General features: G+C 41.1%; 3 protein-coding genes and 1 long non-coding RNA gene across 5 annotated transcripts in view; 1 reads left to right on the top strand and 3 right to left on the bottom strand.

The window, feature by feature from the left end:
* The window catches only part of LOC143718332 (uncharacterized), a 249,635-nt gene extending 242,003 nt beyond the window's left edge, over positions 1-7,632 (bottom strand). For both annotated transcript variants that reach the window (XM_077209398.1, XM_077209402.1), the window contains exons 1-2: positions 7,514-7,632; positions 6,726-6,919 (exon numbers count right to left, since the gene is read on the bottom strand). In XM_077209398.1, the coding sequence (XP_077065513.1) occupies positions 6,726-6,846 (121 nt within the window). In that variant the 5' untranslated portion in view covers positions 6,847-6,919; positions 7,514-7,632. The remainder of the gene's footprint in view (positions 1-6,725; positions 6,920-7,513) is intronic.
* A 17,583-nt stretch (positions 7,633-25,215) lies between these two features.
* Positions 25,216-90,045, bottom strand: LOC143718451 (uncharacterized). The gene is made up of 11 exons (XM_077209511.1): positions 89,738-90,045; positions 89,026-89,098; positions 78,924-79,861; positions 73,974-74,648; positions 73,049-73,342; positions 68,685-68,757; positions 59,805-60,421; positions 59,501-59,744; positions 52,647-52,654; positions 28,465-29,381; positions 25,216-25,521 (listed from the first exon to the last, which is right to left on the bottom strand). The coding sequence occupies exons 2-10, from the start codon at positions 89,096-89,098 to the stop codon at positions 28,524-28,526; spliced, it is 3,780 nt and encodes a 1,259-aa protein (XP_077065626.1). The 5' UTR covers positions 89,738-90,045; the 3' UTR covers positions 25,216-25,521; positions 28,465-28,523.
* Positions 90,046-113,866: 23,821 nt separating this feature from the next.
* LOC143718414 (uncharacterized) lies at positions 113,867-114,657 on the top strand. The gene is made up of 2 exons (XR_013196380.1): positions 113,867-113,996; positions 114,100-114,657. It is a non-coding gene; the product is annotated as an uncharacterized LOC143718414 (long non-coding RNA).
* Positions 114,658-137,824: 23,167 nt separating this feature from the next.
* LOC143718340 (uncharacterized) lies at positions 137,825-140,074 on the bottom strand. The gene is made up of 6 exons (XM_077209424.1): positions 140,061-140,074; positions 139,783-139,967; positions 139,422-139,576; positions 138,790-139,253; positions 138,454-138,662; positions 137,825-138,255 (listed from the first exon to the last, which is right to left on the bottom strand). Coding segments are annotated over exons 1-6 (1,224 nt in total). The 5' UTR covers positions 140,062-140,074; the 3' UTR covers positions 137,825-138,045.
* Positions 140,075-144,179: the final 4,105 nt, after the last annotated feature.

Genomic DNA, 144,179 nt, shown 5'->3' on the forward strand with positions numbered 1-144,179 from the left:
CGTAGCATCAGATGAACTAGACAGAGTAAATAATAAGATGATTAGCTGAGAACAGATTGCACTTGCCAGGCGGAAGCCAACAGGACAGGACAGGACAGGACAGGACTGGGCTGGACAATGTAGAAATGAGCGAGACAGAAGTTTGCTTCTAGCATGAGAAACTCAAATGAGAATCTGACAAAGAAAGCAGCAAGAACAGAGAGGGAAATAGAGACCTAATCAGAGGAGAAAGGGAACAGGTGGGAAGAGAGTGAACGAGGTAGTTAGAGGAGATAAGGAACAGCTGGGAGAGCAGAGAAAAAGTAACCTATGATGACCAGCAGAGGGGGACAGAGTAACAAGAACCAGACACAACATGACAAGACATAACAATTTATATCTACATAACCGCGGGCACCCCCTTCTATGAAGATCGACATATTGTGACGTCATGTTTCTACCGTAGCCGAACGCGAACACACAGCGCTACAGAGCGCGTTTCCTCACTACCTTGAAAGAGAAGCCGCAGAAAGCTAGAAGCTAGCCATAAACACCGTGAGTAATGACTTTTCCCTTGTCAGTGGTGTAAAATATGTAGTTGGATTGTTTCATGTAACTTAATTCTTCTCCCTCGCTGTGTTATGGCTTTGCTATGTGGGGATAAATGTGCTGGTTACGTTCGTGAGACAGCTGATTAGTACTCTTGTCATTGACCGTAAAACAGTAACGTTACAGGAATCACCAACCCGTCGATCTTGGAAGCATTTTAAGTCGATCGAGTTTCCAAAATCAGAGAAAAAAAGCCTATTGTGTGTAGTAAATGGTGTCTAGGGGATGCGAGGCGCGCGCTGTTACAATCACGTCATTTTTGCCGCACGCACCTTTGGGCTCATGCGGATGCGTCCAGTATAAACAAGGCTTAACGCTTTAACCAGCTCAGCAACAGTAACAGCTCATATTAGCCATCTAAACTTTTACTACCCTGTTAGAAAAAATATATAGTTGCATAGTTTCATGTGGTTCTTCTCCCTTCTCCTTGCTATATGGGGGGAAATGTGCTGGTTACGTTCGTGAGACAATCAACTAATTACTATTATTATATTACGTATTAAGACCCTTGATCCTCACCTGACTATGGCTTTGTAAACTTTATCCATGATGTGGTTTATAATGGACTGTGGTACAGAAACTTGGTTTACTCTGGCTATTCTCTGCTGTCTCAGACGACGATGTTTGTCCCGTTTGAGACACGGTAGCTTCTTCGAAAGGGAGGGGTGAGCGGTGGGCTGAGCCCTTAGTGTAAACTCGCAACAGAACCGCTAGATGTCGCTAAAAGTCACACACTGCACCTTTAAAGGGATAGTTCACCCAAAAATTAAAATTCTGTCAGTAATTACTCGCCCTCATGTTGTTCAAATCCCTTAAGACTTTCGTTCATCTTCGGAACACAAATTAAGATATTTTTGATTAAATCTGAGAGCTGGATCACTCCTCCATAGGCTTCTATTGTAACTGAAACCTACAAGTTTCCACAGAGTCCAAGGCTCTCAAGGCTAAAGGAAGAGAGTTCCAGAGCCTTGGAGCCACCACACAGAAAGCACGATCACCTCTTGTTTTAAAACCTGTTCTGGGAACATTTAAACTTGGCCCGAAGACCTCAAAGAGCGACCAGAAGTGTGTGCATGCAATAGATCCTGGATGTAAGAGGGAGCTTGACCATGCAAGGCTCTTTAAGTAATGGTTAAAATTTTAAACTGTACTCTAAAACTAATTGGAAGCCAATGAAGAGCCATAAGCACAGGTGCAGTCTTGCAGCTGCATTCTGTACAACTTGCAGTTTGTCCAAGGAGGATTTGTTTAAACAAGTGTACAGTACATTGCAATAATCCAGATGAGAGGAAATAAAAGCATGAACAAGCATCTCCATCTCCTCTTTAGAAACCACTGATCTAATCTTAGCGATGTTCCTGAGATGGAAAAAACAGGAACGAAACACGCATTTAACATGACTGCTAAAACACATAGATTTATCAAAAATGACACCCAGATTTCGCACAATATTACAGTCCGAGGATGATAGAGCCCAAATGGCCTGCCTAATCTTAGGAGTAATGTTGTCTGGAGCAAAAATCAGCACCTCAGTTTTGTCTGAATTTAGTTGCAAAATGTTGTCTGCCATCCATTTATTAATGGAGGCTAAGCAATTGTGCAACAAGGACAGTTGCAAAATGTTGTCTGCCATCCATTTATTAATGGAGGCTAAGCAATTCTGAAACAAGGACAGTTTGAGCCTATCAGGGCTAAAAGAAAAATATAATTGGATATCATCAGCATAACAATGGTAAGATATTTTTCCAAAACTACCAATAATCTTTCCGCATCTAGCCTATCATGAATCTAGCCTATCAGGGCTAAAAGAAAAATATAATTGGATATCATCAGCATAACAATGGTAAGATATTTCTCCAAAACTACCAATAATCTTTCCGAGAGGAAGCATATACAGACTGAACAGCAGGGGGCCGAGCACAGAACCCTGGGGCACACCACAGAACAAAGGAGCAGAGTCTGACATATATGTTCCTATGGACACAGAGAAACTCCTGTCTGAAAGATAGGAGGAAAACCAATCCAGAGCTGATACAGTAATACCCACAGTTGTTTTCAGTCAATCGGAGTGCAGTGATCCACAGTATCAAACGCTGCAGTGAGATCTAATAGAACCAACACAGAACATTTACCCCCATCAGCAGCCATCAAAATATCATTTGAGACCCTAAAGGCCTCATTATGCTTCTGCGTCAACTCCAACTCCAGGCCGTTTTATGGTTCTGCGTCAGGTTGAGTTGACGCGTAGTTAGAATTTTTTGGAGGTGCACGTCGAGCTACGCCGGAGGGCTTCGCGGCGACGCAGAGGGGTCTTCGGGGGTACGCCGTCGATTCGACGCAGAAGCATAAAACAGGCTTAAGGAGGGCAGTCTCAGTTGAATGTTTTTTATGAAAACCAGAATGAAACTTATCAAAGATATTTTGACAACCCAAAGCATTATTTAGCTGGTTCGCAACAACCAATTTTAGTAAGAACAGGCAATTTAGAAATAGGCCTATAGTTTCTAAATGAAGCTGCGTCAAGATTGTTCTTTTTCAAGATAGGCTAAAGATAAAGTTTAAAATTGAAACCAAACATGGGCCAAGATGATGTATGGATTATAAAAGCAAAGATTTAGGTAAAATATCAACAGGGCTTTGAGAAGGTGTCATCGTGCCCACTAATCTAATGATGTCATTCAGGGGCAATAGGGCAGAAGGAGTCCAGTATTGAAGGTCTGTGATGTTTAACTATATGAGGTTTTGCTGATGAAACAATGCCTGCCCTGACAGCTCTAACCTTGTCCACAAAATAAAACAAAAAGTGGTTGCAGTCAACATTTGAAAACACAGGGACAATACATGCAGCAGGAGAAACAATGTTGTTAATAGTTTCAAAGAGAGCTTTAGGATTTTTTTTACAGGCTCTATTAACCTTAATCATTTAGTTTAAGTCCATTAAGAGCTCTTTAAGATACAAGCGGTGGACCTGTGGCTGAGTCGCTTTCCATAAGCGCTCAGTTCTCCGACAAACACACCTTAAAGGGATACTTCACCTCTGTAAAGATGAATGTGTATTTAAAATGGGTCATTCATGTAGTAGAAATGTGAAATTATTTTTGAATTTGGAGCCTTCTAGACTGAGAAAAGCCAAAAAATGTATTTGCCGCTCATGTGGATGAAAGACAACAACTCCCAAAATGCACTTGCTTCGCTGCCCTACGAGGCCACTCCCAAGCCACGCCCTACCGGTAAGAGAGCGCAGTTAAACAACAAGGCTATCTACTAGTGAGTCTCCGTGACAAGTCTGCCCGGGAATTCGAGATCGCCAAAAATGTCCGGGATTCGGCTTTTGCGTTCTACAGTAGCCATTCATTATGTTTACTGTGGCGAGCAGGACGAGACTGAGGGCCGCGGCGTGATTACTGATGAGCGACACCTGTGACCGGTCTCGTATCTCTCACGGAGGAGCGGGAGATTTCTTAGCAATGTTAAAACGCACATTAACCCATCACTTGTTTAGCGTTCATGTAAACACTACATTCAGATTCACCAATCAAAATGAATTCAGTTAGATTTAAACAAAAGGTGTGCATGTAAACAATGAATGGCGACTGCAGAAAACAAAAGCCGAATCCCGGACATTTTGGACGATCTCGACGGCCGGACATATTTGGGAAAAAGAGGATGGTAACCCCTATTAAAGGGACATTGTGTAGTTTTTTAGGTATTTTATTTTCTAAAATCAATATTTTTATTCATAAATATGTCCTCAATGGTGTACAAATACCTCTGCCAATTATCTGACTTATCCTCATAAACGAAGAATTCATTATCTTTATATACATGTGACAGGTAGGTCCACGGAGGCTTCCATGTCGTTCCGTCATCTTGAAAAACTATAATAGCAGAGAGGTTCAAATAGTACTAGGCCAACGTGTTTCCACAACGTGTTTTCGTTCAGACCCAGCGTCAGTGACTGAAAGCAGCAGAAACGGAGGAGCAGAGCAGCGAGAGACGCTTCACGGCCCCGGCAAGTTTAAAAGGCTGCATTGCACTGTCATTTTTAATGGCGGACCATGCATATGTCGAGCCACAGGAGAACTTTTTTAAATAACAAACCTGTTCACCCGAAGGAAAACTCGACAAAGTGCTATTAGAACACATCCTGTCATAGCTTTTTGGTACATAACAGCTACCGTAGATGCAACGCGCATTTGAAAAAGCAAGGCGCTGGAGAGCACAATTCGTTTGAATGCAAAATACAATTTCACCGCTAGATGGGAGAAATTCCTACAAATTGTCCCTTTAAGCTTTCTCCACGGAAAGTGGAAGTGACACGTGATGGCCAAGTATTGTAACCCATACTTGGAATTTGACCTCTGCATTTAACCCATCCAAGTAAGTGCACACACATTAGGAGCAGAGTAGTGAGTAGTGAACACACACACACTGCAAACGTGGATACACACACCCGGAGCAGCGGGCAGCCTTGAGTGCAGAATAAGAATAAAATCAGAATAAGAACCTATTAGCTTAGCTTCCAAAAAAAGATGGCTGACACTATTTGTACATTCTGTGAGTGAGAGCCACCAAGCTTTTTGCCAGCAAGTGGAGGGAGTGGAACTTCACGTTGAGGAATTTTTGTGATGGTGTTAGGTTGGATATCTAAATATATGCCCCCCCCCCCCCCCCGATATCAGTTTATGGATACGTATTTATGGATGGATAGATAGATTGATAGATAGAATTAATGCACACACATAGATAAAGAAATAAATAACATTTTGTTTAACTTGATGTATGATTGTGTATTTATTGTCATTTTCAGCAATAGACAGCTAAATACAAAATATGGAACAGATTATTCAATTCCTGAAAATAATCATGACCACAACTGCGTACATCACTTGGTTTTAGGGTGCTAGGTGCAAGATTGACTATAAACCAAAATTACAAATAATTTGAACACTCATTTGATCATCAGTTCACTACCCCCTGTGCTTGGCCGCTGCAAGGCTCACAGAGATAGATCTGTAGCTTCAGGAAAATGAACTTCACGGCTGCTCCCTCCACGAACATGACTTCTTTGTCAGAAAGATGTCGTTGGTGTAGACACTTGTCAATCAAACATGTCTGACCAATAGAGAAGCACCCGCCCACTGCGGAACGTTTGTGTCAAAATGATTCAATCAAAAAAATCTGAACTTCAAAACTTTTTTCACTTAAAAAAAAATGATTCAATCAAAACAATTTAAACTTCTACATTTTTTTCACTTCAAATAAAAAAAACAATAACAACGAAAAAACACATTCTCTTCAATACTTTTTTTATTCACGGGGTAATTTTTTTTGTTGCATGTTAACAGTTTTTTCTTTGATTGAAAATATTTTTTTTGATTGAAACAACTTTTTTGAAATTGAATGATTAAGACACAAATGTCCTACCCATGTATGGCCCAAGCACAAAAAAGATTACTTCAATCAAAGAGAACATTTTCAATAATAAAAACAAGTGTTCAAATGCAATTTTTGGAGTCTCAAATATTTTATTTGCATTCAAAAACGATTTTCTATATTTGAAAATGTTTATCTTTTCATTGAAGTGACTTTTTTATTGATTCTGTTGTTTTTTGTTTGAAGCAACTTCTTTTTTGATTGAATGATAAAGACACAAATGTCCTACCTATTATATGGTCCAATCAAAAAACAATGTTACTTCAATTAAAAAGGTTGCTTTAAACAAAACAAAACGGACTTTTATCAAAGAAAACATTTTCAATCAAAGAAAAGCAGTGTTCAAATTTATTTTTTTGAGTCTCAAATATGTTTTTGGATTCAAATACTTTTTTTCTTTGATTGAAAAGTTTTTCTTTTATTGAAGTGAAGGTTTTTTTAATTGAAAATATTTTTTTTGATTGAATAATAAAGAAACAAAACTACCTCCATAGAAATGCGCCATTAGTCATCTGTATTTCAAAAGACGAGTACGTGTCAGTGCTCACTGACTGGCAGATAAAACAAACCAGTGGCAAATTCTGTGTTTATATATGAGGTCTAAATAATTACAATCCAGAGCACTTTAATTAGCACAATCTTCAAAAATATCATTAATTTCTATAGAGCTAGACATTTTCAGCTTTGAGAATGAAACTGACCTGTTTTTTCCTCGGTTACTTCTGGTTTCACACTGAATGTTTCTTCAATCTTGAAGTCTTCACTCTCCTCTTTAATAAACGCCATCTTTATGTCTTCATTCTCCTCTTTAATAAAAGCCATCTTTATAATAGTGTGACTCGTGGATCTCAGTTGCTTCACCAGGAGTTTTTCCTCTGTTTATGAACACTTCGTCCTATTTAAGATGAGAATAATTAACAGAAAGAAAAAACACTCAAAACTAAATCTCTGTGTGTGTCTCAATCATATCTAGTTCAGTAGTTCATTGCTCTGTTAAGAGAGTCAGTCAGAGAGAGAGAGTTAATGAACTTAAATCACCTATTAGACAAAAACTCACAAAACATTCAGAATAGTATTACAAATGATTACAAGATCACACATTACACAGTAAGTTCATATTTGGATGCAACATTTATTAATTTGTAGATTACATTAGATTTCACTTAGTAAAAGTTGTCATCACACATGTTTGTGTTGTTGTTTGACCAGCAGGAGTCGTCAGTGTTTGAGGTGATTCGACACAGTGAATCATTCTGTGCAGCGATTCATCCTGTTGATTGTTCAGTTTCTCTCTTCACTACTTGCCAGTATCCCGATTCATGTTTATGATAAACCAATTCACGATATAGGGATTGAAATAAGACGCACCTTTTCTGTTACTCATGTATGAATTTGCTTTACTCACAAAATAACGTTCATTAATGTTAGATAACACAACACAATATAATATTACATAGATTTAAACACTTTAAATGTTTAAAACGCAAACCTTTCTTCAGCAGAATCACAACAGATGCAGGAGACCGGCGCAGCCTTATGACGTCACACCTCCACTCCAAAATAAAAGTCCTGTTCACACTAAAATCAGAAATGTGCATAGAATTCTCACACACATAATAAAACATGTATCAGCGGCGTTCAGATTTGAATTCTTGGTGAAATACACATTTAAATGAATGTTGATCAATGATAACTACCAGTTTGAACTACATATGCGAGATACTGTAAATGGCTAAACTAATGTTTGTGTGCAGAAACTTTATTTGACTGAAAGATGGCAGGATTCTGATACTCATTCTGCTGAGTCCAGTTTTGTCCAGATCCTCTGTCACGGATCTCTGAGAGAGGATTCAAATGCAGAAAGAGTGTTAACGGGTTTATCGACAAGACAGCAGACACGACAAGAGATTGAGGGACGGTGTGATAACAGTCCAAACAGTAGGCAGGGAACGATGCATAATTGTGTTAAATTATTTTAACGCATTAAGGATTTTGAAATAAACGCGGTAACGCTGACAACACTAGTATAAATATAAACATATAAACAAATTTAGGAAGATTAAAAATAGACAAAATAACTGTACATTAGTGCAGGATGTGCAAATGCTCAGTTTGAAGAATGTGCAATGATGATGAAAAATACGGAGAGTTTATTAAATAATCTTAGTTTCATCTTCCTCAATGCTCACTTGGACTTTTGTTTGACCAGCACAAATTCAACAAGTGTGAACGGATTCAAATCATTATCCCTTTGACAATGGACACAGTGATATTATGAAGACATTCCTCCTATCTGTAATTGGGAAAACCACAAAACCATAAGATTATTCAGCAACAGCAAAACATTTTAAGAGCAAGGAAAATAATGAAAAAAAGTAATATAAATGATTATAATAATATATGAAACATAAAATGAGATATATCATAAATGTATGTTTTCTCAGGTTCAGGTTGCTATTAAAAACTCAGGAACACTTGACATTAAGGCTCCCTTCGTAAAGGGTTTAAATGAACAACAATAAACACATCTGTATCAGTAATCTTGATTTAAAACAGTTACCAAAGACACAATACAGTCAGTCATTTAAATACTGCCCCCTGCTGGTAGAAATGGGGAACTGTTCTGTCCATTACGGTGGAAACCACATTAAATATTAATTTAATTATATAATATAGCGCTAACAGTAACAACTCTGCACACACAATAAGTTCTTAGGTTAACCCATATTACCAACTGTATTGAACCAAACAATGCGCTCATTAAACGTGACTGGTGATGTGTACGTGGATTAGACCCCGAAGCCATTTGTTTTGAGAATAATGGCTGGCTGATGAAGTTATTGGCTGGCTAGCCGGCTCAGCCAAAACCTAAATGGCTGCTGCAGCCGCCAAACTTTTCATAGCTGCAAATGGCTGAAGCTGCCACTTCATGTCTACAGATGTCTATGTTATACTGATTTACTAGATCTCAATATTTCCAAGCAATGCATGGCTTACACTATATTTCTACAAAATGCAATACAATGTAATAAAGAAAACACCAGATTTTACTTTCACAACATATGTACATATTTATTTTGTATGCTACTAAACATTTTCAAATAGCCTACAATGTGTTGTGTTTAGGCTAAATGTATGTAGGCTAAGTTGTATACAATAACTTGGCATTATCATGGATGAAGCTTATCATATTACACCTTGAAGGAGCAAGTGATGATCGTTTGCCATTGAGCAGTAGGCCAGTGGAACTAAACATGCATTCCACCGGCACACTACCTGGTGAAATGGAGAGGTAGCACCGGGCCATAGCGGACAGTGTGGGGAAAGTATTGCTATGGGTTCGCCAAAAGTCCAATGCTCCTTGGTCTCTTGTTCTCACTGCCAGAAAAGCATCTATCTCTTGGTCAAGGATAGAACTTGAAGAATGAGCTTCTGCATCTTCTTGTGCCTCTGCTAATAATTCTAGTCGCAGGCGTTTCGCACTTCCTCCCACATCTCCATCGTGGTCACCATTCCCACCAGAAGGACCTCCAGAACCACCATCAGTAGTTGTCCTCTCATCATCTCCAACCCCAAACACTGTTGAACTGAATCTGAAAAGTGAAATATGTGCATAAGGCTAATGGCTGTTAAAATCAAAACCATGAGAAAAGTAAGTGGTTAGCAAGTACACGGAAATATCAATCTCACCTGGAGGAGTTCAGTTTCTCATGGAGATTCTGCAGCAGCTCTCTGCTTTCATCTTTCGTCATAGTGATATCTCTGACAGCTGGATCAAACACTGCGGTGGCTCTAACCAGATCTGACATGGGGATTCGTTTGTCCATGTTTTTCACTATTCGTTCTTTGACTCTCTTCATTAGTAGTGGATCTCTGGGAGCCACTGCACAGATTTTCTTGATTCGAGCCCTGATTAGTGGTATGCCACTCAGGTTTGGACTGACTTCACTTATAATGAGAGTGAATTTCTCAAAGTCTTCCAAAAAGCTAACTAAGTTACAAAGTAGCTTGTTGTCATCAGGTAGGAGGCATAACAAGGGCTTTCCTATCCTCTTCAGGATTTCAGTGACTTCTGTCTCCATGCTGACTAAGCTTCTGATCATGTTGAGGACACTGTTCCAACGTGTTGGCACTGTGGTCTTCAGTGTTTTGTGTGTCTGTGAGCCCTGTTTTGATTTCTTAGTTCCCAGCTGCCAATCCTCTGCATCATCCATTTCATCAATAGGATCATTGGAATCTGCATCAATTTCATCCTGCAGGTCTTGAATCTTGGCAAATATGTCTGCCTCTTTCTGCTCCAACACAAATTCCTCTATTAGATGTGCCTTGAAGTGCAGTGCACTGACAATATCTTTGCATTGGGAAATTAAGGCTTGTGCTTCAGGGATTTTGGTAAGAGTGTCTGTTATGAGTAAGTTGTGTAAACAGTGTGCTACGCATGTTACTCTCTCATGGCCCAGTAACCGGGACAACTTAATCATATTCGCTGCCCCATCTGTTGTGTCAAAGAGCAACACATTTTTATCTTTGGGAAGGAATTCTTCGAGTAATTCCCTTACAAACACTGTAAGGTTTTCTGATGTGTGATTTTCTACAGGTTTAACACAAAGTGTAAACAGAAGGAAATTCCAGTTCGCATCTACAGTGCAGATTCTCACACCAACATATGGGTATCGATGATGAGCATCAGTCCAGCCATCTAACATTATTGTACCACTGACAATGTCTGCCAGTTGTTCTTTGACTTTGGACTTCAAACCCATGTAGACATCTGCCAGGGCTGTTGTTGCAAGGGCTCTGCTGGTTGGCAAATTGAGATGAATATTTTTCTTGTTGAATGCTTGAAAACCTTCCTTTTCTATTAATTCAAAAGGGAGCAGGTCCTGGCACAGCCACAACACGATGTCGCGATTAACATCAAACTGGGAAGTAGCTGGGCTTCCTTTCGGCACAGTTTGGATCCAGTTAGTCAGTTTACTTGATTGTTCTTTGAGAAATATTGTACTCTCTTTGTGTGCAGCTTTGGCATGAGCAAGGAAGTTTCCACTTGATGTTTTTTCTCCCAAGCTGTACACTTTTGACAGCATTCCATGTTCTTTTGTCATTTCTGCTTCAAAGCAGAGTTTGCAGTAGAGTTTGTCATCAATGCGATTGTTGTTCACATACAGATCGCCCATATATGTCCAAAAATGTGAACGAAGGCTACGAGCAGAATCAAAACTGTGAGGCCTCCATGTCACACCAGAAGCCTTAAGCAGATGTGTTCGTGATGTGCTGATATATTTGTTAATTCCGCGTCCTAAAAGAGAACAAAAATATCCATAAAAAAAACGAGTCCTGACACAATGACAAAATGGGATTATAGTCCTGACAAAAAGGCATTCTTACTTACAAGAACGGTTGCACAAAACACCTAAAGTGAAGATTTAGAACTAGAACTAGCCTACTTGAGCTATTTGGTAATATTAGCTATAGTGCTAGGCGCATTCAATAGCCACTGTAACGTTAGTGAATAATGTCCCTGCTGCTGTGTAAGAATGCACACTTGTCAAACTTCACGGAGTAACGTTATGCATATATTTATGACATGTACAGTAATTCGCTGTTCAACTTTATAGTTAAGGCGAGACACTACAGGTGAATAGGGTAAAATTTTTTACTAGCAGATATCACCATGAAACTTTCCCAGTTGATTACTTACATTAAGATGAGAAAAAAATGTATTACAAGTTTTCTTTAATTTAATGTTTAAATATGCAAATTAGGCAATATCTAATTAAATATGTGCTAATTTGCATATATTTTAAAAAACGAAATCTGAGTATTGGATAAAGCCAGGTTAAAAATATTTTTTTCATTGTGTTCACATATTAGATGGGGAAAAAATTACAGAGGGATTTATGGATATCTACTTTTGTTATCCTGTAAATCAGAATATAATGATTTTCGCCATGTTTTTTGGAATAAAATGTTATATATTTATATATCAGGCTAGGAATAATATATTTACAAATCCCTCTGTAAATGTCTTCATACTATAACTAGGTACTACTGAAGTGGAGATTTCGGACTTGGACTATGAGAGAAAGGTCATTTTGAGAAAACGGGCTTTAAAGATTTATCATCAGCCAATGAGATCGCGCATTCAGTCTTTTTACTTTCACGATTGGTTGCTGATAAAAAGGAAATAACCATATTTGGATCCAACTGGATTGTACAGAAGAGAGAGATTCCTAACGGTGCATGTGATGAGAGGGTGACGGCAGAGATCGCGGAGAAGTATGCTGATTAACGCAAACTTTTGTTGAATTTATGAGAAATCTACAGACGCAAACAGACGAAGTGTAGTAAAATAAAGACCTAAATGTGTATTTCAGACTTTTTTTCACCACAAGTCTGAAAGAAGACATGTTATTGAAGACAAATATCCAAAAAACTCAAAATTGACCAGTAAAAAAAAACGATGTTTTTGCCTGCCGTGTCTCGCCTTAATATAAACACACACTGTTATCAGTATTATTTTGGACAAAGTTTTGCACATTTCACTTCAATGTACACTGAAGCATGCGTCGTGAATTAGCAATGTGGAAACGGTGGTTTGTTACTGCAGTAATATCACGTTCAGTGCTTTAAATATCTCCGTTCCAGAATATTTGGTTCATAACATCAATCTTTGATTCATGTGTTTATGCAACCGTGCCCTGAAGATTTAACAAAAGTCTGGGTAGGCCTAAGTAAAAAAAAAAAAAAAGTAAGTAGGAATTAGGAAAGTATGAGAAGTGAGATCAAAATTACCTTGCTTGCTTCTTTCCGCCATTTCACCTCAGTGAGAGAAAAAAATGCATAGCTTCTTCTGTACGGAAAACGAGCAATTTTAATTGGTCGTCAATTCACTGTGAGTCTGTGTATCGTAGCAACGGGCACAAGACTGTGCTGTTATGAATCCAGTGGGAAAATAGATATCGTGTATTGTTTATTTCGTGTGTGTATGTCTCTATGTGATAGAATTATTATTTGATGCAAATAATTCTAGCCGGCTCAGCCAAACTTTATCAGATGGCGGCTCAATTTGGCTTATGAAATTATTGGCTGGCGGCGGCTGAAATTCTAAATGGCGCAAATGGCGGCGCCCGGCGGCGGCTTCGGGGTCTAACGTGGATAGGCACGATATTGAATCATTGTAATAAACTACTGTTGCTAAAATATTTCTTTCGGTCCAGGTTTATATAAGCCTATTTATTGACTGATTTTTTTTCTTCAAATGTTACTCTGGTATAACGTTAGTGCTGCATATTATGACCGTTCTAAAAGCTTGGCTTTTATTTCGATAGGCTATATTTACTATTACTTCCGGGTCACTTGGCCCACCTGTCTTTCTTTTAATGTAGATCTTCAAACGGAGAAATGAAAATGTCAAGTCAAGTCACCTTTATTTATATAGCGCTTTTTACAATACAGATTGTATCAAAGCAGCTTCACAGTGATAACATGAAAATAATATAACAAAGTTTGTTTCTAAAAGAAAATTGCGTCAACGTCCACCTTAAGTAAGGCAGATCAATAATATTATTGAATATTAAATGTCCCCAACTAAGCAGTGAAAATGTGAATTTAAAAAAAAACTAAATTGAACCGTTATTTGAATTTGGTTTAGTCGTTTTTCGTTTTTGGATTCAGAAACCAAAAAGGCTCTTTTTTTTTAACCGTTTCTTTGTTTTTGGTTTGAAACGAAACGAAAAAAAGTGGTTTTCTCGTTAATTTGTTTTGTGGTTCAAATGAAAAAACAAACTATCAAAAAGAACACGGACCCAACGCTCTCTTTTTCACGGCAACGGTGTGTTATACCAAAGTCCTTTTAGGCAAGTCATGCCACTCGGCCGCCATCTTGGCAACGCCTCCGGGCAGCAATTTCGGACTAACAAGACCAGGCTCCTAGCTAAATGAATGGGCAGAGAGCCAGAACTGCACTTTCACTGGTCACCGGGACATAAAAACTGCATGTATAGAAACAGCAGTAAAATATGATAAAAATCGCTGAAAGAGTTTGATGACTTTGACCCAAAATAAGGTTTAAACCGCTTTTCTCCCCACAGGTTATACTTTTACTACGCATGCGCAAGGGTTCACCACACCAACTTCATTTACGTCTCTATCCAGAATGCCGGTGTTGTGCCGAGCACTTGAACAAATGCTCAATGTGATTTGTTTTATCACTGTGTACAGTACAATACTTTGAATTATTTTCTTGTGTCTTGTTCTTCTTGTCTCACTTTTTCTTTGTTCTGTTGTGTTCTTTGTTTTTTGTTGTGTTCTGTAAAATAATTTTTTTTTTTTAAACCCTTGAAGAAATGCTGTGCTTATTGACGTTCGGGATACAGTCAGTGTATAACCTTACCATCTATATTTACACAACGCACACATACACTGCATATCAAATCTGCCGTCTTTTCAAATGGTAACATATTTTAACGGCATCAAGACAGAGATTTGTACATTTCTAAAGTTACTCCATAACTTTAAAGTAAAATATAAGTACATATGCCACATTTATGTGCCTTCTATGGGTGCAATAACAGAGTGGGATGTGGGCGATCCTTTTTCTCCTTCCTAAAGGAGAATAAAAGGTAACGTCTTAAATATTTTAACCGTTAGACTAACATTAGCTTGTTTACTATTGTCATTGTATATCTTGCTAGCCTAGGCGGCTTACGTGCCACATAGCTAGACCATATAGCTAAAAACACAGTTCAGATACACTTATCAGAGCAGACATTTAAAAAGCTGATCTCTATGGTGCTCTACTCAGGTTTTTAAGCATTTAAGATGGATTTGTTCATGAACGAGTTACTTTGCTTAAAGCACCTCTCATTTTAGCCTTAATATTAGGCAATGAAATGTCAAGTAATATAAAAACAAAACACATTTGGTCCCACTATGAAATACCACATGAAGAATAAGCCTGACACAGCATTCTGATGATGTATTTTATTAAAATATGAATCAACACAGGAGACAGAAATGGCTTCATAATGTGAGGAGGGTAGATCTGTCCTCCCAGAGGCAGAAAGGGGAGGATACGTGGTCTGTGAAGATCATTTCAGGCCAGAGGACCTAATATCAAAAGTGTGGTCAATATTGTTCTCCGTTATTCAAATATAAGCAGGTTTGTACTTTATCAGTAATAACAATGTATAGGTATTGTATAGACAGAGACTGATAAACACTGTGTTAATGTAGTAATGTACCTGTATATAGTTACCATTTTTTTCTAAGGGTAAAAGAAAGCGTCTGGCTCCCAAAGCCATCCCTGTCCTTCATCGGCGGCACACCCATGTACAACAGGAAGGAGGTACCTAAATACAGTGAACAAAATGTGTGTAATATGATTAAAGATTCTGAGGTACATACTGGTGTTCATGAAGTGGTGCCATTGCAAGACACTCCACAGTGTCAAGTGGTTGTGGCAGTGAGTTACTTAATGAGAAAGACCAGGTGAAATGGCATTAGTGATCGCTGCATATCCAACATGATGCTTTACTTATAGAAACTGTATCATATTAACATCCTACAATATATTTACAGAAAATCAAGGAACTTAACCCTCGTGTTAAGCCTTCTGTGTACTCCCCTTATGGACCGGGACAAATTGACCCAGATTGGATTCAATACAATTCCTCAAAAATCACACTATGAAAAACAACAAAGATTTAGATGCAAACTGTAAACTTTTAATATCAACATTTGTCAAACATTACAAAGACATCTGAAAATATGATTTATGAAAATGTTTTTAAACCATTTTTTAAAAGTTTTTTTTTTTTTTTTTTACAAAATTGGAAAATAAACAGTATACCGATACTGATTTTTTTGCATATAGGCTACATCTTGTTTTACTTTTTAAAAACATTTTTTTAAAACATTTTATGCTTTGAACATCGTAAATGAACAATAACATTTTGCTGTATAATGAAAATTTTTAATTTTCCTAAGTCAACTTTCCCTAGTTTCCTAGTTCACTAGTTTCATTATTCACTCACAGGGAAGTGAGAAACCAAACATAACAAAAACATACATCAAATAAAAGTTTTTTATTACTTTTTTTGGCTCTGTGAAGCTGCCTTTGAAAATCCTACATAAAAGTTTTGGTTAAAAGGTAGGTATTTTAGATATCTTGAATATTGAAATTATTATTATTATATATTGTCTGACACAGATAGTAATTACATATTTTCATCTGTAATTTGCAAATAATTCTGAACACTGTGATTTTAGCTTTTTCAAGTGTGTTTGGTTAGGGTTGGAGCACTTTTAGATGGACTTGCACGTTAGAACTGGAGTTGAAGTGCCCTGACATACAGAAAATAAATGTTTTTATTTTGTGTCTGTACAGTTGCTTTTGAATGGCTGTCTATGATGGGTCAAATTGACCCGCGAACATCGTGAACGTAATAGTAATTTTGTTTGTATATTTGAAACTTTGCATGCATGTTCATCATGATAAATGAGAAAAAGTCACAAAATATCAAGAAAAAAAACCAAAGGTTAACCAGTATTTCCAACTAGTAAATCGAAATGGGTCAAAAGGCCCTGCAGGGCGAGAGGGCCAAAATGCTCAATTTCCGTATGAACTTTAAAATAAGAAAACTCAAAAAACAGTACGTAAGCAGTGTTATAGCATAAGTCGTGATAATAAAATGTAATGTACATAACTGTAAATATTCCAGTCATTTTACTTGCAGAATGCAACATCAGCCGGCACTGACTGCCTTCCAAAAGCAACCAAAGATTTCTCTGAGATGCAAATTGCCATGGGCAGGGTGGCCAAACATGGCCAGAGATACAAGACCAGCGAGAAGGATTTGGCAGTCCAACTGTTCCTCCACAGCCCAAGGTGCTACTCTGAACTCCAGAGAGTATTTAAGCTGCCCAGTAAAGCAACTCAAAGGAGGCGCGTAATGGGCAGTCTGGGGAGCTTTGATGCGAGTTAAAAACATAACGCATTGACACACCCTCTACTTATGCCGCGTAACTCATCCCACATAAACTTGTAATCATGAATGTCATCGCAGAGTATGCAAGAATTAACACGAAGCAATACTTCCATTTATTCTGTAGCCTGGATTTCTGCATGGTGTTCTTGCAAAAATTAAAACAAAAACAAAGACCATGACAAAGGAAGAGAAGATGTGTTCCCTTGTGCTGGACGAGATGTCTATAAATGGCCACTTTGACTACAACAGGACAACAGACTCAATTGATGGTCTTACACCAGATGGCTCGCCAGGCTATGGTGTTCCTGGCTAGAGCCGTAAATGGAAAGTGGAAGCAGGTCTGCAAAATATAAATGGGCCCAATGTACAAACAGTACAGTAAACATTTGGAAGCATCCACAAAGTTCAGAAACACTACTATGAGTGTACACTCAGAAGAGTACATACATGAACTAATATTAAAAACATCTTTCTTCCCTCACACTTCACCTTTTAGGCAATCGGCTATTTCCTATGCAAATCTGCCATGCCAGATGAGGAGACTGCCAGGAGACTGAGGGAAGCCATCACCCGCCTCGACAGTGCTGGACTGAATGTATGTTGTGTATTACATAGTGAAAACCAGAATGCCAAAATAAATGGTGACTGATCCTTAATAACTCACATCTTACTTTCAGGTCAAATGCATTGTCTGTGCCCAGGGATCCACAAATGTGAAGGCCATGAGAGCCCTTGGTGCTTCCTTGGGCATCAATGAGGATGGCGATGGATCACACTGCATCCTACAAAGACAAATTCCACTCATATTTGATGTTCCACATCTTGTAAAATCAGTCCGGAACAACTTTAAAAGACATTCACTGAATGTAAAAGAAACGTTAACAACATTTTTAAATTTCCATTCACTTTCATCACTGTAATGATTACAATCATTGTAATTATTTCCTCTAAGGTTGGGGGACATGATCTGACATGGAGACACCTGGAAGATTTTTTCAACCAGTACCAAAGAAGTGTCATCCGGACGGCTCCTAAACTGACAGAGCGGCATATTCACTTGCCTCCATTCACCAACATGAGGGTCAAACTGGCCACTCAGGTCTTCAGTCACTCCGTAGCAGCTGGTACAGCTACACAACTTATTATCTGCCTTTGCGTTGTTATCACCCTTTTCCATGTGGATTCCATCTGATCTTGCACACAACACAACTTACCTTTGCCAAATCGTCTCCGCTGCCGCAAACCTCAACTGTTCGCATGCGTCAGTGGAACCAGACGATGGGCTTAAATGTTTCCCGGCTTGACTGTTAAAAGCAGACGATTGGCTTTCCAGCGGGAGGGGCGGGACACGTGCATACAACCGCCATCTTTGGCGTTACGGGTTTTCTGTATATATTTGTATTGAGGATTGAGGTAGTGGCATGTCTCTATATAAATTGTCTCTGGTTATACTTGGCAGCGGAAGTTATCAAGAAATAACAGACCGCATTGTACATTACAATTCAACCAAGCCATGTAAAAATCACTTACAACTCATTAACAAAGGCATTATAAATCAATTATTTATTATAACATAACTGCATTAATAAAAAGGGCGACTTTAACACAATACCTGTCAAATAGTGAGACATTTTAACGTTATAAATGCCTTAATGTATTTATTCACACTTACTTTACTCAAAACCAGATTCCTGTTTTATTTCGTGATGCAGCAAAAATAGTGCGACTGAAGGGTGTTGTATATGTATTTCTCATTAATATCACATGACTGCCACATTTCTTACTATGTTCTTACCAGAAGTTTCTCAATCTCTCAATAAAACTGTTCTTCTATTAAGATGAAATTATAAAATTTTATTTTGAAAAACAATACATAAGAGCACAACCATAACGATGAAGTATTAATAATAAAAATCTTAATTAGTTTAATTTAATATCAGTTACCAGTGAAGCTTAATGTAAAGTGGACACCTGTGAATTTTTCATTTATGAGTAACAAACATTAATAACCTGTGAAAGTGAACCGTAATGCAAATTACGTAATGTAAATTAAAAACATATACAATATGTTCATATACAAAAACAATACAATGACCTGTAAAAGTGAACTTAAACGTAAAGTGGTGTCACGGTTATGCTGCATAAACGCGCACAAAGATGAAGATAAAGGGTTCAAACAGTTTTTAATAATATCCTCAACATATTTTGCTAAATAAAATTATCCTGTCAGAAGAATTGCGCGATAACTTTATTTTTCCGTCTGTATCATCTCACTGAGCTTTTGTGAGGTTTTACGCATGCGCAGTAAAGGTGAATTTAGCGTTTCCAGGCGTTTTCCAAAAGTTTCTCATTCACACCGAAACGTCGGAAAACGTGTGGACGGAGAGCGTTTTTACGAACGAAAACGCTGTTTTCAAAATGTATCCGGATTAATGTAGACGTAGCCGAATACACAGCTGACACTGATGATAAATCAAATTAGTAGCTATGACAAAGGATTTATGGCGAAAAAATTGTGCAAAACAAAAAACAATGTCCAAACAGGGTGATATTGTGACATTATTTCCTTTCCCGTAAGGCGCAACCTAGCACCATAACATAAGAGGTGAAGGAGGGAGCGTGAGGGATTGAGGGCTGAGGCAACACTTGATCCATTAATACTAACACTTTCTCTTATTTTCTCTATCCTATATTCATTAAAAAAAAAAAATACATATACTGCATTAGACTAAACTGGGAAGGGTCATAGCACTTACATATTGTTGTCCTATTGTTAGTTTAACTGCTTTTATTGTTCTCATTTGTCCCATTGTTGGTTTAACTGCTTGTATTGTTCCCATTTGTAAGTCTCTTAGGATAAAAACATCTGCTAAATGAATAAATGAGGCGTAGCTTGAGGATAGGTGGAGCCAAACCCCTATGTAGGGGTGGAGGGCAGGAGCGCATGGCCCTCAAGCCCGCGGTGATGTCTGACTCAGGCGTAGCCGATGGGCTCCAATGGAGCTGAAAGCTCGAAGGCTGCTGTTGGAGTTGAGGAAGGAGCGCAGGCAGGAGTCAGGGCGATGGGTCGAGGGGTCTCGATATGATCTGAGCCACAGGATCTCCATGCCCGGGTGTAGCTGCGCCACTGTGAGGAGGCTGATGAGGAACTCAGGGGTTGATGGGAGACCGCAAGGACTGGGTAGCAGGTGTGGCTGAGGGCTGGAGAAGGGACTGAAGAGGAACAAAAAACAACTAAATTCAGGGCAGATGTACGGAGAGGGAGGCTGGGCGGGTCCAGCTCATCCAAAATAGAGCAGTCAAGTCACCTTTATTTATAAAGCGCTTTATACAATACAGATAGTTTCAAAGCAGCTTTACAGTGAAAACAGGAAAATAATACAACAAAGTTTGTTTCTAGAAGAAAATAACAACATAGTCCATCTTAAGTAAGTTATGATTCATTTTTGTTATAAAAAAAGTTAAATTCACTCATTTATATTTATAGCCACTCTGGAGAAAACCGTAATGTCATCGTCCAGCTCATTTCAATTCAGTCCACCAAGTATCAATGAGGCGTACGATCACTCAGATCCAAACACAAAACCTGTGCTAATGGGAAGAAAACCAAGTTGACCAAAAGATCGAATCCAGCACCCGATGACAATACAGCATGAGACATTTTCAAGGCCAGGTATTTTTGACTGGGAACATCAAATTAAGTATTAAGTACACAATTCAACTCTGGGTACAGTGGAAAAGAAATTTAAAAAGATGAAGAGCTGGTTTGATGCAAATAAACTAACATTGAACTTAAGCAAAACTAAATTTTTAATTTTGGGTAATCGTTACACAAAAAAACTTATGATAAATGACATTGAAATAGAAAAAGTAAAAGAACTTAAATTTCTGGGAGTAATAATTGATGAAAAATGATGTTGGAAGCCACATATACATTATATCAAGGCCAAAATATCCAAATCAATTGCAAAAATGTAAAAACCAAATAACTATTAAATCAACGCTCATTGTACACGTTGCATTGTTCCTTCATACTTTCATATTCTATTGTTTGGAGTGGGGAAACATTGCAAAACAAACACTGAACCTAGATTCATACTTCAAAAGAGAGCCTTAACAATTGTAAATCAAACCACTTATAGAGCACCAACTAATCCACTTTTCATCAAACTAAAAGCACTAAAATGCAGAGATATTGTTGACTTTAAAACTGCACAAATTATGTATAAGGCCCTGTTTACACAAGAACGCTCGCGGGTGAAAACGTAAAAAATATTTTATCAGATGTGCCTTTCGTTTACACGGTGACGGCGTTTTTGGGGCTTAAAAACGGAAAAAAGTGAAACCACCCTCCAGAGTGGAAATCTTAAAAATGCTCCACCGTCGCGTTCCCGTCTAAAGGGTAAAAATGCAAATCTGCTCATGGTGGCTCTCGTGGCGTATGCGTTTACGTCACAGGCATGCGCCAGTACAGGAAAATAACAACCAACATGTCGGATTATTTCCATACGTTGGACCTTCAAGTTGCCCTAGCAGCTCTGATAAACGTACAAGAGTCTTTTTGCTGTTCGCTTCGCCATGTATTGATTTCGCGCTACTAGGGAGAGAAGTAGAAGGAAGGTTGTACGCAGGCGCACGGACTTGGTGTTGTTGTGTGGCAGTGCTTCACATCGCCACCTAGCCGCCTGGTATAGATATATACACTAGATGTCGCCTTGGCTACGGCAGTTCATTGGAACGAATGCGTCAATAGAGCCGCCATCATGGAACAGGGGAGCCCCTACTCTTAAATGCGTCAGCGTCAATGTAGAAAAAGGTCTAATGGAAATAAAATCACCATAAATCGTCATGAATGCGATTTTCTAGTTGCTTTGGTTTATTCCAATAGTCAGACATGTATTTATCATTGAGTCCAGAGACATTTTTAAACATTTAAAAAATTTCACATTCTTGTGAAATGTAATCCCTTGCTGTCTGCTTTTTAGATTTAGTTTGTGTGAACATCCATACGCTGCACAAAAGTCAGGCATCATCCATGAATTCAGCATTACATAGCTACTTCCTATGACAAGACCCCTGTTCCAAGATGGCGGCGGTTTTGACGCATGCTGATTTCCATTAAACGAGAGTAGATGTTAAAACTTCATGCTGATTTGTACACGGCTTTCGCCAAGATAAGCACCAACTAAGACGTAGCTTTACAGTAACCTATGCTTCTCCATCCATTTACGCTTCTTTCCAAATGGTGATGTGAATCTCCTTCTGTCTGGTGTTAATAGCTGCAGTGTATTTGCACACACAACGGTTGCAACCACAGTGCGGTCCCCTCATGACAACCGTCTGGATTGAGCAGAGTAGGGGACATCTCTAGGGTCTTCAAGTGGGCACCTTCCGTCCTCAGTGTTTCTCGACAGTGACTCTGGCGTCCCAGAGTCACCCCCCTCCATCCCCCACTCAACTCAGCCCAGCTTACTGACCTTTACGTCCCTCCTGCTGCTGAGGCTGCTCCTTTGACCTAACCACAATCTCTCACAACCTCTCCACAACCCGACCATGCGCGCCAACTCGTTTGACTAAGGCTGTCGAGCCCCACTGCGGACGTTAAAGCGGTCAGTGGCAACGGTTCCGTATGGCATACTACCGCAAAACACAATATCTGTCCAAACACCAATCCTCATTCACACAAAATACACAGGAACGTAATAACTGTAATTACTATGCAAACTATACAAATAAACCAACAGACTCAAATTTTCAAGAATTTTTCGAAACCGTAGCGTGGCGGCCTGTACACAGCCAGCTAGAATCTTTCCGTCTCAACCACAGCCAGTTGCTGCTCCTCTCTGCTGCTTCAGATAAGTTCTTTACTGTGCGACACAACTCTTGGCCACTGGATAAACCCGGACTCTCCATCCTCGCTGTTCTGCTTCAGTGTCCAGCTGAGCATACCGCAGTTTCTTCCTCTCATATGCCTCATCTACAGCATCTTCCCATGGCACTGTTAACTCTATCAGTTGAACAATGCGTGCTGATCCAGACCACAAAACAATATCTGGTCGGAGGTTAGTGGTGGCAATCTCAGGTGGAAAAATAAGCCGTTGATCAAGATCAGCCAGCATCTTCCAGTCCCTAGCAGCTTCCAGTTGTCCTGAGCGAGAATTGGTTTTAACACCTTTTCTTGGTGGTTGCTCGCCTGGGCGGAGGAATATTGTCTTCTGCGTGTAATGTTTTACTAGAACAGGCGGCAACTTATTGGTCATGTTACGCTTGTCTTCCAATGCTAAAGCCAAACATCGGAGTACTTGGTCATGGCGCCAAGTAAACCGACCTTGGCTAAGAGCCACCTTACATCCTGCAAAATGTGCCTTAATGTGGCAGGTGATGAACACAAAGGACAAGAGGGATCCTCTCCTACCCAGAGGTTTAGGTTCTGCGGTGATGGGAGAACATCATATGTTAACCTGATAAGGAAACTGATCCTACTCTCTTCCATTGACCAAAGGTCTTGCCAGCCCATCTTGCGTTGTTCCACACTCTCCCATCTCATCCACTCTCCCTGCTTGGCCTGGGAAATGGCCTTTATACACCTCATCCTCTCCTCCTGCTTTCGCACCTCGTTGACTACGAGCTTCCTCCTTTGAGCTGGGGCTGCCTTGTGCCATTTAGGAAGAGCTAAACTGAGCCCAAAACCCCCTCTTCCATGCTGAACCTGCCCCACGATATCACCAATTTGAAGGGCAGCCTTTGCCTCTTCCACAGATTTCTTTGTTGACCACTTTCTACCAGTTTTTAACACAGGGGCTGCCTCCCTTACACATTTGTCGCGTGACTCTGCTAAAGTCATTTCCAGTCTGACCTTGGCACACTTAAACTCCTCGGTTAAAGCAGAGACTGGCAGCTGCAATACTCCTTTACTATAAAGTCCCACTCTGCTAAGGCAGCGTGGAACTCCCAACCATTTCCTGATGTATGAACTTATCAACGCTTCCAGCTCATCCACTGTTGTCAAAGAAACCTCGTACACAGTCAGTGGCCACAGCAACCTCGGCAGTAGACCAAACTGAAAGCACCAGAGTTTTAGTTTGCCTGGTAGAGCACAGCTGTTTATGCTCTTCAACCCTTCCACTGCTTGTCGTCTAACTTCTCCCACTCGAACTATGTCCTTTAGATCCCCATCGTACCATCTCCCAAGACTCTTGTTCTGGCTTCTGGCACTGGCTTCTCAGAAACTGTTGGTATTCCCTCACCATTAATGAAGAATGTTTTATCTACCACCTTGCCTTTAGAACCCCAAGGCGACATCTAGTGTATATATCTATGGCTGCCTGAAATGCATGCTACATCGAATTTCACACACTTTTGCGTTACCATATGCACGCAGATTTCCCCTCTATAACGCTCGTCTAAACGCAGTATAAAAAGTGATAACGCAACGCCACTTTTGCGTTTTCTCTTCAGATCGTTTCCACGTAAACATAGCCTAAAGTAAATAATCAACAGCTATCGAAATATATCCAAGGGTGGTTTCAAATGAGTGAGAGAAAGCATAACTTAAGAGGAACTTTTGTATTTCAAAAGGCACATATAAGAACAAATGCTAAATATCACTGTATTACAACCAAATGAGTTAATTTATGGAACAACTGTAGTGAAGAGATGAAATCATGTGCAACAATGAGCAATTTTAAGAGAATTATATTAAAATTAATTATAGAATAAAATTAAAATTAATATATTGAATGGATACGAAAAGGACTTGAGGCGTTAGTATTGTATACTGACTGTATGGTTTCTGGGATTATATACTAAGTCTAGTTTGGATGGCTTATAATTTGGTTTGATATAGATAGACGCAAACGAAGAAGATAGATGGAAATGTGTATGTGTGTATGCATGAAGGTAAGCATTTGTGTATGTATGTATGCATGCGTTTAAGTGAGTGTAGGTACTGTAAGTAGATGTATGGTGTATGTAAATATGTAAAGCATCTACTTGTTTTGTATTTATTAAAGGATAAAATAGAGAAAAGAGGTAGAACCAGAAAAGTTTTTTTTAACTTCTTCCTACTCCTTTTTGAACATGGGAATTTCTTACTTGAATTACTTACAATAATTTTGGAAGCTTGTGCTGAGAAGTCCATGTCCTTATTTATCTGTTATTTTAATTGTATTTTATATATATATATATATATATATGGATATCTATATATATTTTTTTCTTTTTTCTTTTAATTTACATGTTCAAATAAACTACTACTATAGTAAAGCACAAGCTTCATTTGTTTGTTACACATGCATGAATCGAGCGACCCGTGGGCCGTTACACCCCTCCTAAACTACTGAACACAGTTGTCCAACTTTAATACCTCAGGAGGGATTAAAGAAGGTAGGGGATCCTCATCTCCATAATCAAAATAATAGTGCTCATGAACTCCCTCGGCGTCGGATGATGCTCCCGTACGCTGGGTTCTGGCTCCGCGGAGAGTGCAGTGTTGTGGGAGTGTCACCTGTTCAGAAAATTATCCGATAAAGACATGACATGTAAGGGATAATGTACATCCAGCCGGATGTTCTCTCAGAATAAATTCCCGATAGGGTGATCAGGATCAGGTCTTGCATCAGCCTGAAGGGGGTTTATTTTGAGATAACAACCGGCTGGATGTACATTATCCCGCTTATTACACGGCTACTTGCCACATAAGTAAATAATTGATCTAAGTTGAAATATTTCATTAACGCAAAGCTTCTGCGGAGAGAGCAGTTGCAGCGCGGCAAGTTCAGACTAGACGGACATTTAAGAGATACGGTAGAGTCATACCACTTATTACACGCCATTTCACCACATGAATAATTATGGAGATAAGAGATGTAGATTTCAGATTAAACTGTTTTAAAATCGTACCTGTTTGTATCTTATAATCCAACCGTGAACAAAACAATATCACAAAATGGCAGCAGCTGCGTTTGTATAAAACATAAGAGTCCATAATACTGCATGGCATAATTAATTAACTGTACACAAAAATATTGATTCAACTTATAGCGTATAGTGCTGCTGACTTTAGTGACCCGCATGAGCCTGTTTCTCTGTTTTCAGAGGTTGCTATCTGGGAATTACTTACCGCTGGATGGCACGACTGCCCAATCAGAATCAAGTATTCCACAGAGTCGTGTAATAAGGCTAAATAAATTACAAGAGCTTCTCTCCAGTGTGACATCTCATGGGGACTTTTAGGTGTCTGTTTTGCCTGAAACTTTTACCACACTTCTTGAGTGAATTCTCAAGTGGCAATTAAGGGTTCCTTTATGTTTAAAACTCTTTCCACACTGATCACGTGAACGGCTTCTCTCCGGTGTGAATCGGATATAAATGTGACCCTGGACCAGAAAACCAGTCTTATGGGTCATTTTCTTTAAATTGAGATTTATACATCACATGAAAGCTGAATAAATAAGCTTTCCATTGAACTGTGGTTTGTTAGGATATGACAATATTTGGCCGAGATACAACCTTTTTAAAATCTGGAATCTGATGGGGCAAAAAATCTAAATATTGAGAGAATCGCCTTTAAAGTTCTCCAAATTAAGTCCTTAGCTACGCATATTACTAATGAAAGGAGAAAGGAAATCAATGAAATTTACACCATTGTGAGTTCCCCACCACTAAATTCAAGTGTGTGTGTGTGTGTGTGCATGTCTGTGTGTACATGTCTGTTTGTGTGTATGAATGTGCGTACATGCCCATATGTATTTGTTTGTCTGTCTATGTGTGTGTGTGTGTGTGTGTGTGTGTGTGTGTGTGTGTGTAAAGGCCAACAGAGTAGTTAAGCACTATTTTGATTATAGCTACGCTATAAGGTTTTATTATTACGGTATCGAGCTCCACTTGGTAACCATAGAACCCGAAAGTATGGTAACGGAAATTAGCTTAACGAACGGCGAAAAAGACGAAAGAAAAGTCTGAAAAGGTTCACGGAAAAAACTGTTAAAACTACAAGGTTTAGCTTCGGTCAATTGGGGAACAAGGTTTGTAAAGTTAACGAAGCTTATATTGGAGCTACTTGAAATGTTTATCGTAAAAGGTATAATTTAGTAATGCTTACGGATTGAAACTAATATAATGAGTGGTGTAACGATCGAAATGGGATGGTAATGCATGGTTTATTTGTTTTTACCCAGCTCTTACGTTGGTTGATGACACTGACGGCAATAAAAGTCATTTAACCATCAGTTCTGGCCTTTTCGATATTGACTGGATGCTACAGTGTGTGTGTGCATGTCTGTTTGTGTGTATGAATATGCGTACATGCCGTATGTGTTTGTCTGTGTGTGTCTGTGTGTGTGTGTGTGTGTGTGTGTGTGTGTGTGGTTACAAAACTGTTCCACCCATTGATCGAATTCGTCGTCTTTCAGGTCATCCTCCTTTGCCAAGCCATTCTCTGGACATTCTGTATCATCTTTCCAATCATTTGCGAAAAAATCATTTACTATGTTCGTTAAATTATTGCTGTCATTAAAGTTTAAATTGAGCAAACGCGCTATCTCAGAATCCATGGCTTGCACCGTAACCATTGCAGATTGTGTACACTGTGCACGCGAAGAAGTCGCCAGCCAATGAGAGGCGCTGTAGCAGGGCGTTGCTAAGAAGAAAACATTTTTATTTTTACACGAGAAGGGTTTGTTTTAAAGGGTTAGTTCACCCAAAAAAGAAAATTATGTCATTAATGACTCACCCTCATGTCGTTCCAAGCCCGTAAGACCTCCGTTCATCTTCGGAACACAGTTTAAGATATTTTAGATTCAGTCCGAGAGCTTTTTGTCCCTCCATTGAAAATCTATGTGCGGTATACTGTCCTTGTCCAGAAAGGCAATAAAGACATCATCAAAGTAGTCCACGTGACCTCAGTGGGTTAGTTAGAATTTTTTGAAGCATTGCCTTTCTGGGCAAGGACAGTATACCGCACATAGATTTTCAATGGAGGGACAAAAAGCTCTCGGACTAAATCTAAAATATCTTAAACTGTGTTCCGAAGATGAACGGAGGTCTTACGGGCTTGGAACGCCATGAGGGTGAGTCATTAATGACATAATTTTCATTTTTGGGTGAACTAACCCTTTAACGCTCTCTATTGGCTTACTGCTCTGATGACGTTGTGGAGAGTTATGAACCCGAAAGGGGGAAATCTAAGCTTGACATAGATACCAAACTTGAGGGCAGCAGCGAGCGAAGTTTGTAGGCGTGTTTGTAGGACTTTTTTTGTGCGATTTTGCTGCATCCATTCACAAAAATATTTTTTATATATATTTACTGTAGGAAATGTACAAAATATCTTCATGCAACATGATCTTTACTGAATATACTAATGATTTTGGCATAAAAGAAAAATCTATAATTTTGACCCATACAATGTATTGTTGGCTATTGCTAAAAATATACCTGTGCGACTTACGACTGGTTTTGTGGTCCAGGGTCACATATTCATGTGATATCCAGGGTTTATTTCTGTTGTTAAACTCTTTTCACACTTATGGGAGGTGTAAGCTTCTCTCCATTGTGAATTGACATGTGCCTTTTAAGGTTTCCTTTTTGAGCAAAACTCTTTCCACACTGTTGGCAAATGAACGCCTTCTCTCCAGTGTGAATTCTCATGTGTTTTTTAAGGTTTCCTTGATCAGTGTGGCTCTTTCCACACAATGTGCAGGTAAAAGGCTTCTCTCCAGTGTGAATTCTCATGTGGCCTTTAAGATGTCCTTTTTGAATGAAACTCTTTCCACACTGTTGGCAGGTGAACGCCTTTTCTCCATTGTGAATTCTCATGTGATTCTCAAGTCTTCCTTTTTGAGTGAAACTCTTTCCACACTGTTGGCAGGTGAAAGTCTTCTCTCCAGAGTGAATTCTCATGTGGCCTGTAAGATGTCCTTTTTGAACAAAATTTTTTCCACACAATTTGCAGGTTAAAGGCGTCTCTCCACTGTGCATTCTCCTTATGTGATCCTCAAGGTTTGCTTTTTTGATAAAATTCTTTCCACACTGTTGGCAGGTGAAAGGTTTCTCTCCAGTGTGAACTCTTATGTGGACTTTAAGGTGTCCTTTTTCAGTAAAGCTCTTTCCACACAATTTGCAGGTGAAAGGCTTTTCTCCAGTGTGAATTCTAACATGCCTGTTAAGGACTACTTCTTGAGTGAAACTCTTTCCACACTGTTGGCAGGTAAAAGGCTTCTCTCCAGTGTGAATTCTCATGTGTATTTTAAGGATTCCTTTATCAGTGAAACACTTTCCACACTGTTGGCAGGTGAAAGGCTTTTCTCCAGAGTGAATTCTTATGTGCTTGTTCAGGTTTCCTTTTTGAGTGAAACTCTTTCCACACTGATTACATTTATATGGCTTTGCTATAGTGCTCCATTTTTCTCCAGTAATGAAATCATGATGTTCCCCATACTGATCTTTCTCTTCCATTTCATTGAGTTCTTGACTCTCCACTTTCAGTGCCATCAGATCTAAAAAAAAGACAAATACTGTTAAATCCCACTTTAATGGCACAAAACAACAGACATCAAGACATTAACACCATTAAAGCATCAAAACCAAAAACATGTAGGCTATGCTAGATCCTACACCCACCAAGCTACTGAAAGAGGTGTTGCCTGTAATCTCAGAAAATGTTCTCATGATTCATAACCTTTTGCTTTCTTTAGGACACATTCCAAAATCTTTTTCCACTGCCAAAGGTATTATGGAAGTGATTTGTAATGTTAGTAATGCACTAAAAAAAAGTCACCGTTCTAACCTAACTAATGTGCTTTATGAAAGTGAGTTCCACAAGGAGAAAGAAGGGTGGACCACACTGTGTGTGCCACCTCTGTTGTCAATAGCCAATCACAGCTCTGGAAGTGAAAAGCACCAAATTGCAATCCTCCTCATCATAAAGGGATAATTTACCCTTTCAAGAGACACTCCCCGTTCTAAATCTCCAGTCCATCCAGTAAGAGAATAACAGATATGATACAGTATTCTGCATTTCTATCCTGACAGAGAATATCCGTTACTGTTAAGACTAGTGGTCGACCGATATATCACCGAGGTCGATATATCGGCCGATATTGGGAATTTTTTAGATATCGGCATCGGCCGATAAATATTTCCGTTTGGCCGATATATTTCAAAACAGTCGGTGACAGTGCATTAGCGCTTTTTTCCACTGGCGCGAGCAGATTAAGCATGAATGAACTGAATATGTTTGCTCTGCTCCGCCCAGCACCGTAAGACAAGCCACTCAGAAGTGAAGCAGACATCTGACAGACACAGTAAATGACCAATCAACATTCGCTTTCTAACTTGACGCTACATTGTGTTACACACAAAAACACTCCGGTGTGCAGCGAAGTCTATTCAAACAGTACTGTGATATGTCAGATCCGCAGCCCAGCGGTAGCTTCAGTGAGGGTCACAGATGTGACAAATAAATGTAAACAAAACAGAAAACATTTAACCTCACAAACAGTCAAAAATCCCGTGACTGGCTGTTCCTCAGATGCGCGCGCGCTGTTCTCGATTACGTTTAAACTAGACGCTGTTTTCCCACGGACTGAAAAGCTGGGTCGCGTGCACTACGGATCAGTGATCGCGCGAGGTGGATGAGAAGAGAACACTGTCTGGTAAGTAATAATACGCTTGAGAAAAAAAATATTCCTTAATCTGAATTAAGTTATTCACTATCTCTGTCTGCTGTATTTAATTATCCATGATTGGCGTAATATTGTGTGTAGTATACCTTTTCATATGTTCCGGTCGGATTTGATGCTAATCGAGCATGCAAATACATGTGACGGCTTACAAAGTTTCAAAGAAACAAACAAGCAAAACTAAACAGACATAAATCATTATTATTTAAAGGGTTAGTTTGGTATTTTACACTTGAAGTCCTGTTTTAAGATCGTTTCTGATGAAATAGAACGGTTAAGATTGAAATATGGACAAATGCTGCTGTTCCGAGAATTTTCTGTGCTAACACAGAAACTGAAACTAAAGATTCTCGGAACAGCAGCATTTATAGCATTGATTAATTTATGAATATTGTTTAGATTGGTTAATTAATGATAAATGTTATTTGTAACCTGCAGTGAGCAGCAGTAATTATTTATGTGACATTTAATAATTTAATTTGTGTGTGTGTGTGTTTTCATTCTGCTAGATGGCTGGACAGAAAACAAATCCCCTGTGGGAATACTTTACAGAGACAACACCAGGGAATGCAAAGTGCAATATTTGCAGTGACGTGGTGAAAATGGGAGCTGCAACAGGGAAGAAAAACAAATACCACAAACATGTGGAGTCACCTAAAGTCTCGCCATACATCTGTGCATGAAGAAGCACAGAAGAAAAGAGATGCTGCTTCAAGCTCTTCCTCAGTGAGCAAAGTCCAGACAACACTCACACACATTTTTGACACGCAAAGAAAATGGCAAAACTCTGATCCTAGGTCAAAAGCTATTGACACATTAATAACAGAGATGATTGCCACTGACAATCAGCCTTTTACAGTAGTTTCAGATGTTGGCTTTAAACGGTTGTTGGCTGTGGCTGAGCCAAGGTACACCCTAAAAAGTGAAAAATACTACCGCACAGACATGCTTGACAGTGTGCACAAAAAAGCAACAGATAAGATCAAAACTTTGATTGCACCTGAGAATGCTGGATCCCATTTAGCTTTCACCACAGACTGTTGGTCTGGAGAAGCTGAATCGCTGATGAGCCTCACCTGCCATTTTATTGACAAGAACCGGGAAAGGAGACAAGTTATCTTGAATGTAAGGGCCATGTTTGGCTCTCATACTGGAGATTATATCAGTCAGATGTTCTTTGACCTGCTTGACCAGAGGAATGTTTCAAAGGATAGAGTTATGCTTGTGCTCAGAGATGGTGGTGCAAATGTTGTAAAAGGCATGCGACTTGCAGAAATGCCAGACTTTAGCTGCTGTGCTCATACGCTGCAGCTTGTCGTGAATGATGGCATCAGCAGCCAGAGAGTAGCTGGGGATATAATGGCAAGGTTGAGGACATGTGCAACTCACTTTAATCACGCTGTGTTAGCAAAACAACGTCTGAGGGCCATACAAGAAGAGCTTGGCATTCCAAAGAAAGGCATAATTCAAGCTGTGCCTACCCGCTGGAACTCCACTCTGCACATGTTGCAAAGGATGTTGGAGCAGAAGCGTGCTTTGACTGTTTATGGAGGGGAACATGGGAAAAATGTCATGCCCAACTGCAGATCAATGGGACATCATTTCAAATCTGGTAGACACACTGAGCCCCATTGAGGAAGTCACTCTTGAAATGAGCAAAGCAGAAGCATCTTCCTCTTGCATTATTCCCAGTATAGCTGTGCTGAAGATGCTTCTTCAAGCAGAAGGTCCCACAACACGAGGAATCCAAACACTGAGGCAGACAATGGTGCAGAGCTTGGAAAGAAGGTTTTCCAAAATAGAAGACAACAAATGTTTGGTGTTGGCAACACTGCTGGATCCGCGTTATAAAGGCCATATGTTTACAGCTGCAGAAACACTGGATAAAGCCAAAAAGTGGATAGGGGAGGAACATGCTACTGCCTCAGCACAGCCAGAAGTCACTGCCACACAGGAAGAAGGCCAAGGACCAACAAGTCCTCCTAAACAACCAAGGAGAGAGGCAGAAGAACCCACTGGTATTGTTGATCAAATTTATGCCAACATCCTTGGAGCTCAAACACCTCTGGAAATGAGAGTGAACATCACAGAGGAACTGAATCTTTACCTCAGGGAGCCACTTATTGACCGAAAGAGTGGTCAATCACTGGAATGGTGGAAACAGAATGAGTCACGACTGAGTCTCCTTGCACCATTGGCAAGGAAATATCTCTGTCCTCCGCCATCAACTGTTCCATGTGAGAGAGTATTTAGTGAGGTTGGGGAAATTTATCAGAAGGAGAGGAACAGGCTCACTGGAATAAATGCAGAGAAACTTTGTTTCCTGCATTACAACTTGCCACTGTTAAACTGGAACTACTGACTAAAGGGACTGGAGGTGATGCTGTGAACACTTTAGTCTTAACATTTTCTGTTTGTAAAAATAGTTGAGTGTGTGTAAACCAAATAAGTGCACTTTGTAAAAAACACAAGGCTGCTTTCAATTGCACACAAAAAACTTAATTTATTGAAGTGTTACAGTACCTCATTGCATTTGTTTACATTTTGTTTACGTTTTATTAATAAACATTTTATTTCTGTAAATGTTTAAGCAGACAAGAAGCTGCACTAAAACTTTATTTATTGAAGTCTTACCTTACCTCATTTGTTTACATTTTAATTAATTAATTAGTAAATAATATTTGTGCAATATAGTTTTTGCAATTAAAAATATGTACAATAAATGTTCATTTAGTTTCATCAATATTCTTTGTCTCTCATTTACTGTAATCACATGTATTGTATCGGCCTCATATCGGCCAGATTAATTTCTCAATATCGGCATCGGCCATTAAAAATCCCATATCGGTCGACCACTAGTTAAGACATTAACAGATAGTCAACTTAAGTCAAGTCAAGTTTATTTGAATAGTGCTTTAAACAATACACATTGCTTCAAATCAGCTTTATAGTGATAAACAGAAAATTATTCAATGATGCAAAAAGAATTCAATTCTTCTGTAAAGCAGCTATATAAAGAAAATAGTGTCATTGTTCAGGCTGAGGCGGGAGATAGTCGGTTCGGCCCCATTCACCAGCTCTCCATCAAGGTGGACCTTCACAAAATTAATTAGGGTGACCAGATTTCTCGGAGTGTAATACGGGACAGATACAGAACGCATGCGTATAGAGGGAATGCACGTGACGTCACCGTTGGCCGGAGTGACTGCAGTTACGCCCACAAGTGGCAAAAAGACTGAGCGGCAGCATTGGTTATCCTTTTTGTGTCAATATGCTGAATTTAGTGGTAAAATCATCCTCTATATATTGTATTGTTATATATTGCAGTGACAACTCATCAATCAAATATTTACCACTGTATATTCTGTATAATTTGACATTTTTAAATAAACACTGACAAAAAACTATACAAGTTTTAAGTCTCTAGACGATATGATGATATATATAACATTGATAAGTGATCACCTGGATTTAGACCTGCCTATATTGTATTTATATAAAGCATTCACAGGCAAATTTGCTGTATGTATTTCCCTGGTGTCGAAATAAGGCACATATAAATGTCAGGAAACACGATTCCTGGCTGCATGTTAATATCCATGGATCTTTAGTAAGTTGTAAGGAACACTATATTGAGTCCAATCTTTAGTTTAAACTGATAATCGTTTGTTTTACTTGCGTTTTTGCAGTTTCCCCTATTAAATCCAGTCACGCAGCTGCTCTTCTGCCACTCAGTCCGGCTGAGGGGGCGTGTTCCGGCGGGAAAGTGACGTTAATGCATTCCCTCTATTAATGCGTCTTACATGCGCTTCATTAGGCACACTAGCACACACACACAAGGTCTCTCCCTCTCTGTCATGCGCGCGCTACACGGTTTGAACGTAACATATATATTCACTTAGCCTTTCGGAAACGAAATTGTAGACAAATTGTAGGCTGTAGTAACTAATAATACTGACAGTAACTCGCGATTGAGCGGCGAACTGATGTGAATGTGCTCTATAATATTGTTAGGGGAGGGGCCAGCCTCAGGGGCTCCAGTGTGTCATCAAGTAGGGGCGTGTCCAGGAGCTCAGGGGCTCCAGTGCATCATCAAGTAGGGGCGTGTCCAGGAGCTCAGGGGCTCCAGTGCGTCATCAAGTAGGGGCGTGTCCAGGAGCTCAGGGGCTCCAGTGCATCATCAAGTAGGGGCGTGTCCAGGAGCTCAGGGGCTCCAGTGCGTCATCAAGTAGGGGCGTGTCCAGGAGCTCAGGGGCTCCAGTGCGTCATCAAGTAGGGGCGTGTCCAGGAGCTCAGGGGCTCCAGTGTGTCATCAAGTTAGGGCGTGTCCAGGAGCTCAGGGGCTCCAGTGCGTCATCAAGTAGGGGCGTGTCCAGGAGCTCAGGGGCTCCAGTGCGTCATCAAGTAGGGGCGTGTCCAGGAGCTCAGGGGCTCCAGTGTGTCATCAAGTAAGGGCGTGTCCAGGAGCTCAGGGGCTCCAGTGCGTCATCAAGTAGGGGCGTGTCCAGGAGCTCAGGGGCTCCAGTGCGTCATCAAGTAGGGGCGTGTCCAGGAGCTCAAGGGCTCCAGTGCGTCATCAAGTAGGGGTGTGTCCAGGAGCTCAAGGGCTCCAGTGCGTCATCAAGTAGGGGTGTGTCCAGGAGCTCAGGGGCTCCAGTGCATCATCAAGTAGGGGCGTGTCCAGGAGCTCAGGGGCTCCAGTGCGTCATCAAGTAGGGGCGTGTCCAGGAGCTCAGGGGCTCCAGTGCGTCATCAAGTAGGGGCGTGTCCAGGAGCTCAGGGGCTCCAGTGCGTCATCAAGTAGGGGCGTGTCCAGGAGCTCAGGGGCTCCAGTGCGTCATCAAGTAGGGGCGTGTCCAGGAGCTCAGGGGCTCCAGTGTGTCATCAAGTAGGGGCGTGTCCAGGAGCTCAGGGGCTCCAGTGCGTCATCAAGTAGGGGCGTGTCCAGGAGCTCAGGGGCTCCAGTGCGTCATCAAGTAGGGGCGTGTCCAGGAGCCCTGTTTTAGCCCCGCCCAAAACATCCAGAACACAGCAATGGTGAAAAACTGTTTAACGGTCTAACTCCACAACTCAGTGCTTCACAGTTCAGTCTTTGTAATATGTTTTAGCAATACATTTCTAACATTTATAATGCGTTTAGATTTTTTTTTTGAATTGCCTTTACAGGGACTTTTAGTAATTTAATTGTCACTGCACCATATAATTTAAGTAAATGGTGAATGGGTCTAAAGTTCTACCCAAGAATTTTAATTTTCCACACAAGGAAGGCATAAGGATTGGAATGACATGAAGGTGAGTGGTCTCTACGGTTTAAAACCCTAAGGTTTTTCAAAGATATCAGGTGAGTTCAGTGCTTTACTGTGCAGTTATGAAACCACATTCAAGACCAGTTTGTTTCTGAAATTAGATAAAATAAATGAATTAATATCTGTGTGTCTCTGTGCTGTATTAAATAATATTGTAACTAAGAATGCGCTCAGGGTTTCTGGGTCAATGCGTTCCTGGGCCAAAAATTGCCTTTGGTGGTGGCTGACGAACTCGGTCATCCAGAATTTTACACAAACACACACACACACACATACATATATATATATATAGTCATTGATTTCGACTGGGGCAGACTATTGCCACCCAAGAGAGCTTTCAGACACGCCAGAATTAATATGGAGGGAGGCCATCCTCAGCGTCCAGCCAACCATCACCCCAAGGCAGAGAGAAACCCTCTACAATGCAAGTAGCTAAATCGCTCATATATGGTGACTAAATTTTCACTCAGGCCGACTAAATAATGTCTATCATAATCCATTAGCTAATAAACTCCTAGATTTTACTCACCAGTGAGTGTTAGAGGCTAAGTATAAGTTTAGCATAGATATATTTTCACTCGCTTAACACTCTGACTGAGCGCTTAAGAGTTTTGCTCTCCTTCATGCAGTCTGTACTACTTCAATTCACCTCAATAGAAGGGATGGGCAAGAGTGATCGAGTACTCGTTAGTGACAGTGATGATCAATCCTGAAAACGATGATCGCCCTGACTTTAAAAAGAAAAATCTCTTTTTTCTGATTGGTTATTGTGGTATTTGGGGCGGTTCCTGAGATCTGATTTGTTAGAGTTAGACAGCACGCCTTCCAGACCAGGGAAATAAAGTGAAACTGGGTTTGAAAGCACGCACTGCAGTGATGCCTGGAATGACCTTGATCAGCGCCTCGATGTGCAGCGCCAATATATCACATACATAACATTATAATGAGATCACGATTTTAATGGAATGTAGTAAATTCTCTGTGCTTTAGTTTTTCAGCGTGCTTTTAAAGGAAGAGTGATTTCATGTGTTACACATCAGACTAGTGCGGTCTATTTCATGTGCACATATGCGTCCTTTTGTGTAGATGTAAATTGCAAGATTACTTTTAAGTTGTCTATATATGATTTATCTCAAATAAGAAGCGTTTGGTTGTTTACAGACCGTACATTCACTCTTCAGTTTCAGCTCATATGCAATGTCCGACATTATCTAATCATCCATTTAATCATTCTTTTTGTTTTTGCTTTTCTGATGATTTTCAGCTTTCACTTTCTGCAAATTGTGTAGTTGTGTATAGCGATATGACCCAGCACCCAAAATACTATCAAAACACTCCAACACTGCCTCCATTCTTTGCGAAAGGTGGATAAAAAGGCGAACATGAAACAAAAACCTTGAAAAAATGATATACGATCCGGCCAAATCACAGAGATGCCGATTCGCACGGGACTAATATTATCACAGGATAATATAGAAGGTAATTTGCAGGGGAATTTTTACTTTACAAATTACAGACATGGCCGATTCGCACGGGATTAAGATCACAGACAGACTAGAGGTCACCAGGTAATACTTATCCCGTGCGAATAGGGCTTATGATTGGGTTATTTGAGATGTTCATATTCCTTTAAGATAGCCTATTTCTTTTTCAAAATCTTTGATGATATGAATAATGCATCAGTTATATTTTGTTCCAATTTTTTAACAGTAAACCTGTTTTATTTAAAGTTGTTTCTAGTTACCACACAGTGATGATTGTAATCACTTTCTATAAGGAAAAATAAAATTAAGTGCAAGATGTGCAGCCCCAATATATATGCCATATTCAGCATTTTAATGAGAACAGGATTGTGATAGAAGTTTGTAAATTCTCTGTGCTTTAGTTGCCTGTGTATTAGTGCACTGTTAAGAGAAGAGAGCATCCAGTTTCCCTTTCAAACCTTTGACTGTAAAAATATTGTATGCTCAAGTTCACATGCGCATTCGTGTCCTTTTTTGCAGATGCAAGTTGTAATGTTACGTTTATGTTTAGGGTTGGGCCGATCGTCCATCGTGATGGCTGACAGACATCACGATGTTTAGCCGGCAACGCGACCCCACCACACACACACACACACACACACACACACACGTTTCCATGGTGTCCCTTCATGCTTGGTAGGCCTACGTGATTCACCATGCAGTATGAAAAATGAAGCGCTTTTATTTATAAATACTAACAAACTTGCTTACCATGTCATCAACTATCTACTATTCCGATTCTCAAATATGTGTAAGTGAGTTTGTTTTGTTGTTTAAAAAACCTTTTATAAATGCTCTTGATCTGTAACGTGAGATGGGCGCCGTCATGTTTGTTTGGGCCGCAGTTCAGATTCCTGTCTGTTGGATTTATTACAGTGCGTGAATTCATCAGTTTCTCCCGAAATACATGAAAGTGGCCGGTGAACTGGGAGAAAAATAGAGTTGACTTTATAGATATTTACACTGTGTGTCTGACTCTGATATGAATAAAAACCGTCGGCAAATATATTTGAATGGTTTGTTATTGCCGCTTCCATAGACACCATTGTGTATTTTACAAACTATAAATTTATTGTTTTGCTATAGATTATAAGTATTTAAATGTCTGAAACCTAAAATAAACATTATGTGGTTAAAAACACTGAACAGTTGTGGTATAGCCTATGACAAGCACTGAGCGCGTCCGTCTTTGGGTCAGTGCCAGCCATAGCGCGAAAGCACAGTTTGAATCTGGCAGTGATGTCACGTCACTGTACATTCGCTCCTTAGTGCTCAGCTGCTGCACTAGACATCGCCCAACCCTATTTATGTCATGCATCTAGGATTTCTGATTATTAATCTCATAGAATGTGTCATAGAAGGGGCTTCAGCAGCTCTGTATGATAAAACGTTGTCGGGATAATTCCGGTTCTCGTGGCAACGCGGAAGCGATAAAAAAATTCTGTATTATACATTTTTCAAGGCTTGTACCTTGGAACTATTTCATGGTTTGCGTTATGTCATGTCTCACCAACATGAAAGACGTTTTTTGAAAGATTTTATTTCATCCTGATTTTTGTCCACCCGCCCAAATGCTTATTTTTTTCGGTCCAACCCGATTAAAAGTCGTCCAATCTGGCAACAGCACTTAGTGGAGGTCCTCTTTTCCTGCACTCTAGACAATGCAATGCTCTGGTTTCAATATTTTATATAAAGAGGATGTGCTGATGCTCCTAGTGCATTTACACACTTCACACTTGTATGTCGCTATATTCACAATAAATATATCTTTACATAAAAAAAATGTTTAATTAATGTTACTCAAAATAATAGTTTTTACCGGTACTTCTGTATTATTTTGCCTAATTTTATGCGTGACTTCGAAATAACGAATGTCCAACATGGAAGTCGGATCTTCTCAGGAAGAAGTAGTGCTGGTATTTGTCTGGTCATGTGATCTCAACATGTCTGTCAACATGAGGCGACCCGCTCCGTCTCAAATGAAACCACTTTAATTAGGACAATCTTCAAAACTATAATTCATTTCTGTAGAACTGGACATTTCAATAAGGATCAAATGAGTTCAGCTGTGAGAATGAAACTGACCTGTTTGTTCTTCACTTTCTTCATGTTTCACTCTGAATGTTTCTTCAATCTTCACGTCTTCACTCTCCTCTTTAATAAACGCCATCTTTGTTTGCGTCTCAGTATCTTCACATTTCATTTTGATTGTTTCTCCAAAATTCATGTCTTTACTCTCCTCTTTAATAAACGCCATCTCGGTTTGTGTCTCAATATCTTCATGTTTCACTCTGAATGTTTCTTCAATCTTCATTTCTTCACTCTTCTCTTTAATAAACTCCATCTTCATAAAAGTGTGTCACGTGGATCTCAGTTCCTGCACCAGGAGTTTTCCTGTGTGTTTGGACACTCGGTCCTGTTTAAAATGAGAATAATAAACAGAAAGTAAAACACATCAACACTGATTCTCTGGGTGTGCCTAGCCTAAATCAGCTCTAGTTCAGCGCACTGTCCCTTTCGAGGGAAAATGCGTGGCGTTGAAGACGACACTTTGGGGAACGCATCCAGCATTATAGCGCATGAAGCACGTGTGGAACTGGTCCAACATTTATTTGTAGAACAACTGAAATTATGACAATATAAAAATATTTTTAAAATCTGCTGTTTTTAATCATGATTAATCATTTAATACAGGAAAAATGTGTGATTAGTTAGTTTAATTAATTAGGGCACTAATATTATATATCAGAGATGCACAATTTATCGACCACATATTGTTATTGGCCAATAATGGTCATTTTTAATGTTATTGTTATCGATCTGATAAAGAAAATTAGGCCGATATATTAAAGCCGGAAGATAATGTATTATTTATTTCCTTCAGCTGAGACACTTCAGAGGCACACTGACTGTTAGCCATGATGGTTTTGAATTGCTTGATATGATTGGAATCACTTCAAAAAGGAAGATACAGTTCAACATTTGCAGCACAGATCTGTCATATATATATATATATATATATATATATATATATATATATATATATATATATATATATATATATGAAAATAGTGAACCGGTGATCATCTTTATCTTTAGTGCAGACACAGCTCAAACAGCAATGCACATTAATAACTATGATGTCATATACACGACATTATAATGAAGATACTGTTGTGATAAAACTTTGTGAATTATTAAGGTTTATTTGCCGTTTCTTTCAGCGCGTTGTTGTGGATATAGCGCGCCCAGAACAGGGGCTAACGTTACTCATTCTGACCAGCAGTCAAATAACGGACATTAATGTTAGATAACCTATAATAATGTTACATTCAACATTAATTCGTTTATTTTACATAGCTTGTTAAAACGATTAAATTGATCTAACAGTTTGCATTAATCTAAACACTTTTAATGCTTAAGACACAAACCTTTCTTCAGCAGAATAACAACAGATGCAGGATTGCGGCGCAGCCTTATGACGCCATCACTCCACTCCAAAATAAAAGTCTTATTCTTACACTAAAATCTGAAATGTGCGTAGAAATTCACATACAAAAATAATGCAACAAATATCAGCTGCGTTCAAAGTTAATTTCTTGAAATACATATTTAAATGAATGCTGACCAATGATAATGACCAATTAAAGAGTCTGAACAACATCTAATATGTGAGATTGTTGATGGCTAAATATTCATATTGGTGTGCAGAAACCATTTATACAAGTGGTCAGGATCTTTTTTTCAATAACAAACCAATTTTTGTTTTATGCAGTTTTTTTGGAAAGAGCTTTATCAAAAACAATAAAGATTTGTCAATATAATTATACATTTATTTAGGGTCACAGATAAAAACAAAACAAATATGCAACAATGAGTATGTAACATTTTCCAATATGTTGTCAATTGTGCAAAATTAATAGTGTGTGTGTGTGTGTGTGTGTGTGTGTGTGTGTGTGTGTGTGTGTGTGTGTGTGTGTGTGTGTGTGTGTCCTCTGATTTATTTTCCTTATAGTGGATGAGTGTGGTGGACAACTCTTACTGTTAAACACACATAAAAAACATTTATATTCTTTTTAAACCTTTTTTCCTTCAGTATTTGTAGATATTTTTTTTCCACGTTTTATGGTATACTGGAAAACAATAAGCATTTCCTAAGTTGCAAAAGCTTTTGTTGAAAAAGATATTCAATATAGTCAAAGCATCAACATTTACGGTGTTGATCGTTCTTTTCATAACCTCTTCAGTTCACTCCGGCATGCTGGATATCAGCTTCTGGGTCAAATCCTGACTGAAGGTGACCCATTATTAGTGCTCAGACTTGATCACAATTTGTGGGCTTCTGTTTGTCCACTCGCCTTTTGAGGATTGACCAGAGGTTCTCTTACAAATCTCTGTTGTTATTATCAATGAAGCTGGCAGCATAAATAATCTTTCATAATGTCTGCAGTTTGTTTGTTATAATCAGAGGATTTTCCAGCAAATCAACACATGTCTGTGATTGGCTACATTGCACAACGTTACAAATTATGTTATAAATAAAAACTCTGCTTGTAAATCGTTTTTATTTTGTTTTAGTTGCTCTGGTTGCTTCTGTGCAACAGATGAATAACAATGTATTTGTTTTTAGATGCTTTTTTTTTAGATATTTCTATTTTGCAGGAGTCCCATGAATCGTTTTATTGTCCCAAAACCCGCACACACACACGAGTACCACACTTCTCTGTTGGGAGAGTCTGTTTTTTCTTTTGGTAAGAGAACATTACCTCCCTGACTGCATTGTGAAAACTGTAAAGTGTAGCGGAGGACGGATAATGATATGGGGCTGTTTTTCAGGGTTAGGGTGGGCCAAATCTTAAACATTTGAGGAATTTATTTAAGCCCATCTTTCAATTTAATTGTATAACTTAATTTATACAGAATCTTGAATGAAAATGTAAATTTAAAAAGACATACATAAGAATACATATGTTTTACAACACCCACGGGCAGAAATTAAGAAAAAAGTGTACCTATTCTAACCTAGGCTCCCAAAACCGCCCTTTTCCAGAGTACGCGTCATATGACGTAACGACAGGCAAACATAGTCGCTGCTGCCCTGGTTCTCAGTGTGGGTTTACGTAGTCTGAGAGGTGGTAACAGAAAAGAGAGCTTGTCGTTATCGTTATAGTTGAGTAGGTTTGAGTTGTCACATTGGTGAATTCTTGTGTTTGTTTTGGATGCAACCACTCCAACTTGTCTGGCCATCGGGTCCACCGATTTCCAAACAAAAAAACGCGAAGATTTCCGCGCTTGGATACGTTTCGTCCAGGCAAAGAGAAGCAATTTCGCTGTCTCCTTGGTGACAAGAAACACGGTGGTATGTGAAAAACACTTCACACCGAACAGCTACAACCAAGGAGATCTTATGGACTTTCGCATGGGATTTCGACGAAGAGAGTGGGTTAGGCTGGCAAATGGAGCTGTGCCATCGGTGCATGCAAGTCTGTGCACCAGCAAAATCTGGCGGGAGTGAAGAGTCTAACGTTAACGTTGGCACTAGTAGAGAATCTGCACGTCGAAAACGGGAGCTTTGCACAGTAAGTCTTATAATACCTTATACAAATGTAATTTCTGCAAATTTATTTTTCTTGACGTTATAATGGACTAGTCTTGGCATGAAAGCCCGCCTAGCTGCCGTCAGCATACTCTTGTTACGTTAACCCCGTGAGGCTGCACATGAGCCTCCTGACACTTATTTTATTGAGCTAATAAGGTGTTCTTTTTGAAAACGCATCCACGTAATGCTTTACAATATTAGTTTTCTGGTTTTCTTAGTTACATCGAAGTTGCCTTGGTTTTCTTTGACTAATCGAAGCTGGTATCAACAGGGCACATGCGAGGGAATGCAGCTCGGGACTACTTTGAAAAGATTTTGAAAAGATTAGCAGTCTTTTAAATAATTAATGAATGGGGGATTTTCATGAAAGGACTACATTTTTTAACAGTTCAAAGTTGTGATTTTGGACTGTTTTCAGATTTTGGGAGTGAGTGCTGCCAGCAAAGACGGGGCGGGTACAACTGCCACTTCAGATCCTGAAGATGATGGAGATGGAGACATCTCTACAATGGACCCTGAGCCATTAGTGGTCCATCGTGGATCACAGTGCAACATAAGCATGTTTACATCGTTCATTAGGTAGTTAGCTTATATCTAGCATTCACCATACATGCCATATACAATCACAAATAAGGATTACATGTCAACATTTTTCATGATCTCCATGGTCACTATTTTGTAATTGACACTTTTCAGACAGTAAACATTAAAAATGATCAACTTCATAAAATATATTTTGTACTGGGTTGCATTAGATAGTGCATGTGTTGTTACCAATGAATGTACAATGGTGAACAATTATTAAGATGAATCTCTTTCATCTAAGTTGTTCAGGTAAAGCCTCAGATGGTGGATGTGGTTTGAGCATCGCAGATCAACTCCACTGGCCAGTCCAAGTAATGATGAATGGTCATTTTCTGATATCATCAACCATTCTGGTGATATGTCATGGAGTCCAGGGGAGGAGATGTTGAGCGAGTCCTCTGAGGAGGAACCAGAAGAGCTGGAATCTCTCAGTGACCCAAAGTAAAAACCTTTGTATTAATGGAAACTGTTTCTGATTGTGTATCAAAAAATGTCATAGTCAGAATGAATGTGTTTTTTCCTTCTCTTGTTTTCAGTGCTGTTGACAAGTTCATTGTTTGCCAGAGGCAGTTGCTGTCCTTGTTCACGGTTTGCCCTGCATGCTGTGTTGAAACCCAGGGACACATAATGCACCCGGAAGAAACCTTCATAAAAGTCAAGCAGGTAATGTCTTAATTGTCAACTGTCTGTGAGGAGCTGAATTATAGTCTGTGAATGTACAGTATAGCCGCTTTCCGACCAAGTAGTTACAGGCACTTAGTTATAGGAACTGTCCACTTCTGAACAGTCCTAAGAACTACTCTCCCTCAAACTCGGTTTTGCTGTTTGCGTTCGCACTGGCCAAGTAGCCATAATAACTGGTAGGAGGGGTAAGGGAGTGAAGCAAGCACGGCAACGGTCTTTATGGCGTCATCACTAGAAGTAGCGCGGCCACATACAACAACAACAAACCAGCATGGAGGAGGCTATCGGAATGTTCCTGTTCTGCCTTGCCCGGACCTTAATAACGGAGAACGAACAGCGACGTTTAAAGACTATGCTTGAGTTCTGTACAGAGAAACACAGAAGATGAAGGCTCCAGCGTAATATGATCTTAAGTAATATGATGGAAGAAGATAGAAGAGCAGAGCGCAGGAGGCAAACAAAACGACGGGTAAGTTTAGCTGGTTGAATGCGTTATGTTTGTCTTAATAATGTTTTGCTAAAACACAGAGCCGGTATGGCAGACAGCACGCTGCAAGTTCCGTGTTAACAGTGGACGTGAAAAAAAAATCCCCAAAAAAAGGGTTATAGGAACGTTAGGTTCTAGGAACTGCAAAAATCCCTCCGGTCGGAAAGCAGCTTATGTATATTAATTATTTGTGTCTTAACTATACAGGTATTTCACTGCCTCATCTTAAAGCTGCTTGAGTCTTGAATCTTCTCTATCCATCAGCGCTATTACACTATCCCTACCATCGTGCAGGCCTGGAGGAATGAGCACAGGGGGATCATCAGGGAGTTGAAGGAGACTGGGGGTGGATTGATCCTGTCTGGTGACTGCAGGTAGAATGGTCCAGCTCACGTCACTGATGTAGAACAGGTCAGTGTGTTTTTGCATTAACCTCTAAATGTAACTGTTTTTGACGTTCTTAGATCAGATTCTCCTGGACACTGTGCCAAATATGGTAGCTACTCCTTGATTGAGGATCGAATTAACAAAGTTTTGGATGTAGACCTTGCCCAAGTAAGTTGATGTCACACAGAAATCTTGTGTCTGATTTAGTTACTGATATTACTGTTCAGTAATAATCAGTTGGTTTTGCAGAGCTCAGAAGTCCCAAGCAGCTCTTGGTGTGAGCAAGAGGGTCTAAAGCGGAGTAAATCGTCAAATGTTTTAAGGCTAAATTTTTTCAGTGCTTGTTAAGTTTAGTTTGGTTTTATCAATACGTAACCCCATGTGTACTAATAATTACTTGTGTTATGAAATGCAACAGACTATATGACAGAATATGTTTTATTCAGGATCACCAGCAGCCACTAAACTGGAGAGTGTAGCTGCCAGGAAAGCACTGGTAAAGGATATTCGACAATTGTCGACTCAGCATCAGACATTCTCCCTGGAGGCCTACCATTCCCTCATTCTGCAATTTGCTCCCAAACACAGTGGCTTTTCTTTTCTTGGGATGTACAGCAGGTAGTGTTATCACTTAAAAGTATCGATACTAATAAAATACGTTTTTTTTATTTAATTTCAGAATATTGCAATACTTTTGTACTTTTGTAGCAGGTAAATGATGACAGAATGAATATGGCTAAAAACTAATGCAGTCTTGTATAGCAGACCAAAATGTTATTAATTGATAACAGCATTACATATTGTTTGCAAAAAAATAATTGCAAAGCTGAGTCATTGTCTTAGACCCATTTGAACTGAAAACATTAATGTCATGTATTTCTGTTGCATTTCACTGCATTGGGTTAGCTTTGGAGACCTAATGTTCAATCTATTTATCTTCTACAGACTTCTCTGGGCGGCCCTACATTTGAATAGTAATGGCAACAGAGCAGCATATGCAGCATATGGACCAAATTATTTGCAGCATATGCAGCCCGCCAAAGCTTAATTTGAACGGTGAGTGATCAGATGAGTGTGACAGGGCATGTTACTGAAGAACCAGCAGAGAGAGAGAGAGCGAGAGAGAGCGCCTCTGGCTGATCCCGCCCTGTCTTACATTCAGCAAGGGATTTAAAATGTAAAATGTACTTTGTCTAAAATAATTAAACCACTTATTAATAAATCGCTGCCTTTATTTGACTCACACAGGCACACTGAGCCACACTTACTCTGGTCCACTTACTCATCTTGTCGTGTTTGTGCCTTTCTGTGACATAAGCTAAACTAGCTAACGTTAGCTAGCTCATCATGTCAAAACTGTACACACAAAAATACAGAAAGGAGTGGGAATCAAACCCTGAATTCAAAGGTTGGTTAAAGCCGTTTATTGGAGACAGTACACGGGCATACTGTTTGTATTGTAAGGCTGATTTCTATGCCAAACTTAGTGATGTTAAAAAACACAAGGCAACTCAAAAACACACTCAAAAGGCAAAGCCTTATGATAGTTCCACATAAAAAAACCTGCCATTTATGATTCAAAAAATTGACTCTGCTAAAAAGGCTGAGGCCACCATGGCATTAGCTATTGCTGAACACTGTTCCATGCTGGCATCTGCTTTCTCAGACTCCACTGCTGCTACCCATTTCAAAATGCACAGGACAAAGTGCACAGAGATGATTAATGGTGTTCTAGAACCATACTTTCTCAAAAAGTTGGTTGCAGATGTGGGTGATCAGCGTTTCAGTCTCTTCCTCGATGAGTCCACAGATATAAGTGTTTCTAAATACCTGTGGGTTGTGATAAGGTACTTTAGTGACACCAAGCAGACAGTCGTCTCAACATTTCTGGGGCTTGTTGAATTGGAGGGAGGGGATGCCAGATCTATAGCCTATGCTGTTGTGGGTTTCCTCGTGAAGTGTGGTCTAAAAAAAAGAGAAACTCCTGGGGATAGGGACTGACAATGCCTCTGTCATGATGGGGATTAACAATGGGGTCCATAAAGTCCTGAAAGAAGAGTATGGCCTCAAAGATCTGGTTCTTATTCGCTGTGTATGCCACTCTCTGCAGCTTGCTGTAAGTCATGCTTCCAATGACACCATCCCCCGTAGCGTGGAATACCTGGTACGAGAGACTTATAACTGGTTTTCAGTGTCTCCAAAGCGCAGGGAGGCCTACAAGGCCATATATGAGACCATTAACTGTGGGGAAAGACCTTTACAAATAACAAAGGTCTGTGCCACACGTTGGCTCTCCATTGAACCTGCGGTTTCACGCATTTTGGACCAGTGGGAGGAGCTTAGGCTGCTTTTCTCAGTCACCAAGTCCAGTGAACACTGCTACATGGCTGAGGTGTTGTATTCCATGTATAGCGACCCTCAAAACATTTTGTATCTGACGTTTTTGAAGTCAGTACTGGGTGAGGTACAGTTGGCCATCAAGGCTTTTGAGGGTGAACAAGTAGATCCTCTTAAGCTACTTGACAGCTTGGTTAGCCTGATAAACTCTGTGAGTAGCAGGGTGCTGAATCCACTGGCAAAAATTGATGTTCTTAAAGGGCCAATAGATGGATACATCAGTCCCAAACCGTACCTTGGTTACCTTTTTGAATCAAAGGCAGCTGAGCTCCATCTTGTGCCGGAGGATGAAATCAATGTCCGAAAGCGGTGTGTAGCCTTCACCATCTCTCTCACTAATGAGTTGAGGGTGAGACTGCCGGACAACATCGAAGCATTGCAGTACATGTCAGTTTTTAATGTGGAGGAAACTTTAAAGCACAATAAGAGCCCTGGAGAAATAGAAAAAATAGCCAAGCTCCTCGGCTACTCCCCTGCAGACATAGACAAGATTGTCCATCAATGGCGTGCCATCCACCTTAGTAAATGGAATGAGACAAAAAACACAATGAGTTTCTGGAGTGAGATTAGAAAGTTCAGAGATGCAGCTGATATCAACCCGTTTCAAGAACTTGCCATGGCTGCTGTGTCTGTGTTGTCCTTACCACACTCGAATGCTGAAGTCGAGAGAGTATTCAGCCAGATGAGTTTGGTAAAAAGCAAGCTCAGAAATCGGATGTCCTTGCAGACCCTTAACTCCATCCTGTACATCCGATATGGACTGAAGCTGTCTGGTGAGGCTTGTTATGAGCACCAGCTCCCAGATAAGGTTTTGCAGCTTTTTGGCACATCAGCTGCTTACTCGTTCCAAGTCAGCTCCCTCAGTTGCTGAACCTGCCATAGAGAGCCTTGTCCAAAATGACGATGAGCCACTCTTTCTGTGAGCCAGCACAGCCTGTCTGTATGTGGAGGGGGGTCTGAAAAAAAAAAACTGAATTAGGGCCAGACTAGTTACCATTTTCTCAGATTTTCTCTACTATATCCTATTTTATTTCTGTTATCTCTTTTTGGTCTATTTAGATTGTTAATCTAGATTGTATAAACATTTTTCTTTTATATATTATAGTTAAAAATGTTAATGTTTTACTGTGACTTCTTGTAGGTTCCTAAGTGGACCATAAGGTTAAACCCCAAACTTAAAAAAAAAAAAAAGATTGTATACAAAAAAATGTTAGTTAAAAATGTTAATGTATTACTGTGAGTTGTAGGTTCCTAATTGGACCATAAGGTTAAAACCCAAACTTAAGAAAAAAGAAAAATAAGATTGTATACAAAAAAATGTTATGGTTAAAAATGTTAATATTTTAGCGTGACTTGTAGGTTCCTTAGGCTTAGTGGACCATAGGGTTAAAAACCAAACTTATAAAGAAAAAAAATGTATACAAAAAAAATTGGTTAAAAAGGTTAATTTTTTTACAGTGACTTATAGGTTCCTAAGTGGACCAGGTAAAAAACACACACAAAATTTTTTTTATAATAATAATAATAGGCCTATATATATATATATATATATATATATATATATATATATATATATATATAAAAAAGATTTACTCCGCCAGAGTGTCTCTTTTGGGTCACTTTTGCCGGTCCCAAGCCCGGATAAAGGAGGAGGGTTGTGAATCGTAAAAAAATTATAATAATAAAAAAATAAAAGAATCGACATTAGAAGTTCATTTGTGGTTCTAAACATATTCAGGGTGGTTTTTACTCACCTTCTAAATCAAGGAGCATCTCCATAATTAAAGGCAAGGTAGTAGATAAAACATTCTTCATTAATGGTGAGGCAATACCAACAGTTTCTCAGAAGCCAGTGAAGAGTCTAGGGAGATGGTACGATGGGGATCTAAAGGACACAGTTCGAGTGGGAGAAGTTAGACGACAAGCAGTGGAAGGGTTGAAGAGCATAAACAGTTGTGCTCTACCAGGCAAACTGAAACTCTGGTGCTTTCAGTTTGGTCTACTGCCAAGGTTGCTGTGGCCACTGACTGTGTATGAGGTTTCTTTGACAACAGTGGATAAGCTGGAAGCGTTAATAAGTTCATACATCAGGAAATGGTTGGGAGTTCCACGCTGCCTCAGCAGAGTGGGACTTTATAGTAAAGGAGTATTGCAGCTGCCAGTCTCTGCTTTAACCGAGGAGTTTAAGTGTGCCAAGGTCAGACTGGAAATGACTTTAGCAGAGTCACGCGACAAATGTGTAAGGGAGACAGCCCCTGTGGTAAAAACTGGTAGAAAGTGGTCAGCAAAGAAATCTGTAGTAGAGGCAAAGGCTGACCTTCAAATTGGGGATATCGTGGGACAGGTACAGCATGGAAGAGGGGGTTTTGGGCTCAGTTTAGCTCCTCCTAAATGGCACAAGGCAGGCCCAGCCCAAAGGAGGAAGCTGGTAGTCAACGAGGTGCGAAAGCAGGAGGAGAGGATGAGATGTATAAAGGCCATTTCCCAGGCCAAGCAGGGAGAGTGGATGAGATGGGAGAGTGTGGAACAACGCAAAATGGGCTGGCAAGACCTTTGGTCAATGGAAGAGAGTAGGATCAGTTTCCTTATTAGGTCAACATTTGATGTTCTCCCATCACCGCAGAACCTAAACCTCTGGGTAGGAGAGGATCCATCTTGTCCTTTGTGTTCATCACCTGCCACATTAAGGCACATTTTGACAGGATGTAAGGTGGCTCTTAGCCATGGTCGGTTTACTTGGCGCCATGACCAAGTATTGCAATGTTTGGCTTTAGCATTGGAAGGCAAGCGTAGTATGACCAATAAATTGCCGCCTGTTCTAGCAAAACATTACACGCAGAAAACAATATTCCTCCGCCCAGGCGAGCAACCACCAAGAAAAGGTGCTAACACCAATTCTCGCCCAGGAGAACTGGAAGCTGCTAGGGACTGGAAGATGCTGGTTGATCTTGATCAACGGCTTATTTTTCCACCTGAGATTGCCACCACTAACCTACGACCAGATATTGTTTTGTGGTCTGGATCAGCACGCATTGTTCAACTGATAGAATTAACAGTGCCATGGGAGGATGCGGTAGATGAGGCATATGAGAGGAAGAAATTGCGGTATGCTCATCTGGCCACTGAAGCAGAACAGCGAGGATGGAGAGTCCAGGTTTATCCAGTGGAAGTGGGTTGTCGTGGTTTTGTGGCACACTCTACAACCCGGTTCCTCAGAGACGTCGGATTCAGTGGCCAAGAGTTGCGTCGTACAGTAAAGAACTTATCTGAAGTAGCAGAAAGGAGCAGCAACTGGCTGTGGTTGAGACGGAAAGATTCTAGCTGGCTGTGTACAGGCCGCCATGCTACGGTTTCGTAGAATTCTTGAAAACTTGAAAGGTCTGTTGGTTTATTTGTATAGGTTGTATAGTATTTACAGTCATTACGTTCCTGTGTATATTGCGTGAATGACGGGTGGTTGGGCAGATATTGTGTTTTGCGGTAGGTGGTATGCCATACGGAACCGTTGCCACTGAAACTGCATATTAACGCACCAGTGGGGCTCGACAGCCTTAGTCAAACGGGTTGGCGCGTATGGTTGGGTTGCGGAGAGATTGTGAGATTGTGGTTAGGTCTCAGCAGCAACTGTTGGTTTATTTGTATAGGTTGTATAGTATTTACAGTCATTACGTTCCTGTATATATTGCGTGAATGACGGGTGGTTGGGCAGATATTGTGTTTTGTGGTAGGTGGTATGCCATACGGAACCGTTGCCACTGAAACTGCATATTAACGCACCAGTGGGGCTCGACAGCCTTAGTCAAACGGGTTGGCGCGAATGGTTGGGTTGCGGAGAGATTGTGAGATTGTGGTTAGGTCTCAGCAGCAAGAGGGAAGTAGAGGTCAGTAAGCTGGGCTGAGTTGAGTGGGGGACCGAGGGGGTGACTCTGGGACGCCAGAGTCACTGTCGAGCCCTCTTGAGGTGTCGTAGGCTAGTCGACGAAACACTGAGGACGGAAGGTGCCCACTTGAAGACCCTAGAGATGTTCCCTACTCCGCTCCATCCAGAGCATCTACTCTCGTGTAAAGGAAATCTTGTCTCTCCAGCGACGTTATTCCTCTCTCTTTACAGCGTCCATCACAATTACATGCACATGGTCAGTTATGCAAATTAGGCGATGACGTCATTTAGCGCCTTCTAGCTACTTTTAGGACAGCCAATAGCTACTTTCCTTACTGAGGAGTTGGCAACACTGCTCTCTCGCTCTCTCTCTCTCTCTCTCTCTCTCTCTCTCTCTCTCTCTCTCTCTCTCTCTCTCTCTCTCTCTCTCTCTCCCTCCCTCGCACATTTGAATCAAAATCAATTGAGAATTGACACGATGGTAAAAGATCGGAAGACCGAAGTTTCATGTGGTGGACCATTGTGTAGTCTACGTGTGATACCAAATGATAAACGTTAATAATTTATGCATAAGCAGCACTGACGTTAGCCAATCATAACAGTGGGCGTTAACACTGAACTCTTAAAGGGGAAACACCTCCAAAACAGACTGTTTGAATCAGAGGTGAGAAACAGGGTGGGAAAAGGTCATAAATCACTATCTTTTTAAAGTTTTTTTGTACAAAAAACTATAGTAATACTATAATTGCACCTAAGGGAACAAAATAAAAAAAAAAAAAAACCCTGTCATGACCCCTTTAAAAATCAGCTAGCAATTTTTACATAATTTCACGATAAACTATGTTGCGCAGAAATGCACGGCATTTCCATCCCTGTCCAGACTAGCTGACCGTCACAGATATAAGCTATAGCCTACAGCATTCACTTAAAATCTGGGATCTAAATTAAACATTTTAAGACACATGTTGCTAGCATAGATGGTGACAATCTACATGGATGCTTGAAAAACAACAAAGTCGACAGCAATATTGCTAAATATGATTTATTAAAGATACTGCAATGTGATAAACATGGAGACAACGTTAGCCACAATTAGTTAACGTTATAGCCTGTGGTCACTCACCAAGACACCTGACCAATCCTCCACCGATTCTCCTCACACCACAACTCTATCTCTCTCCTCTGTCCATTTACCCTTCCCCTTAACTCTGCCTGACCCCTCTCTCGACTAGGCGTCTCATAATTATATGGCAATGGCCCATCGTAAGAGTTGACATTAACCCCAACTGCAACCTCTTCACTGTCTGACTCCATTACTAAGAGATGAGATTTACCGGCCGTTGTGTCACGTCCGATCAGAGCGTTTTTGACAGTGGAAGTTATTTTACTCACAATTTCTTTAAAAAAAACTTTTTTAATGCACATTTATGATTCATTTCTTCACGCAAATCGAGTTCCTACACTATTTATCTACACGTTCATTCACAGGGATCTTCAACTTGAAAGATGGGCTTTAAGTAGAGCAAATCTGAGAAAATGAAGGACTGTGTTTTACTTGTGATTTCCTTTCGTCTCATTTCAGAACTAAGTTAAAGTAAGAAAAATGTCCTGACGGTTTAACAAAAAAGGAACACTAAAAGTATTATATATGCATTTTAAATGTATTTAATAGACATACACAATTCTTAGACTGTCAACTTTACTTGCCTGTTTTTTTTATCCATGCAAAATGAATAAGCATCAGTGAAAATTACAGTCTGCTAATTTATGATGCATGACATTCATGTAAGAAGCTGTTAGTCAAAATCATACGGGTATGTATTATACATCATATGAAGAAAGAAGATGAACACCATTTTTAAGGTAAAGTATTTTTAAAGTCCCTGTAAAGTCAAAATTAAGTATGTGTTCTGAGTTTGTCACACCACAGAAAAATGTTTTATTAGCCACCCAACCAAATTTGAATGATAAAAAAGCCAGCAAGTACATAAAATAAGCTATCAAAATCTTGAAAAAATGAGCAGTAGTCTCTGCTCTCAAACGCTGGGGGCGTGTCCGCTGGCTGTGCTGAAACCACGCCCACTCACGGGAAGCACTCACCAGTTGTCGGCGCGACGGGAGGATAAAGGCCGAGGCGGGAGATTGTCGGTTCGGCCCCGTTCACCAGTAACAGCGGATTATCAGTGAATCCCAGTGTCTCCGACGAAAGTTTATAAAACTATCCCGTATGATCACTACAGAGGCGGGTGTTTGCGGTCTTCCTCAGCTGTCCATCAAAGTGGCTCTTCACAAAATTAATCCACCTCTTCTTGATGTGATCATTTTTCGGAAATGTAAAAAAGGACACCGATCTGTTTTGTACGTGACCGCATCCAGGTAGTACGCATTTCCGTGACTAACGCATAGCTAGCTAGCAAACAAACTGTAGGCTTTAGTAACTAATAATACCTACAGTAACTCGCGATTGAGCTCAGGGGCTCCAGTGCATCATCAAGTAGGGGCGTGTCCAGGAGCTCAGGGGCTCCAGTGCATCATCAAGTAGGGGCGTGTCCAGGAGCTCAGGGGCTCCAGTGCATCATCAAGTAGGGGCGTGTCCAGGAGCTCAGGGGCTCCAGTGCATCATCAAGTAGGGGCGTGTCCAGGAGCTCAGGGGCTCCAGTGCATCATCAAGTAGGGGCGTGTCCAGGAGCTCAGGGGCTCCAGTGCATCATCAAGTAGGGGCGTGTCCAGGAGCTCAGGGGCTCCAGTGCATCATCAAGTAGGGGCGTGTCCAGGAGCTCAGGGGCTCCAGTGCATCATCAAGTAGGGGCGTGTCCAGGAGCTCAGGGGCTCCAGTGCATCATCAAGTAGGGGCGTGTCCAGGAGCTCAGGGGCTCCAGTGCATCATCAAGTAGGGGCGTGTCCAGGAGCTCAGGGGCTCCAGTGCATCATCAAATAGGGGCGTGTCCAGGAGCTCAGGGGCTCCAGTGCGTCATCAAGTAGGGGCGTGTCCAGGAGCTCAGGGGCTCCAGTGCATCATCAAGTAGGGGCGTGTCCAGGAGCTCAGGGGCTCCAGTGCATCATCAAGTAGGGGCGTGTCCAGGTGCTCAGGGGCTCCAGTGCGTCATCGAGCCCTGTTTTAGACCCGCCCAAAAAATCCGGAAAATAGCAATGGTGAAAAACTGTTTAACGGTCTAACTCCACAATTCAGTACTTCACAGTTCACAGTCTTTGTAATATGTTTTAGTAATACATTTCTAACATTTATAATGTGTTTAGAATATTTTTTTTAAATTGCCTTTACAGGGACTTAAAGTAAAAATGCATGCAGAGCATATTACCACAAAACCAAATGTTTTTGTTTATAGCGTTAGCAATTGTTGATAAAAGGTTAAAAGTTTTACTTCAATGCAGTGCTTACTTTTTCTTGAACATAATTTGTTACCTTACTAAACAGGACCTTTGGGTCATTTTTTTTTAGAGTTTATATGCTTTCCAATCCTCTGAAAGCACTCCTCCCATGGAAACCTTACTGATGATCTCTGCCTTCTTCCTGACGTCCATTAAAGACTGAATGCGATCTTGAAACCCAGACTTGGCTTCTTGTTTCTCAGACTCGATCATCAGATCAGTGTAGTCAGGAGTGGACAGAGGATTGGGCTTGAGGGTGATTTTCTGCATCCCCTCCAAGGACATTTCAGATTCTCCAATTAGACCTGTAGGGTATGGACCAATCAGACACACAGTTATTATTTATTATATACAAAAGTTTATGAAACTCCAAAACTAACAGCCCAAATGAACGAACACAAGGGCAGAAACAGTGTCATGTTACAGGGCATGATAAGGAGATTTTACGACCTCCGAGGAATGTGGCCACATGCACAAGAGAGAGACAATGGAAGACAGAAACCCTCTTTAAACCCTCAGGGGAGGATCTTTTCCAGGCTTTATTAGACATTCCACATGTGACCTCCCTCTCTTAGTTCTTTCATCCAGCCGCAACACTGTTCTGGTGATACTGGGGGGGGGAACCCCCTACACAGGGGACCCAGGGCCCAACAGGCCTCGATCCAACCAGATATGGGCTTAGGCAGGAGATAGAAGACTCTCTCACAAAGAACCAAGGACAATCTCAGGAGTTTTGGAACAAAGACTCCAACCAACAACGACTCCAATCACCCACTCTTCCGACTTCCTCACTTCTCCTGGCTGCTCGGCGTGGCCTCAACAGGGCCCAGGCCCTGACCAAACCAGCCATGCGTTCCTGGAGAAAGAGAACTCTTAATCAACTTCTACTTGACACTGCCGGAACCATCAACGACTTCAATTTTCAACAACTTCAAGAATTGTTCCCACTACAAATGCAAGTATTATGAAATGTGAAAATGAAATTCTATGGTTCTTCTCATAGTCCCTTTTTCCGGTTTCCAATTTAATCCTATCACTAACCTATTTCTGTATTTCTGTATATATGTGTGTTTAGTTTATTCATGTTTATGACATGAGTTAATAAAACTTATGCACTTTATGTATTTGGTCCTGATTTGCTTGCAATTCGAAGTCCCTTTACGGTTTTTGTTCTTGCTACATGCTCAAAACGCTGTACATACTAAGAAATAATTATTCTTCTGTGGCCAGGGAAGATACCCTTTTCTTAGAATAAATTAATAATCAAAAGAGTTCGTTGGACAAACTGATTAATTGATTGTAATATTAATTTAGCCATGTCAAGTTAATCCAATTAACTGACCCAAATATTCAAAATTTATCATAAGTTATTATTGATTATTAATATTTCATATAGCTAAGTTCCTTACACCAACATCTTCAATCTTTCCCACTGTTTATGAGTCTTCAAGATCTTCAGTCTCTTTCGTCCTCTTGCGTCTTAATGATGGCAATTTTAACCAGAAATATTGCAATTAGATTTTTCCACGAAATAGTGCAAACCTAGCTTCTCCTGATATCAGAATATCACAGTTATTTTGTTGTTTTTTACAGGGACCAGATGCTGCTGACTTAAACTTTTGCACAAGTCTCTTCAAACTGTTTTTCTCTGATGACAGGGTAAATTACAGGTATGTTGAAAAGGAACTGTTTCAGGAATGCAGACTAGAACAATAACCACACCATGTTTCTTAATTTAGACAGACTGGCCTCCTGACAATTTTTTTTATATTGTGTTATTTCGAAGCAAGACATAAGTTTATCTAATATTGTGATTTTGAGGTGTTAAACTGAATGAAATATAAGAGGATGCTTCTATACAACCTTAGGAATTAGAGGGTGTCTCCCACAACCGTTCAATATTTGAAACTTTAGCAAAGAAGATGGTCAGGTTTGGCCATTTGCTTTTGTCACATGCAAGACAAAAGCAAATAAAAGCCTCAAGGCAACGTGACAAATGCAAATAAATGACATGGTGGAGTGTAGGAGCATCAACTGTTCGGACGAGTATCTGACATGGGACACATTTAAAAAGTCATGTTAACAGTTGTAGGATTACAAATTTATTTAAATGTTTAATTTAGATTTCCAATACAATAGAATTTTATATTGAGAAAGTTTAGAAATGATGAGACCAGGAAATCTCTGCAAACGGTAGGGGTTCCCAGCGGGATATTCCTGACTGTCCCATCTCAATACGAGAAGGCTAGGCTTTTCCTGTTCTCGTTGTTTACCGGGTGAAGAGTCATGCTGAGCAAGTTTGAACACCTGCTATTTTATTACTGAGACCATTTGTCTCATCTCAGTACGAGAAGTCTATGCCTTTCCTGTTCTCATGTCTCAGCTCATTTACATGCTTTGTTCATCACAATGTAATCCCTCTAGGGCTGCAACAACTAATCGATAAAATCGATTATAATCGATTATGAAAATCGTTGTCAACGAATGTCATTATCGATTAGTTGGTCTGCTTACGTCACGGGGAGCGTTTACTGGTACGCACACACACGCAAGGTCTCTCTCCCTCAGGCGCTCTGCCGAGCGCGCACGCTACACGGTTTGGAGCAGTCTCTTCTGTCTCGCATGCGCGCTCTTGCTTGCGCGCTCTAGATTTCGGGAGTTTGAACTAATTCGCGGGCATCAGGGAGCCGCAATCAATATGCGGGAGACTCCCGGGACTTCCGGGATGTCTGTATTTTGTCTCGAGCATCAGGTTGTGCAATCAGTTCGCTCGCAACGTAAGTGATGGATTAGAATAGCGCTACCGCAGAAATAGGTTAAATTAAAACGGTGTTTACAAAGTGAAGCACTAAATACAAAGGCAGTTAATAACAGCAGCAGTAAAATATTGTTTTTTAGTCACTGTACTCAGTGGTTTTCAGCGAATGCTTGTGCACTAATGCATAATTTCTCCTGTCCTTTACTCAAGCCTGTTAGCTTGCTGGGTAACGTTACCTCCATTCCGTTCTCTTTTTATAGCATTTGTCTACTAAGTTTTAATTGTTTTTCAAACGCGATCTACTGCGGCTCTACGTTCACACAATTGTTTTCAGTCTTTCTATATTTATTTAATCAATTTATCCTTATATTATATTCTTTTATATATTATATATATAATATATATTATATTCTTTATCCTTATATTCCTTATATATAATTAATTTTAAATAAAAATTAAATGAATTATATATTTTAGATGTTTTTAGTTCAGATATTCACATCTGAACAACATGTCTGTGTAAATTTGTTTTAACAAAAATTGTGTTAAAACATAATATGTTGGATATCATTTTTTTAACAATAATCATGTTTGTCAACTTGCCATCAGCAATTATCATTAAAAACAATGCAAATATTGATATTAGTAAAACTCAATGTGTGGCTTTTGCACTTTTTAAAGTACACTTTTACACATAAATACCCTGATTTACGGTTTTATTTTGTTATAATAAAAAAAAATCTAATTTAATTTCTATCCGATTAATCGATTAATCGAAAAAATAATCGTCTGATTAATCGATTATCAAAATAATCGTTAGTTGCAGCCCTAAATCCCTCCCCCTTGAAATGTATATAAACTACAATGTAAAGACTAGATTAGACTTGACTTGACTTGGGTACGAAGCAGACTACAGCAAATAAAGAATCCTGCTTAAATAAGTCTCCTGGTTTTCTCTTCTGAGTTTTTCTACACTGAAGAAGGAAGAAGTTTACAACACAGTCAAACCTTTCGTTTGATTTTTTTTAGCAGAAAATCAGATTTGACCCGCATTAAGCTCAGGTGTGAACATAACCTTTATTTGACTCATACAAACTGTCTTGTGCCAATTAAAACTCCACATAAACAAAAATAATCTCACATCTGCATGTTTTTTTCACTTATCTGTAAGTGTGATGGCATATAAAAATTTTAATTACACTGATCACAGTTTAAGAAAAAAAAAAAAAAAAACTGCCAGCATTTTTGATAATTTTCACAAAAGTTTCATGGCCCCCAGAATATTTTGTTGTATGAATATCTGAACATGCAATATATCAAAAAAAGGAACAGAGCATGTGCTTTTAAACAAAAAAATGTTTTGTTCTATGCATTAATTTTTTATCAGCACTTGAATGTGGGTAGGTCTCGTTTTGACAAAAATCACGTTTTTGTCAAAGACTACATCCAGATCGGTTTCAAAACGATGACCAAAACATAGATGGAGTAGATCGAGTCCATCAACACCCCTAAAGCTTCACAGTCCTATAGCTCGTCCTGGGTCGACATTTCATTCAGTAACATTAGGCAGTTTTGATTTATATGTTGTTTTATTTTGATCCAGAGATGCAGTACTTGTTCAGATGTCATGGCGCCCCCTACAGTATAACAGTGAAAACACAGAAAGCTGGACATTTTTTGTCAATGGCGGTGGAGTTTTTTTTCCCCTAAACTTCTTGCCAGATTGAGGAACACTCAATTCCAGAATGAGTTTGCAAATGACGCTTCAAGTCCCTTTGATATGTGAAACACATTTCACAATGTAGACATGTGTAAGGCCTCTCTCCAGTGTGAACTCTTATGTGCGTCTGAAGGTTTCCTTTAAATCTGAAACTCTTTCCACACTGAGGGCATGTGAAAGGCTTCTCTCCAGTGTGAACTCTCATGTGAGCCTCAAGGTTTGTTTTGTTTGCGAAAGCCCTTCCACAGTGATAGCACATGAAAGGCTTCTCTCCGGTGTGGGTTATTATGTGCGCCGTAAGATGATTTCTATCTGTGAAACTCATTCCACACTGATGACATTTACAACAGTCTTCTCTTGAGTGAGTCCTCAGGTGCTTTTTAAGGGTTACTTTGTGTCTGAAACTCTTTCCACATTGTTCACATGTGAACGGCTTCTCTCCAGTGTGACTGTTCATGTGATACCTTAGGTTTAGTTCTGTTGTGAAACTCTTTCCACACAGTTTGCAGATGTAAGGCTTCTCTCCAGTGTGAATTCCCACGTGCCTGTTAAAGCTTTCTTTTTGAGTGAAACTCTTTCCACAAAGTTTGCAGCTGTAAAGCTTCTCTCCAGTGTGAATTCTCATGTGCCTGTTAAAGCTTCCTTTTTGAGTGAAACTGTTTCCACACTGAGGGCAGGTGAAAGGCTTCTCTTTGGTGTGAACCGTCATGTGGCCTTTAAGGATTCCTTTCGTAGTGAAACTCTTTCCACACTGTTTGCAGGTGAAAGGCTTCTCTCCCGTGTGAATGTTCATGTGGGCTTTAAGGGTTCCTTTTTTAGTGAAACTCTTTCCACAATGAGGGCAGATGAGATAACTTATAGTTTCTGTTTGAGCTTTTTTTTGTGAGGAATATTTCCGTGAGCAACTAAACCGTTTTTCTCCAGTTGTGGAATCATGATGTTTCTCATACTGATCTCTCTCCTCCATTTCATTCAGTACTTCACTATCTTCTTTCAGCGGCATCAGGTCTAAGGACAAAAGAGACAAAGTTAACACAAGTTTAATGACACAAAGCAACAGACATCAACACCTTTAGACAAGCTGAATCATACACCCACTAAGCAACTGAAAGAGTAGATATCTAATCTCAGAACCTCTTATTAATATTTCTTATTCTTTAATTTGTTTAGGACACATCCAAAATACTTTCAAGCTGGCAGATATCAAACCCCTTACATAATTACTGGTTTGATGCCTGTCTATTAAACAGTTCTTGGTTAAACTGGTCTAAAATACAAAAATATTGGCCTCTTGAATATGTTCAGTTTTGCAGAGAAAGGGTATTTGTGAACAATATCAGTCAGGATTTAAGCCTCGTTGTTTGTTTAAAGTTTTTAACCCGTTTTTGGCATCTAGTCATGACTATATCTTCTTACAAGTACTATTAGATCTTTCTGCAACACAGACTACCACTTTCTTTTGGATAGCTTGATAATTATTTTTGGAGTTTGTGGACAAGCATTAGCATGGTTTATGTCCTATTTATCTGACCGCTACTACTATGCTTGCGTAAATGGAGAGCCATCTCATCAAAAACATGTATGGTGTGCCACAGGGCTCAGTATTAGGTCCTCTGCTTTTCTCCGTCTACATGCTTTCCCTGGGAGTAATTTTTTCATAGACATAACAGTGAAATTGAATGATAGAGTTTACATGTATTGTTACATTGTTTTCTACAATTAAGAACCCTGGGTGTTGCGTTAACAGAAATTGGTTCTTTGATATTGACATGTCGGTAGCAGTTATTTTATAGTCACTTTCCACATGTAAATATTATGTACTATATATATATTAGAGCCCGACCGATATATCGGCGGGCCGATATTATCGGCCGATTTTAGGCATTTTCCTAACTATCGGTTTCGGCATTTATAATGGCCGATAAATGAATATTTTAAAAAATGCGGGTACGGTGATTCATGTAAGGGTGCGCTGCCAATAAAGCACCTAAAAGCTGTCACAAGAACTGGCAAAAATAATGATTATGAATACAACAAATATAGCAAGGAGACATTTTAATTGTTTATTAATAAACTAGTGTTTTCAGTCAGTGTCAGCCAAAGATGAAGTTGACGATGCTGACTCGCGATCTTCAGCGAGCGCGCGCCAGAGAGAAATGCACATTTCATACGATTACATGAGTCTGTCTGTCTTTCGTTTTGAATTGTTCTGTTTAAAAGTAGACATTTCAATATAGATATATTTCAATTCTCAGGTCTATACGCTGAGTTTCGGTTCATGAGACGAGCTCCAGTTCACCCGCAGGCGCCTCCGTGTCGAGATTGTCTATCGTCTGCTAAATTTACTTCTTATAAATTAAATCCAGGCAAAAGGCTGATGAAACATTGATTAAAATTAAGATACAATTAATACAAAACGAAATTCACTTTGAAACGAAAGGTTTTGTGCTTTCTGTTTGATGTCTATGTGAAAGTTTCAAAGCATTAGTGCCGCTTTCAGAGCGCTCACGTCCGTAGTGCTGAACTGTCGCGTCTGTAACATTGTTTTTTCCTCATAAATGCAAACACGAAAAATAAAATAAAATAAAATAAAATGAATATTTTATGTAGCCTGTGGAGACTGAGAGCCAACCCTTCTTCATCCGGTGGGTAGTAGCCTACTTGTGATTTGCGCAGTGTAATTCACAGAATTGATTTCTCTGCTACAAGCCTCTGTCACGTATTGTGTGAGCTTGTGACTATTGCAAGCGCGCAGCTGAGAAGTCCTGATTATATTGTCTGCTATATTTAGGCCTTCTTCTTATTTATTAAGGCAATTGGTTGATGAAACATTGATTAAAATGCGTGGCGCGAGCGATCTCCGACAGTAAACTGATTCTGCTTTGTCTAGGGTAAACAGCTGTTGCGACGTGAGCAGTAACGGCCGCGTCCGGTGTAGACACAGTGTTAAAGCTCATTCTGCCTGATAACGCTACGTTACAACATCAAGCAATATTCCAAAAATGTATATAATTTTAACACTTTATATAGGGCCATTTTGCATTAAGAGTAGCCTAGTTTCACGTTTAGTACATTTTGCTTACTAATTATTTAAAATAGTATAAAAGTACTGTACATATGTAATTAAAAACGTTTTCATTATGATATTATTCATTTTACTTTAGTAAAAATATCTGAGTTCTTCCTCCACTGGTAGAGATTAGAGGAATTAAGAGTAAAAATAGAAGATAATAAGGTTTTGTCAGTGACACTTTTTATATATTTATTGATACAAGTTATGACTAAATTAAAAGACAAAGTCGTCGTTAGTGAAGATTATGCAACAGTATTTAGAATATAATATAATATAACATGCAATGCAAACTAGTTTGGTTACAGCTCAGCTGTATAATTCTCATTCTATCATTCCCCCTGCCTCCATTACATATCTGTGTCACACAAGTGTTTGATTACCACATTTGAGTGATCATTGCAAAACGTGGCCCCCAAAAATCCATATCGGTCGGGCTCTAATATATATATATATATATATATATATATTAGTATTAAGTCAAGTCACCTTCATTTATATAGCGCTTTTAACAATATGGACTGTTTCAAAGCAGCTTTACGGTGATAATAGGAAATTAAAGTATCAGAGATTGTTTTGGCTTTACAGCAGCTCTAGAATAAAGTTATTGTCCAGCTAAAGTTAGTTTTGATTGATTCACTTCTGTCGCAACGATCATTAGTTATTAACTTAGGGGCCGCTAACACGACACCGTTCTAACAGAAAATTCTTTAATGTGCTCCGGCCACTCATTTGCATAAAACAGTGCCTGGTGGCTCTGAGAATTTTTTTTTATCGCTTCCGCGTAGCCACGTGAATTGAAATTATCCCGACAACGTTTTATCTGTACAGAGGTAAAGGGAAGGAGGCCTTCACAAGGGAGAGACTAGTTGACACTTCAGGACTGCGTTGTCATTGTGTCCAGGCGCAGGTCCTTCATCAGATCCGGACACGGCCTGTATCCGGCGGACTGCGGTAAACCTCGGGATAAACAGAGAGACAAAAAGTACATCAGGATTTATGGGAAGTGTTCCCGGTTCCGGCTGATCTGAACTTTGCAGTCTAACATTGAATTATAGAGGTCTATAATGTGTTATGTGTATGCTAAGCCAAAGAGATGTGTTTTTAGTCTAGATCTGAATGGACAGACTCTGTCTGCTTCCCGGACAAATTTAGGAAGATTGTTCCAAAGTTTTGGTGCTAAATAGGAAAAGGATCTATCGCCAGCAGTCGATTTTGATATTTTAGGTATTATCAACTGGCCAGAATTTTTGAGATCGCAATAGACGTGAAGGACTATAATGCGTTAAGAGCTCGCTCAAGTACTGGGGAGCTTAACCATTTAGTGCTTTATAAGTAATCAGCAATATTTAAAAATTTATACGATGTTTAAAAGGGAGCCAATGTAGTGTTGACAGAACCGGGCTAATATGGTCATACTTCCTGGTTCTGGTAAGAACTCGAGCTGCTGCGTTCTGGACCAGCTGTAGTTTGTTTATTAAGCTTACAGGGCAACCACCCATAAGCACATTACAATAATCTAGCCTTGATGTCATGAATGCATTAACTAATTGTTCTGCATTTGTCATTGAGAGCATATGACGTAATTTAGATATATTTTTTAGATGGAAAAATGCGGCTTTACAGATACTAGACACGTGACTTTCAAATGAAAGATTGCTATCAAAGAGCACACCCAGGTTCCTAACCGAGCCGACGACAAGGACTTGACAGAGCAGCCATCGAGTGTTAGACAGTATTCTAGGTTGTTATGTGAGGAAGTGTTTTGTCCAATAATTAGAATCTCTGTTTTTTCAGAATTAAGTTGTAGGAAATTACTAGTCATCCAATTTTTTATATCAGCTATGCATTCCGTTAATTTGGTGAATGGGTAAGTTTCGTCAGGGCTTGAAGAAATATTGAGTATCATCAGCATAACAGTGAAAATTAATGCCATGCTTCCTAATAATATCTCCTAAGGGTAGAATGTACAGAGTGAACAGCAACGGTCCTAGTACTGAGCCTTGTGGTACACCATACTTAACTTTTGATCGATAGGACACCTCATTTACTGCTACAAACTGATAACGGTCAGATAAGTATGATTTTAACAAGGCTAATGCAATTACAATAATGCCAACATAATTTGAGTCTATTTAAAGGGGTGGTAAAACACGATTTCACTTTTCTAACTTTAGCTAGTGTGAAATGTTGCTGTTTGAACATAAACAACATCTGCAAAGTTACAATGCTCAAAGTTCAAAGCAAAGGGAGATATTTGCTATTAAAAAAAGGACTTACAACAAACAGCTGGTACGGACTACATGACATTCCTCCCGGGTTAGTGACATCAGCAACCCTAAAATGAACATAAACCCTGCCCCCGGGACACACAGTCCATATTGAGAAGAGGAAAAGTTGTTTTATAAGAGTACATTTGTGAGTCAGCTCAAACTTTAGCATCCTTCTTTTCACATGCAATAAAAAGTCACTCTGTGTGCATCTCACAACAGTTCTTATACGAGCAATTTATAGATTATCATGACAGAATATGCTAATTGAAGATAGTTAACTCCCCATCAGCAACATAAATTCAACAACTAACCATTCAAAGACACCCTGTTGCATTCTACATGTTGTCACTTCTTCTTGAGTCTCTCCATCTTTGTCTGACTCGGTTTTAACATTAAAGGCAGAACAGTTTCTCTCATTTTAGTGTGTCTGCGTGAGGTAATCGCAGCTGCTAACAGGCAAGAGCTCTTGAAACCCTACCCTCTGAGGCAGCTCATTTGCATTTAAAGGGCCAGGCACAAAACGGTGCGTTTTTGCAAACCCTCAAAAAGTAATAACTTTAACATGCTATATAAAAATATCTGTGGGGTATTTTGTGCTAAAACTTCACACACACACTCTGGGGACATCCGAGATTTATTTTACATCTTGTGAAAAGGGCATTTTACCAGCACTTTAAAAGAATGTTGTGGTCAATAGTATCAAATGCAGCACTAAGATCGAGTAAAACCAATAACGAGATACACCACCATCGGATGATAAGAGCAAATCATTTGTGACTCTATTGAGAGCTGTCTCAGTACTATGATACGGTGTTAATCCTAACTGAAAACCCTCGCAGATAGCCTACCATTTCTTTCTGTTGTGAGGATACTGCCTTTTCTAGTATCTTTGACAGAAAAAGTAGATTTGAGATTGGCCTGTAATTGACTAATTCTGTAGGATCTAGTTGCGTTTTTTTAACAAGTGGTTTAATCATAGCCAGGTTAAAAGTTTTCGGTATGTATCCTAGTGACAAAGATGAATTAATGATATTAAGAAGAGGATCTATGACCTCCGGAAGCATCTCTTTCAGTAGTTTAGGCGGTATAGGGTCTAAAATACATGTTGTCGATTTAGATGATTTAACGAGTTTAGAAAATTCTTCCACTCCTATAGCAATGAATGAATAAAAATTTTCGTCAGTGAGACTACAATGCACTGTCTGATGCAATACTGTAGTAGTAGACGGTTGCATAGTTATAATTTTTTTCCTGATATTATCAATCTTATAAGTGAAGAAGGTCATAAAGTCATTACTGCTGTGCTGCTAGCAAACTTCTGGGCTTGAAAGTTTATTTTTGTCAGTTTAGCAACTGTTTTGAATAAATACCATGGGGTTTGTTTATTTTCTTCTAATAGAGTTGAAAAATAAGCAGATCTAGCAGTTTTAAGGCCTCTCTGTATGCAATCGAGCTTTCCTTCCATGAAATGCGAAATGCCTATAGTTTTGTTTTCTTCCAGTTTCGCTCCATTTTTCTGGCTGCTCTCTTTAGGGCCTGAGCGTGCCTGTTTTACCATGGCGTTGGACTATTTTCTTTAATCTTCTTTAAGCGCAACGGAGAAACTGTGTCTAGAGTGCTGGAAAAGAGAGAGTTAAAAGTTTCTGTCGCAATATCGAGTTCTTCTAAGCTATCTGGGATGCTGACACTGCTCAGGAAGATTATTAATAAAGCAATCTTTAGTTGCAGAAGTGATAGGTCTATCACATTTGTAACACAGAGTCGGCTTTGCAGCCTTGGCTAAACGAAGTTTACACGAGACTAGATAATGATCTGAGATGTCATCGCTCTGCTGCAGAATTTCAACAGCATCAACATCTATTCCATGTGATAATATTAGATCTAGAGTATGATTACGACAATGAGTAGGTCATGACACGTGTTGTCTAACTTCAATAGAGTTAAGAATGTCTTTAATGCCAATCCCAATGCATCTTTTTCATTATCTACATGTATATTAAATTCACCAACAATTAGGACTTTATCTGCAGCCAGTACTAACTCTGATAGAAAGTCAGCAAATTCTTTGATAAAGACTGTATGGTGCCCTGGTGGCCTGTATACAGTAGCCAGCACAAATCTTAAACGTGATTTATTATTTTTACTATATATTGTTACATTAAGCACCAACACTTCTAAAGAATTATATCTGAAACTAGACTTCGTAGTAATTTTGAAAATATTACTATAAATTACAGCAACACCTCCCTCTTTGCCTTTCAGACAAGGTTCATGTTTATAACAGTTATCTTGCAGGGTGCACTCATTTAAAGTAATGTAATCGTTTGGTTTTAGCCAGGTTTCTGTCATACACAGCACATCTAGGTTATAGTCTGTAATCATATTATTAACAATAAGTGCTTTTGAAGTAAGGGATCGAATATTCAGCAACTCAAGCTTTATCATTTGTATTATTTCTGTTTTTTATTTGTTGAATATCAATTACATTTTTACCCTTAGATGGGTTTGGAAGCTTTTTGTATTTCCTAATTCAGGAAACAGACACAGTCTCTATATGATGATATCTAGGTCAGGGGTTCCCAACCTTTTTTTGTCTGAGACCCCCTTTTTCCCAATAATTTTTTTTAGGGCCCCCTTCACATTTAATGATATTGTCGCTCTTGTAAACTTGCAGCAAGGATGACAAAAGGTTTTGTTTTTAAACAAAAAGTATGTTTACTATAATGTTTATGCACAAACAATAGCGTATAATATTGAAAATACTATTAACAAAAACATCAGTAGGCCATTTGTAATTTAAAAACGTAAGCCTAGGAGTAGCCTATTAATTGGCCCTATATGAAATGCAATAACCAAAATATCAGTATTCACACTGCTGTGTAGGGAAAAAATAATTAATATACAGGTGCTGGTCATATGATTAGAATATCATCAAAAAGTTGATTTATTTCAGTAATTCCATTCAAAAAGTGAAATTTGGATATTATATTCATTCATTACACACAGACTGATATATTTCAAGTGTTCATTCCTTTTATTAATTTTGATGATTATTTATAACTGACAACTAATGAAAACCCCAAAATCAGTATCTCAGAAAATTAGAATATTGAAGACACCTGGTGCCACACTCAGCTAATTAACTCAAAACACCTGCAAAGGCCTGCAGCTTAAAATAAATGGAATATCTGATATCCATATTTAGCTCCGCTTATGTAAAAAAATAAGTCTGGTTTAACTAGAGCTTCCTCTGTTTCTCTGACTAAAAATATAACTGTATTGGGACGGTCACTGGAGAGAGTGCTAAAGCTCCTCAGGTCGTATTTTTGTTGGAAAAATAGAAATTATCATTCTTTCTAAACCTGATATAAACATACTGTCCTGTCACTACAAATAAACAGAAAGAGACGCGACTGAATTAACTACGGGTGTTCTTTCTTTTGAGAAATAACTGTAAATACCACTTTGTTTGATTGTATTTAAGTGTAATCTTGACATAAATAAATTCCTTACTCAATGTATCACTTATTAAGTGTAAAACATTGATGCTTGGGTTTAAAATCTTTAGGTAAACAACAAAAATGCCAGCAAACGGCCGCTTTTATCATGTTGGTTTTCAATCTTGCTAGTTTCCAGGGATTTCTTTGCGATTTCTGATAAAACTTCCATTTGTGGGTGAAATGATAGGTTTGTGAGACGTTGTTCAGAGAGGTGTGTTTTGAAGGGCTGCAGAGCTTCAGGCCCGACGGTGCAAACAGTATGGTTTTGGGCTTTGCGCTACAGGCCTGAGGCTATTAGCCCAGACCGTCCCGTTTAAAGCCCTGGCTCGCACTGGCCCGACAGTGGAAATGCGGCTATTTATTATTATAGAGCTGGACATTTTAATAAGGATCAAATGACTGAGATCAGCTTAGAGAACAAAACCAACCTGTTTCTTCATGTTTCACTCTGATTGTTTGTTCAAACTTCACGTCTTCACTCTCCTCTTTAATAAACGCCATCTTTAAGATGAGAATAAATAAATTAAAAACACTCAAAACTAAATCTCTGAGTGCGTCTCAATCAGCTCTAGTTCAGTATTTCAGTGCACTGGAAAGAGAGTCAGTCAGAGAGAGAGTTAATATGGACTTTAATCACCTGATTAGACAAAAAAATGGTATTATAACAGACAATTAATATTTAGTTCATATTTATACTAGGAATTTAATAACTTTAATATATTACACAGTAAAAGTTGCCATTACACCTGTTTGTTGTTCTCGTTGTATTAACAATGTTTGACCAGGAGTCGTCGTCAGTGTCTGAGGAGATTCGAGCACTTTGAAAATGAATCATTTAGCAAAATATTAGATTTAATGGAGTTTCGAAAATCTCAGTCTCTCTCAAAAATACTTATCAGTGATCAGCTCGTGTTTATAATGAACTGATTCACGATATAGGGAGCGAAACGAGATGCATCTTTTCTTTTTCTCGTGTGTAGATACGCTTTACTCAAAAATATAACGTTCATTAGCAAGATAAAGCATTTCAATGTTACATCCAATAATATATAATTAATTTTTACATCGCTTTGTAAAAACTAAAAAAGTGATTGAACGATTTCAAACTTTTTAAATGCTTAAAAAGACAAACCTTTCTTCAGCAGAAACACAGATGCAGGAGCTCGATGCAGCCTTATGACGTCACATAACCACACCAAAATAAAAGTCCTGTTCAAACGCTTAAATCACAGAAGTCCATAGAAATGCACATGAAAATAATAAAACCTACATCAACGGTGTTCAAAGTGAAATTCTTGTGCTGAATAAAAAAAACTGAGTTTGGACCACATGTAATATGATATGATTCTGTCTAAATGGCAAAACACATATCATCTTTTATATTTTTTTTGTTTGGTGCATTTAAAAAAAAAAGCTATCAAAAACTGTTATTTTGTTACAATACAATAAACGAAATTTCTCAATAAAATTAAATCTTCATGAGGGCAGTAGACTCAAAAACACAAAAAAATGCAACAATCAAAAACATTGTGTTGTATATATTTGGTTATACAAACACACACACTCATACATTATGTGTGTCTGTGTTTTCAGTAAATATACAAGCAGTTTGTCAATGTGTCAGTTCCAACACTGTCAGACATCCCACCTCTCCCTAAAATTCAGGGATTCTCACTATTCCTTAATCCTCCCTATTCTAGCTTGAACGATGGCTGAAACTTTGTTTTAATAGCACTTCTGCTTTTATTACCTCTTTAGATTAATTCCTTGATTTGAATTCCTCAATTGTAAGTCACTTTGGAGAAAAGCATCTGCTAAATTAAAAAATGTAAAAAAAAAAAAAAAGAGAATTGAAACATGGAGCATTAAAATATTTCAGAGTCTTTATTTTCTGAGTTGATAGAGTAAAACAGCATTCGTTGTCTCTTTCTCAGCACAATATAAATCCAAAATCCCTTGAATATTTCAGTCTCATCAAACAGTGGAAATACATTCAAATACAATATAATCTGTAATAGATCCAATAAAATTAGAACTTGTTACATGACATTTGCCTAAGTAACATGTACAGTATGCAGGGGCGTAGCAGCCATTATAAAAGTGGTGGGGACAAAAGCTGTATGGTGATGATGTGACCCAAAGGTCAGTCCTTCCAGAAAAATTTAGTTTTTTTGTGATTGTTGCGGGTAAAAATCTGCACGTTTCCTTAAAAAATGCGATGGAACATGCGGGATATTTATGCGATGAAATTGCGGGAACTTGCAAAAATTGCGGGAACTTGCAAAAACGATGAAAAAGAGAGAAAAAAGTGATTCCCCAACACCCTGTTCTCACTAGGCTACTACCTTAATGTAAAGAGTCATATCTTATTACTTCCTATAAGCAAGAAAGTATAATAGTATACATCACAGAAAGTGCTGGAAATATTTAAGTTCTCATCATGTTTTATTTCAGACCTTAAACCCTCTGAGGTCCTTCATTTCAGGGTCACACTCAGGGTCTTCGGGACCAAATGGTCCGGAAGGGTTTGATTCATATTTATTAAAATAAAATCATATATTTTTTTTTACTTGTTTTTTATAATATTTTTTCTTTTCTTTTTTGGTGTTTTGAGATAATTTAAGATTTATAATTAATATTTATGCAATAAATATGACCCATTTTCCCCCCATTTCCCCCCCATCGAATATAATAGAAAATAAAAAAATAAAAAAATATTTTTTTTATTTTTTTTAAAGCTGTATTTCATTTTAGAGTCAAGCCTAGACCTCATAAAAGCAATTTTTGAAATTAGATGCATGCCATCTGGTGGACAAACTGAGCATTTTAAAAATGCAAAACCCATATGTAATCTGAATTTATTCGTTTGTTTATGTATAAAAGTGTGTTTGTGTGTGTGTGTGTGTGTGTGTATGGGTCTGTTTTGCACTCTTGATGTTTTATAGATTCACCCCTTCACTGTTGTGTGCTTTTTTCTGGATCGTGGCTGATTTGTAGATTGTACGCACAAAAAAACTCTGTATTGTCACATGTTTGCCAATTTCCCATTCATTTCCTATGGCGGGACCATTTGGTCCCGAAGACCCTGAGTGTGACCATTTTTTTTACAACCACTTAGACTATTCAAATCCTGTCCCCAATATTTTGGGGTGTTCATATACCAAGTACCAACAAAGTCACCAAATTTCGGACCATTCCGATGAAGCTATGATTTTACACATTTTTATATTTAAATTCTTCGGGACCATTTGGTCCGAAGAACCCCAGAGGGTTTTAACACATGGCTCAAACTTACAAAACATTGATGAGTCAAACAAGTTCTGTGGCTTTACAAAAGGAATATGCTAGAAGGAAACTTCTATAAAAATGAATAAATAAAATATAAAAAAATAAAATGTGTGCTTCCTGTTTCACAGCTTTTCGATGATGTTCACGTCGCGTAATTACGTCACTTCATAACGTTCCCATGGCAACAGGGGGATATGGCTGCTCGTGTGTGAAGTAAACGCAACATTTCTCAACTTTCTGCTAAGATATATGTGACTTTTTTGCAACGAAAATGCGGGGATTATGAAATCATGCAAGCCCCACATATTTTGCGTGGAAATTGGCAATTTATGCGGCGAAAGTGCGGTGTATTTGAAAAAATGCGGCCCCCGCATAAATATGCGGACTTTGGCTGATTATGCATTGAATCATGCGATCGCTTAATCGCGTTTTTCTGGAGGGACTGAAAGGTGATGTTCATAATAATAATTCTAGATAGAATAGCAATTGGCATTTTACAGCAACCTAGTGGCAATTTTGGGAACATGCCATGATAGCTTACAGCAACCTATTTTTGTGAAATCATACTCAAAATAAAAAAACACTGCAGGACTTTGGACTTTCAGACCACTGTGGACATCTATACTTTATTTTTATGAAATAAAGATATTTTATGATATTTACAAAATTTCAGTTACACTACACTTGAAAAATAACTTTTATTTTACTTTTTAACAGTTGGACAAAAAAAAAAGTGTTCAATGAGTATACAGATTACATCTACAGTAATTTTATTAAACAGACATTTTATAAAAAATATATCAATAAAACCTAAATCAATGTATTCGGTATTGGACATCAATTTAACATTGACATTAACATTGACGTCGCAACTGAAAATTAACCAAATTTCAACGTTGTGTGCCTGCTGAGAATAATCTGTTATGTCTCATTTAACAGACGCTTTTATCCAAAGCGACAAGTAGGAGAGCATTTAACACACACTCGGCACAATCCAGCTCGACGTGACGAGGTCCATACGGGTTCTGTTGTCTTACTGCGTGTCTTACAGTAAGGTTAAATCATAACAAGGAAACTTTACGCGTGATTCATGTCATCGCAACATACTGTAACACATTATACTTTGTGTGTTTGAAAAAAGGATGTAATCGTCCTCTGCATTTTTCTGGGGTGCATTTTACCCCAGACGGCCAAACAGCAAAGTGACTATACGAACGATAATTCGCAAGAGCAACAATAGATTTGAAAATCATGGCAGACAGACCAAAGAGATGATTCGCGCTGTGATTAGCTGAATGTTAGTTCACTCAAATCTAAGTAACAACTCAGAGAACACAGGTGGAAATATTGGCGCTGGGTCAAAAAATATGCGGGGGACAGGATCACCTGTTTCTAAAAGTGCGGGAGACGCCACTTCTCACATTGTGGGAAGAAGCTTTGTCACTGAAATCAATGCTGTGAAGATTGGTTTCGTTGCGTATGGTCTTCTTCCTTGATAGTTCACATGCTCAAACAGCTGGATTTCAGGGTTGGCCAGATCATTTGTGACCACCTTGAGGGAAGAAAACTGTCCTTTGTCATCAAGGGTGGCGTATTCTCCTTCCTCAAACACCCGCTGCTTTCCAGCTAAATTCTTGTCATAATACGCCACCCATGGTTTGCCAATGACTTTTATGGAGGCGATGGAGTCGTTGAAGCCCTTCTGGACATCATGGTTGAATTCAGCTGTTCTGCCCCCGAAGCCCTCTCTGCTATAAACAATGATCTTGCTCATTTTGAATGATGACTCGAGGAGAGGCTGGAGAAGGCAAGTGTTTCTGAAGCAGCTTCCTGTGGTTCTGCTGGGAACAGTGACTTACTTGGTGTGCAAAGCTGCCTTTTAAAGCACAAAAACACCAAAGTGGGCATTGACTAGATCATGACAGGACATGGAGGTGTGTAAGCTTAGAAACATACCAACTTCTGCTCAGTATCTACAAACATGTAGCCTAATACAAGGTTCAAAACTCTCGACAAGTCGTATGTTACAAGCTAATGACTGGGGGAAAAAAACAAAAAACATTGTATTGTGTTCTTTCTTCTTTATTAATACCGCACAACTTAATACAACAACAGTTGCCCAAAGTGGTGTAAAAAAGAACTTAAATACAGTGAGGAAAATAAGTATTTGAACACCCTGGTATTTTGCAAGTTCTCCCACTTAAAAATCATGGAGGGGTCTGAAATTGTCATCGTAGGTGCATGTCCACTGTGAGAGACATAATCAAAAAAAAAATTCCAGAAATCACAATGTATGATTTTTTAACTATTTATTTTTATGATACAGCTGCAAATAAGTATTTGAACACCTGAGAAAATCAATGTTAATATTTGGTACAGTAGCCTTTGTTTGCAATTACAGAGGTCAAATGTTTCCTGTAGTTTTTCACCAGGTTTGCACACACTGCAGGAGGGATTTTGGCCCACTCCTCCACACAGATCTTCTCTAGATCAGTCGGGTTTCTGAGGTGTCGCTGAGGAACACGGAGTTTGAGTTCCCTCCAAAGATTCTCTATTGGGTTTAGGTCTGGAGACTGGCTAGGCCACGCCAGAACCTTGATATGCTTCTTACAGAGCCACTCCTTGGTTATCCTGGCTGTGTGCTTCGGGTCATTGTCATGTTGGAAGACCCAGCCTCGACCCATCTTCAATGCTCTAACTGAGGGAAGGAGGTTGTTCCCCAAAATCTCGCAATACATGGCCCCGGTCATCCTCTCCTTAATACAGTGCAGTAGCCCTGTCCCATGTGCAGAAAAACACCCCCAAAGCATGATGCTACCACCCCCATTCTTCACAGTAGGGATGGTGTTCTTGGGATGGTACTCATCATTCTTCTTCCTCCAAACACGGCAAGTGGAATTATGACCAAAAAGTTCTATTTTGGTCTCATCTGACCACATGGCTTCCTCCCATGACTCCTCTGGATCCTCCAAATGGTCATTGGCAAACTTAAGACGGGCCTTGACATGTGCTGGTTTAAGCAGGGGAACCTTCCGTGCCATGCATGATTTCAAACCATGACGTCTTAGTGTATTACCAACAGTAACCTTGTGTAACCCCGTCATCTCGCAAGAGAGGAGAACTAAATAAAAGGGCCACAACCACAGTGTGTTTCGTTGCAAAGATAACAAAATATTTGCACATTAAACACACTGCAGTGCTGCCCAAAAATCAAACAAACCCTGCCGACTACGCCATTTGTAACCCCGTCATCTCGCAAGAGATGAGGAGAACTAAATAAAAGGGCCACAACCACAGTGTGTTTCGTTGCAAAGATAACAAAGTTTATTGCACAATATTCACAATGGGTAATCAGAACTGGCAAAGAGAGAAAACAAACAAAATTGTAACCGTTACAACAGGGTTCCCAATCCTATCCAATAGAAATTACTCTGAAACTGTGTGCACACTCACAAGTTCACCAAACACAAATTCACTCCAACCTCCACAATTGTAAAGTAAATCAAACCACTACAATCTATTCCCCAAACCTTAACAGAGTAGATCATATAAAAGAAGATGGGAACCCCACTGTCAGTTACAGGTCCAAAACAAACAAAACAACAACAAAACAATATCACAAATTAAATCAATCACTTTGCCACTTCTGTACACAAGACTCAATTCAACATTAAAGTCATCTCTTCAGACACCCATTAAGCCACCAATGCTTTCAATAAAGTAAACGGCAATCATGCATCATCTGTAAATAAAACAAAGAATACAAATTGATGATTGCCCAATAAAATATTTACAAAGATTAAAAAAAACCTTAAAACCATTAAACATAACACACAAATTACAATTATAAAATTAAGCTTGAAAATCAAATCCCCATATTCAATAATTCAATTAAGATCAGTACCTGTGTTCTCAAATATATCTGCTTAATTCTCTGAGGCACCAATCAACACCATTCCCATCAGAATACTAAAACAGAAGACCAATACAAACATGTTAAAACTAGACAAACTCACTCTAGTCATCATAAATCACAACCCTTACCTTCCCAATTCAGTTATATGCTGCTCATTAATCAACTTAGTTTTTCATCTGCTATTACACAGCCTTGAAAGACACCAAACAGCTTTTCCTGCTTGACACATGGTACCACAAAGAGGAAGTCTAAACAGTTTGGTTTCCCTTTGTAGCATCTTAAATCATGGGATTTGTAGTCCATCTAGTTTGTAGTCCATATTCTACCCCATTACACTTGGAAACGGTGGTCCCAGCTCTTTTCAGGTCATTGACCAGCTCCTTCCGTGTAGTTCTGGGCTGATTTCTCACCTTTCTTAGGATCATTGAGACCCCACGAGGTGAGATCTTGCATGGAGCCCCAGTCCGAGGGAGATTGACAGTCATGTTTAGCTTCTTCCATTTTCTAATGATTGCTCCAACAGTGGACCTTTTTTCACTAAGCTGCTTGGCAATTTCCCCGTAGCCTTTTCCAGCCTTATGGAGGTGTACAATTTTGTCTCTAGTGTCTTTGGACAGCTCTTTGGTTTTGGCCATGTTAGTAGTTGGATTCTTACTGATTGTATGGGGTGGACAGGTGTCTTTATGCAGCTAACAACCTCAAATAGGTGCATCTAATTTAGGACAATAAATGGTGTGGAGGTGGACATTTTAAAGGCAGACTAACAGGTCTTTGAGGGTCAGGATTCTAGCTGATAGACAGGTGTTCAAATACTTATTTGCAGCTGTATCATACAAATAAATAGTTAAAAAATCATATATTGTGATTTCTGGATATTTTTTTTTAGATTATGTCTCTCACAGTGGACATGCACCTACGATGACAATTCCAGACCCCTCCATGATTTCTAAGTGGGAGAACTTGCAAAATAGCAGGGTGTTCAAATACTTATTTTCTTCACTGTATAATACTAATCATACAAAGAACAAATAATACAACAACAATAGCATACATACAAATAAACACAAATTCTAAGTAAAATATGTCTCAGCACCTAATCAAGATTAAAAACCCGGGATAGCAAATGAGATTTTAACCAAGTTTTAAAAGTGGATATAGTTGGAGCCAGTCTGAGCCCCAGGAAATGCGAGGCATTTTTATAAAAACGCCTCGCGCTCTTTTAGGAAAAGAGCAAAAGGATACTGTCGTTAGATTGCGTAGCAGGCGCGGATGGCTGAAGGCGGCGAAGTCGACCGGCTTCCTCAGACGCTTTCCTCTGCTTGCAGTCGCTGGTTTCAACGGCGGCGGCTTCTCTCAGGATCAAGCGATTGCGAAGAGCTTCGCTGAAGAGATGAAAATCAGAGTTGCAACCTATGAGCTTGACTTATATACTCTAAGCCACTCCCATTCTGGAGGGCTGTGACGCGTAGAGAGCGCGAAGCACCCTCATTGGGCGTGAGGTCACGCCAGGCTCAGCGATAGGCTGCTGCAGTTGCCGCAGAGCAACCAATGAGCACGCTAGATAGCCTGCTCTAGGTCTGCTAGTGGCTGCACTGCGTTGACAATAAATACAAAATTAAGGATAATTGTTGGCTTCAATATCTCAAGAAAAAATGACTTTACCCGTAGCGTAAGCAACTTAAGCAATACGAGAGAACCTCTCGTAAGAGAACCAAGTTGCTATGATCTATGGTATCAAATGCTGCGCAAAGATCTAGTAATACCAAGATTGCCGAAGCTCACATTGTGTTCACTTTAACGGCTGCTTAGCTCTCACATATCCAAAATACTAAATACTGTAAATTGACCCACTAAACAAATTTATTTAAATTATAAGATACATCTTTACCGAGATGCAGAAATATCACAGAATCAATGTTCTGAAAGAAAAAAAAATCTTAACTTACCACTTCTCCCTCCTAAAGCAATCCACTTAAACGTGAACGTGGCAACTCTAGCCATTTCTTCGCTGATTTTCACTTTTCTTGTAGCATGTTTTTTCAACGAGCTCCCCCTACAGCTGTGGGTCGTATATTTCACAGAACTGTCGTAAAAAAACTGACTTGCAGCCCCTCCTCCCCCTTTCTACCGCTGCTCATGTGCATTTGTTATTATCGGAGCCGGCCAACTTTATCGTGTGGAGTACATCTACCGAGGTGGGTAATACATCACACACATTGAGGGCGGCGTGTGTGTTTATGTTGAATTTCCGTAAAGCAGTTTGTGATTCTTGCTCGTTCACGCGTCTCACGAGACTTCCTATTTCCAATTTACAGGAACGTTAGTCCCCATGTTGCAAGGTTGGTTTTCCACCTAGGGACGTTGGGGGGAGCGGGGAAAGTCACCATTCTCACCAGAACAGGTTATTTCACCATACAGATGATTTCTAAACGGTTTTATTAAGTTGAAATAGTTGCCAAGTTCCCCTTTAATCCTATGTTGCTATATTTGAACTGTTAATGTGTTAATTGAACTTTGGTTGGCGTAACTCTTGATTTACTAGCATTTAAAGTATGTTTGACTTATTGTTTATAAAGTGGATTATATTAAAGGTTTAAAAATTGTTCGTTTGAATATAAATCGTCTTCTGCCTAAAATTGATCAACTACGTGCTTGGGTAGCCCAATATAATCTGAATATTGTTACTTTGTCAGAGACGTGGTTGAGTAGGAAGAATTCCGATAGATGAAATTAAACTTGTAAACTATGTACAATTAACAGAGCTGACAAACTATAAGGGTGGTGGTGTGGCTATATATGTCTCTTCTAATCTGCAACGTGACCGATGCAAATAAATGACATGGTGGAGTGTAGGAGAATCAACTGTTCGGACGAGTATATGACATGGGACACATTTAAAAAGTCATGTTAACAGTCAAACCTTTCGTTTGATTATTTTTTAGCAGAAAATCAGATTTGACCCGCATTAAGCTCAGGTGTGAACATAACCTTTATTTGACTCATACAAACTGTCTTGTGCCACTTAAAACTCCACATAAACAAAAATAGCCTCACATCTGCATGTTTTTTTCACTTATGTGTAAGTGTGATGGCATATAAAATTTTTAATTACACTGATCACAGTTTAAGAAAAAAAAAGAAAAAAAACCTGCCAGCATTTTTGATAATTTTTTAAAAATCACGTTTTTGTCAAAGACTACATCCAGATCGGTTTCAAAACGATGACCAAAACATATGGAGTAGATCGAGTCCATCAACACCCCTAAAGCTTCACAGTCCTATAGCTTGTCCTGGGTCGACATTTCATTCAGTAACATTAGGCAGTTTTGATTTATATGTTGTTTTATTTTGATCCAGAGATGCAGTACTTGTTCAGATGTCATGGTGCCCCCTACAGTATAACAGTGAAAACACAGAAAGCTGGACATTTTGTCAATAGGCAGTGGAGTTTTTTTTTCTAAACTTCTTGCCAGATTGAGGAACACTCAATTCCAGAATGAGTTTGCAAATGACGCTTCAAGTCCCTTTGATATGTGAAACACATTTCACACTGTAGACATGTGTAAGGCCTCTCTCCAGTGTGAACTCTTATGTGCGTCTGAAGGTTTCCTTTAAATCTGAAACTCTTTCCACACTGAGGGCATGTGAAAGGCTTCTCTCCAGTGTGAACTCTCATGTGAACCTCAAGGTTTGATTTGTTTGCGAAAGTCTTTCCACAGTGATAGCACATGAAAGGCTTCTCTCCGGTGTGGGTTATTATGTGCGCCGTAAGATGATTTCTATCTGTGAAACTCATTCCACACTGATAACATTTACAACAGTCTTCTCTTGAGTGAGTCCTCAGGTGCTTTTTAAGGGTTACTTTGTGTCTGAAACTCTTTCCACATTGTTCACATGTGAACGGCTTCTTTCCAGTGTGACTGTTCATGTGATACCTTAGGTTTAGTTCTGTTGTGAAACTCTTTCCACACAGTTTGCAGCTGTAAGGCTTCTCTCCAGTGTGAATTCTCATGTGCCTGTTAAAGCTTCCTTTTTGAGTGAAACTGTTTCCACACTGAGGGCAGGTGAAAGGCTTCTCTTTGGTGTGAACCGTCATGTGGCCTTTAAGGATTCCTTTCGTAGTGAAACTCTTTCCACACTGTTTGCAGGTGAAAGGCTTCTCTCCAGTGTGAATGTTCATGTGGGCTTTAAGGGTTCCTTTTTTAGTGAAACTCTTTCCACAATGAGGGCAGATGAAATAACTTATAGTTTCTGTCTGTTGAGCTCTTTTTTGTGAGGAATATTTCTCAGTCTGTGAGCAATTAAACCGTTTTTCTCCAGTTGTGAAATCATATTTCTCATACTGATCTCTCTCCTCTATTTCATTCGGTACTTCACTATCCTCTTTCAGCGGAATCAGGTCTAAGGAGAAAAGGGACAAATACAAGTAAACACCAGTTTAATGAGACAAAGCAACATACATCAAAACATGCTGAATGCAACTGAAAGAGTTGTTACCTGTAATCTCAAACCTCTTGCCAATTTTCCTTACTCTTTAATTTGTTTATTTGTAAATGCAGAGACATCTCATCAAACACAAGTATGGTGTGCCACAGGGCTCAGTAGTAGGTCCTCTGCTTTTCTCCTTGTACATGCTTCCCCTGTGAGTCATTATCATTAAATTTCACTGTTATGTCAATGAAAGAAAGTTTACTGTTACATTGTTTTCTACAATTAAGAACCACGGGTGTTGCGTTGACAGAAATTGGTTCTTTGATAATGACATTTCGGTAGCACTTTATTTTATAGTCATGTACCACATGTACATAAATATGTACTTTTTTATAAACAGTAGTCAACATGTGGATCAAAATCTTTCAAAGTTATACATTAATTTTGAACAATACCCTTTCTTGTCTTAGGACAACTTTGATTAACTTTTTTGATCGACTTCAAACATTTGACTACTGTATATATTAGGGATGCTCCGATCGATCGGCCGGAGATAGGTATAGCCGATAATCACATTTTATGACTTGATTGGTACTCACTAAACTTGGCTGATCTTAGACACCAATCACATTTTGAAGACGTCAACACGTGTGTACGTATATGATGCGTGGGGACTTAAGTGATTTGGCGCCGTAGTCATGTCATCGTCGGTGTGGAATTACTATGATGTTTCGAGAAACAATGAAAAATTCGCTATTTGCCGTGTCTGTTACAAAGAAATCTCACGTGGAGGAGCATTGTAACAAACATTTAATACGACGAACCTGATTCGGCACTTAAGGACGAGCCACCGCGAGACATATGGCGAATACAAAAAACTGGCAACTGCAAAAAAGGCAGCACGAGTCTACCTCAGTGCTCCATCGACGAGTGTTGATAGTGAGCGGCTATTCAGTACAGCCGCACACGTTTTGGATGAAAAGAGGAATAGACTGTCTTCCCAAAATGCAGAAACACTAAAACTTTTTAAAAACTTCTATCCTGTTTCATTTTGGACAATGTTTAATTAAACCTTATGAGTTACATCAGACTTCTCCATGTTGGAGTTTAAATGTTTCTTTTTATTTTAGTTTAAAGCAACACCAAGGAACTTTTCCTCTGCGGTCGCCCTACAGGTTGGAAGCGGAATTGTCCATTACCGCTGTCGTAAATAATTTAGCCTACCGCAGCTTACTGTCGCACGCGCATGCTCTCTGTTTATCCAGCACCGGCTTTGGAATCAACAATGGCCACAGACAAGGTAGAGTATGATGCATGATTTTATGAAAGACATCACAAACGAAGAAAAACTATGTATGCCGTAAAGCAGTCGAATTTTGTAGTTCTTTTTGTGCTCCGGTTCCTACTCGAAACCCGAAGTTACATAGTGCCAGTAAAAGCGATACAGACCACGTCAGGCTATGGCAGACGTGTCATTTAACCTATTGTAAGTCAATGTACCATCACAAGGGTCTTGGAAATATATTATGAAGGTTAAAAAACTACATAGTGTTACTTTAATTAAACCTAATGAGTGAGTCACAATTTTCGAAAATTTACCTTTACATTTATTCATTTAGCAGACGCTTTTATCCAAAGCGACTTACAAATGAGAATAGAAGCAGTTGAACTAACAGTAGGACAACAATACGCAAGTGCTATGGCCCCTCTCAGTTTAATTTAACGCAGTTTTATTTATCTTTTTAAAATAATAGAATAGAAGAGAAGAGAAAGTGTTAGTTAGCGTTGGGCCGATGGACAATATCATCGTCCATCGTGATGACTGACAGACATCACGATGTTTAGCCGGCATTGCGATGCAAATGATCTTGATCTGTAATGGGCGCCGTCATGTTTGTTAGCAAATGATCTTGATCTGTAACGTGAGATGGGCGCCGTCATGTTTGTTTGTGCCGCAGTTAAGATTCCTGTCTGTTGGATTTATTACAGTTCGTGAATTCATCAGTTTCTCCCGAAATACATGAAAGTGGCCGGTGAACTGGGAGAAAAATAAGAGTTGACTTTATAGATATTTACATTGTGTGTCTGACTCTGATATGAATAAAAATCGTCGGCAAAAATATTTGAATGGTTTGTTATTGCTGCTTCCATAGACACCATTGTGTATTTTGAGTATTGCAGCTACCAGTCTCTGCTTTAACCGAGGAGTTTAAGTGTGCCAAGGTCAGACTGGAAATGACTTTAGCAGAGTCACGCGACAAATGTGTAAGGGAGACAGCCCCTGTGGTAAAAACTGGTAGAAAGTGGTCAGCAAAGAAATCTGTAGTAGAGGCAAAGGCTGACCTTCAAATTGGGGATATCGTGGGACAGGTACAGCATGGAAGAGGGGGTTTTGGGCTCAGTTTAGCTCCTCGAAATGGCACAAGGCAGCCCCAGCCCAAAGGAGGAAGCTGGTAGTCAACGAGGTTCGAAAGCAGGAGGAGAGGATGAGATGTATAAAGGCCATTTCCCAGGCCAAGCAGGGAGAGTGGATGAGATGGGAGAGTGTGGAACAACGCAAAATGGGCTGGCAAGACCTTTGGTCAATGGAAGAGAGTAGGATCAGTTTCCTTATTAGGTCAACATATGATGTTCTCCCATCACCGCAGAACCTAAACCTCTGGGTAGGAGAGGATCCATCTTGTCCTTTGTGTTCATCACCTGCCACATTAAGGCACATTTTGACAGGATGTAAGGTGGCTCTTAGCCAGGGTCGGTTTACTTGGCGCCATGACCAAGTATTACGATGTTTGGCTTTAGCATTGGAAGGCAAGCGTAGTATGACCAATAAATTGCCGCCTGTTCTAGCAAAACATTACACGCAGAAGACAACATTCCTCCGCCAAGGCGAGCAACCACCAAGAAAAGGTGCTAACACCAATTCTCGCCCAGGACAACTGGAAGCTGCTAGGGACTGGAAGATGCTGGTTGATCTTGATCAACGGCTTATTTTTCCACCTGAGATTGCCACCACTAACCTACGACCAGATATTGTTTTGTGGTCTGGATCAGCACGCATTGTTCAACTGATAGAGTTAACAGTGCCATGGGAGGATGCGGTAGATGAGGCATATGAGAGGAAGAAACTGCGGTATGCTCATCTGGCCACTGAAGCAGAACAGCGAGGATGGAGAGTCCAGGTTTATCCAGTGGAAGTGGGTTGTCGTGGTTTTGTGGCACACTCTACAACCCGGTTCCTCAGAGACGTCGGATTCAGTGGCCAAGAGTTGCGTCGTACAGTTAAGAACTTATCTGAAGCAGCAGAAAGGAGCAGCAACTGGCTGTGGTTGAGACGGAAAGATTCTAGCTGGCTGTGTACAGGCCGCCATGCTACGGTTTCGTAGAATTCTTGAAAACTTGAAAGGTCTGTTGGTTTATTTGTATAGGTTGTATAGTATTTACAGTCATTACGTTCCTGTGTATATTGCGTGAATGACGGGTGGTTGGGCAGATATTGTGTTTTGCGGTAGGTGGTATGCCATACGGAACCATTGCCACTGAAACTGCATATTAACGCACCAGTGGGGCTCGACAGCCTTAGTCAAATGGGTTGGCGCGTATGGTTGGGTTGCGGAGAGATTGTGAGATTGTGGTTAGGTCTCAGCAGCAACTGTTGGTTTATTTGTATAGGTTGTATAGTATTTACAGTCATTACGTTCCTGTGTATATTGCGTGAATGACGGGTGGTTGGCAGATATTGTGTTTTGTGGTAGGTGGTATGCCATACGGAACCGTTGCCACTGAAACTGCATATTAACGCACCAGTGGGGCTCGACAGCCTTAGTCAAACGGGTTGGCGCGTATGGTTGGGTTGCGGAGAGATTGTGAGATTGTGGTTAGGTCTCAGCAGCAACTGTTGGTTTATTTGTATAGGTTGTATAGTATTTACAGTCATTACGTTCCTGTGTATATTGCGTGAATGACGGGTGGTTGGCAGATATTGTGTTTTGCGGTAGGTGGTATGCCATACGGAACCGTTGCCACTGAAACTGCATATTAACGCACCAGTGGGGCTCGACAGCCTTAGTCAAACGGGTTGGCGCGTATGGTTGGGTTGCGGAGAGATTGTGAGATTGTGGTTAGGTCTCAGCAGCAACTGTTGGTTTATTTGTATAGGTTGTATAGTATTTACAGTCATTACGTTCCTGTGTATATTGCGTGAATGACGGGTGGATGGGCAGATATTGTGTTTTGTGGTAGGTGGTATGCCATACGGAACCGTTGCCACTGAAACTGCATATTAACGCACCAGTGGGGCTCGACAGCCTTAGTCAAACGGGTTGGCGCGTATGATTGGGTTGCGGAGAGATTGTGAGATTGTGGTTAGGTCTCAGCAGCAAGAGGGAAGTAGAGGTCAGTGACCTGGGCTGAGTTGAGTGGGGGACGGAGGGGGGTGACTCTGGGACGCCAGAGTCACTGTCGAGCCCTCTTGAGGTGTCGTGGGCTAGTCGACGAAACACTGAGGACGGAAGGTGCCCACTTGAAGACCCTAGAGATGTTCCCTACTCCGCTCAATCCAGAGGGTTGTTATGGGGGACAGCACTGTGGTTGCAGCCGTTGTGTGTGCTGACGCGCAATACACTGTATTAACACCAGACAGAAGATTCACGTCACCAGATGGAAAGAAGCGTAAATGGATGGAGAAGCATAGGTTACTGTAAAGCTACGTCTTAGTTGGTGATTATCTTGGCGAAAGCCGAGTACAAATCAGCATGAAGTTTTAACATCTACTCTCGTGTAATGGAAATAATTTTTACAAACTAAAAATGTATTGTTTTGCTATAAATTATATGTATTTAAATGTCTGAAACCTAAAATAAATATTATGTGGTTAAAAACACTGAACAGTTGTGGTATAGCCTATGACAAGCACTGAGCGCGTCCGTCTTTGGGTCAGTGCCAGCCATAGCGCGAAAGCACAGTTTGAATCTGGCAGTGATGTCACGTCACTGTACATTCGCTCCTTAGTGCTCAGCTGCTGCAGAGCGTGCCGAAATCAAAAATTGCTGATGACATATAGAGGAAAATATCTAGTGGAAAATGAGAATGTTAAACATTCTCAAAATAAACAAAAAAATGTTTATTTTGTCCTCCACAGTTTACTAATAAACCTTATGGGCTGCATCAGACTGCTCCATTTTGTTTGTATTTATCTTTGTCTTATATTAAGTATTGGGATAGGTTTTGGCTGATCCCCATGACAAGAAATCGTTACTCGGGTATCGGGTGCAAAAATTTGTCGTTTAAAGAGATCTAATATATGTTGTTAGTGCCGAGAATTTTCACTTGAATAAATACATAGATCCGACTGTTTTACGAATGTACTTTAATGGTCCAGTGGCAGAACTTTTGCCAAGCGTGTCAGAGGTTCAAACAAATAAAAATGAATGCTCTGCTAGTTAACTGGAGATGTTTTAGTACATCCGTGATGTTTTACAAGTGGTGGGTACAATATCGACCCTGGCAAAAAGTGGTAGGGGACATGTCCCTCCCGTCCCACCCGCAAATTACGCCTATGTATTGATCACTCAGATTTCACAGTTCCATATCAAATAAAAGCGCTTTAATTAGTTCTTTCTTCAAAACCATCATTAGCCACATTTCCACTGTCGGGCCAAAAGCGAGCATGCTAGTGCGTGGCAGGGCCAGTCATATTTCCACTGTCACTTTTAGGCTTGATCGAGCCTCATCGGGGTCCTCTGGGCCAACGGCCAGGGTTTTTTGGCCCGCCGAATACATTGGTCCAAAGCGGGCCAGCTGGGGCTTGATATCATATACCAGTTAACATCAGCATTAAAAACTTAAAATCATTTAGCTCAAAACTCACTTTCAGACAGCAGGGAATGTTTGAAATAACTTCTGTTTGTGATCCGATGTGGTTCCTGATCAACATATTAGGCAGAAATTAGGGATGCACAATATATCACCATACCGGTATTGGCCGATAAACAGTCCTTTTTATTGTTATCGTTATCAATCTGATAAGAAAATTAGTCTCATATATTAAAGCAGATAGATGTCTCATTTCCTTAAGCTGAGACACTTCAAATGCGCACTGTCCATCATGATGGATTTGAATTGCTTGAAATAGGATTGCATTTACTTCGAAAAGGAAAATACAGTTAAGAGCAGCGCAAGTCTGTCATATAGGTTACATAACATTATAATGAGAACACGACTGTAAAAGAGTGTTGTGAATTCTTTGTTTGCCCGTGTTTCAGCGGGCTGTTGTGGAAAGAGTGCGTCTACGGAGTTACACAGTCAAGTTCTCTTGTGGATTAGCAGCCTTTTGTGCCAGTTTCAGCACGTTGTTTTGGGAACAAACGCATCCACAACAGGAGTTGCACATTTTGACCAGCAGTCAAGTTCGCTTGTGGATTTGTGTAATTTTGTGCAGAAATAAGTCATAATATAAAGTCGATGTAGTATAAATATCTGATTTATCTTGTAGGATGTGTTTTGTAGAGTTATTAAACTTCTAGCAACGCACTTCAGTTTATTCTCTTCAGCTTCAGTGCGCAATGCTCAAACAGCAATAATGTTATTTGAAACTGTAATATTAAAGATGTTTACAATTACTGTAATATTAAAAATGTTTATTATTTTTTTTCAAAAAACATTGATGCATTATTATGAATAACTATTATTGTTCTCGTATTCTTTTCGTATTTTATTTATCCGTGGCACATGCATTTTGATTCTTTATATGTATTAATGTTGTTCAATGTAGAGGTCTGCACTCCCGCGGGAGTCCCGCGGGACCTGCGGGTCCCGACGCAAAACAGTGCGGCGCGGGACAAATTTTTAAAGGTCATTGCGGGAGCGGGCGGGATGATGAGGTGCACTTGCGGGTGCGGGCGGGAGGGATGATACGCTGCACTCCCGCAAATTAAATATGAGTATAAAGTAAAATATATAAATGATTAAAGTAGCGTAGTTAATTTGTAGTTGTGAGGGAGATTCTGATTGGCAGCAATAAAAACGTTTTAAGCAGCCTAAACTTGTGAATGTTGTCGGGTAGGGCGGGGCCTAATCTCACGCACACTTGTTTAGAGACAATTCCTTTCCCGCTGCTCCGAGTTCGAATTCGAAAGCTAGTTCAAGTTCAAAATAGACAGCATGGACGAGGAACAGAGCGCCTCTAGTGCTTCAGATAAAGTATTGTTGTGAATATTATGCTGTTCGTAATATGGGACCAATAAATATGTTACCAAGTATTGGTAAGGAATTTTGTGTGCACGCATTTTTTTCCCCAAGACCTTTCGTCAGAAGGAAAGTGCGGGCGGGAGCGGGACATTATATCACAGATGCGGGCGGGAGCGGTACTAAAAATGACAAATCTTTGCGGGAGCGGGCGGGAGCGGGACTGAACACTGCGGGAGCGGGCGGGAGCGGGTCTGAAAATTGTGTCCCGCGCAGACCTCTAGTTCAATGACTTGTTTGCATTATTTAGGGGTTTTTATGCATTTATTTATTGTTAGGCAATAAGGCTTCATTTGTTAATGCATTAACTAACATGAACTTACAGAGCAATAAACTTGTTAATGTTAGTTAAGTAAATATTTGTGTTCATGTTAGTTCACAGTGCATGAAATAATGTTAACAGATGACAAAAGTCTTAGACAATGTTGAGATTAATATTAGATTAGTAAATCCTGTAGAAGTATTGTTCATTCATTGTTAGTTCATATTAACTAACTATCAAATGATTTCTAACAAATGAAACCTTATTGTACATTTTTTTTTATAAAGAAAGTTGGCCATAGGCAAAGAAATCATTTTAAAAGTTGAAGAATCTTACACTGGTTCAAACTAGGCTACTGTACTGTACATGTTCAATTTAAATAAGTTTTGGGACATGGCTTTTAAATGCGAGTAAACAATGGTAAATGTTCATATCGGTGCGTCCCTAGCAGAAATATTTATATGTGATGCAAAAGACTCGCGAGCTAACAATTAAAAGTGGTAAATACGAACACTTGAAGAAATCAGACAAATCATAAGGCTATAGTCTATCACAATAGAGTATTTATTTTATTTGTCAGTATGTCTCTTCTCTTTATACCGGACTGTCTGATATCCATATGTAGCTCCGCATGTGTCATAAACAAAGCTACTCCAGTTTCTCAAGAGCTTCCTGTTTCTCTGACTAAAAAAATATCACTGTATTGGGAGAGAGTGCTAGAGCTCCTTAGGTCATATTTTTGGTGGAAATTTTGTATAAATGATAATTCTTACTAAATGTGATGTAAATATACAGCCCTGTGACTACAAATAAACAGAAAGTATGTGTATCCTCTTTCTTTTGTGAAATAATGGTAAAATATATTTGCAAGCAGCGATGACGGGCCCAAGCCGGTGGCACCACCACCCCCGGTGCCTTTAGGGTAACTGTGCATGACGGGCAATATGAATGTAAAACACGATAAATGTTGTTAAAACTTTTTTGCAAAATCTACAATCAAATCTGAGATTTCTCAATGGTAATCGGGTGAAAGAGACAAATTTAGCCGTCTGGCTCCATAGACTCCCATTCATTTTTCACTCAGGGCGATCGCCCCCCAGTGGAACTACAACCAAAATTCGGTACAATAGGGCTTAATATAGCCTGGGAAAACCCAGACAAACTTCCGGCAAATTTAGATTTGCTCTGCAAGTTAGTCTGGCGAAGAGCCCATTCAAGCTCATTTCCAATCTTTCCAAATCGAGGCACCAATCACAAACGTTGAGGCGGGCTTTACAAGATTATGATCGATCTGATTGGTTTTAAGGTCTATCCAATTGCGCCCAGAGGCATTTGAGCGACGTCCGTTGGTGACGCCCCTTTGGAAATGATCTGTGAATTAACCTTCCCCAGACCCTAACTTAGTTACGACTTAGAAAGGTCTGGTTTTAACCAGGCTAGGCTTAATAGGTAGTGAACAGGCTTTCCGTATACGGGCTTTGGTGTGGTTTAGGGCTCTGCGCTACAGGCCCGAGGCTATTAGCGTTTAAAGCGCTGGCCCGACAGTGGAAACGCGGCTATTCATTTCTGTAGAATTGGACATTTTAATAAGGATCAAATGACTGAGATCAGCTTTGAGAATGAAACCAACCTGTTTCTTCATGTTTCACTCTGAACGTTTCTTCAATCTTCACGTCTTCACTCTCCTCTTTAATAAACGCCATCTTTAAGATGAGAATAAATAAAGTAAAAACACTCAAAACTAAATCTCTGAGTGCGTCTCAATCAGATCTAACGTTAGTTCATTAGTTCAGTGCACTGATGGACTTAAATGGACTTAAATTTATCTGACTAAAGCATTATAACAGACAATTAATATTTAGTTCTAATTATATTTGGTATTTAATAACTTGACATTTAACAGATTACACTTAGCAAAAGTTGTCGTTACACCTGTTTGTGTTTGTTGTTCTCGTTGTATTTAACGTTACACTGTTTGAGTCGTCAGTGTTTGAGGAGATTCGAGCACCTTGAAAATGAATCACTTTGCAAAACATTTGGCTTAATAGACTCGAAGTTTCAAAAATATCCGTTTCAATCAAACCTACTTATCAGTGATCAGCTCGTGTTTATAATGAACTGATTCACGATATAGGGAGCGAAACGAGATGCATCTTTTCTGTTTCTCGACGTGTGTAGTAACTAGATACGCTTTACTCACAAAAATAACGTTCATTATGATAGATAAAGCATTTCAATGTTACATCCAATAATATATATATAATTAATTTTTACATCGCTTTGTAAAAACTAAAAAAGTGATTGAGCGGTTTAAAACTTTTTAAATGCTTAAAAAGACAAACCTTTCTTCAGCAGAAACACAGATGCAGGAGCTCGATGCAGCCTTATGACGTCACATAACCCCACCAAAATAAAAGTCCTGTTCAAACGCTTAAATCAGAAGTCCATAGAAATGCACATGAAAATACTCACAAAAAATAACGTTCATTATGATAGATAAAGCATTACAATGTTACATTCAATAATACATAATTATTTTTTACATCGCTCGTAAGAACCAAAAACTCTTTAAATGCTTAAAAACACAAATCTTTCTTCAGCCGAATAACAACAGATGCAGGAGCGCGACGCAGCATTATGACGTCACATCACCACACCAAAATAAAAGTCCAGTTTGCTAAAATCACAGAAGTCCATAGAAATCCACATACAAATTATAGAACATATATCAGTGGCGTTCAAAGTTAAATTCTAGTGCTGAATAAAAAAAACGAGTTTGAGGTTTATCTGGGTATTTTGGGGGTTTATTGTTTGTATTTTGGATGCATCTGACATTTAACTTTATTTGTCCTATGCTGCAAGTTATTTTTCCAGTGTTTTAGTAAGTTTGAGAACCCTCTGATTTAAGGTTAATTTAACTGCAGCCACAACTATATTATTTCGTTTTATAATTTTGTATGCATTGTTATGTTGATTGGTAACTAACAGTTATATTTCCTTGTAGGAAGCTGCTGCAGTTTTGTGATGTTTGTGGAGATGTTGTTTGCAGATGAAGAGACTAATAAAAACGAAAGCTTCACTGCCTGTGACACAACCACGATCTTGGTGTCCTCCTCATTCATCCATCACATTAACAATGCAGAGACATTTGGGGGAGGAAACTGACGTAGAGGGTTACACGCACACACACACACACACACAATATCAATATATATATATATATATATATATATATATATATTCATGTATACATGTTGTTTTCAGAAAATATACAAGCAGTTTGTCAATGTGTCTCGGTTTCAACACTGTCAGTTCTTACTGGTCTATTCCAGACTTCCCACCTCTTCCTTAAATTCAGGGATTCTCACTATTCCTTAATCCTCCCTATTCTAGCTCTAACGGTAGCTGGAACTTTGTATTAATAGTACTTCTCCTTTTTATTGCCTCTTTATATGAATTCCTTCATTTGAATTCCTCAACTGTAAGTCAGTTTGGATAAAAGCTAATTGAAAAAATGTAAATGTGGAAAAAAGATAATTGAAACAAGGAGCATTAAGATATTTCAGAGTCTTTATTTTGTGGGTTGACAGAGGAAAACAGCATTCGTTATCTCTTTCTCAGCATAATATGAATCCAAAATCCCTTTCCATATTTCACTCTCATCAAACAGGGGAAATACATTAAAATACAATAGGATCTGTAGTAGATCTGTAACAATTCCAAAACTGTATTTTATTGCATATGTTTACTGATACTGATCACTACTGGGGAAAAGCCAAACAAACAGCAGGTTAACACTTTTTCTAATAAAATCATCCTTGTAATGTAACATTTTTCAAATTAACATGTACAGTATGTCTTTACACAAATATCCTCAAATGATAAGGTCTAGTATAATTGCATGAAGTTTCTTCAGACTTCTTGGAGTCACAGTCATCGTTTCTGGTCAAGATCAGTCTTTCCTCACCACCTGCCTCGTTCTTTCCAGAAGGGATCCTGCCGTCTATGGCTTCAAGGGACACACACATCGTTGAAGGAGAGCGGCACATAGTTGGAAATATGATCGCCAGGGAAAGAAATAAGCTGGGAACCCCGACGATTGATGTGCTCGTACAGCACCCAGACGCCACCTTTCACTTTGTGGGACGAAGCTTTGTCATTGAAATCAATTTCGGTAAGATTAGTTTCGTTGCGTATGGTCACACTTCTTCCTTGGTAGTTATTGTGCTCAAACAGCTGGATTTCAGGGTTGGCCAGATCATTTGTGACCTTCTTGAAGTAGGAAAACTTGTCTTTGTCATCAAGGGTGGCGTATTATCCTTCCTCAAACACCCGCTGCTTTCCAGCAAAATCCTTGTCATAATACGCCACCCATGGTTGGCCAATGACTTTTATGGAGGCGATGGAGTTGTTGAAGCCCTTCTCTTCTAAGTCGTTGACATCATGGTTGAATTCAGCTGTTCTGCCCCCGAAGCCCTCTTGGCTATAAACAATGATCTTGCTCATTTTGAATGATGACTCGAGGAGAGGCTGGAGAAGGCAAGTGTTTCTGAAGCAGATTCTTGTGGTTCTGCTGGGAATAGTGACTTACTTGGTGTGCAAAGCTTCCCTTTAAAGCCTTTTAAAGCAAATAAACACCAAAGTGGGCGTCGAGTAGATCATGACAGGACATGTAGGTGTGGAAGCTGAGAAACATGCCTAAACTTCTGCACAGTATCTAGTCATGTAACAAAAAAAGATTGTATTGTGTTCACTTTGACGGCTGTTTAGCTCTCAGATACAAGTTGCAACTCATAATGTCAGAATTTCAAATAATGTTAATTGACTCACTTCACTAATTTCTTTCAATTATAAGATGCATCTTAACCGAGATGCAGAAATATCACAGAATCAATGTTCTGAAAGAAAAAAACTTAACTTACCATCTGTTGAAAAGGCTCAGTGAAGTTAATTCTTATTGGTGGGTTGTGAATTATTGACTGTCGTAACTTAGTCCCGCCCCCAGAGTTTGACGCAACTGGTTATGTTCCGCTTGAAAGCTGTGGAGGGTTCGCGTGTATGAGTGTGCGTAACTTTGAAAGTAAGTTTAATTTCCACATATACCATCTTTAATCTTGTTTATATTGCTATTTGTTGTATTATGTGTTGAAACGTTCTGATGTTGAGGGTAATTCGTATCTCCGTGAAGCTAATGTTATCAGTATGTCTGTGTGCATTATCTTTGCACGTGTGATCCGATGTGCGCTGTATTTAAGTGAAATAATAACAACTCATATGTTCCATATGTTTACTTCAGCATTTACACACTACAGATGTCATTAAGCCATATTTATGTGGATTGTGAAGATTAATCGATTGAGATATGGTTATAAGACGATAGTCACGTATATTAATAGTCTATTGTTTGCACTTATAGCCATGCATCCTCGCGTATTTATTCTTTTGAGTTAAATGCTTATTACTGTTAACTGATTATTTGTATTTCTGTTCTTATTATAGAAACCACACTTACAGACCAAATATCACATACATCTGTTCATGCACTGCATTGAGTATGTTGATGGCTTGAACCTACCATTAAAACCAAAACAGCGATTGGACTTTTGTGCATTCTTACCGATGCCCCGTGATGATCCCAATTAAGTCAGACCCAGTCAATACAGTCTAGAAAACTATTTAATATTGGTCCTTCGAGCCGGATTGCGGTGATTGCCACGGGATAAGATGTCCAAAGCCCATTCAGAGTCACAGTGTGAGCCTGATGTCCGCAGTAAACGTCTATCACGCCCTCCATGCCACTTGGAAGATTATGAGGTGGACTACAGTGGCTTTCAGCATACATATCCTCCTACTTTGAGGATGCAGACAGAGCCTTACCGCTGGCAGTCGGGAAATGAGGGTGCTGCCGGGATGACACCCTTCACTAGGTGGCATGTAACTAACCAAAGTGATGTTACTGAGGATACTGGAGAACAGTATGGAGACAGAGATGCTCAAACAGTGATTTGGCAGCTACGAGAAGAGAACAGACGTCTGCATAAAACCATTGAGGACATGACACACCGCTCTGAAAGGGATGAAACCAACGCATCACAGTGTCCTGAGCCTTTGCCTCGCATTCACTCATTAACAAAGGCAGCTAAGAAACATCCCCCTGTTCCCACTCCACGTCGGAGCAAGTCACCAGTAGCTCAAATGAGTACTCGGATTTCTAAAGAGATTGGAAAATCAGTTATGGAGGATGGAGAGGAAGTTTCGGCAGATGAGGAGCTAGACGGTGAAATTAATTTGTCAGGTGAACTTGCAGAGATGAGATTGCAGTCCACACCAAAGAACAGGCATGTGCAATATCAACCAAATTCGCCATGTACATCGCAACCTCCGCACAAAATAAGTGTACACGCTGCATATAGCCCAGGCTATGTACATGACCAAAGACACATCCCACCACAGCCACAAATACGTCATCCTTCCCCCGCAGCTGACTTCAGATTTAGAGAACAAAATGATTACCACCCAAGGCATCATTATCATCCAAGAGACTTTGTTCAGCGCTCTCATCCTCCCACTAGAGAGAGCATTTACCGAGGTCCAAACCCTTCAATACCAGATTTCACAGTGGAGGATCCACGGCAGTTCGCTAGGCTCAAAATATCTCTTGACAATTTGCTGCCATACGATGCTACTGAACAGTTTAAATATCAAATTCTGATTGAGCATCTGAAATTCGAAGAGGCCCTTTTAATCGCTGATTCTTACAGCAACTCTCGTTATCCATACACCCATACAATGCAATCGCTGACTGAACATTATGGACAGCCGCATCAGTTGGCATTGCAGAAAATTGCTGACTTGATGGACGGGCCAAATATTCACAGTGGAGACACTCAGGCCTTTCGTAAGTTTGCCCTCAGAGTTCGAGCATTGGTGGGTATGCTTGACCAGCTGGATGAGAAGGGAGCTGTTGAATTGCAGTGTGGCTCACATGTGGCAAGACTCATGTCTAAACTCCCTCATGATCTCAAGGCTAACTTCAAGAGGTATGTTCACCCCCTCAGAAACCCAATTCCAAACCTGCTTGACTTTTCACACTGGCTTGAGTTCGAGCTGCAGGTGCAGCCCACTGACTGTAAACTCAATACTAGTGAAATGAGGGGAAATGTTAGACAGCAGAAAGAAGCTCCGCGACAGCGTAAGCACACTTTTCAGACAGCATCCATTTTGCATGTGGATCAGTCCACAAACCCTCCAGCTGCGAAACCATCAGAATTCCAAAACCCCGGCAATAATGTGTACTGTCATTACTGTGACAATAACCACCACTATCTTAACCAGTGTAATAACTTCACGCAGCTTACTAGTGAGCTCAAAACCAACTGGATTAAGTCAAATAAGAGATGTTGGAGGTGCGGACGGAAACATCAGGCAGCCCAGTGCAAATTAAAAGCCACATGTAAAACTTGCAATGGCAAACATCTAACTATCTTGCATGACATCAACAGCAAATCAACAGAGATGAAGCACTATCCATAAGACCCCAAGAGAGTCAGATGCTATACCTGGATCGTCCAGCAGGTGGTAGCCAGGTCCTTCTGAAAATCTGTAAAGTGCTGTTGCATAATGGCAAAAATTCAATGATGGCTTATGCTATTTTGGACGATGGCTCTGAACGTACAATCCTGCTTCATGGTGCAGCACAGCAGCTTAAACTTAATGGACAGACTGAAACCCTCTCTTTGAGAACAGTTCGACATGACACCCAAGTCATACAAGGTACAAAAGTATCTTTCACTCTGTCCCCAGCATTTCAGTCAAGCAGAAAGTTCAAGATAACGGGTGCCTTTACAGCCGAGAATTTGGGCTTGGCCAAGCATTCACATCCAGTTTCCATTTTACAAGAAAAATACCCGCATCTCAAAGGACTGCCTCTTCATGCCTTTTCTCAGGTTCAACCATTGTTGCTTATAGGCTCTGATCATCACCATTTGATCATCCCCATGGAGCCAGTGTGCTTCGGCCCACCAGGCGGGCCAGCTGCTATACGAACCAGATTAGGCTGGACGCTGCAAGGGCCAGCTCATGTACTCCAGCACCAAATCCCCGAGCAACAATGCTTTTTCACATCTGTGACTTCCACCTCATCAGAGCTGTTGCAGCATGTTGAGAGACTCTGGCAGCTTGACATATTACCATACCGCAATGAGAAGGTGGTGACACGGTCACGTTGTGATCAGGAGGCCATCACTCTGCTTGAGACCAAGACTGCAAGGGTAAACGTAAATGGAGTGTTTCGTTATGCCACACCGCTTCTCCGAAAAAAGGACATGCCCCAATTGAAAGCGCCTAAAGAGTCTGTTCTTCCCCTCCTCAGAGCATTAGAAAGGCGTCTCAGTAAAAGTCCCGAACAGTCAAAGGCATATAACCAAGAAATTGAAAGGCTGGATCAATCTGGTTATGTTGTCAAGCTGGCTGATGAAGCAGTTGATCAAACCCCTGAATCATGGTACATACCTCACCACATGGTATACCATAATGAAAAGCACAGAGTAGTGTACAACTGTTCCTTTCAGTACCAAGGCCATAACCTCAATAAGTACCTCCTAGCTGGGCCTACCCTCACTTCCACTTTACTAGGAGTGTTACTCCGTTTCAGAGAGCATGCGATTGCCATCACAAGCGATATCAAGGGCATGTTTCACCAGATTCGTCTTCTCCCAGAGGATAAACCACTCCTCAGATTTCTGTGGAGAAACATACAACGTGATACACCAGTCAGTGTCTATGAGTGGCAGGTTTTGCCTTTTGGGACTACATGCAGCCCATGCTGCGCAACATTTGCTGTCCAAAAACATGTCCAAGAGAACACAGATCCAGAAGAAGATACACGTGTGGCTGTAGAGAAACATTTCTATGTGGACAATTTCCTGCAGAGTGTAACTTCTACTGACAAAGCGACTGAACTGGTGAACAAGCTTCAAGCTCTTCTGGTATCTGGTGGGTTCGAGTTAAGGCAATGGGCTAGCAACATTCCTTCTTTCGTTGCACACCTTCCTGTAGAAGCCAGATCTGAGAAAAATGAGCTTTGGCTTACTGAAAAGCAATGGGACGTCTCTGAATCCACCTTGGGTCTACATTGGCTTTGCCAAGCAGACACTCTTGGTTACAAAGCTCGTCTGAAGGAAACCACAAGTTCCCACAACGAGGTATGTCTATCAGGTCTTAGCTAGTCAGTACGACCCACTAGGCTATATTATCCCCTTCACAACTAGAGCCAAAGTACTGGTACAAAGACTGTGGGATAAAAAACGGGAGTGGGATGACCCATTGCTACCAAGTGACCTCTTGCAAGCCTGGCATGAATGGGAAGAAGAATTGCAGTACCTGAACAAGATTGCTATACCCCGATGCTACACTAGCACAGAACTGGATTCGGAACTGGACGTCCACATATTCTGTGATGCTTCAAATCATGCTTATGGGTCAGTGGCGTACCTTAGAACAGAGAGTCCTCAAGGCCAAGTCGAGGTTGCATTTATCACAGCAAGATCAAGGGTGGCACCAAAGCGGCACTTATCTCTTCCCAGGCTAGAACAGACTTCTGGAAAAGGAACTCACCCTGAGCATTGAACAGGTGACATTGTGAAGTGACTCAAAGGCAGTTTTAGCTTGGATCCAATCAGATTCATGCAGGTATAAAGTGTTTGTGGGCACAAGAATTGCAGAAATTCAGGAGCTGACTGCTTCTCAAGCATGGCATTATGTGAAGTCTGAAAACAATCCTGCAGATGACATTACCCATGGTAAAACACTTCACCAACTATCAGTGCCAAGTCACTGGAAACAAGGACCACAATTTTTGTGGCAAGACCCAAGTACCTGGTCTAATGACCCAGAGGAATTAGTCCCAGACAGCACAGATGAAGAAAAGAAAGTAACCTTCTGTAGTTTGACCACAGTAGATTTCTCTGACATAATGAAAGAATTCTCACCATACCGCAGTTTTGATCAACTGGTGGAACATGAAGCACAGGAACAGTTAAAACAAGCCAATGAGACAAGAGATTTATCCGCCCAAGACTACGTAGCTGCTGAGATCTCACTCTTGAAACAAGCCCAAGCTATGTGTTTCCCAGTTGAACTTGATACATTAATATGTGGTAAATCTTTACCTTCTAAAAGGAGATTAATCTCACTTGCACCAGAGATTGACCAGTCTACTGGGCTCATAAGAGTTGGTGGCCGTTTGCGACGTAGTGAACTGCTTAGGCCAGATATTGCCCACCCAATTGTCATGGATCCCAAACACCCACTCAGTCAACTCCTGATCCAACATTATGATGGAAAACTTCATCATCCTGGCCCAGAAAGAGTATTTGCTGAGTTACGCCGTAAATACTGGATCATTAGAGGGCGAGAAGCAGTACGGCGGCACCAACATCAGTGTCGTGAATGCAGAAAATGGCGTGGAAAGCCTGAAGTGCCAAAAATGGCTGATTTACCACCAGCACGACTCTGTCTCTACCGCCCAGCTTTTTATTCAACAGGTGTTGATTGTTTTGGCCCTTTCACAATCAAAATAGGCCGGCGCAATGAAAAACGTTGGGGGATCATATTTAAATGTATGACGACCAGAGGAGTCTACATTGATTTACTTCCCAAAATTGATACAGATTCATTCCTCATGGCCCTACGCAGATTCATTGCACGCAGAGGAACTCCCCATGAACTCTATTCTGACCAGGGAACAAACTTCAAGGGAGGAGAAAGGGAACTATCAGATGCATTTGAAGCCATGCAACCCACTCTGCAAAGTCAGCTTGCAAAGCAGAAAATTCAGTTCAAATTCAATCCCCCTGGAGCTCCTCATTTTGGTGGATTGTGGGAGAGGGAGATCAGGTCTCTAAAATCTGCTCTCGATGTTACACTTGGAGCCCAACATGTTACTGAGGAAGTGCTAAGTACAGTGCTTACAGAGATCGAAGGCATGTTAAACTCCAAACCTCTGGGTTACGTGTCATCGGCCATAGCAGATTCTGACCCCATCACTCCAAACAGCCTGTTATTGGGGCGGCCAGACCCTGATTTACCCCAAATTGTATACCCTGAGTCCGAATTACTTAGCAGAAGACGCTGGAGACATAGCCAGGTCCTTGCCGACCATTTTTGGGCCCACTTCATCAAGAGATACTTGCCTGAACTGTAAACTCGTACAAAGTAGATGACTGAGACTGGCAAAGATCTAAAGACTGGGACAGTAGTGATGATAGTGGATCACCAATTGCCTCGAGCCCTCTGGCCAGTGGGTAAGGTCTCAGCCACAGTACCAGGGGCTGATGGGAAAATCAGAACTGCTGAAGTACAAGTGCAGGGTCGGAAATACATCCGACCAGTGAGTAAACTTGTCCGTTTGCCACCTCTACCTGATGATAACAAAGACTCATAAGCCTTTTCTAAAGTAGAATTTACAACATAAATTGGGGCGGCTGTTGAAAAGGCTCAGTGAAGTTAATTCTTATTGGTGGGTTGTGAATTATTGACAGTCGTAACTTAGTCCCGCCCCCAGAGTTTGACGCAACTGGTTATGTTCCGCTTGAAAGCTGTGGAGGGTTCGCGTGTATGAGTGTGCGTAACTTTGAAAGTAAGTTTAATTTCCACATATACCGTCTATAATCTTGTTTATATTGCTATTTGTTGTATTATGTGTTGAAACGTTCTGATGTTGAGGGTAATTCGTATCTCCGTGAAGCTAATGTTATCAGTATGTCTGTGTGCATTATCTTTGCACGTGTGATCCGATGTGCGCTGTATTTAAGTGAAATAATAACAACTCATATGTTCCATATGTTTACTTCAGCATTTACACACTACAGATGTCATTAAGCCATATTTATGTGGATTGTGAAGATTAATCGATTGAGATATGGTTATAAGACGATAGTCACGTATAATAGTCTATTGTTTGCACTTATAGCCATGCATCATCGCGTATTTATTCTTTTGAGTTAAATGCTTATCATTACTGTAAACTGATTATTTGTATTTCTGTTCTTATTATAGAAACCACACTTACAGACCAAATATCACATACATCTGTTCATGCACTGCATTGAGTATGTTGATGGCTTGAACCTACCATTAAAACCAAAACAGCGATTGGACTTTTGTGTATTCTTACCGATGCCCCGTGATGATCCCAATTAAGTCAGACCCAGTCAATACAGTCTAGAAAACTATTTAATACCATCATGCAACCAGTTCTCCCTCCTAAAGCAATCCAACGGAAATGCACCAAAATAATCTGCTAACCCACACGGCCGGCAACCCAATGCTTTCGGTGAGAAACCTTTAAAGTAAACTGAACAGTGTCGTTACGTCAAACGATAACTGACGAAAAGGCTGTTGATATTTTTTTTATGACCATAAAGTGAGTTTTCTTAAAATACATTTATAACTTTGCTGGCTAAAATGTGTCCACACTTGTTTATTTTTATGGAAAGGTGTCTTGTACAACCCGAATTCCTAAAAAAGTTGGTACGTTTTTTAAATTTGAATAAAATGAAAACTAAAAGACTTTCAAATCACATGAGCCAATATTTTATTCACAATAAAATATAGATAACATAAATGTTTAAACAGAGAAATTTTACACTTTTATCCAATAAATTAGCTCGTTTCAAATTTGATGCCTGCTACAGATCTCAAAAAAGTTTGCATGGGGGCAATAAATGGCTGAAAAAGCAAGAAATTTTGAAAAGATTCAGCTGGGAGAACATCTAGCAACTAATTAAGTTCATTGATATCAGGTCTGTAATATCTGTCAGAACTGAATACCAGGATCGGTCGTGCCTCAACAACCTTTGGGCCACTTCAGTCTCGCGCCTGGAACAACAGCCACCTTTATCTCAAAGTAAAGGCGCGCGTATATGAGTCCTGTGCGCTCTCCGTCCTGCTATAAGGAAGCGAAACGTGGCCGACATACAGGCGGCAGGAGCACAAGCTTAATACTTTTCACTTCCGTTGCCTACGACAGATCCTGGGGCTTCCGAACACCACCGTGCTGAAGCTCACTAACAGCAGTGACATGTACACCGTGTTCGGGAGGAGGCGTCTCAGATGGATCGGCAATGTAGGTTGTATGCCAGATGAACGTCTCCAGGGAGAAGGGATTGCTCCGGCAGACCAGCACTATAAACTCGTTTGTTTCAGCTTGTGTGTAGTGAACAGTGCCTGTTCATTATCTGTTTACATTCGGAGCGTTTAACACGCAGGATCAGCTGGACCATTGGTTTGGGCCTGTGGCGTGGTGCCTTCACCATCGATTGTAAATGTGCCGTATGATTGCTGTGTCCTTCCTGTTTAGGAGTGCCAGTACCCAATTCTATTGCTTTTACTTAACCTATGTCTTATATCTGACTCAGCCGTAAACAAACCTGTGAGCCTTGAAGGGCGTTTCCCTTGAAAGCAGCCCCGGGGTCGCATAGTCCGTAACTGGGAAGCAGCCTACCATATTCTATAGTCTATTTATCCATACTAATCTGTGTGTGAAGGTTAAGAAGAATTTAATCAACATTTCAGTACCCCTCCAGCTATAACTGCCACAGAAAAGGTGTGAGACAGCGGCTTCTCATTCCCAAGGTGTCTGATATCACCACGTGTCCAAGAAAATTGCGCATGACACTAGACAGACGCCAAAAGTGCCCTTTAGCCTCTTTATTGTACCGCGGCCGGTAGCTCATTGCTTTCATTGAGAAACATTTGACGTCAATGTCACAGACACAATGGGCATGGGAATTTTATCATCATGAAATCAAATATTGGGGTATAATTTTGTCACCATGACTTGATATTCTGAGTTATGACTATTGTGTATATGTTTTTGAGCAGCTAACATGACCCCTAAACCTAACCATTTCTCAATATGAAACGCATAACAGCCGGATAAAAGTAAAGTCATAATAATTGATCAAAAAATAACAAATATTTAGAGTCTTCCGAGGCCAAACGATTGCTTTAAGGAACAAACCCAAAACTGATCACCGTCTCCATACACCGTAACGCTCCAATCTTGTACACATTTACAAATCACCATCTTTAGAAGCATTACGTCAATTTCATCATTAAAAAGGCATTGGTTCTTTTTGGGCGATTCCCATGTGCTAATATTCGGATTCATCTTTGAGTTGGATGAGGCCTGTTCACGGAGCAGAACAATTATCACTCTGTTCCTCACACAATGTTATTGTATGTCTACAGAGATCAATATACAACCCGAATTCCGGAAAAGTTGGGACATTTTTTAAATTTTAATAAAATAAAAACTAAAAGACTTCCAAATCACATTAACCAGTATTTTTTTCACAATAGAACATAGAGAACATAACAAATGTTTAAATAGAGAAATTTTTGATGCCTGCTACAGGTCTCAAAATAGTTGGGACGGGGGCATGTTTACCATGGAGTAGCATCTCCTCTTTTCAAAACAGTTTGAAGTCGTCTGGGCATCCAGGTTATGAGTGTCTGGAGTTTTGGTGTTGGAATTTGGTCCCATTTTTGCCTTATATAGGTTTCCAGTTTCTGAAGAGTTTGTGGTCATCTTTGAAGTATTTTTCTTGTAATGATGCGCCAAATGTTCTCTATATGTGAAAGATCAGGCCAGTTTAGCATTGTGTTTGTGTTTACCGACAGTGGTTTCTGGAAGTATCCCTGTGCCCATTTAGTAATGTCATTGACACATTCATGCCGATGAGTGATGCAGTGTCGTCTGTGGGCCTGAAGACCACGGACATCCAATAAAGGTCTTCTTACGAACAGAGATTTCTCCAGTTTCTCTGAATCTTTTGTTGAGATGTTATGATGTTATGCACTGTAGATGATGAGATTTGCAAAGCCTTTGCAATTTGATGTTGAGGAAGATGGTTTTTAAAGTATTCCACAATCTTTTTACACACTCTTTTACAAATTGGTGAGCCTCTGCCCATATTTACTTCTGAGAGACTCTGCCTCTCTAAGACCTCATTTACACTGCAGGTATTGATGCCCAATTCTGATTTGTTGCCTATATCCGATTTTTTTGACCGTCTGTTTACACGTTCTTTCAACTGACCCATATCTGATTCATGTGCTCGGCAGGACTGACGTGAAGAGCAGGCTCGGCAGGACTGACGCGGAGCGCAGGCTCGGCAGGGCTGACGCGAGCTCAGGCTCGGCAGGGCTGCCGCGAGCTTAGGTTCGGCAGGGCTAACGCGAAGCTCAGGCTCGGCAGGGCTGAAGTGAAGCTCAGGCTCGGCAGGAAGAGACTCCGACAGGGCGGTCTCGGAGGGACGAGACTCAGGCAGGGCGGTTTCGGCGGGACTAGACTCTGGACCGGGAATGAAGACAGGAGGGGTGACGTGCCGATCAGGTGTTGTCATGGCGTGCCACTGGAGGAAGCTCTCCAGACACTAACAGTGTCGTAACGTCAACCGATAACTGACGAAAAGGCTGTTGATATTTTTTTTATGACCATAAAGTGAGTTTTCTTAAAATACATTTATAACTTTGTTGGCTAAAATGTGTCCTCACTTGTGTTTATTTTTATGGAAAGGTGTCTTGTACAACCCGAATTCCTGAAAAATTGGTACGTTTTTTACATTTGAATAAAATTAATACTAAAAGACTTTCGCTTGATAAACTTAAGATTGAGCCATTGTAGTCACTTGGACTATTTTAACGATGTCTTTAATAACTTTTTCGGGGCTGGCAAGTGTCAATCAGATTTCATCAAAAATATCTTAATTCGTGTTCCGAAGATGAGGTTGGAACAACATCAGGGTGAGTAAATACTGACAGAATTTTCATTTTTGGGTCAACTAACCCTTTAAATATTGTAAGACTTTAAAGATTGTAAATATTGTTTGAAAAGGCAATATGTGCAGGGGCATTTTGTATGCATGAAAATTGTATAATATCCAAGGTAAACATTTCTAGGAACTATGCAGTTAATTCTCATACTGTATTTTCAGAAAGTTTTGGAATATATCCTCTCCCCAAATGTGTCACTGATAAAAAAACGATAATAAATAATTTAATGAGTAGGCTTATATTGGCATATTAAGATGTTGCTTACATCTACTTTGTAAATATATATTTTTGCTATTTTATTAAAAAGTGTTTGTCACGGTTCGCAGGTTTGTCTGTTCAATCTGAGTGTACTGTTCTGGTCTGATTGCCTATCAGTGTCAGCTGTTGCTGACTAGCAATCAGATCAGCCACAGGTGTGTCTCGTTTATGAATCCTATATGTAGTCTTGTGTTTGTCATGTTCATTGTCAGATCGTTGTTCTGGTTATCCCTGTCTCGCAGTCTGTGCAGTTCGCCCGGTTCCAGTTTCCTGTCTACCGGATTATTTTTCCAGAGTTTGGACTTGTGGCCGGTTGGGTTCGTCATTGTTTTCGTGCACCTTTCCTGTCTTCTTGGATATTCCAGCCCACTGCAGTCTCTGCGCTACCAAGAGCCGAACTGCCGATCCGAGACATTCTCCAGCCTGCCTTGTACTTTGCTACTTCTAATTAAACCTTTGTTCACTCGCTATTGGATCCTGTGTTTTGTACCTGACAGTGTTCACATGTAAATCAACAACAATTACAATTTTAAAGGGTAACTAAACCCCTGATCAGAGCCTGACTCCACCCACTGGCAATATTTGAAAAATGCTGGAAAAGTGGGCAGAGCCCAGCAGAGGGGGGAGTGCACCTGAGATGCATCTCTCTGTATGGAACTTGGCTATGTCACCAACAACCCCTTACGTCACGAACCACCCCAAACATCCAATAGGAAAATTCAACTGCAGTAGCCACCTTTCAACCTGAAGAGGGCAGCACTCAGACGTTTTTATACCATCTATTGTAGAATTAAAACATTTTATACACAAATGTCAAAAAAGTTACTCGAATCAATGAACAGCATTTATGAAGCTCCATTCTTACAGATAATTAACTAAAAAAAGTTGGTTTAGGGTTTAGTTACCCTTTAACAATATTTCAAGCGTAATCTTTCTTTTTTTTAAAGTATACATTTTAACATAGATATTTCAAAGTTAAGGATTCAAACACTATAATAACATCTTAGTTGATGAGTTTATTTTTGACAAAACATACTATATATTTAACATATGAGCAGAAACTGGCTAACAAAAGCTGATGTCTATTTTACAATAAAAACTTTATAATCTATCCAAAACTAGTCAACGAAATGTTGTCTTTCATATTTCATCTGTAACATAGTAAACAAAAGTGTGCATCTGTGCCGTTAATTCATTCACAAACAGAAACGCGATTCATATTTAAACAGTCTTTTTGCGGTTTACAGACACTATTCCATATCGCGATTAGAACAAAGCACTTAAGAATAAACTTACTGTTCACATCAGCTGGATCTGTTGCTCCTGGAAATGAAACTACCAGCACTTCCAGGATTATTACGATAGTATTATTCCTCACCGCGCAGCAAGACGACATAAAGTACATTATTCTGAGTTTGTAGGTATGATAACTTTGATCTGCTTTATCAGAATTATTTGAAACAGGATGATCTACCCCTTCTGACTCCGACTCTGCTGGGTCATTCAAATTTGACTCAGAATGATCCCCTTCCCCTTCAGTCCGTACATCAAGTAAATCCTCCCCAACATCACTTTGCTCATGGACAGAAGAAGTGTAGCCCCTCCAGTTCGAACCCAGGCCCGTCCGCATGGGAGGCGAGCGTTCTAACAAGGAGACTAAAGGCCACAGTCTCTAGCATCTCTAGCGAGTTTGTATCAAATGAGGTCTTTGCAGGGTTTGGTGCCGTCTCTTCATAGGTGTTGGGTATCTGAAGTCTTCATATTAGGCTGGATCCAAACTGGAGCTGACATCCTCTCTAGTTAGCTCAGGATAAGCATCCCAAGATGAAACAGAGAAGCAAATTGAAAATAATTGCGTAGCTGCTGTTCATAACATAAATCAAGGATAATCATGTGCATTTGATCTGAAATAACTGTATAAGGTTAGGAGATGCATTATATGAATGCTAGGCTAAAGAGATGTGTCTTTAATCTTGATTTAAACTGGGAGAGTGAGTCTGAGCCCCGAACATTATCAGGAAGGCTATTCCTATCACGATAGAAGATGCGGAAGCAAGAATGCAAGTAAAACTCTTTAATAGTGTAAACACTCTCAGTCAGAGCACACACAACAAGCTGGTGACGCAGGGACAAGATGGTCAGTGTTCCAGAGTGAAGTGCCGTGGTGATGAGATGATGAATAATCCAGAGTGATAGCGAACCGAGGGACAGGAACTGAAACAGGAACAGGACAAGACGTAGACGGGAACAGGATCACACACAAGAACATCAAACAACGATGTGACAAAGAGAGGAAAGTTCAGTGAATATTTAAAGGTGAGATGATAGGCAGCAGCTGGGGAGGTGATTGCGATCAGCTGGATCGCTAATCGACCTGATCAGAGTGGAGACGCCCACTCACGCACACCCACACATCTAACAACAGAAACACGAGACTAGAAGGAGACAATGAATTCATAAACCGTGACAATTCCGGAGTTTAGGAGCCAAATGGGAAAATGCTCTCCCTCCTGTGGTAGACTTAGATAATCTAGGTACTATCAAAAGCCCAAAGTTTTGTGATCTTAAAGAGTGGGCAGGAAGGATGGGGGGTGGCTAAGGGCTGTATTAACCCTCTGGGGTCTAAGGTGTGTTTGGGGTCCTTGAGATGTTTTGACATGCCCTGACATTTGTGCTTTTTTCAGTTGCTTATAAACATATTAATGGCAAAGGTGTAATTACACTCTATTTAGCACAAACGGGGCTACCATAATATGTGAGCAACATGTATGTACATGTTTGTATTTTTGAGAGAATATTGTTTATGCATGGTTATTGATAAAAAACTAAAAAAATAAACTTTCTGAAATAAGGCCACAAAACACATACTAAATATGTGTCCACAATACTTTTGACTAATGGCTGTTGTGGCCTAGAGTTTTTGCTTCAAAATGATCTGAAACTCATCCTGCCTAATCATTCACATAAAACAATACATTGATTTCAATTTTGTATAACACTTTTTGTTTGGAAAGGCATTAATGCCTGTGGGCGTGAACGGCCCAACCCCTATCATGAATAATTCACACCTGAGAAGACAATGTCTCGTATAATCAGCCTTTCATTCCGGTGTGTCACACAAGAAATAATGTGAAATTTTTTTTTATATATATATACACACACACACACTGTCGTTCAAAAGTTTGGGGTCGGTACGATTGTTAATGTTTTTAAAAGAAGTCACTTATGCTCACCAATGCTGTATTTATTTAATTAAAAATACAACAAAAAATCTGTAATATTGTGAAATATTATTACAATTTAAAGTAACTGTTTTCGATTTTAATATATTTTAAAATATAATTTATTCCTGTGATTTTAAAGTTGAATTTTCAGCATCATTACTCCAGTCTTCAGTGTCACATGATCCTTCAGAAATCATTCTAATATGCTGATTTGATGCCCAAGAAACATTTCTCATTATTATCAATGTTGAAAACAGATATTTACATTTTTATTTCAGGATTCTTTGATAAATAGAAAGTTCAAAAGAACAGCATTTATCTGAAATAGAATCTTTTGTAACATTAAACACTACCGTTCAAAACTTTGGGGTCAGTAAGTATTTTTTTTTTTTTTTTTTATTCGTCGAGGAGGAATTAAATTGATCAAAAGTGACAGTAAAGACATTTATAATGTTTCAAAAGATTATATTTCAAATAAATGCTGTTGTTTTTAACTTTCTGTTCATCAAAGAATCCTAAAAAAATGGTACACAACTGTTTTCAACACTGATAATAAAAAAAACTGGAGTAATGTTGCTGAAAATTCAGCTTTGATCACAGGAATAAATAATATTTATTTATTATTGATAAATAAAACAGTTATTTTAAATTGCAATAATATTTCACTATATTACTGTTTTTTGTTGTATTTTTAATGAAATAAATACAGCATTGGTGAGCATAAGTGACTTCTTTGAAAAACATTAAAAATCGTACCGACCCCAAACTTTTGAGCGGCAGTGTATATATATAATCCAAATATAAATGAAAGTCAAAAGCACATTTTTAGTACATAGTCATTTCTGGAGACAAATCCTGTGCAAATAGGCTATATGGGCCACTCTACAGAATTTGTTTAAAGTTAGAGGTGGAAACATCTTGAAAAGAAAATTGTCTTTTCCCATAAATTTCTTATAAAGTATTTTTTTTAAAGTAGGCCAATACATTTTATCATACATATTTTAAAGTTAAGGATTCATTAGTTTGATATAGCTTACATTGGAACAAACACTATAATAACATCTTAGTTGATGAGTTTATTTTTTACAGAACATAGCCTACTATATATTTAACATATCAGCAGAAACTGGATAACAAAAGCTTAATTGATATTTTAGAATAAAAACTTTATAATCTATACAAAACTACGAAAAGTTGTCTTTCATATTTCATCTGTAACATAGTAGGCTAAACATAAACAACAGCGCCCATCTGTGCTGTTAATTCATTCACACACAGATACATGATTCAAATTTAAACTTTTTGCGTTTACAGACACTATTCCATATCGCGATTAGAACAAAGCACAAGAATAAAAAACTTAGGCTGCTCAGAATTCTCGGCTAGATCCGTCACTCCTCGAAATGAAAATAAACCAGTACATGTTCTGAGGTAAATGTCCCAGGATTATTCCTCACAGTCACAGCCTCGCAAGATGAAATAGTACATTAATCTGATGATTAAATTTGTTGTGTTATCGCGTTTATGAGGGGCGTTGACACGTTTGCATGTGTCACTTCAGATCATTTGCGTCTGAATACCGCGCGCTCTCCGTGGGCGTGTCACATTAGCAGAATAATGAGCTGAGAGAACGATAATGAGATCGGCTGACACCTCTCTCTTTTTTTATAGATTACATAAACAGAGAATATTTATTTTAGTTTTGAATTAGATATTTTACAAGTGCAAACTTAAATGATTATAAAGATATATTGCTCATGCTTGGCTGAATAGTATTCGCTGAGTTTTGTTTAAGTTTAGAGACGTGCTCCAGAGAAAAGGTTAACGGAGATGGAGAGACAGAAAGCACACCCTGTTTATTTTCTTTATATTACAAAAGCACAATGTTTTATTTCGACTGTAAGTGGACACATAAAAAATAGACATTCAACCGTTTATTTTTATATACCTCTTAAGCCTGTATGACCAAAAATGACAGAGTATTTTAAGTCTGTTTTCCTGCTATGTGAAAAAAATCGAGCAAAACGCGCCGGCGCATTAGAGCGCCCCAGAGGGTTAAGAAAAAGGGGAGGGATGAATGATGTAAATGTGATGAATGGTTTACATGTGGGGGCTGGGGGCAGTGTGTTCTATGTATGAAGGGAGTGAGTTTACTGGTGTTGTAGACAAATCAGTGTAGTATGCAGGTAAGCACATCCATCCCCAGCCCACTTCCAACCACATTGTGCCCCTGATTGGCTGCATGCATCAAATAGCTCAATGTGTCTTGCTAGTACTGTTTTGTATTTCTCTACAAGCTATTAATAATGCTTTTATTCTCTTAGGTGAATCACTCCATGCGACTCAGCCAGAAGCCCCTACAGCAATGGGTCATACTTACAGCATGTGGGGAAGTGGAGAGCGCTCACTGCACTTGTATGGCTGGCGTGGCAGAGAAGTGCGCACATGTGGCAGCCCTCCTGTACAAGATCGATACAGCTGTGCGTCTGCGGGGAAATGTGACTCCAACAGATGTTGAAGTGTACTGGGTGATGCCCTCCAAAATAACCAAAGTGCAGGGAGTGCCTGGCCATACTATTAACTTTACAAGAAGGTCAGCCAAAAAAATGCACTTGATCGGTCAGTCTGTGGAGACACCACCACAGCACTCAAGATCCGGACCCGCTCAGGTGGCACATGTTTACAGCAGAAGACACTTGCCAATTTAAAACCCCTCACAGAACTCATGCATGCACACAGGTCCGGACTGTGCTCTGTAATGGAGGAATTCTTCCACCTCTATGCTGACCCCATTCAGCCATGTGTCCTCCCCAAGTCACTGCTGCGTCTGCGCGACCCACAAATGGATGGCTGTGAGTTGTCGGTCTTGCTTCAACACTGTGAGGGTCTGACACACCTTGTGGCAGCCACAGAGGAAACTGCACTGGAAAAGAACACAAAACAGCAGCATAAGTCTGACATATGGCACAGCACACGGGCTGGAAGGATAACCGCCTCCATCATACACGCTGTTGTCTCAACCTCCATAACCAGACCAGCAAAGTCAACCGTGGAGAAGGTGTGCTATCCACAGAAACCCAGATGGCCCAGAGGCCATTAAATGGGGGAGAGAAAAACAGGATACGACAAGGGTCTCCTACATCACACAGACGGAGCTGCGGCACAGGGACATACAAGTGGCATACTGTGGATTCATAATCAACCCTTCTTTCCCTGAAATATGCAGGACTCCTGATGCACTTGTGCATTGTGCATGTTGCGGGAAAGGATGTGTGGAGATTAAATGCCCTTTTAAGCACCAGGACCATAACATTCTGCAGGCATGTACTGACAAGGAGTTTTGTCTGCAGTTCACAGAAGGAAGGATGGAGTTGAAGCAGACCCACAAACAGGTACAAACTCAGATTTTTGTCACTGAGTCACAGTTCTGTGACTTTGTTGTTTGGACGACCAACTGTGCGTGTCATGCCTGACATAGAACTTTGGGAGACACTTTTGCCAACCGCACAAGTTTTTTTTAACAAGGTTGTCCTACCTGAGCTTTAGGGACGTGGGCAGGGACGGATAATGACTTGCAAGGTCCCAGGGCCAATTATCTCAAAGGGCCCCCCTCCCTTTATTTTCTTCCTGTTATTTTATCTGCGCGTTCACAGTATCTAATAGAAAGTGAAAGTTATGATGATCGTGAAACCGTTCTCACTCTGCGTCAAATGTCTGCGCTACCCCTGCGCTAAAAATACAGGCCTATAGGGTTTACAGAATCGAGGCATAGGACTAATAAATTTTTCTGATATGTTTCTCTCTACAAGTTTAATATTAGCTACACAACGAATAATCAACAATGCACCACACTGAGGCGTATGAAACGCGTATTTAATTAATTAACTTCACATATACACTAAACACTATACACAATGAATTAAAATACATTTACAATGTAAATACAATTAAAATACATACAATTAAAAACACATATTTAATGCATCACATGAATCCAAAAAATATTTGTCACAATAAAAAAAATAACATGCCTGTAAAGTTTAAACATTAGATCATCAAGCAAGAAAATGCAATTTAAGAAAACACACAATTAAAAAAAAAAAAAACATTTTTGCAGGTCCTGGCAATTCAAGCATTCAATCCATGGTTACCCAACCCGGGCACACTAAATTTACAGGAGTTTCTTTCGTGTCTTCCTCCTCGCAAAGTCATCCACCACTTCATCGAAACTGAGTTCGGACTCAATGGCCATAAGCGACAGAGAGTTGAGACGTTCTTGGCACATTTTCGTTCTCAGTTAATTTTTAATTCGAGACATTTTAGAAAATGAGCGCTCTCCCTCGCAATTCGTAACTGGCAGTGTTAGAAAAAGTCTTAACGCAATGTACACGTTTGGGAAAGTTGATTGTAAATTTAGATTAATCATTGTTTGGAGCATTCTGAGGGGAATTTTTTCTTCATCTTGCATAAATGATCTAAAATGGGTCAGTTCGTCTGCCAGGGTCTTATCCAAATCCAGTGGGTACGCAGCTGAGAGCGAGTCAGCGTTTATGTCAAAATGTTCGGGCATGAAAAGAGCACCAAACAGCTCGGTGAGGTGTTTATAAGCCTCCAAACGATTTTGAAGACAAGATGTAAGTTTATCAATTATGACATTGAATGTCTCAACTCTAAATTGATCCCTTCCATCAAGCACCACATCTGGTTCTGAACTCTCGTCTGCCATCGTTTTGCGCTTTTTTATGCGCTGGATGTCACGCTTGTAACAATGAGAGACGCATTCATGGCTGCTCTTTCAAATGCTTCAAAGCCATCTCGCTGCGCTGCCACAAACTCAAGTAGAGATGAAATAAGACGAGCTGCCGTAAATATGTCTATGTCGTGCCTCTGTAATTGCTTGCTTGTGGCCTGGAACCTGTCTAACACCGTGTCCTAACTACACGCGACGCGACACGCGATAAAAGGTATCTTTTCCATGTTAATGAGACTTTTTGTCCTAACCAGACGCGACAGCGACACGCGAAGTTTCTAATTTAGAAACGGTCCCAATTTCTGCGACGTCGCGGCTGACAGATCCGCCCAAACAGAGATCTCATTGGATGGAAGTTCTGCGTGTCATGAATATTTAATCATCAAACATGAACGACGAGGAACTGATTGTCGAAGTTCAGAGGCATTCAATTCTCTACGATAAATCCCACAAATTCCACAAAGACATCAGGAAAAAGGATTCCGTCTGGAGAAGTATAGCTGAAGCATTGAATACACATGGTAAGTTAAGTTTAGACTTTCATCTACAGCGAATGAATGAATGAATGTAGCATTTAGCTATAGTAGGCTACTAATGACGCATCAACCTGTGTAAAACAAATTCCCCTTTATTTTCAATGTAAAGTAGAGTGAATAGGCATGACGATTTGTGTCCCTGTATCCAAGGGTGTCATTCCAGACAATCTACTGAAATACAGGCAGGGTGGGGAGTCGCAATGACAATGACAGTAGTCCGAAATGTGCACACTCGGCGCGCTGCTCGTAGTAGAGGCGCCGGCGGTGTGACACAGGGCAGAGGGGCTATTATGCATAGTCTATCATATCAATAATATATATGTGCCCCATATATGGAATCAGAGTGCCTAATGTATGTAGTAAATGGAAAATCTCACCTGTGGTACATACACTGTCCTCAGTGCAGCTTCTCTAGTAAGTAACCCTATTCGTGGAGAAACAAACCAACAGCCCACATTTTTAACATCTCTCTAAACTGATCTATATTTTATATATATATATATATATATATATATATATATATATATATATATATGTAATGAAATGTTAATAGTTATTAATGATTTGAACTAAAATATGGTAGTTTACCATGGCGTGTAGGTCAATATATATTTTTATTATGTACTGTGTATTGCATAGCATGTCATGTTTTCCCATGCTAATTCAAATCATAAGCTAGTGGCAAAAATATATCCAAAATGTGCATGGATTAAAGACTTTAAAACAGTTCAGCTGAAATTAAATCATTTTATTCTGAACTAGAGAAATTAAAAAAAGATACCACAAGAGTAAATCATGGAAGTTTACAACAATCAGATTTGCATCAATTCAAAGTGTTTGATACAACACATTTTTAAAGCGTCTCCAAGAACTACATTTGGATGTTTTCAAATGTATTGATCAGAAACATGCTGACTGAGAGCTGAAGTAATCTGTAAACTTCTCTCGCACATTTGATGCTCCCAGGCTTCCTCTGTTGGGGCGTTCAGTCAGCCCCCTCAAGGATACAACTTCAGATGCCTCTCTGAGCCAGTGTTCTCATTCACCTGGGTGTGTCAGCATGTTGTGCAGAATGCATGTCACAACAATCATGGTGTCTGTGGTCTCGGGCATCAAGTTAATGTCTCTGTGGAAAATTCGCCAGCGCGAGGTAGTATGCCGAATGCCTTTTCCACTGTCATTCGGGCTCTACTGAGGCGGTAATTGAAACTTGCCTTTCTTCTCTCTAGATTCTTCCCTGGGTAGGGTCTCATTAAGTAGGGCTTGAGAGGGAATGCGGCATCTCCAACCATCACCTAGGGAAGTCTTCCCAGGTCCTCAGCACCAGGCAAACACTTTTCCTCAGGAACACTCAGTGTCTTCTCCTTCATTGCTCTGCCTAGTGTTGAGTTGCTGTAGACCCCTCCATCACTACTTTTTCCAAAATCACCAACCTGGATTGCGATGAATTTATAGTTGGCGTTAACAAGAGCAAGGAGAACTATTGAGAAAGAGCCTTTATAATTGTAAAAAAGGCTTCCAGATTTTGGCGGAGCAGTGATGTAGATGTGTTTCCCATCTAGTGCCCCAATGCAGTTGGGAAAATTCCACCGATCTTCAAAGGACAAAGCTATGTCCTCCCACATTCCCTTTGTGGGCTTTGGGAGATAGATTGGCAACATTTGTTCTTCAATGGCCCTACATGTCTCCTTGATACAGTTAGACACTCCGAGTCTGGACTCCGAGACGGTAGCAGTACACCAGACTGTGCATCGAATCTCCTGTTGCCAAATACCTGTGAATAAAAAACACATTGTTAGAGTTTGTGAATAATGCATCTGTGTTTGTTTTACAGATTATGAAACTCTGAAGTCCAAGTGGAAAATCTACGAGACACATTTGTGAGAAACACAAGCAGACCACGCCCACCGAGTGGTTCAGGGGCAACTAAACAAAAGGAATGGAAATACTATCACTGTATGACATTCCTTTTGCCATATATTCAGCCAAGAATGTAAGATTCTTTGTTATCAAACTACAACATTCTGTCATATGTTAGTTCAAACATTGCATTTTTATAATTTAATTTAGGTTATTTTATTATTTGTTTTCCTCAGGACAAGGAGCAACTTAGATGACTACAGTCACACCAATGAATTTGCATGTGAAGAACAAGATGATGATGGAGAAAATAAAGACAGAGAACATTCAACAGATCAAGGAGAAAGAGGAAGTGAGAGAGAGTACACCATGACAGGAGACGAGCAAGAAAAATGCAACATTGGGACCTAGAAGAGGAGGTCAGATAAAGAGGAGGAGGTCAGCTGCACAAGTGGCCACCTCAGAGGTGTACAAATGTCTTCAGCAGCCAATGCCTCATGAAGATCCTGATGAACTTTTTTTTTATTGAGTTTGGCACCCGAGATGAGGAAAATAACGGTAAATAAAGGGCAATTAAAAGTAAAATTAATGTCACTCATTGTCAACTGGGAGGAGGAGCAGCATCAAATGCCCAGGCCTATGTCTACTAATCAAATTGCACCTCAATACCACGTGGAACTTCACAACTACATGCTTAATCATACACACAGCCTGCCAAATCATCCTAATTTTTCAGCTGCACCATCACAGCATAGCTGGGGAAATTTACACAGTTAAGTTCTGACACAGACACACACCTTTATAATATATATACATGCACAGACACACACACAGAGGTGCACAGACACACACACACAGAGGTGCATGCACATGTAGACGCATGCAGACCACTCACACAGACAGACACCCAAGCAGACACAAACACTTTGTTCTGATGACTACATTACTACATGTTTGAGTAGTTTAATCTTATTTTCAATATTTCATTGATGTTCAAAATGTTTTGAGGGTTTACACCCAGTTTCTCCCATGTGCACAACCAAATATACTGTTTACAGCGTCATATGTGACTAATTTTGCAGCATACTGTTCATATATAATTTCCAAGTTTGTTACAAACTATAAACTACTGTCTACTACTGATTTTTTTTTTTTTTTATTGTTTGTTTTGTTTTTGTAAAGGCTATGTTGAAGCACATTTGTGTGGTCTTTTATAAGGTTGATGGAAAATGTTGTGCGTAGCAATTTTAAACCAGTTGCTATGAAATAAACTACTTTACAGATTTTTTTCTGATTTTTTTTCTTGTTTCTTGTTTTTTTTTCACAGTTGTTTCTGTGCATGCGCGAGAACTGAGAAGAGAACGTTCTTCTTCTAATACTTCTTGTTCAGTTCTCGCGCATGCGTCGTGGAAATCTCTTGAACTCTCGTCTCAGGCCCAGAAGGAATGAAAAGGAATAGTCGAATAAAGTCGTTATTATGTTTTTTTTTTCGGGAAAAAAGTAGTCTCGTCGCTTGATAAACTTATAGTTGAGCCACTGTAGGCACATGGAATATTTAAACATGTTCTTTAATGACTTTCTGGGCCGTCAAGTTTCATTCCCTCTGGCAGCCTATGTAGCAGTGATCCACCTCTCAGATTTAATCAAAAATATCTTCATTTGTGTTCCGAAGATGAACGAAGGTCTTACGGGGTTGATACAGCATGGGGGTGAGTAATTAATGACTTAATTTTCATTTTTGGGTGAACTAACCCTTTAATGTCTGTATTTGATATCTGAATGCAGTGCTTGCTTATTTAACCCAGCTTCCAGAAATGAAATAGGGACTTGTTTTGTGTTTGAGAAAGGTCTTCAATGTGTTAAAACATATAGGGGTCATTGAAGCCAATAGTTTAAGGGGCTATTTCTTTGTTAAAGCCTTTCTTTCCAGTTAGACTAAAGTTTGGCTATCCTTGAGAGAAAGAACGCATTATCTTGATGTTTTGAGAGGACTCTCCTGTTTATAGTGAGAGCCTGGCCAAAACCAACCTTGGAAAAGCTGTGTCGGTGTGTGTGTTAGTCTTCTTGGTTACAGGTTAAGGAACCACTGGCATTATTGGAGATTGACTGAGTTGTTGTTCTGGACATGCTGGCGCCCAGCAACCCAAATCTGCGACCTGGAAGGTCATGACGTGCCTAACTTCAGCTGCATAATCGATGGAGATATGCTTCAGTCTATCTGTATATGTGTGGAAAATTACTGTGTTTATCTATTTCATAGCCAATGAGAATCATTCATCCTGTAAGCAATGACGTAGCTTAGACCTTGGAAATCGTATAACTGCTGTGATCTTTGTAACTGTAAGCGGGGCGGCCTACGAACTCCTGTGTGAGTATTGAAGCTGACTTCTGCTGATGAAACTGCAAACTATCTTCAGTAAATATTTTCTTTAATTTTTTATAATTCTGACTCTGGGTCTTCATTCTTCATATCTGGTTCTGGGTCTTTAACTGTACACCCCTTACACTCCGTTTAAGGTGTCCCTGGACCCCTTTGTACTTCCCTGACATGTTATTTGCATTGTCGAATGATTGCCCCCTACAATGGGACAGATCAAGCCCAAGACTGTCAACCATAGCCAAAATGCAGTCGGCATTTTCTATTGGTTCGAATGCCAAAAAACGCTCCACCACATGTCCATCAGGATCAACAAAACGAAAAATAAAAGTCAGTTGATCAACATGAGAGATTTCTGGAGTGGAGTCTACAATTACTGAAAAGTATTTCGCGTTTTGAATCTCCTTGGCGATGGTTTTCTTGAGTTTCTCCCCCATTAGCTGCAAAAAATCTTCACACGTCGTTAATGATAAATATGATACAGTGCCCTTTCCCTTCCACCCAAACTTTCCGATATGTTCTGCTAAAAATGGATCATACTCTGCCAAAAGTTTGAGGATGCCTAAATAATTTCCATTATGAGCTGAACCCAATCACTCATCATTTCCTAGCCCTCTCTCCCCTAAAAACTTAATGACTGATACAACTCGCCGTAATACTTGCTTCCAGTATTCCCTCTCTGAGTCCATTTATTTAATTAAACCGGAGTCAATTGTTTCTGTGGCCTTTGAGCGCTGATGTAACATTTGCATACAAGCCCTGTGCTCCGCGCTCCTCTCATGTTCCCCGATCCTCTCCGAATGTTTCCAATCGCAAAATCCGCCAACGAACGCATTATGCTCAGTGGAAAATAATTTGCACGAGTAACAGTAAATACATCCATTTGACGGGGAGTACAGTAACCACTGACGCGAAACAGTTTGTCCATTTGGCAAAGAGCAACTGAGTAATGCGTTGGTAAAACTCCTAGCCTTCCCACCGATTGTCCTATCCCTCAAAGACACTGGGTATTTGCTGCATCGATTTTGGAAAGGAGCTGCTCCTCTTCTGATAAGAATAGACTTAACTGTATCACTGGAAGTGTTTTTCCATAAAGCAGGGTCAGTAATTGTGTCGGACCATGAATTGGGATCTTCGGGATCTTCTATTTGGGATATATATATATGCTATATCGAAATATTCCCTATATAAAAATGTTGGATATTCCATTTTAAGTTGTTAAATTAAGGAAAGAATGTTAAAAATTAAAGATGTTACTGAGCTCTATAGTTTTCTCATTAGGTAGGCTGACATTTAACTTTTTGCGCCTAGACGAGTTACATTTCACCGAGCCAAGGACATTGCAGTTGCTAAAGATTTAATAAGTCTTTGAATAAATAAATAAATAGGCCTAAATAAATAAATAAGCTTTCCCATTTCCCCGTGGCTGGTCTCAAAATAGCTATTTGACCAGTAGCAATATTAATTTATTTCAGCATTATCGTGCGTGCAGTCTTATGTGAACCAACCAGTCCTTAAAAATCAACCTAATAATGCGAGTTCAGCGGTAGCGGTAATATAACGTAAAAACATAAAAAAAATTAAAATAACTAAGCAAGAAAACACACACAAAAAAGATACGATAAACTGATTATATAAAGTGAAAACGAAATTAAATAATTTAAATAAAACATTGAACACTGACAAACGTAAAAAAAAAAAAGAAGAAGAAGAAGAAAGAAAGTAGGCCTATATTAACCTTGATCTGAAGCCGCGGCGCCCGTTTGATGTTGTTGCTGTGGCTGTGGGTGGTCTGTCCCTGCCGGGTTGCGGGAGAGTTGAGGAACCTGCTCTGGGACTGGTAGCGATGGGTGTTGTTGGATCTTCATTGAATCATTATCAGATTCACAAACAGTTATGCTATCCTCCTCTTTTTCTTCTCCAGAATGGGAAACTGTAGCAGCCTCTTCACTGCTAGTGAAAGGCTCTGTGGTAATGCTAACAGTTTCCTCGTTATTGAAGAAGTTTTCTTCAATTTCTGTTTAGCAAAGAAATTCGAAATTGAAGAAAACTTCTTCAAAAAAATAGCTTCCTTCGCTTCCCTGGTCTTTTTTGATTTTCTTTTAAAAGCACCACTTGTTTTCTTCTTTAGATCCATTGTTAAGCATTAATTAGAAAACAAATATGTCAAGAACAATGTAAAAAGTCTATCCGTAATAGCTATTAAAATCTGATTGGACCAGTAATTTCAAGTACCGTGGCAACTAAAATCTGATTGGACCTGTAATTTCAAGTGCCTTAGCAACTAAAATCTGATTGGACCATTAATATCAAGCGCCTTAGCAACTAAAATCTGATTGGACCAGTAAAAAAAAAAGAAAATCAGTTATTTAAAATATACACACTATTGACTATACTTTTATAGTTAACGGATTGTGTTTTATAGTCGTTCAACCAACTATATTAAAGTAGGAACACCATTAAATATTAAATATATTCAATTACATATATAATATTAAACATTAAATATATAATATTAAATATAAACATTTATACAGCAAGATCATTTTAATCATTTCAATTCAGAAATGATATAGATAGATTCATAAATAAAAGAATATAAATACAATTTAGATAGAATGTCATATAGTCTATACAATAAAATAATTTATTTACACTTGCAGGAACACCAGCTCAGTTACTATAGAAATATTCAGCCATCAGCTGAGCTCTATGCTAGGCCTATACATCAGTCAAGCTCTATGCTGTTTGGTTGTAATGCAATATAGCATGTTTTTTTTAAGCGAATGTGCACAACTTTGCGGACAATTTCCAGAGGTTTCACAATCATACGTGTTGGAGTTGGCACCACTTCTTTTATATGGGAAGGACATCCTTCAGACACAAAACCAGCAAGTGTGGTTTGTAAAAGCTGAACTTGGATGAGTGGATTGTTTTTGTGATCATGTATGATATTTACAATTGTCTCAATCTGTCCAATGCAACCATTATTTAGCTGAACAGTAAAACTGTTTTGTTTGTACTCTTTCCCTTTCAAGGGAACTTCGAGCTGCGTCAAACGCTGCGGGAACGCCCCTGCGTTGTGCGTCATGAAGCACGTATGGAATCAGCCCAATGGAGAGATGAAACGTCATAGGCGGGTGACGTCATCGACCAGGAAACTATAAAGCACCCCAAAAACACAAGCGCATTAGCTTCTGTGCTTTCAGTCGCGCTACATGTGAATCTGTCCCTGTGTGATATTGTCTGTCTTACATACCCTGCACCACACAAACAATTTATCCCTATATATATATATATTGAGAGATTATGGCGGACGAACAGCAGTTTAGAAAGTGTGTTCCTCCCTGCTCGCGTTATTTAACGAGCGGGGATACACATGATCTTTGTGTTGTTTGTTTGGGAGTTCAGCATGCCCAGTTTGCTCTCGAGGGAGCAGACTGTGAGCATTGCGAGCGTTTGCCGTTAAGGACGCTCCGCTCCCGCCGGTCGCTCTTTGAGGAGAGCGGTTCGGTGCGCGCTCCCCGCGGTTCGGGTCCCGCTTCTGCCGAGGCAGAGCGGCGGCGCTTATCGTGGGGATCGCAGATGGATCTCACAGCGGGGTTTGAGACGGGCTCTGCCTTATCTCTCCCTTCACCTGTGAGATCCAGTGCCTCAGTCCCGGGTTCGGAAGCACGCGCTGCGGTTTCTTCCGCTCGGGCTGAGGCACCAATGCTATCCAGTTCTGAGGAACTTGATGTTGTTAGTGTTGAGGGAGATGTGGAGGATTCGCCACCCCACACTCCTGAGAGTGATGAGCTTTTGGAGGTGTTAACAAGAGCTGTTGAAAAACTTAATATTGAATGGCCAGTGACTAGACAGGAGTCTGTTTCTAAATCAAAGTTGGATGAGAGATTTTTGCCGTCACGTGTGCAGCCTCCACGCCGGTGCCTGCCGTTTTTCCATGATCTCCACACCGAGGTGTCGAAATCATGGAGAAAACCGGTGTCATATAGAGTGTTTAGTCCCCAGACTTCAACATACGCTAATATTATGGGAGCCAAGGCTCATGGTTATGGTGCGTTGCCTCGTGTGGAAGAGACGCTTGCGAGCCATCTCTCCCCCGAAGCAGCATCATCTTTTAAGGCACCGGCATTACCCACCAAGCCTTTAAGAAACACTTCGGCTTTGGTGGGTAAAGCATATTCGGCAGCAGGTCAGGCTGCGTCATGTCTGCATACTATGTCAATCTTGCAGGCATACCAGGCTGATCTGCTAAGGGACATGAGTGAGAGTGAGGAGGTCAGTACTGACGTAGTTCGCGAACTGCGTCAGGCTGCTGATTTATCCCTGCGTGCCACCAGAGAATCGGCCAAATTAATGGGTCGTTCTATGGCAGCTCTGGTGGCCGCAGAAAGACATTTGTGGTTAAATCAGACTAATATTAAAGAGAGAGAAAAAGCTTTTCTTTTAGATGCTCCTCTTTCTCCCATGGGGTTGTTTGGTGATGCTGTGAATTCAGTTATCGATAAATTCCAAGAAGAAAAGAAACAAACTGCAGCTTTTAAAAAGTTTCTTCCCCTTAAAGTTCATGTCCCTGGGGCTGCTGGGCGGGAGCAGCCCCGGCCGTCTTCGAGCTCATCACATAGAGCGCAGCAGAGGCAGAGTGTCGCGTCTCGTGCTCCCCCTGCTGGACAGTGGGCTCAGCCGCGACACTCTCAGCCGAAGCCTTCTCCCAGTAGAACTGATCTGAGGACAGTTATATTGGCTAAGAAGGCTTCGGCTAAGAAGAAGTCCTGACGCCAAGCCGTTCAGGATGCTGAGGGTGGTCCCCACCGAGGCGGAAAGGTGTTCACCTCTTTTTACGGTGCCCATTCCTCCTCGGTGCCCTCAGGGGCTCGTTCTGCCAACCCCGCCTTTATGCCGGGGCACAGACGATCCCAGCGAGCGCTTTCCCGAGGGACGCTCGCTCCCTCTGAGGAGGGTCTCAGAGCGGTCAGACCAGTTGTTCCCTGCCGGTGCGCCGTTACAGGGCGCTGCGTCTGCTGCTCAAGTTACACCAGAGGCCAGTCTCGAGAGGCTGGTACCCTTAGTAGAATTTCTGGCAGAGTGGAAAAGCCTTCCAAAAATATCTCATTGGGTCCTGCAGACAGTAGAAAAGGGTTATGCTATCCAGTTCAGGTGTCGTCCACCAAAATTCAGAGGGGTTCTACACACAGTGGTGGGCCCCGAGCAGGCTCTGGTATTGGAACAAGAGGTGAAAACGCTCCTTCAAAAAGAGGCTATAGAACGGGTTCCTCCTCCCAGTTTGGAGTCAGGTTATTACAGCCGATATTTCATCGTTCCAAAGAAGGATGGGGGGTTGCGTCCAATTTTAGACATATTGAATCGCTCGGTAGGGAAGCTAAAATTCAAGATGCTCACTATCAAGCAGATCGTGTCTCAAATCAGGTCCGAGGACTGGTTTGTCACGATAGATCTGAAGGACGCATACTTCCATGTGTCCATCCTTCCACAACACAGGAAGTTCCTGAGGTTCGCCTTCGGGGGCGAGGCGTACCAGTACAGGGTTCTTCCGTTTGGCCTAGCTTTATCTCCCCGCACTTTCACGAAATGCATGGATGCAGCACTAGTGCCTCTGAGGCTTCAGGGCATTCGTATTCTCAATTACATCGACGATTGGTTGATTTTAGCTCAGACCGAGCAGATGGCGGTTCGGCATCGAGATGTCGTCCTCGCTCATATCAGAAAGTTGGGGTTGAGGCTGAACGCAAAGAAAAGTGTATTATCTCCTTCCCAGAAGACCACTTTTCTGGGTGTCGTTTGGGATTCGGTATCGATGCGGGCGCGACTCTCTCCGACCCGCATCGCTTCGATTCTCTCAGCTGTGAAACAAGTGAAGCTAGGCCAGCTACTCACTGTCAAGCAGTTTCAGAGACTGTTGGGTCTGATGGCAGCAGCGTCCAACGTTATACCTTGCGGCCTGTTGTACATGAGACCGCTACAGTGGTGGCTCAGGACCAAGGGATTCTCCCCGAGGGGAAATCCGCTCCGCACGTTCAAAGTCACGCGGCGCTGCCTTCGTGCTCTGGTCATGTGGAGAGAAACTTGGTTCCTATCCAAAGGTCCTGTGCTGGGGGCTCTTTGTCGTCGCATAACGCTAACGACGGATGCTTCCCTCACAGGGTGGGGGGCGGTCATGAGTGGTCGCCCAGCCCAAGGTCTGTGGCAGGATCATCATCTTTCGTGGCACATAAATTGTCTAGAGATGTTGGCTGTGTTTCAGGCTCTGAAACACTTCCTAACAGACCTGAGAGGCCATCATGTGTTAGTTCAATCAGACAACACGTCGGTGGTCTCTTATATAAATCATCAGGGGGGCCTGCGGTCTCGCCGGCTTTACAAGTTGGCCCGTCAGATCCTCCTGTGGTCCCAAGGGAAGCTACTATCTCTGAGAGCAATGTATCTCCCTGGGTATTTGAATGTGGTAGCAGACTCCCTGTCGAGGCAGGGGCCGAGGCCAGGGGAATGGAGACTCCACCCCGAGGTGGTGGAGCTCCTTTGGTTGAGTTTCGGTCGCGCCGAGGTGGACCTATTCGCTTCCAAGGAGACCACTCATTGTCATCGGTGGTTCTCCATCACTCTTCCAGCCCCCCTGGGGTTGGATGCTATGGTGCAGCCGTGGCCGAGGTCACGTCTGTACGCCTTTCCCCCGATTGCTCTGTTACCAGGAGTTCTGGAGAGGGTCCGCCGGGACGGGGTCAGTCTACTACTAGTAGCCCCGTTCTGGCCGGCCCGAGTATGGTTTGCGGACCTGATTTCTCTCCTGGACGGTTCTCCTTTGGAGCTCCCGGTCAGGAGGGATCTACTCTCCCAGGCGGGGGGCACGATACTTCACCCCCGCCCAGAATTGTGGAAACTGTGGGCTTGGCCTCTGAGGGGGCCCAGCTCATAGACTCCGGTCTCTCAACCGAGGTTGTTGAGACCATTCTTAACTCCAGAGCTCCATCCACGAGGAAGCTTTATGCCTTGAAGTGGAAACTTTTCACTTCTTGGTGTGGAGAACACCTGCAGGACCCAGTTAACTGCCCAGTGGGTGCAGTGCTGGAATTCCTGCAGGAGCGCTTCTCCACAGGGTTATCCCCCTCCACACTAAAGGTGTATGTGGCGGCACTAGCTGCTTACCACGTCCCTTTCAGTGGAGTTTCTCTTGGGAGACACCCGCTTATAACTCGTTTCCTCCGTGGCACTTTGAGGCTGAGGCCAGCAGTTCGTACGAGGGTGCCGACTTGGGATCTGGCCATTGTATTAGAAGGTCTTTCCCTAGCTCCTTTTGAACCTATCGAAGAAGTTCCCGAGAAGTTTCTCACTTTTAAGACTATCTTTTTGCTTGCTATCTCTTCACTAAAAAGAATCGGAGATTTGCAGGCTCTGTCGGTTTCACCCTCGTGCCTGGAATTTGCACCTGGCATGGTTAAAGCTTTTCTGCATCCTAGACCAGGTTACGTTCCTAAGGTTCCTACTAATATTGTTAGACCTACGGTTCTGCAGGCTTTCTGTCCTCCTCCATTTATGTCATCGGACCAGGAGAAACTTAATTCACTCTGCCCTGTTAGGGCATTAGACGCTTATGTCCACAGAGCTGCCCTGTGGAGGAAATCAGAACAACTTTTTGTATGTTTCGGGCCACCCAGGAAAGGGTGTCCGGCGTCTAAACAGAGAATGAGCAAGTGGGTGGTTGAGGCTATCTCACTTGCTTATGAGTCGGCTGGCCAGCCTTCACCTTTGGTTGTCCGAGCTCACTCTACCAGGAGTATGGCTGCTTCTAAAGCTCTTTTGTCGGGGGTTTCCCTGAGTGATGTTTGTGATGCGGCTGGATGGTCTTCACCGCATACTTTTATTAAGTTCTATGACCTAGACTTAAGCTCTACCCCTGGGGCACAGGTGCTCTCGTCCTCTGTGCGCTAGTCTCACATGACGGTCATTTGGTCCTATGGCGACGTGGGTATTCGCGTTCCCGCAGCGTTTGACGCAGCTCGAAGTTCCCTTGAAAGGGAACGTCTCGGTTACGTATGTAACCCTAGTTCCCTGATAGGGAACGAGACGCTGCGTCGCTCCGCCATACTCCCGGCACTCCCGTTAGCGCTTCCTTCAAGCCTATCAGAAGCTAATGCGCTTGTGTTTTTGGGGTGCTTTATAGTTTCCTGGTCGATGACGTCACCCGCCTATGACGTTTCATCTCTCCATTGGGCTGATTCCATACGTGCTTCATGACGCACAACGCAGGGGCGTTCCCGCAGCGTTTGACGCAGCGTCTCGTTCCCTATCAGGGAACTAGGGTTACATACGTAACCGAGACGTTTTTAGGGATGCAGCGATTACCGGGTTTCACAATTAACCGCGCTTTAAAACGTCACGGTTAATTAATCGTAAAGACTATGCTACACCGAGTGTTCTGCACGGAATGGAAATTTTGCAACTAACACAAAACAAAAACAGTTACACCAGCGGTGCACCAGCTTAAAGTGCCGTGCTCATCAGTCACTATGGCAGAGGGACTAAGCAGCGACGCTCTATTTCCACCGAAAAAACGCCTTAAGTCAACAGTGCGCACATTTGTAGCCTACTGTAACGTGCTGATCTAGCCATAAAACGTTAAAAAAATGTAATCGTCTGGGAGAATGTGTAGAGCAGACATATCAATCTGAATAAGAGTGACGATGCAGAAAACAGCTCTATTCGGTACTGTGCGCACACACCCGACCCGAAGCGTCAGCCATGCACATAGACACCTATAGCCTACAGCGCGCGAGTACTGAATTGAGCTCTCTTTCGTGTCTGAATAGACAAATACACACCACATTATGTGTAAATGTCCGATTTGGAGAGTATTCATGTAAACTATGTCGGTTAAGTCTAAACAGTTTTGAGTGTATCGGATGTGCATCAGTGCAATTGGATCCGCATGTAATTGGACATGATACGATGTCTTAAAGGTATTGTAGGTAGAAATCCCCAAAAATACTTTTTCCAATTTTTTTCAAACTGTCTTTATATATCAATGCATAATTAAAATGTAAGTACTCTGGAAAATAAATTATAAAAATCGAGTGTCTGTAGTTCTCTCAGGACTGTAATAAACACAGCTCATTATTCCATTCGGGAAGAAAGAAATGATTGGTTGGGGGGACTGTCACTCTCCCTCGCTACCATGGATACCACCTCTGCTGATACAGGAGGAGCCCAAATGCGCGCACCCGTTTGAAGAGGCACGGAAGCTAGTAATAACAAACAATTATGGCAGAGAAAGAACAGTCAAAATTCTCAGTAACGTTACCTGCATATACTGTAGAGGCAGCGAAGTCAGACAAGTTAAAAAAAGGAAGACAGTATTTGAAAAGGCTATGAACAAAAAGTGTTTGGATAAATAAAGAAATCATACGAGAGTCAATATCGGCGTGGCTTTCCAGCGTCGGCGACTACTGAGGGATCTCATTCTCAAGGGGCTGAAAAGTGACTCCATGATGGCTTTATTTCTGCTGGACAGGTAATCTTGCTGTTTTCATTTTGAGGGCATTTATTTTTTTATGAAGCATGTATCATTAGCACACGTAGCTACCTAATATAGCTACCTAACGTTACGTAGCATAACTAACGGTACTGGCTTAGCTATGACAGTGTAACTTTGGTGTCGACTGGTATAACGTTACTGTTAGTGAGCCAGGGTTGAGACGATAAATAAGCAATAGGCCTATCTGCAGTTGAAAGCTGTTTTGTTTAATTTCGCCAAATCTAACCTTAGGTTAAAAAGTTTAGGGGATCTATTTTTATACCTAGCTTTACCCTCTGCCTAAACTTTGTTCCTATTTTCACCGTGAACTCTACCTGCTCCGTTTTTTCACGTTTGGTTTGTTGTTATATGCTCTACAAATGTTTACCTATGTGTTTATGTTGTATCTGTATGTGCTATACAATATATGTTGTGTGTGTGTGTTATATTATCTTGGGTCTGCAATGCAGTTGTGAGAAGGTGTTTGAGTGTATGTTACTCAGTTTATCTGTAAACAATCTTATGTTATGAATCTTAAAAATTCACCTTCATCGCAGTTTAACTGATAGTAACGGCAAACGTGTATCAATGAAGCTATTTATAGCTTTGCCTTATATTGAGTTTGATTCCGTTACGAGCTAGTCAAATATTTTAAACTTTACCAGTATCGATATGCGAGCTGGATAGTGAGTACTAACAGCCATGTTAATTGTTTATATTCATACTGATAAAGTTAGTTATTTTATTACTTGTGATTCTGACATGATGTCACTACATCTGGTACAGCTGGTAAACGCGTCCGACTCTTCCAGCTGAGCGAACGGCCGGGATCGCGCGTTCATTTGCTTTGGGGGCGTGGCTTTGGAAGGAGCCGAGAAGGGAGGGGGTGGGAGTTAATGGAATAATGAGCTGTGTTTATTGCAGTCCTGAGAGGACTACAGACACTCGATTTTTATAATTTCTTTTCCAGAGTACTTACATTTTAATTATGCATTGATATATAAAGACAGTTGAAACAAATTTGGACAAAAAGTATTTTTGTGGATTTCTACCTACAAATCCTTTAAAGTGACAGTGAGTAATAAACCTAATGCAGTCTGTGTCCTTAATATTGATCAAGCAACAAAAGAAAAAGACAAAAGCATTCACTGCTCGTTAATAGCTTTAATAAGGATTCATTATATTTAATTCATACAAATAAATATGTCTGCTGCTTGAAATAATAAAGAATGATGCAAGTAGTTATAAAGAATGCATATATCATTCATTGAAAGAAGACTGTGTTCTACTTTATGAAAAGTGGTTTTATTTAATTTTAAGATTTTTTTAAGTCACAGTAGTTAAATCTGTATATGTATAATGTATTGCATGTTCAAACTTTAAAATCATTCATATTAACAGGTTAATAGATGTTTTCTCCGGGAGTATATGGGTTTGGACATTTTAGAGAAATTCTAAATGAATGCATTACAATTGAAGTAAACCCATTATATTTAACTCATCTGAATTGTTTTATTTTTAGTCTAGTTTTAGTCGACTAATACTAGTAAATACTAATACACTCATTTAAACTAGTTTCTCCTCCATGTTGTGGAAAAAGCCTCTTGTGCTCCTTGGGAAAAACCTTAGCGTAGAACCCTGAACCTGATAGGCTATTGTTGCTTAGACCCAGATGATTGCCACTTTCAGCTAATTTGAAGGTTATATTTGTAATTATATAATTCTCTTTTATTTACAGTCGGTCAGTAAACAAGTTTCTGAAAAGAGAGTCAAAAGGATGAGAGCCAGATCCTTTCTGCAGAAGTATAATCTAGAAAAAGTAAGATTATTTCAACAAATTTACATATGTTAGGGCTCTAGACTCATTTTGCCCTTTGCTTTATTTTTCCAGCAACAGTAGATGTATTTAACAGTAGCATACAAGACAGAAATTAAATGAACAAATATAAAAAAATAAAACACTACATAGACTTTACTGTATACATTATACATTGACTCTTATTAAAGTTCTCACAAGACTCGTATTTTCACAGCACCCATTCACTGTAGAGCATCCATTGGTGAATAAATGATGTAATGCTAAATTTCTCTAAATCTGTTACAAATGATGAAACAAACTCATCTACATCTTGGATGGTCTGATGTTGAGTAAATTTTCAGCAAAATGTTTGCGCCATGCGCTAGAGCCCAAGAGGACACCACACTCCGGGTGGAGTGGGCAGTCACACCAAGGGGGCACGGTCGACCTTGCTGCTGGTATGCCAAAGCAATGGCGTCCACTATCCAGTGAGACAACCTTTGCTTGGAGAGAGCCTTTCCCTTCAGCTTCCCACCATAACAGACAAAGAGCTGGTCAGAGGTCCTGAAACACTGCATTCTGTCTACATAGGCACGGAGAGCGCGTACTGGACAGATCAGTGCCAAGGCTGGGTCTGCCTCCTCCAGGGGCAGCGCTTGCAGGTTCACCACCTGGTCTCAGAAGGGAGTGGTAGGAACCTTGGGCACATATCCAGGCCGGGGTCTCAGGATCATGTGAGAGTAAGGCGGCCCGAATTCCAGGCACGCTTCGTCAACAGAGAATGCGTGCAGGTCCCCTACCCTCTTGATGGAGGCCAATGCAACCAGGAGCGCTGTCTTCATTGACAGGAACTTAAGCTCCACTGATTGCAAAGGCTCAAAAGGAGCACTCTGCACGGCAGTTAGAACCACTGAGAGGTCCCAAGAGAAACGAGAGGAGGGCGAGGAGGATTCAGTCTCCTCGCTCCTCTAAGGAACCTGACGATCAGGTCATGCTTTCCTACGGACTTACCTTCCACTGTATCATGGTAAAAGGCAATAGCGGCAACGTATACTTTGAGAGTGGAGGGAGACAGCCTTCGCTCCAACCCATCTTGAAGGAAGGAAAGTACAACACTGATCGAACATCTCTGGGGGTCTTCTCGGTGAGAAGAGCACCAATTGACGAAGAGGTTCCACTTAAGCACGTAGACATGTCTCGTGTACGATGCTCTAGCGGAAATGATGTTAGCCACCACCGCTGTTGGTAGGGTACTCAAACCTGCCTCGTCCCGTCCAGGAGCCACATGTGGAGTTTCCAAATATCGGGACGAGGGTCTGCGCAAGAAGGTTCACTGGGGGAAACACATATTTGCGGCCCCGCGGACAGCTGTGCACCAGTGCATCCGTGCCGAGCGTGCCCTAGGTCAGGGAATAATACGAGGGCCGCAATGGGTCGAGTCGTGAGAGGCAAACAGATCTATCTGTGCGTCCCCGAACTGGTCCCAAATCAGCTGAACCGACTGGGGATGAAGTCGCCACTCTCCCGGGAGGGGCTGAAGCCGTGGGAGCTCTTCAGCTGCACAGTTCAGGGCTCCGGGGATAAAAATGGCTCGAAGCGGCCTCAGATGCTTCTGACTCCATATGAGGAGGTTGCGGGTGAGTTGCGACATACGGCGAGAGCGTAGACCACCTTGATGGTTGATGTACGCTACCGAGGCGGTATTGTCTGATTGGACTAGTACGTGTTGACCCCTGAGCAATGCCCGGAAGCGGTGCAGAGCAAGACGTACTGCCAGCAACTCGAGTCAATTTACATGACATAGGCGCTGGGTTCCTGTCCAGAAGCCCGCGGCAGCATGTCTATTGCACATGGCGCCCAAGCCCTTGGTGGAGGCATCTGTTGAGATAACAACATGTCGGGAAGCTCGTTCCAGGGGCACTCCGGCCCGTAGAAAACTGAGGTTCGACCACGGGGTGAAGGTCTGATGGCAGGTCGGAGTAACTGGTACTCGGAGGGTGCCGTGTTGCCATGCCCACCTCGGGGCTCGGTCACGAAGCCAGAGCTGAAGCGGTCTCATATGAAGCAATACGAGCGGCGTTGCCGCGGCTGCAGATGCCATATGCCCCAGCAGCCTCTGAAATAGTTTCAGTGGAACCGCACTCTTGCCCTCCAATTGTCTCTGGCAAGTCAGCAGTGACTGCGCGCGCTTGATCGTAAGCTAAGCCGACAAGGCGACTGAGTCGATGTCCATACCGAGAAAAGAAATCCTCTGCACGGGGCAAAGTTTGCTCTTCTCCCAGTTGACCTGAAGGCCCAGACGAGTTAGGTGCGGGAGCACTAGGTCCCTGTGTTCGCAAACCTGGTCTCGAGAGTGAACTATGATCAGCTAGTCGTCGAGATAGTTCAGGATGCGAACCCCGTGTTCCCGTAGGGGAACAAGGGCTGCCTCGACGACCTTCGTGAAGACGCGAGGAGACAGGGCTAGCCCGAAAGGGAGAACCGCGTACTGATATGCTTGCCCCTCGAAAGCAAACCGTAGGAACGGTCTGTGTCGAGGGAGAATGGAGACATGAAAGTAGGCGTCCTTCAGGTCGATCACTGCAAACCAATCCTGGGGCCACACACACTCGAAAATGCGTTTGGCCATGAGCATCTTGAACAGCAGCCTGTGAAGGGAGCGGTTCAAAACGAGCAGGTCCAGGCTTGGCCATAACCCACCGGATCTCTTCGGGACAATGGAGTAGGGGCTTTAGAACCCGGACCTCATTTCGGCTGGAGGGACAGTCTTGATCGCACCCTTCGCCAGTAGAGTGGCAACCTCCACTCTCATGATAGGGGCATTGCCACCAACCATAATGGAGCGGACTCCCCTGAAGCCGAGAAGAGACCGCGCGAACTGAATCGCGTAGCCGAGCCTGATCGTTCGTGCGACCCAGCGGGACAGGTTGGGAAGCTCTAGCCAGGCTCCAAAAAAATTTGCCAGCGGGGTCATGCGAACCACAGACGTCCCCACAGTGGTGCAGCGAGGGGGAATGACTGGCCCGGACGTGGACGGCATAGCGGCCCGGTGTGGGGGCACGGTCATTAACCACGTCCTGACAGAGGAGGCCAGGGAAGGACGAACGTTCCGCCAGGGGCCTTCTCTGCCAGGGTTCTGGCGACAGAGGGGGATGAGAGCGGTACGGTCCAGGGACGGCACGCACTGTCATCCGACTCTGAAACAGAGGAGGACGAAAGGGTTCACGGCTCGGAGGTGGCGCAGAACTCTGTGTGCTCAGGGATGAGGATGTCACTTCTTTCTTTAACCACATTAGGGTGCTGCCCACCCGAGGGTGAGCAGCGGGGAGTGGAGAACAAAAGATTCTCCCCCGGCCCTCCACCGGGGGAAGGAGTGGTCCTGCTAGCATCGCCTACGAAGTGACAATCATCCCTGAGAAGTCCGTCTCAGGAGTGCCGCTTGGCCCGGCATTTAGCGGGGGTGGGGCTGGAGAGGGCTGGGGCGCCTTTTGCGGCTTCCTCCACGACCGGGCTCGGGTGAAGGCTGCTGCTTGGGCTGGGCGGGTGGGGCGGGAGCCACAGGAGAGCGCCCTCGGCGGCAAACAGACTGAGGAATCTGCCCGGTCGGCTGGGTGGAGGAAGCAACGGGCCGACGGGGCAGAATATGTTTGATAGCCTCAGTCTTTGTCTGAGCTGTCGAGAACTTTTGGGCAAAATCCTCGACTACACCGCCGAAAAGGCCGGCCTGGGACATGGGGGAGTCGAGCAGCTGGGACCGCTCGGCATCCCGAATGTCAGCCAGGTTCAGCCATAGATGTCTCTCCTGGACCACGGCTGTGGACATCACCAAACCCAGGGAGCATGCGGTCACCTTCGAGTTCGGTGGCAGCGCGCAGCTCATCAAAGAGCCCTGGGTCTGTCCTACCCTCGGGCATGTCCCTGAGCATCTGGGCCTGGTAGACCTGCAGAGTGGCCATGGCATGCAGAGAAGCAGCCGCCTGTCCCGCCACTCTGTAAGACTTCGCCACTAACATAGATGAAAATCTACAGGCTTTGGATGGGTGCTTAGGCTCGCCACAAGAAGAATCATTCTGAGGACACAGTTGCATCGCAACAGAGTGTTCAACCGGGGGGAGCCCAGTGTACCCACGGGCAGGTGCCCCATCGAGGAGGGGAAAGGAGGATGAGATCAACGAGCGGTCATGGGAAGACATGGGGTCTTCCAGGACTTCGAGATCTCATCATGCACATCCGGGAAGAAAGGTATTGGGGTTGGCCATCTTAGACATGGCGTCTTCCTCTGGAGCGCCAAAGGAAACCCCCCGGGCATCCGAAGATGGTCCCACAGAAATCCCCTGAACACTCACGGGTTGCAACAATGGAGAGGGGGGCGTGGGGCACGGACGGATAGTCAGCGCCTTGTTCCACACCGTCACCCTCAGGTCAGCCTGGCCACCAGCCGAAGTAGTGCCTCTTGTGGAGACATTAGATCGGGGTGTGGATGAGGGGACTCTCACTCTTGCGAGATCACTGAGTCTCGACCGTAGTGTTGCGATGGTCATGTTCCCGCAGAGAGAATATGAGTCATCCACGAGCGCTGCTCTAGCGTGATCAATGCCCAAACACAGCGCTCGTGCCCATCAGAGTCAGACATGGGTCTATCGCAACCAGAAGTGCACGGGCGAGGCATCTTTAAAAAGACGTGCCGCGTGCAAGCTCTTTTGTGAGAGGAAAAACTCAAGTGTTGAAGCACCCAGGGAGTAACACACTCACTGGCAAACCACTGCACAGATAAGCAGGAAGTGTGCACTCGCCGGGAGATCACCGTCACACCAACACCGGAGAGTCTTGCTCGTCTCGTAAAGCTGAAAGTTCAGAGATGGCTGTGGAGTGAAGAATTAACTTGGCTCTGAAGTGAAAACATATCTGCATGTTGAAGGCGCCCTCCTTTTATACCCACGAGGTGGGGCGGAGTTGCTCCATGCAAATTCCGCAGACCCATGGCATTTCTTTGCTATTGGCTCGTTTTGTAATACTCAAAGTTGATAGGCTTTCTAAGCGAAACCCCATTCGTCATCATCCGACGTAACTCGGAGTGACAACGAAAGGGAACATATGTTCAGTATGACACTATACCAGTGAATAAATGTTTTGCTATAGTCATCTTGTCAGGTTCTGTAACTTCTGTCTAGTCTATTTCTTGGCTTTGTGACAGAGCCCTGACACTCCAGTTTTGTCTTGTCTGTTTGCCTTGTTTCATGTGCTATTATGTCATGTTTTGTCTTGTGCCATGTTGTCATGTTTTGTGTGAACACGTGGCTTATGAATGTTCTCATTGGCAGCGTATTCATGTCTCGTTTTGTGTTAGTACATGGCTTGTGATTTGTTTTACTGGCCATGTGTCACATGCCTGTCCTGTCTTGTGTTGCACATGGGTGTTTTGTTATTGTGGGCCATGTGCTCTCGTCTTTGTCTGATCCCTCCCCCTCGTTACCTGATTATTGTTTGAGTTCTTCCACCTGTCCCCTCTTGATTTGTTCCCTTCTTAAGTCTCCTCTTGTTTGCAGTCTTTGTCGGATCGTTGTCTAATGTTTCCTGTTCCCTGTGATCCTCCTGTAAGTTTCATGTTCTGTTTTTGTTTAATATGTATTAGTTATGTTTTCCCCCTCGTGGGTTTTGTTTTGTGTTTATGTTTATGTTTTCTTTTGTAAATAAATATAATTTGTCCTGCACTTGAGTCCTCACACTTTTTTCCTTACCTGTTCCGTGACATAACGATCCGACCCAATGAGGACTCAGCGGAGAAGAGGGGCCATGCCAGGGACTGTTCACGTCCCGTCTGCCCAGCGAGAGACTGTTCACGTCACGTCTGCCCAGCGAGAGACTGTTCACGTCACGTCTGCCCAGCGAGAGACTGTTCACGTCACGTCTGCCCAGCGAGAGACTGTTCACGTCACGTCTGCCCAGCGAGAGACTGTTCACGTCACGTCTGCCCAGCGAGAGACTGTTCACGTCACGTCTGCCCAGCGAGAGACTGTTCACGTCACGTCTGCCCAGCGAGAGACTGTTCACGTCACGTCTGCCCAGCGAGAGACTGTTCACGTCACGTTTGCCCAGCGAGAGACTGTTCACGTCATGTTTGCCCAGCGAGAGACTGTTCACGTCACGTCTGCCCAGCGAGAGACTGTTCACGTCACGTCTGCCCAGCGAGAGACTGTTCACGTCACGTCTGCCCAGCGAGAGACTGTTCACGTCACGTCTGCCCAGCGAGAGACTGTTCACGTCACGTCTGCCCAGCGAGAGACAGAGCCAGTGCCCGTTCCAGAGCCGGAGGCAGAGCCAATGCCTGTTCCAGAGCCAATGCCTGTTCTGGAGCCGGAGACCGAGCCAATGCCCGTTCCAGAGCCGGAGGCAGAGCCAGTGTCCGTTCCAGAGCCGGAGCCAGTGTCTGCTGTTCCAGAGCCGGAGGCAGAGCCAGTGCCTGTTCCAGAGCCAAGGCCTGTTCCAGAGCTGGAGCCAATGTCTGTTCCAGAGGCAGCGCCGGTTCCAGCGCCAGCGCCAGTGTTTGTTTCTGTGTTTGTGTTTGTTCTTGTGACTGTTACAGTTCTTGTGTCTGTTCCTGAGCCGGTCTCTGTTGTTCCTGAGCCGGTGTCTGCTGTACCTGAGCCGGTGTCTGCTGTACCTGAGCCGGTGTCTGCTGTATCTGAGCCGGTGTCTGCTGTACCTGAGCCGGTCTCTGCTGTTCCTGAGCCGGTCTCTGCTGTTCCTGAGCCAGTCTCTGCTGTTCCTGAGCCGGTGTCTGCTGTTCCTGAGCCTGAGCCACCGTCGTGGCCGCCCAATGGGGGGTCTTCACCGCCCTGGCCGCCCGATGGGGGGTCTTCACCGCCCTGGCCGCCCGATGGGGGGTCTTCACCGCCCTGGCCGCCCGATGGGTCGTCTGCTTCGCCCTGGCCGCCCGATGGGTCGTCTGCTTCGCCCTGGCCGCCCGATGGGTCGTCTGCTTCGCCCTGGCCGCCCGATGGGTCGTCTGCTTCGCCCTGGCTGCCCGATGGACTGTCTGCTTCGCCCTGGCCGCCCGATGGACTGTCTGCTGCGCCCTGGCCGCCCGATGGACTGTCTGCTGCGCCCTGGCCGCCCGATGGACTGTCTGCTTCGCCCTGGCCGCCCGATGGACTGTCTGCTTCGCCCTGGCCGCCCGATGGACTGTCTGCTTCGCCCTGGCCGCCCGATGGACTGTCTGCTTCGCCCTGGCCGCCCGATGGACTGTCTGCTTCGCCCTGGCCGCCCGATGGACTGTCTGCTTCGCCCTGGCCTCCCAGGACTAGGCGTTCTGTTCCTCCCGTCCCGCCCTGGTCTGTCCCTCCCGTCCCGCCCTGGTCTGTCCCTCCCGTCCCGCCCTGGTCTGTCCCTCCGGTCCCGCCCTGGTCTGTCCCTCCCATCCCTCCCGCCCCGCCCTGGTCTTATGGAGCGTCTGGTAGCCGCTCCGTAGGGAGGGGGTAATGTCACATGCCTGTCCTGTCTTGTGTTGCACATGGGTGTTTTGTTATTGTGGGCCATGTGCTCTTGTCTTTGTCTGATCCCTCCCCCTCGTTACCTGATTATTGTTTGAGTTCTTCCACCTGTCCCCTCTTGATTTGTTCCCTTCTTAAGTCTCCTCTTGTTTGCAGTCTTTGTCGGATCGTTGTCTAATGTTTCCTGTTCCCTGTGATCCTCCTGTAAGTTTCATGTTCTGTTTTTGTTTTATATGTATTAGTTATGTTTTCCCCCTCGTGGGTTTTGTTTTGTGTTTATGTTTTCTTTTGTAAATAAATATAATTTGTCCTGCACTTGAGTCCTCACACTTTTTTTCTTACGTGTTCCGTGACACCATGTGCTTGTGTTCAAGTCATGTTTGGTGTGAGTACATGGCTTGTCATGTATGTTTCCTTGTGCCATGTGCTCTGCTGTCAGTGTCTAGTCCTGCCCATCTTGTTACCTGATTATTGATTCATTTGCCCCACCTGTCCTCCCTCGCAACCCTCCTTTGTTTGCTCTCCCTATTTATTCTCCTTGTGTTTGCAGTCCTGTGCTGGTTCGTTGTCGTAAGTACACTGTGTGTTTCTCTGCTGTGTGCTTCCGTCAAATCTAGTCTAGTCAGTAGCGGATTTAGGCACGGGCGAACCGGGCAGTGGCCCGGGGCGGCATTTTTTCATGTCATATGGGGGTGAAAAGAGCAGTAAAAAAAATAAATAAAAATCTTCTGCGCCGCGAAGCGGTTTTCTATTATCTATCATGTCACTGTGTGGGGAATTGGCAAATTGGCGCCCCTGCTTGCTGAGAAGGTGCCGTGTGTGACGCCGGTTTCACACTGCACACGTTAGCAGTTCATATTTTTTTCGGCGCCCATGTTAACAGATTAGAGCATTCACACACCGCACGCAGAGGCGGCGCGGCAGTGCGTAGCAGGAGCACTGTATAGAGCAATACTCTAATGGAATTAGTCAAGTCAAGTCAAGTCAAATCACCTTTATTTATATAGCGCTTTTTACAATACAAATTGTTTCAAAGCAGCTTTACAGAGATAACCTGAAAGTAAAGTTGTAATAGTATTGTTAGATTCAAAATTAAATGTTAAATGAATTAGTGGGCTAAAGTCAGTCACACCACCTCGACTTTCTTCCAAAATAACGCACATTTCATTCATAATATTATAAATAAAGGCCTATAGTTCCTGCAAATTTTTGTTTTTCTGAATTGTGTGAAATGGCTAATAAAAAAGGTAATACAAAACGATTATGTGGGTCACCTCACCAAGGTGAATTGGTTTAGTCTTGACTTCTGGTCGTGACGGTGACTTGTGACGTGAGTGACAGTGTTGGGGGCGGGGGATGGGAAATCTGTTGATTGTCGAGTGCCAAATAAACAGAGATGGACAGGAAAAGGTCAAAGCCATCAGGTGCACAATTTAGAAAAATAGAAAAGAAGAAGAGGAGAAACGAGCAAAAGATAAAGGTATGCAACTATGTTCTCTCTGTGGTATGATTACGGTATCCATGTTGTCATGAATGAAGGGCTAATGTTAATTGTGGGTAACTCGTCTCTTACGTTTCTTAGCCTTTTTGCTATGATTCTTGTTATGCTTATACAACAATAATTAGGTTTTAGGTCAACAAACACGAGATCTAATTTTACCATAATATTGTGCTTTGCAACAAAACTGTTACAAGTTCAGTTATTATTTATTTCCATCAGTTGGGTTAACGTTAGGCCCTGTAATAAGCCAATGGAATTTTCACATCTTTAGGTAGTTTCAAGTCATGTATACTTTTCTTGACCTCAACTACAGTGGTACAATGACATTTTAATGACAAATTCAATTTGTACCTCTGTAGTTGAGGTCAAGACAGCCAATTTTCTGTTCTTAGTGCAATAGTGTAATAATTAGATTCTCTTTAGTGTGTTTTCACATTTGTGTGATAAAGTATTTGTGCTATAGAATATTTATTCTATATTTTATTTGTATATTATTATTAATGTTTTATATTATTGTTGCTCTCTGCTCTTGTTAAATTTTTTATATATCTGATTGTATATATTTTGGCACATTTATGTATATAGTGTATATTTAAGTTCTGATAACTTAAACAGTCATAGTTTTTTGCAGAATTGTGTCCATTGTCTTTTGGCAATGTTGGATGTAATGAAGGATTTGTGCAATTGAGAAATATCATTTTCTCTTTAACTTATGTTGTTATAATAAAATATGACTGTTTGTGGATAATTTTGTGAGTGTGTGTGTGTGTGTGCATGTTTTATTTTATTATTTTATTTGTTTTATTTATCGCCCAGGGTTTAATTCAATGTAGTACTGCCACTGAGTCTAATCTAGTCCAGTCTTATCTAGTCTAATCTAATCTAGTCTAGTCTAGTCTAGTCAAGACAGTCTTTTCGTTGCATTTTGTTTTATTAATAAAAAGCCCATCAACTCTGCACCCTCTGCAGTCCTCGCTTCTTTCACCCCCCCCCCCCCCCCCCCCCCCCCCACCTGACACATCCATATTGTTCTGGTAAACTGTTAAAATCATCTTCATAACTGAGTTTATTCATTATTAGAATGAATCAAGAATATATTTTGTAATGTGACAATTTTTGTGTATCTAGTGACATCAAAAGTAAACTGAGACTGAAATCTATGACTTCACACATACAATTAATTAAAGCATGTAAGATTATTTAAAACAAAAAGTCAATAATTATGTTATCAAACTTTATTGATCCATTTGTATCTCTTTCTTTATCCATTCAACTAGAGTCTTTTTGCAAGAGCTCAAAAAGAGATGACACATATGGAGAGGAGTATATATAAAGAGTGTTTTAGGCGTTAAGTAGAAGGTAATACAGAACTCTGCAGTTTACAAGTACAGTATTTAAAAAGGCTAAATATCATCATCCCAGGTTACCAGCATCATAAGACAGAAAACAAATAGGATGATGCACTTATGTGTGTCACGCTCTGTAGATCATTTAGAAATGGCAGGTGTAACAGAGGATGTCACACTTTGTGGTGGCTCTATTTTCTCCAGTCGTTTCTTTACACTTTCGTACTCCTTTTCCCACTCCTCCTTGGAGAGAGAGGAAGGACTGACCTCCAGAAACCTGTAGGCATCTTTGGTTTGGAGCTTAAAGATGACAGATGCTTTTTTACAGCCTGCACCAAAACTGCTCCAAGCCTGTGGAATTAAAACATTTACAAGTCAGATTAGACTATTAGATGAATCCTTAGTAATGCCTGGACAAAATGAGGGGACCCTCAAGCTTTCCCTTCGGGTACAAATAAAGAGAAATAATATATAAATTAAACAAAATAAATCAAACATCTTAGACAATCTTACTGAAAATGTTTTAAATTATGTAAACATTACTTTTACCTCTTCAGCTGTTTGGATTGATTCTAGAAATTCATCTTTTAGATCAGCAAGATCTTCAATAAGATCTTCTCCAACAAAGGTCTTTTGTTCCAGGTAGTCCAGCATTTGAGCAACACTCTCCCAGAAGTTTTTGAGCTGGATCATAACTGCCTGAATCTTTGACAAGCTACTCTGAACATCCTTCAGATGGATGGGGTCGGGTATGGAATCTGCAGAGGGGAAATAAGTGTTTCAACAAGCCACACGTTTGCTCCCTGTCTTAAACCAGACTTGAATCTTGGCACAGTCTTAAGTGTCATATTGGTATACTATAAACATGAAAGAAAACAGACTCACTCCGTTCAAAACTGGCTTTGGCAAACTTCATCTGTCCATCAATGATCTTTAGCTGGACCTGCCACTGCTTCTGTTTCAGAGCAGTCTTTTCAGCGATGAGGAGATTCAGTTCAGCTTCAAGAGCCTTCATACGTGCAACATTTCGAGGATCACGCACAGCATTATAAATGCTTTTAACAATGAGCCCAACGAATGGAACCATTGCAGCGAAGATGTCAAGGCCTCTACTTGTTTTGGTTATGGATCTGGCAAATACTTGAATCTCTTGGATTTTGCTGTTTATCTTTTTCTCAGTTTCATCGAGCTCTTGTGTGTTTTTTTGGAGTTCAGATTTCAGATCATTCAGGGTTTTTTCAGTCTGCTTCAACTTATTGTCTTGTCCAGTAATCTTTTTATCTGTATCTTTTTTTTCCTTGACAACATCACTGGTGGACGATGCTACATCTTTGTTGTGTAAATTATACCTATACAATGTTGAAGAAATGTTGCAGTGAAATTAGCATTTTATAACAATGGGCTGGTGTAACTAGCTTAAAAGTTTAGCTTAAAACATGTCCATACTTCTCCCTGATTTTAGCGAATGGATTTTTAAGAATAATTCAGCTGCTGAGGAATGAGGAAAGTGCACTTACTTTTCCACTATCCTGTCCACATCAGTGATAATGTCTTTGATCCAGACTCGTGCTTTGCCTAGGAATTTGACTGCCAAAACCGCCTTATTTTTCTCCACAGCTGTCGTCAACATGGGAAACAGCGACTGAACCAGGTTCTCACTGGTCAAAATACACTGTGAGAAGGAAGAGACATAAGATCAAGTTTCTTAGACTTAGTTAGGTGAGAGGCTCTTATAACTAACTTAGCTACATTTAATCTCTAGCTAACAGACAGACTATATGACATTCTATTCACTACAAACCCCTTATGTTTGGTGAAATTGACACAAATTTCACAGAGATGAAAATACTGAAGTCAAGAGAAAGTCTGAAACAGTACTTTCAACATAGTTGCATCAGAGGATCCAAACAGAAGCTGAGTTTCCACAGCCCGACTCCTGATGATTCTCTCCAGGCTGGGGAAGTTGGCCAGGCACAGGTAAGAGAGATGGTAGAGAAGCGCTGTCTTTTCGGCAGCAGGGAGAAGGTCTTGTACAAACGTTGGGCTCCACTGGGACACAGCCACTGGTGAAAAAACATTGTACATTGCTAAAGGCTGAAAAGATCACATTGATGGCAGGTATTGTTTTCTGTTTGATAAAATAAGCTAATACTTGCTTTTGCTATCAGCCATCCTTTACTCAAAAAATATGTGTAATGAGTTCTCCTACAATGTAATGAAAGCAGAACAGTTTTGTTTGGTATAAAACATGTCTTGGAAAATACAAAATAAAAATGCAAGGATATCTGAAAATGATTATAAAAATGTTAAGTGAAACTGACTTACCTTTGTTTTAGTAAGTGAAATGGAGAACAAGGTATCTGGTGCTTTTATACTAGAGGTATGACCCCCCTCCCTCCGCCCTCAGAGAGAATGACCTCAAAAGAAACATGGGATTATTGAGTGAAGTTAAGGTTGTGATAAATGGAATTGAACTTCTGTGGAATTGAACTTCCCACCAAGTTCTGCAATAAGTATCAGTATTGTGCTTAAGTGTAATTCACGTGCATCTACATACCATATCAATGTGTACCTCAGTTTGAATTAACTCACTAGTACACAACTTAAATACATGTACATAATTCCTAATAACTTTAACATTATAGACTATTACTCAGTGATATGTTCCGTAAAATAAATTGCAACAGTGAACACTGCAACAACAACAACAAAAAATGCTCGGTCCTTCATTCAATTTTCAATGTGTTGAAACTTTAATCCACACATGAATTATCCATTACTTCATGCATTACTATCGCATGAATCATCAGGAACTAACACAAGTTCAAAGTTTTTTATTTATGACTTCATGGATGAACAACACCTGAATTAAAACATTAAGTAATATGAGTACATCATCATGAATCATGATGTTTTCTTTGTTCACAAAAAAAAAAAAAAAAAAAAAAATGTCTTTATTATCCATTTTGGTTAAGGCTACGGTTATGGTACATGAATCATCAGGAATTCATGCATGAAAAAAGCATTTATTAAAATTATTAAAAGAATATACAAAAATCTACATTATCTCATTTATGCATACATGCTAGAACGGTATATCCATTAATGTGAGAACTAATGTTTTTTCATTAATTATGATCTGAGTTATCAAGCATGTTCATGTCTTCTTCATAGTAGCCTGCAGGTCAATGGACAGACCCCAAAATTGGCCAATCGCAGCACATAGCACATAAGTTCTTTTGACATCCAAATACAGTAGTCATCATTAACTAAGCATCAGCATCTTCACAGACTTCATCATGTATGTAAACCCTCAACTAAAGTGGTGACTTGGAAACGTCTCGATTACTAATGTAACCCTCGTTCCCAGAAGGAGGGAACAGAAGACGTTACGTCAACGTGACAACGTAATTGGGTTCACTTCAGGTAGCCCTATCAGCTTCGAGTTTCTACAGAACGAGCCAATGAACATTGCCGTGTGTGAAACGCGTCACGCGCCCCGCCCCGCGGGTATAAACAGGAAGTGGGCGCACATACACATTGTTTTTCGCTGAGGAGACGAGATCGTGACGGCCGTACAGCGATGGTCAGCAACAGTGGCGACGGGATGTAACGTCTCTCGTTCCCTCCCTCAGGGAACGAGGGTTACATTAGTAACCGAGACGTTCCCTATCAGTCGCTCACATTTGACGTTACATTGACGTGACAACGTAATTGGGATTCCTATGGAAAACACCACAGTTGTTGCCACATCCTGTGCCCTACGCAGGACTCTCAGACCCCCAACTGACTGGGGAATACACATATGGACTGGCAGTGCAACATAAGGACTGTCACTGGGGTGGCTCCAGCCTGAGAAGAGGGAGGCAACACCGAGCAGTGACCACAGAGCGGACTCTGCCAAGGGAAAGACACGGGCTCACCGCAGGGTGCTGGTCATGGAGGAATACGAATATGGGATCGCTGCAGGTACCACCAATTATGGAACCCAGCCTAGTATAAGTTACACAAGCAGACAAGCACTAGGCCTGGCGTCAGATGTTCCGCAACGTTTGACTGTCGAAGGGGTGCGGAGGAACACAGTAGGGTTCGCCTAAGTGGGGAACTCGAATGGAGCAAAAAGCGCACGTATCCGCTCCATGTGGAGGGGAGTGGCGCAGCAAGCCGACACTAGAGCGGGAACTTCGGTGTTCACAGGAAAAAAACTGCTCAATATGTAGGCAATAAAACCTAGCGAACGTGTTAGGTGTCGCCCAGCCCGCAGCTCTACAGATATCTGTCAGCGAGGCGCCGTGTGCCAGCGCCCAAGAAGAAGCGACACTCCTGGTGGAGTGGGCTCTCAACCCGGTAGGGCAGGGCATGCCTTGGGCTTCGTAAGCTAAGTCAATTGCATCCACTATCTAGTAGGCCATCCTCTGCTTGGAAACAGCCTTTCCCTTCTGCTGGCCTCCGTAACAGACAAATAGCTGATCTGAGGTCTTGAGGCCTTGCGTTCTGTCCACGTAAAGACGCAGAGCGCGAACCGGACAGAGAAAAGCCAGGGCTGGATCTGCCTCCTCCGAAGGCAGCGCTTGCAGGTTCACCACCTGGTCCCGGAAGGGAGTGGTAGGAACCTTGGGCACGTATCCGGGACGGGGTCTCAGGATCACGTGAGACTTAGCTGGGCCGAATTCTAGGCACGATTCGTCGACCGAAAGCGACGGTGCCCTACCCTCTTGATAGAGGCCAATGCAACCAGGAGTACTGTTTTACAGCTGATTGCAAAGGCTGAAAGGGTGGTCTCTGAAGTGTCAAAGGGACCAGAGACAAATCCCAAGAGGGTACAGAGAGTGGGAGGATTTAGTCTCCTCACCCCCCTCAGGAACCTGACGATCAGGTCGTGCTTTCCCAGACTTGCCCTCAACTGCATTGTTATGTGCGGCAATAGCGGCAACATACACTTTAAGGGTGGATGGAGACAGCCTTCGCTCCAACCCATCTTGCAGGAAGGAAAGCACAGCTCTGATTGAGCAAGTTCAGGGGTTCTCCAGGTGAGAAGAACATCACTCAATAAGCAGGTTCCACTTCAACGTATAGATGTGCCTCATAGAGGGGGCTATTGCGGAAGTGATGGTGTCAACTATTGCTTGGGGTAGGTCACCTAGAACCTCTGCGTCCCGTCCAGGGACCAGGCATGGAGTTTCCAGAGGTCTGGACGTGGGTAGCATCTGGTGCCCAGTTTCTGAGAGAGCAGGTCCTCTCTCAGAGGAATCAGCCTGGGAGGGACTGTCGCGAGGAGCACTAGTTCTGGGAAACAGGTCCCGTTGGGCCAATACGGCGCAACAAGCAAGATCTGCTCCTTGTCTTCCCTGACTCTGCACAGGATCTGTGCAAGAAAGCTCACTGGGTGAAACGCATACTTGCGTAGGTCCCGGGGCCAGCTTTGTGCCAGTGTGTCCGTGCCGAGGGTGCCCTCAATCAGGGAGAAGAACAACTGGCAGTGGGACGTGTCCGGGGCGGCAAACAGATCTACCTGTGCGGTCCGCAAACCATAGGTGTCAATTCCAGGGGTCAGAAAGTAAAAGTCCTGCCATATGTTTATTCCACCCATTAACTCAGCCAGCTGATTTCACTAATTAGTTCTCCTGGCTGAAAAACTGTGCTAATTAGCAAATCCAGGTGATTGGAACAAAATACTGAGGAGGAATTTTACTTTCTGAACCTGGACTTGACACCTCTGCCGCAAACAGATCTACCTGTGCGGTCCCAAAGTGCCTCCATATCAGTTGGACAACCTGGGGATGGAGTCGCCATTCTCCCTCCTTCGGTGAGAGCTTGTTGGCTGCACGGTTGAGCAGGCCCGGAATATAAATGGCACGAAGCGACCTAAGATGCTTCTGACTCCAAAACGAAGAGATGGAGGGCGAGTTGTGACATGCGGCGGGAGCGTAGACCACCCTGACGGTTGATGTACACAAAGGTCGCAGTACTGTCCGTACATGCATGCCTAGTAACGGCGTTTCAAAACGGCCCAGCGCAAGATGTACTGCTGACAACTCAAGGCAGTTGATGTGCCTTTGCAGTTTAGGCCCCATCCACAGACCTGAAGCTGCATGCCTGTTGTACGTAGCCCCCCAGCCGGTGGCAGAGGCATCCTTGGTGACCACCGAGTGCCTGGACACTTGTTCTAGTGGAACACCTGCCCGCAGGAACGAAGGGTCCGACCACAAGCTGAGAGTTTGGCGACAGTGCAAGGTAATTTCGACCCGGCACGAGCCGCTCTACCACGCCCATCT

This window comes from Siphateles boraxobius, unplaced genomic scaffold (genome assembly GCF_051911475.1).
Source record: "Siphateles boraxobius isolate OS27281-9 unplaced genomic scaffold, OSU_SipBor_1 61, whole genome shotgun sequence".
Classification (NCBI taxonomy): domain Eukaryota; kingdom Metazoa; phylum Chordata; class Actinopteri; order Cypriniformes; family Leuciscidae; genus Siphateles; species Siphateles boraxobius.

What these genes read in the sequence shown, in the direction of transcription:
- LOC143718340 (XM_077209424.1), bottom strand. An exon ending in CTGATGCAACTATGTTGAAA is followed by an intron (nt 139,577 to 139,782) that starts GTACTGTTTCAG and finishes TCCTTCTCACAG; the next exon opens with TGTATTTTGACCAGTGAGAA. An exon ending in CAATCCAAACAGCTGAAGAG is followed by an intron (nt 138,256 to 138,453) that starts GTAAAAGTAATG and finishes TTAATTCCACAG; the next exon opens with GCTTGGAGCAGTTTTGGTGC.
- LOC143718451 (XM_077209511.1), bottom strand. Translation starts at nt 89,098, where the DNA reads ATGGCGTTTATTAAAGAGGAGAGTGAAGACGTGAAGATTGAAGAAACG. An exon ending in AGTGAAACATGAAGAAACAG is followed by an intron (nt 79,862 to 89,025) that starts GTTGGTTTCATT and finishes TTTTCTCCTTAG; the next exon opens with ACCTGATTCCGCTGAAAGAG. An exon ending in GAAAGAGTTTCAGACACAAA is followed by an intron (nt 59,745 to 59,804) that starts GTAACCCTTAAA and finishes AAATGTCATCAG; the next exon opens with TGTGGAATGAGTTTCACAGA.